Source organism: Myotis daubentonii, chromosome 1 (genome assembly GCF_963259705.1).
Source record: "Myotis daubentonii chromosome 1, mMyoDau2.1, whole genome shotgun sequence".
Lineage (NCBI taxonomy): Eukaryota > Metazoa > Chordata > Mammalia > Chiroptera > Vespertilionidae > Myotis > Myotis daubentonii.
This window is the reverse complement of record NC_081840.1, coordinates 11,070,018-11,174,522: the sequence shown is the minus strand read 5'-3', so window position 1 is coordinate 11,174,522 and position 104,505 is coordinate 11,070,018. Positions and strand designations below refer to the sequence as shown.

General features: G+C 42.4%; 1 protein-coding gene and 1 pseudogene across 2 annotated transcripts; one reads left to right on the top strand and one right to left on the bottom strand.

Annotated features, from left to right (window-relative positions):
• Positions 1–12,376: 12,376 nt before the first annotated feature.
• Positions 12,377–49,154, top strand: TTC8 (tetratricopeptide repeat domain 8). 2 transcript variants are annotated; one of them, XM_059688406.1, is made up of 15 exons: positions 12,377–12,578; positions 19,907–19,936; positions 26,016–26,136; positions 26,508–26,571; positions 26,920–27,079; positions 27,279–27,368; positions 29,495–29,539; positions 33,540–33,625; positions 37,612–37,699; positions 39,871–39,981; positions 43,432–43,571; positions 45,471–45,645; positions 45,926–46,048; positions 47,934–48,017; positions 48,549–49,154. In XM_059688406.1, exons 1-15 carry the CDS (start codon positions 12,465–12,467, stop codon positions 48,663–48,665), a joined length of 1,548 nt encoding a protein of 515 aa, XP_059544389.1. In that variant the 5' UTR covers positions 12,377–12,464; the 3' UTR covers positions 48,666–49,154. The 2 variants fall into 2 exon arrangements, with proteins under 2 accessions (XP_059544389.1, XP_059544398.1); XM_059688415.1 differs by lacking the exon at positions 19,907–19,936 and having other exon boundaries at positions 12,379–12,578.
• Positions 49,155–57,050: 7,896 nt separating this feature from the next.
• Positions 57,051–57,559, bottom strand: LOC132215430 (ferritin light chain-like; annotated as a pseudogene).
• Positions 57,560–104,505: the final 46,946 nt, after the last annotated feature.

Here is a 104,505-nt window from a genome sequence, read left to right as displayed (position 1 = left end):
GTAGCGATTATCCTGTTATTGCCGGCTTGTTCCAAGTTCTCAGGTTTCTAATGCCTTCCAGCCTATCACTAAAAATTCTACTATTCGAAAGCATGCCACAGAAAGAAAAATAATTCCTAAACACAATCCTAATCATTCCTAAACATAAATTCAGCACTCACGTGTGAATCATTGATTGGGCTTGGTACTATGGAGGCGTAATCGGGGAAAATGAACTCTCAGTCTGTGCTTTGAAGAATATACGTTGGAAAAAGGAAAACAAGAAAAAGATGTATTTTTAAAAACAAATGAAAAAATAAACAAGGGAATAATATATAAATGAATATATATGTATATATATATATAAATATTTATATATACTTAATACTGTACGTACGTAAAAAATGGTAGATTATAGAGTGAACATGATCTTATCAAAAGAGACTTTATTGAATTCTACTGGTCACTAACACGTATTGCATTAAAAAATGGATGTAGAGCCCTAACCGGTTTGGCTCAGTGGATAGAGCGTCAGCCTGCGGACTCAAGGGTCCCAGGTTTGATTCCGGTCAAGGGCATGTACCTTGGTTGCGGGCACATCCCCGGTGGGAAGTGTGCAGGAGGCAGCTGATTGATGTTTCTCTCTCATCGATGTTTCTGGCTCTCTATCCCTCTCCCTTCCTCTCTGTAAAAAATCAATAAAATATATTTAAAAAAATGGATGTATAAAAGATAAGAAACAAAATTAGATTTGTCATAGTTGTGCAAAAAATTAAACTTAGGTGAAAAGTATTTATGAAAAGATTAGTTTTAAGCTGATTTTGATGGAGGAGGACATTTCCTAGAGAAGCAAATATAGTCTAGTTGAATATAGTACAGTTCTCAAAAAAGGAGATATGATAATTGGAGATAAAAGAAGATAAAGCTAAGACATAAAGGACAGGACTGTAGTAAAATGTCATGTATATTTTAAAGTCACAGACTTTACTGGGAAAGCATTTTAGCCAACAAATGAAACACTATCTCTAAGCAATATCTTTACATTTGCAATGTGAGAGTAGTATTCTTTCAGATATAGAAAGGCAATTGTATACTTTCCACCACAAGCTAAAGTATCAATTTGTTTTAGACTGGATCTCACCTTAGATAAAACGGTTATTTTATTTTGATATGAAGTTTTTGTTTTCTTCCAACTTCTTATTTTAACTTTGAAATAATTTTGGCTGGACAGAAATGATAAAAATAATTCTTGTATATTTTAATTTTTATCCACATCCTTGATTCCCTGAATATTAACATTTATAACATTTCCTTTATAATTCTCTCTCTCCTTATGTGTGTATGTAAATATATGTGTATGTATATATTTACATGCACACACACATATACATATATACATGTATATGTGTTAATGCTTTTTTAAAAAAATCTATTTTATTGATTTTTTACAGAGAGGAAGGGAGAGAGATAGTTAGAAACATCAATGAGAGAGAAACATGGATCAGCTGCTTACTGCACACCCCCCACTGGGGATGTGCCTGCAACCCAGGTACATGCCCTTGACTGGAATCGAACCCAGAACCTTCCAGTCCGCAGGCCGACGCTCTATCCACTGAGCCAAACCAGTTAGGGCATGTGTTAATGCTTTAAGAGTACGTTGTAGACATGATTCTTTCCTTTTTCATGTGTATTTTCTGTTTAATATTACATTCTTTTACATAATTACAGAATAATTATCAAAATCATAAAATTACCATCGATACAATACCATTATTTAACCTACAGATCTTATTAAAATCTTGCCTTTTTCCAGGTAATATCTTTTATAGGAAAAACTAGTAGCCCTGCGCACAAATCTGTGCGCCAGTAGCTTGCTGCTGCCCTCCTGTAGGTTCCCCTTCCTCCCCTCATAGCTTGCTGCCCTGCCGGCTCCTGTAGTTCTCTGCCGCCCGCTAATAGCTCGCTGCCCCACCCTCCTGCTGATCCGGTTGTGACGGGGTAGGTCGTTATGCTTTTCAGCGTAACGATCATTTGCATATTCCATCTTTATTGTGTAGGATTTTTAAGTCTGATCCAGAATTCTAGTCACATGTTGCATTTAGTTTCCATGTCTCTTTTAACCTGGAAAAGTTTCTGAATCGTTTTTATATAATATCAACTTGGTATTTTGAAGAATGCAGATCATTTATTTTGTAGAATATTCCTTAGTTTAATTAAATTAAAATAATTCAATGGCATTGATTGCTCCCAGTTTGATAGACATTAAAGGAGCCTCAGTTGAGTTCCAATGAACTGGCAGATCACAAAGGAGACCAGCATCACAAAAGGCATTATGTAGTGCTTGTTACTATGTTATTGTCGTTATCAGAGGTGAATTTTTTTTCAAATGATGTCACACACAAGGACTGGTAATAGTCCTGCATGAAAATCTGTACCATAGAATGGAAGTCGGGATTAGTTACATATAATCATGGGTTGTATCTTCTGGAATAAAGATAACACAAAAAAATTCAATGGGCTAAGTTTAGATTTCAGAAAAAGTGTCAGAAACCACTTTTTTAGAAAATATTCTACTGTAGTAGGAAGAGAACATGAGATGTCATTCAGCCACATAATCATAAATTGAAGGGTTTGTAGCCTCTGAACACAATTTACCTTCAGGAAAAGCTTAGGAAGTATATTACTGAATATTGACATAATCTGGTACAATTTTAAATAATCATTAATTTTTCTAATAATTATTGCTTCATATCTTGTGAAATACTGTTTGGACAAATTATAAAATATGTTGAAACAACATAATCCTAGAGAATCTTAATGCATGTAACAGAACCATAAAACCACATTATTAACACTAGGAAAGTTAGTGGCAGTGGCTTAATATACAGTGACAGCAAAATATGTAGTTGCTTTGAACCTTTTCCTAGAAAGCAAGCAACTCATTGACTGTACACTTAATTCCATTCTTAAAAGCATGAACTCATACTTCTAATCTTATTTTTGCTTCCTAAATATGGGCTCACCTGCTTTTTTTCCACAATTTGTGCCATGTATTATGACGAACTACTCATTCATTCAACAAATATGTATTGTGTGTTTGCTATGTATTGGTCTCTGTTCTAAGTCCTTGGGGGACATGACAGTGAATAAAAGAGACAAACATTCCTGACTTTATGGAGCTTACATTCTAGTGGGAAACACAAATGAGAATGATGTAAATATTTATCTTTGTAAAGAAAATGAGGAGGCCAGGCCGGCGTGGCTCAGTGGTTGAGCATCGAACTATGAACCAGGAGGTCATGGCTCGATTCCTGGTCAGGGCACATGCCCGGATGACTCACTCCATCCCCAGTGGGGGGTGTGCAGGAAGCAGCCAATCAATGATTCTCTCTCATCATTGATGTTTCTCTCTCTCTCTCTTCCTCTCCCTTCCTCTATGAAATAAATAAAAATATGTTGTTGTTGTTTTTAAAAAAGGAGATAAGAAATATAGAGTGAAGTTGCTTTTTTATGTGACAATCTCAGCCAGTCTGGCTTCGTGAGTGTGTGACAGGCGGTCTCATAGGCCCCATGCTTGGAAGAGTCCCATGATTGGCTTAAGGCTCTCCTGTTGATGTCTTGAAATTATTAATAACCTGGGGCCCTGCATTTTCATTTTGCTCTGAGCCCAATAAATTATGTAGCTAGTCCTGGTGGTGAGGGATGACCACTCTATAAGGTAAACATTTGATGTGGGGCATGAGGGAAATGAATCAATTCACATGGACGCCTCGGGAAAGGGTATTCTTGGTAGAGGAAAGAATAAGTGCAAATAAGTTGAGATGGACTATGTTTGATCTGCTCAAGAAACAGAAGCCTTTGTGGATAAAATGAGCCAATGTAAAGTGACATTAGACCAGACTAGAGAGATGGAGTGGATGAGGGGGTAGATCATGTAGGGCCTTATCAGCTAGTGTAAGAACTTTGGCTTTTAAGACCACAAGTATATTTGGCAGGAATAAGTAAACCCTAACCCTAACCCTAACCCTAACCCTTTAGAGAGAAGTAATTTAAGTTGGTCCAAATAATTGATAAGTAAATAACTTATAAAGGACAAAGGAGGACATCCTGGGAATTAAAAAGAATAGGGGTGCACATGAGGGTGGAGGTTGAGAGACTGACACTGAATTTTTATATATTCTTTTATTGATTTCAGAGAGGAAGGGAGAGGGAGAAAGAGATAGAAACATCAATGATGAGAGAGAATCATTGATTGACTGCCTCCTGCACACCCCCTACTGGGGATCAACCCCGCAACCCGGGCATGTGCCCTTGACTGGAATTGAACCCAGGACCCTTCAGTCCATAGGCCGACGCTCTATCCACTAAGCCAAACCAGCTAAGGCATGATCTTTTTTTAAGTTAACATTATAAAAACAGTACATAAATACTTCTTATAAAAATTAAAGAAATGTTAGAAGTGTGTTTCTTTTCTAAAGGATAAAATTCCAAAAGTGACATCACAGAGTCAAAGGAGTTTTGTATTTTAAACTTCAGGTTGCTTTCCAAAAACATTGTCAGAATTCCCAATAAACCTGCAGTGGATGAGAGGGCTGGTTTCTCCAGCACCGTTTTCATCTTTCTGATTTTTTCTAATCTGCCAAATGAAAAAAAGCTATTACTTTAATTTTTATTCCTTTGATTAATAGGGAGACAGAGTAACTTCTTATATATTTACCTTTTGTCTATCATGTATTTTACAATATTTAGGTTATTATTTGTTTATTTATTTACTTTATTCCTAGTTTATTTTGTTTTATAGGAGTTTAAAATTTGTTATGTAGTTAAATAAGTCAGTCTTTTCAATGAAGATTTTGGGGATTTTGTAACTGTTTGGCAAAGATCAGTCCAAGATAAACAAACAAACAAACAAAAAACAGCAACTTTAGGCTTCTTAACTTTTGTTCTTTTACTGTTGCAATTTGTTCCAGGAGATCTTTATTTTGGTGAGGTTGACTCAATATTTTTTTCTCCAACAGAAAGCTAGCTGTCCCCTTCAATCTGTTGAAAAGGCTATCTTTTCCTCACTGTTTAGAAATACCATGTTCATCATATGCTAATTTATCACATATCCGCAGCCATTTTTGGCTTCTCTACTCTATTCCATTTATTCAGCAAACATTTTTTGAGCACATATTATGTGCCTAGAATAGGCATCTGGGATGCAGCAAAGTGTCTACTTTTGGTGCTTGCATTCTGGGGAAGAGGAGTTAGTGGTAGAGAGAGAAGGTAATCTTATGGCCCACACTTAGGAACTATGTCATGTTGTGGTAGGCACTCTGAAGAAAAATGTGGTAGGGGAGTGAGATGGGGGTGTTGTGTAAGAGGTCCTCTTTGGTGAAGTGGCGTTTCAGTAGGGACCTTTATGAAATGAGAGAAGACACAGGGAGAAGCAGGTGGCTGTCTAGGGGAAGAGTGTGGCTGTCAGCAAACAGCAAGCACAAGATTGCCCTGCTAACCCAGTCAAGAACCAGCAAGGAGGCCAGTGTCCCCCAAGTGAAACAACCAAGTTATACTAGGGGGTGAGGTCTGGTCAGAAAGGTAGCTAGGAGCTAGAATCTGTGGGACATTTAGGACTTAGTAAGGAGTTTGGATGGTGGTGTTAGAATATTCCAGAACTTAATTTTAAAAAAAAATTACCCTAGCAGTACCCTAGCCAAATCAAAGATACTTTCTTGCCCGGCCATGGTGGCTCAGTGGTTGAGCATTGACCTATGAACCAGGAGGTCAAGGTTTGATTCGTGGTCAGGGCACATGCCCAGGTTGTAGGCTCGATCCCTGATTGTGTAGGAGGCAGCCGATCAATGATTCTTATCATTGATGTTTCCATCTCTCCCTCTCCCTCCCCCTTCCTCTCTGAAATCAATAAAACAAATATATTTTTAAAAGCTACTTTCTTAGTCATTGCCTTCTTCTCATACATGTATATGTGTCCTTGTGGCAGATCAGAGTAGAAGGCAGGAATGTATGAATATAGTGTATATTGCCTTATAAAAATCAGTAATTTTATTTTGCATTTTAAATATGCATAACCAGATTCCTTATGCCATTTGATTTTGGTTTGATCAACATGTCATTGTTTTAGCTTAAAAAAGACTCTAGGTCTATTTTTTAAAAAAATGATTTTAAAAGAATCTGCATGACTCCTTCCCAATGAATAGAAAATAAGGCACTCTTTCATATCACTTTCAATTGCATGCGGATAAGATGCAGCCAGAAGTGGTTGTCACATAAATAAAATGTATACCAACAGAGTTCTAAGCTCACTTCAATTGTTGAAAATTAATTCATTTTCAGTCTTCAGAATCTGATTTCAGAGTACAAGAAGCTTGATGGGAAAAGCAACTGAATGTAATCAACCTCTCTTTATGGGTTTCCTTTCAAACTGTGCAGGCTGTCCTGTATAATATGCATCAGAGGGACTTGATAAATATTTCTAAGGACATTCGAGATGGCTCACCTTAGTGGGTGTGTAATTGCCTGTGAAATTCAGAATGAAACAAGCAAAGTTAGAACAAAAGGGAATGTTTAAGAACTGAATTTCTACTTTCTTAAGACCTTTGCCAAAGTAGCAGGTGGCAACTTCATTGGAGAGCCACAGGAGGGAAAGGGGTCCTGGCAGATGGCCAGTGATTTGGGATGGGTGTAATGCAGCCCACGTACATAAATTGAGGAGCATTTCATTTATTTTCAGGGATGTCACTAGTTTTATAGTGTTTTTGCTTTGGAGTAGCAGACTATTAACAGGATATTTCCCACCAGGTTAGGAAAAATTATTGTTCAAGTATTTGAAACCAATAATAGTGGATTGTGACTAACTTGGTAGCATACAATAGTTTTTCTGTGAATAAGGGCTCACATGAATTTGAAGACATGAAAAAAAGTGAATATTTGTAAATAGAGTTACAGTAATTAAAATGTGTTATGCCTTCATAAATATGGACCTTCACAGCAGTGGCCCTGAGTACACAACCCAGAAACAGTATACCATCTATGCTAGAATTTAGCATGTAATGAAGGTAGCATTCCTAATGACTAAATCAGTATTCAATAAATTGCAGAATACAAAATAAATATAAAACACACACACAAGAGCTTTCTTACATGACAAATTTCCTAGAAAACCAATGATCAGCAATTGGCAAGTAATAAAAATTTTCTGCTCTTCCAATAGCTAAACCTCATATTCTGTTCACTGAATTGACTATAAGTTTCTAAGCAAACTCTCAGTGGGGAAATCACATCCTCTCCATTGAAAAAATGTATAAGTACATGAGCCAAATTTTATCTCTACCGCTGACCTCTTTTTATGTATCTATGTCCAGTTATCAACAGAACATCTTCATCTGGCTGTCCCAAAACATTGAAATCATTATACCCCAATTGAATTTAACCTCTTTTTTTTCCTCAACTCATTCCTTCTCCTCCATACCATACACTCACAACCTGAAAACCTCGGAGACAGCCTAGCTTTCTCTCTTTTCTTAGATAAATACCCTCCACATATCCAATCAGTGTCCGAGTCCTATTGATTCTATTTATTTTTTAATCCTCAACCTCAGGATATGTTTTTATTGATTTAGAGAGAGAAGAAGGGAGGGTTGCAGAGAGAAGGAGAAAGAGAGAGAGAGGGAGAGATCCATGTGAGAGAGAAACATCGATCTGTTGCCTCTAGTACGTGCCCCGACTGGGGATCAAACCCGCAACCTAGTTATGTGCTCTGACTGGGAATCGAACCCACAACCTTTTGGTGTATGGGATGATGCTCCAACCAATTGAGTCACACCAGCCGGGGGCCATTCTATTTCTTTAATATATTTGGTCCACTTTGTCCATCTGCATTACTCCCAGCATTTTGCACCTTGACTCTTGCAATAGTATCTGAAGTGACCTCCCTGACTTGGCTCCCAGTTATTCGAATTGTTTTTATCCTGGTAAAACTTCTCTGATGGCTTTTCATTGACTATGCAAACTCCACGGCATGGTGCTCCCCACTCTTGATGACCTGTCCTCAGCCTACCTTTGCCTCTTCTTTCCTTCCTCACCCGCTTTCCTGGCCACAGGATTTCGTGCGGCTGTGAAGCTTTTCCTGAGCTGCTGACTGCAGAGCTCTTTACCAACCACCCTGTGCAAGGGCACAATCGCCCCGCCCTGTGCCTCTGCTGTACCTATTCACCGGATAGGTTCTATTGAGCTTATTGTTTATATGCATTATTTACTCTGTGTCCCTTGCATCATAGCATGTACTTAAAAGCACGTTTGCATAAATACCAGTATCAATAGATATTAAATACCTCGGCAAAAGAAACTGGAAAAATGTAACCAACCTTTAATTTCTTTGATATTGCCTCAAAGTGCTCTATCTCTAGCACAGTGGTTCCCAACGTGGGGCACATGTCCCACAGGAGGGGCAATTTGATTTTTAAGGGGGGCAATTCGAGAATGAGTTATCAGTGAATTTTTTGCATTTCTTGCGGTTCTAGGGGTCTCTTATACTGTATATAAATATATATTGTGACATATTTATGCATTTCAGTCCTCTATTATGTTTTGAAACTTTGCTATTTTTTCATATCACTTCATATTATTATTTTTTAACAATTTCTTAGTGATTTCTTCCTCAGTACTTCAACTGTCCTTTCATTCTTTTATTTTTCTCTTTCATGGATGCCATGTTCTTTAGAAGCTTGTTTAGACCAAGTCAATGGCCTTTTAGGCTTCTTCCACGTGAATAGGAGTTCACTTTTTGAATAACAAGAATTGTGTGTCACAGAGGGGGCATCAGGGTTTTAGAGTTGCTTAGGTGGGGCGTGGCCAAAAAAGTTGGGAGCCACTGCTCTAGCATGAAATAAATGTTGTCTGACAGAAAATTGAGGAGATCCCTGGTTGCATACATTGTTTGGTTCCCACCTCAAAGCATCTCTATGTTCCTTTGAAAAAACAATGTAATTACACCTTACTTGAATCAAGTTGATTTGATCTCCACAACCAGCCCATAAATAGCCACTACCATCATCGTTGTTCTCATATCATCATCACCATCATCCCCTGTTTTATATGCAGTGGGGAGAGACTCTGGTGGCCTTTAAGTACACCACCTGCCTCCCTGGACCACACCCGCTCCTCCCTTTCCTCATGTGTGCAATTTACTTTCTCCTAAGCTCAAGAGCCCTCCTGTTGCCTAAGTTGTTTTTTTGTTTGTTAGTTTTGTTTTTTTGTTAACCTCACCCGAGGATCTTTTTTCTGTTGGGAAAGTTAGACCAAAACCTTTCAATGTGCAGGCCTACGGCTGGCCAGCCGGGGCTTGCCTAAGTTTTCAGTGAGCCAAAAGCAGCCCAGCCTAGGCTCACTCCTATTACTGTTGGTTCTATTCTAAGCCCTGCCTTTAGGGTTTAGACTTTAATAGGAAACATTAATAGGAAAAATAGTAGTTGTAATAGTTCCTGGTGAAGGGGGTAGATAAGAATTACTGTCCCAAGTTTTAATAAGTTTACTCTCAAAATCACCTGGATTCGTGTCTTGAATTCTTTCCTGAACGAAGTCAAGAATGCTGCCAAACTGTGCTGGGGCGGGCTTGCCTCAGCCTGGTCCCTTTCTGGTGATAAGGGGTTCAAATATAGGAAATCTGGCTTCGGAGCCCGCTTCTTAATCACCATGCAATAGCTAATTTGCCTGAGAAAACACAGTCAGTCTGAACTGAAGTTCAGTGCTCTTTCCACTGACTACTCTTTATACAGGGTGGGGCAAAAGTAGATGAACAGTTGAGAGTAGGCCAAGCACAGAGTTTATTCTTGTATTATTATTTATAAATTATTGTATTATTTTCCATATGAACAACTGGCAACCTATTTTGCTCCACTCTGTACATAAATAACCTTAGGGTGGGGCACCTGTCTTGTTCATCTCTGCATTCTTATCACCAAGCATAGGGCCTACACAAATAATAGTTGACCAAGAGAATATCTTATTTTATACTTTTGCTTTTCTTTTGGGTTAAGTTTTCATGGCCTGAATAACTCCAATTTAACATCTAAGAAAATTTAACTTTTGACATTTAAAGTTACATGATCTCCAGTATCTGATTTCAAGCCCAATTAACCTAAAGCGATATTCAGTTGCTAAAGAGCTAAAGATAAGGATCTGTGAACTGAGATCTAGCTCTGATTGTGAAACTGACCCTTTCAAAGGAATTATGTTGTTTTGCTATGCTTCGTTTTCTCCAGTAAGAAAATGGCCCCAGTAATTCTAATCTACCCCCTTCACCAAGAACTGTTACAACAGCAATTTTTCTTATTAATGGCATGATATTAAAATGATTTCTGCATTATTAGAAATGATAAAAAATACATTCATAAAATTAACATAAATACATGTACATGATTTAAAAATAACATGTTTATTACCTTTAAAGGTACATTTTATGCTACATTTGGACATAACATTCTGCAATTTGCTAAGTATTCTATAATTTTTCTTATCCATTTGACTTTTCTAAAAGAGAAAGAATAACCTTCTGAAAGAAGCTAAGATGAATTATATGCTCCTAAGATATTTTAATGCTTCTATTTTGTCCCATATTAAATATATATTTTATATATTTAAAATATTTTTTGTATCCTACTTACAAAAATCTATTTCTCTCTAGAAAGTTGGCAATACTCTCAATATATACAAGGCCATTTTGAACTCAACACAGTGGTTGTTCAACGCTGGCTTCCCATTAAAATGACCTGGGAAACTTAAAAAAATACTGATTCCTCAGCCCTACCTCAAACCATTTACTGAATATCTGGGGATGGACTTTGGGCATGGTATTTTTAGAAGCTTCCGTGACATCCTATGAAACACTTGACCGGCACTCCTCAACAAAGAAAGTCTGAGAAACTGTCACTGACCATAGGAGCCAAAGGAGACATGATGACTAAATAGAATATTGTGTCTAAAGTGAGATGTTGGAAGAGAAAAAGAATATTAGTGAAAAGACCCTGTGAAATATTGAGCCTAATTGCCAAATGCCAGCATGTGTGGCCCTAAAAATCTGCCACCTTAAAACAATAAGCTGCTGATTAGAACAGGTTACATTTCTAGAGGCACTCCCGGGGAAAAGCAATGCACTCATTTTAATACGTAATTATAATAAGCGTAATCCTGAAATTAATTGCCTCCAAGATGCAAAAATTCAAGAAAGACTGCTAGTAGAGGAGTAAAAACAAACAAACAAACAAAAAGATTACTCACAACCCATTTCTCAGAAAGGTAAGTTTAATTTTTACATCTATGAAATATATAAATATCTGTGCTGTTGGCAGTTTGTTTCTTATCTATAAAGGAGATTGAGACCTGATCAGAAAGTTATTCAGTATTGAGTTAATTTTCCTCTCTTGCCTCTCCCACCGCGGTAGGAAGGAGGCAAAGAACAAAGATCCCCTAGTCTTCCATAATGAAGTCTACCTGGATTTAACCCAGTCACACTTCTCCTTTCATAACCATTAAAGATATTTGTCATGTGTGTTGATCTCGAGCAAAGTCAGAATTGTGCCTGAAGAAATTCTCTGCACAAGTAAACATTTGACCAACAGCAAGTGCTTGAAGATGGTGTTTCAAAAGCTCGTTTTTATTTTTTTTTGCACACACTATCTTTTTTGGTAAAAATGAATAATTTATAACTCAGAATCCCTGTGCAGCATCAAATTAACAAACAGTAATAACAGCCTGTGGGTAGCCACACAGATTACAGCCCAGATCCCTAACTCCATGAGACATAACGTAAAAAAATTTCTCTTTCCTCGACCTATCTCAGTTTCTCATCTGTAAAAAATGAATGTATTGAACTAAGCAATCTTCAATGTTCCTTTCAATTTGGACTTTGGGATTTGGTGAGAAGGACTTCGAGAAACAGGCTGGAGAGTTTTAAGATTTTAGGTAGGGCTTTGGGTTCGAATGGGCAGGATGGTATTGAAAAAGCGGTTTGCAAGCTGGTGTTTCTAAAGTCGGAAGGGTAATTGATTGGGATAAAAATAGGTGAAGGAGTAAGAGTAAGACAGTGACCTGTAGGAGGGTCTACTTTGTGATTGGCAGTGTAAGAAGAGCGTTCGGCTGCTAGGCAACGGCGCGTCTAGGGGGAGGTTGAGGACCCCAGTCCGAGGTGTCTAAGTACCGCCTCTTAATTTAGTTACACTGCCTTCTCGAAATTAATGAAACATGTAGTCTTTAAAAGTACACATTTGTCTTGCACCACGTTTGGCAAGCCCTAGCGTATGGGCAAGCCCGCAGCTGAGTCCTGTTTGCGGTGTTTTTTTCTTTCTCCTGTTTTCAGGCGCAATGCGGGCTCCTCTGTGACTAGGCCCCTGTCGCCGAGTTGCCGGGCAGAGCTGGACGCTGCGGGCTCCTGGGTCCCGCCCTCCCTGGGTCCGGCCGCGGCCCTTCCCGGGCAGCCCTCGGCAGCCATGGCCGCAGAGATGGAACCGCTGTTCCTGGCCTGGAGCTATTTTAGGCGCAGGAAGTTCCAGTTCTGCGCCGCTGTGTGCTCGCAGGTGCTGGAGAAGTCCCCTTACGACCAGGTACCCGCCAGACCCCATCGGCCCTGCGGATCCTGGGGACGAGGCAGAGGGTCCCGGGGGTGCCCAGGCCCCCGGGTGGGAGCTCCGGGGAGGAAGGCCCAGAGGCAGGTTGACTGTGTGGTGAGCACAGACCCCGAGAGGCGTGTCCGGCGGGCGCCTGCCCGCTGCGTCCCCGAGGCCCGGAGGGACCCGCGGTTGCTGTGCCAGGATAACCAACCCCCCGCCTGAAACGTTGGCGGTGCCTTTACTTCCTCCAAGCGTCCCAGAAAGGAACCCCTAAGTCCCTGACTTTTACTTGCATACGGATGGGCTCTTAAGCTCGCTGCATGTGCGGTGTTCATTTCTAAAACAATGACATATAAACTGAACGATCTGTAAACTTTCTACCTCCCGTTGCCATAGCTGCCTTTTTTCTTTTGGATCAAATGTGTGATCCTTCCACTTCACCTTAAACTCTTATTCAAGAGTGAGGAGCCTTTGATTTGGGGGCATGAGTGCAGCTTGCCAATAAGACAAGTTAGAGGAACCTAGGAGGGGGAAAGGGTACATTTATTATTAGGAGAGAGAGAGACTGGGGAAGGGACGGAACTGTCCCCCTAAATGGTGGCATTGATGAAAAGAGATTTTTAATAAACTACAGCGATAGTTTAACTTCTCTTAAAGTGTAATATTCAGTAATGCGGATGAATAGGTCATATGCTTAATGCATGTGAGAGGTGCAGGTCTGGTTGACAGGTAGTTCCTGGAAGAGGCAAAAAGGAGAAAAAGAGAGGATAGGAGCAGAGCTGTAGCAGTTTGTCAGTGCTTCTAGTAAGTGCAAAACAGAGTTCGTGTTTGCCAGCTTTTCCTCTAGTTAGAAAAAAAAAAAAAAATGAGGGGCGATGCATAAGCCCAGGCATGAGCGTGAACACTGTCATCAGGCCGTAGGTCCCAGCAAATGGATGGAGGGTAACCTGTTGAGGTGAACGTTTTGGCCTTCAGATAGACTGCATCTCCCCTAGAACAATCCACGGTAGTGGAGGTGCCAAGCTAGGTTCTGTTTGTGTTAGTTAATAGGATTGTGTTTCTGTGGCCAAGTATTTTTCCAAGTGTGCTTCTTGGGACACTAGTACCACAGATGCGGTTTAAAAAAACAGCAACACAGAAACTTACCATGATCCCACAGGGGAATCATGATGAAATATTGACCCATTTCCATTTGTACCACAGAAGTTAGTTACAGACCTGTGATGTGCCATTGTTCTGGGCACGATGGTTTTCAAGATATATGTGGTCAGAACAATGGGGAATGTTTCACCAGGAATAGAAGTTTAGCTTGATGTTATCTTGCAAAACTGGGCTTTTGATATCGGGATAGGGCTGCTGGAAAGTTTACAGCGTTCATTCATGTTAGTTATTCTTTGAGCCAACCTTTAAACACCATGCTTTTGGACTGTGTGCTTTTCTTAGTACCAGTTTAGGTAGTTTGGGCCCAATTGTTATTTCAATTTGGACATATTTCCCAGTCTGCTTTTCCCAAGCTTGAAGACATCCTGCTTTTTTCTTAATTAAAAAAAGTAAATATTTATGTTAAGAGTACTGATGTAATGAAGGAAGAGCTTTAGGAAGCTTAAGGAGGTTCCTTTGAGTAAAAACATGACAAATGCGCTTTCCTTTCCTTAGAATGAGTCCAGGATGGCAGATCTGTCAGGTATTCACAAAGTCTGGCACCCAGGGGCTGTTGTGTATTTGCTGAACAAGTGCATTAATCATATGCATGGTTGCATTTTGATGGCATTATTTATGTTTGTGAAGATCATCCTAGTTGCCTGATGATCGTCACCCCCAACCCTTGCCCCTCATCCTTTTTTTCTTAAATGACCTCCCTCCTCTCCCACTTCTTCTTTAAAAAAAAAAAAAAAAAAAAAAAATATATATATATATATATATATATATATATATATATATATATATATTTATTTCAGAGAGGGAGAGAGAAATGGAAACATCAATGATAAGAGAGAACCATTGATTGGCTGAATCCTGCCGGCCCCACACCAGGGATCGAGCTCACAACCTGGGCATGTGCCCTGACCATGGAATCAAACTGTGACCTCCTGGTTCATAGGTCGATGCTCAACCACTGAGCCCCTCAGGTCGGGTGCCCCTCATTCTTAATTCTCAGGACCATTGGTTCTTTTTTTTATTATTATTGATTTTTTTACAGAGAGGAAGGGAGAGAGAGAGAGAGTCAGAAACATCGATGAGAAACATCGATCAGCTGCCTCCTGCACATCTCCTACTGGGGATGTGCCCGCAACCTAGGTACATGCCCTTGACCGGTATCGAACCTGGGACCTTTCAGTCCGCAGGCCGACACTCTATTCACTGAGCAAAACCGGCTTCGGCAGGACCATTGGTTCTTAAATGTACATTTATATTTTCAAATGAATGTATTTGCATTATGGACATAACTTAAGTTATTTCTTGTTAAATAATCCAGAAAATTCTTCCTGGATCCCTTCAGGAGAGTGTTTCTAATATTAATTATCCTCACTGGGATTTATCCTGTGCCACCAAACTGATTTGGGTACAAATGAGTGACTTTGAAGCAGTGCTGGGATACATAGAAGAGCAAGGAAATGACAATATTTCTTCGGAGTGCCAAATGGATTTATTTTTGCTCTTTCTTTTTTCCAAAACAAAATAGCTTTTGCTTTTGATGTTGTTTTTTTCCACTTTTTATTTTTGCTTGTTTTTCTCCCCGATGAGGAGAACCTCTCTAAAGTGATTTGTTACTTGTTAATCTTTGTATAAGCTTGTTTAGGGAGCTTCAAAAAAGATAACATTTCAGTCTTGATACATCAGCCTTTTTGGAGGAAGCCTATCTTTGAGACTATTTTACATTTACTTCTCCTTTAAGAGATATCCTTTTGGCATACTTCCATCAAACATTTAATTAGTGGCTTGTGGTTTTTATTAGGACATTTGGGTTTTATTTAATTTTGATTCTTGTCAAAACTGAGGTAGTCTGGTTGGCCAGAGAGGTATGATATACTATGGAATAGCATGTTTCCTTAGAGTAATACATTTTTATATGGATTCAGAAGAACTGAAGGGTAGGTTGAGTATATTAACATGGTGGTTGATAATGGGAAAAGGTTCATGAAGCAGGTGGATTCTGAACTGCTTTTCCCAGGAGCAGAATGGTGAGACACAGGGCAGGGTCTGTGAGCATGAAGGGCACTAATTAAGGTTCTGATCGGTTAAGAATAAAGAGAGAAGGATATTGGTTAATTTAGCATAGTTTCCCCGTTTGATAAAATTCATAGAGAGGCATTGTCTTTTTTCAAAGTGTTCTTTAAATCCTGACTGAAGAAGTGGTTAAAAGTGATAAGATATGAAAGGGAGAAACCCCTTCCACACACTGTTCTGACCCCGAGGGAAAGGTTGCTTTTAAAGGATGTGGGTCATCCTGATTAGTTGCTTAATCTGATTACTGTTCTTTGTGCTCCATATGTTAGATTCATGGCTTGAAACCCAGTTCTGGTATTTTAGCTCCATTATATTTAAACAGTTCATAAAACAGGGAGGTTTTTTGGGCACTGTTTTTTTTTTTTTAAATGACAATGGGGTAGATTTCTGATAGATTTCCAAATTATTAAAATTAATGATTCTGGAAGCTGTATATCAGAATAGGGGTAATTCACATTCTCCCCCCCCCCCCCCCCCCCGATCTCTGCTTGTAGTGAGAGATGTTACAGAGAGGAAGGGGTTAATACTGTAAATGGTTTGAAGATGGAGAAAAGGTTAAGAGCCACTGGCTTAGATGAAAGATAGGGAATCAGGGCTCCCCAGTGACTTATCTGTTAGTCGCTGGTTGAGACAACGATCTAGAGATCCAAGCCAAAAAGCATCTTTCTGGATGATTATCTAATTTATTTCCTCTGGGGCCATGGAGACTTAGCCACACTTAGTCTTTTGATTTGTACCCTGTGGAGCAGTTCTTTTTCTGATTTTGTATTCCTGCTGAATTATTCATATTACATTCCCACTTGGCTACTTGGTCAGTCAATCTCCCTAACCTTCTGAAATCTGTCCATTTCTCTGTTCCCTTACATTTCCCCCCTTCCTGTTACTGTTAAATTCTGAATAATAACTCAGAAGAGTAGATTCATTAGCTGGAGTGAGTCTTGGTGGCCATTAGGAAGTCACATTCAGAATTATCTGGAGACTTAACTCCCTGGAGTAATAACAGCAACCGAAGAGAAAGCCTTACTGCAGGGAGGAAGGGAGGAGACAAACTGAGGTGAATTGAAGTTGCTGCTAATGCATATTTGCTGGTCGTCGGCGGTGCCACTCTGCGGTCCATGTCCTCTTGCTCACTTTGAAGGAGATCCAAAGGGAAGTTTTAATTTGTGTGCCTAACTGGGAGTTCCTTCTGAGTTCTGACAAGGGAAGTAATAGAGTTTGGTGCTTTTTCGTTCATTATGTAGATGTTTTTATAGAGAAATTCTGTGTGATTGATAACTCCTGTCAAAGGTGCTACCACCCTTACACTTCATTGATAGTACCTATGAAAGAATTCCGAAAATGATTAAATTTTCTTAAAAGTGCAAAGTTTTGTGCTATAAAGTGGGCACTATTACTCCAGTATGAGAGGAGGACTAGGTAATGGAGGTTGCATGACTTGCTCCAGGTCATGCAGCTAAGTGGCTCCTGAGGACCAGGCCCAGGTCTTCTGACTCTAGGACTAGGCCTGGCGCTTTCCATGGAAATTATTTGCTAGACCAAGTGAACTTAACTTGTGGTTCCCTGTAGGGGCAGATTAATTGAAATCACAAAACTCTAGTAGAGAGAGATCCAAAGATGTCTCAATGATTTTTAAAAAGTTCTGCCTTCTCTCTAAATTACAACATTTTGAGTTTTTCTTGTCATAGTCCTGCTGCTCCTGATGGACCTCCAGGCCAGCCCTACCTGGCCCTGGTGTCCCCATGCACCACAGTAGTCTGCTGTCCAGCCTTGCTACGACCTCACATTCTCAGCAAAGTACCAGCTGTTGGCCCCGAATTTTTATGCACCGGGCCTCTAGTGTAGTTTATAAAATCATTGGCACTCAGTAATTTCCAGAATAATCTCTCTCCCTTTTCTCTGACTTCCTTATCTCTCGTGTATTCTTTTCTCCTCTCCAACTAAGTCATCTATAATTGGTCCATAGCTTGGATATAGCATTTACTATATTGTGTTGTAATTCATTGGATTATGTGCTTTCCCCCCATAGAATGTTTTCAGTGCCTAGCCGAGTGCCAGGGATGCCGGGAGAATGTTGTGAAATGAATGTGTTCTCTGCCTCCCTCTCCTTCAGGCCTTGTCTCCATCTTCCATTCATACAACCTCACCTGCCTCCACATCTTCTCATCCTCCAGGCCTTCAATTTTCGTCTCTCACCTTCTCATTTCACATCATTTTCCTACATGCTTTTTAGCTGTACGGTAAATTGTAAATGTATTCCTGAGGGACAGTGGAATGAGGCAGAGCCAGCGCAGAGGCCTTCATCCGGCAACAGAGCGCTCTGAGGCTGAGCTGCCAGTTTCAGTTTGGCCACTGGGGGATCTTCCTGCCCTTGGCAGAATAACAAGCATCTCCTTTAGTTGTTTTCTTTTCCGTTTCAAGCATTGTCTACAATCACCTCTGGTAAGCTTTTCCCCCCTTTGTATATGGAACTTAAGTTTTTCCTACACTTACCCTTCAATCCTGCTTTATTATTTCCAACTCATTTTTTTTTTTTTTTTTTTATCTCCAAGATGCACTGGCAAGAAAGAGCTGTGGCTCTTTGTATAACCTTGAGCAAACTACAAGACATCTCTGAATTTGTTTTATTATCTGTAAAGTGGATAATATCACTTACCTGCCTCTCTCAGATGGTTGTTACGAAACTCAAGTGAAATAATGGGTCAACAGACATGTATACAAATAACCAGAAAAAAAGAATAGAAAGGGGTTACTTCTGTCATTTCATTTCCTGTATATCAATCAGTGTGTTTCTTTAAGTATGGACTGTGGGCAACCTGTACTTTTCCTAGATCTTTCTTGTGCACAGTGGAATTGAAAACCTCCGTTGCTATGCATTCTTAGCTGCTGTTTTGTGTTTGGTTCAGCTGATTGATAAATATTCTCTAAAGCCCACCCTCTAGGGCCCTCACTTTCCAGCCTCGCTTGGCCTTTGTCTCCCATGTTCCTGCCGTGTGCCACGCTAAAGAAATTGCTTATCCTCGCATGGTGACCAGAAGGTTTACACATTGCCTGAACACATAGTAATTCTTAAATAAATATGTAGGGTATTCTTCTTTGGATTTTAGAGCTGTAGAAAGCAAGGCAAGCAAAGATCCTATTTCTGTTTCTTAGTAGATTCCTCAATAAAACACACTCAGGCATTTGACAGAAGCTATTGATATAGACATGTAAGTGTAGGTGTTTTATAAATAAATTTGTTTATAAGTCTGATTTTTTTACCAACAGGCTTCTATTTAATTTGGACAGAAAATACCCTGAGTTATCAGCACCTGGCACTGATATACATTACATAGTTTATTTATAACATTTTCTCAGAGCACATTACAGTTAGAATTAATTTTTTATCTTCAGCCACCAATCCCATTGTATTTATGGGAACTAGAGGGTTTAGAGCAGTGGTTCTCAACCTTCCTAATGCCGTGACCCTTTAATACAGTTCCTCATATCATGGTGACCCCCAATTTCATTGTTACAAATTGAACATAATTAAAGCATAGTGATTAATCACAAAAACAATATGTAATTATATATGTGTTTTCCGATGGTCTTATGCGACCCCTGTGAAAGGGCCGTTCGACCCCCAAAGGGTTCATGACCCACAGGTTGAGAACCGCTGGTTTAGAGTATGTAGATTTTCCTTCTCCTCCCAAAGTGATTAAAGTCTGATATTTTAACCACCATATAAAGAAATGTTTCCTTGGTACAATTGTCAAATTATTTTTAATTTGGGAAGCTGTTGTGTCTTCATTAAATGAGCGGTTAAGATATCTTCTCTGTGCTCTAAATGAGGTTAGAGTACTTAGAATTTTTCTGATCATAGAGAATTTAGTACTCTTCAGAGTATATTAGTTTTACAGAACTCCTGAGAGCACTTAGGTAGAAAAATTAAAGTTAATATTTTGATTTTTATTGAGTGAGTTTGAATTCATCTACAAATACTTGGTTAGTCAGTAAGACTTTTTATTTTCGAAACTGTATTTCTTTAAAATGTTTACTACCAACAATAAAGAATTTAAATAAAAAAAAATGTTTGCTACCTTCTTAATGCTTCCCAGGAACCAGGCCCTGAATTGCCGGTATCTCAGGTAAAGGCTTAGCTGCAGCCCTTAGTTTAGAGAATCCTTTAATTATTATCGCTTAGCTGTTGCTATAGACTAGAACATTTGCCGCCTATCTACCTGTCGTGTTATAAAATTAGCCGTATCTAGGCATTCTGTACCTTCTTATGTAACTACTATATTCCTAATGCTTTTGGGACTGTGGATGGGTAGCCTTATGGAACTCATAGAGTCTATTCAGTAAGCCCTGGGGCTTCAATAGAAATAACCGATATTGACCAGAAGGATAACAGTAAAGGAAGCAAGGGGAACCAGGACCTTAGAAAGGGAGCAAGAAGTTAGCAGAGCCACAGGTGTCTGAAAAGACTGTGATGGGCGGGACATATCTTGAGTAGAACAGCCCGACTCCGCTTCAGAAGGTCTTGGTTATGGACAGAGGTGCTTGTCATAGTGAAGAAGAGAGGAAGGGACCCTGGCCAGACAGCCACCTCCACCAAATCGACTTGGTTGGAGCTAAGGGGTGACCAGGGGGACGTGTTAACTGGGTAAGTTACAGCAAGTGAGGGAGGGAGGGGGTCTAGTTGGGGGAGCACCTGGCCACTGAAGCTTTTAGTCCAAGTGGGTTTCCAGGAAGTGTGAGAATAAGGAGAAGGGAGGGAAGAGCTGTAAATCAGAGAGCTTAAATATTGCCAGGTGTTTGCCCTCCCAAATGAGAGAGAATTTTAAGTGTTTTTCAGGTTAATAAGTGATTTGAACCTTATATAGGGCCCATATGGATAATCATGAAATTTTTTTAGAAGAAAGCAATTTACAAGATACTCTTATAAGAGGCCTGTGAGTGTTAAAGAGACACCATAAATAGGTTAAAATGTAGTACTCCGTTCTTTAAAAGTATGCCATTTGTCTTTGAAATGTTTATAACCAAAACTATTTTTTGCATACTATGTACAAGTCATTTAAGAAGGACCTAAATTATAAATAGAGTAAGTAGTGTGCTTTTTTTGTTTTCACTAATTTTGGAAGATTTTGATTAAAATTAAAACTTCAATAATTTGCATGGTTGGCATGGTGTTAAAACTATACATGGCATTTGAAAGTTTCAAACTAGCACAGGGACTTCATGAAAGATCTGTATTTAGTATTACTTTCCTGTTATGTTACTGTAGACCTAATTATCCAGCGGATAGTGAACTAAAAGGATAAAAAGCGGACAAAGCTGACAGGATTCTTTTGAGCTCACTATTACACTTTTTGCCTCTCTCTTCTTTGGCACATTTTTACAACTTCAAAATAAATAAGGCTTTGCAATTATAATTCAATATTCTGTGCTTAGATTTTCACCTTCATAGCCTAGACCAGTGATGGCGAACCTTTTGAGCTCGGCGTGTCAGCATTTTGAAAAACCCTAACTTAATTCTGGTTGCTGTGTCACATATAGAAATTTTTTGATGTTTGCAACCATAGTAAAACAAAGCCTTATATTTTTGATATTTATTTTATATATTTAAATGCCATTTAACAAAGAAAAATCAACCAAAAAAATGAGTTCACGTGTCACCTCTGACACACGTGTCATAGGTTCACCATCACTGGCCTAGACAGTGTCAAATATTACTGATTTTTATGTTGTCACAATCAGGTCAGACAGACTGTTCTTAATAATAACCTAGCAAAATTGTTTCGTACATGCTTTTAACTACTGGCCTTGCATTCTGTATTAAGAGGAACTGAACAATTTAAATATGTTGCCCTCAGTCAGTATAATTTTTGCCTTTTGAAATGTTTATTTTTATAACTAAACTTGGATTAACCTCACAGAAGGGAGAACAAGTCAGTATTTTCCTGATATTAGCCAACAGGTATTTGCCTCCAGAATAGTGTCCTGCAGTAGGTGGATCAGATGGGGTTTTGTTTCACAGATAAAAAAGGAAAATATTGATGAGATAATCACTCAGATTGGGAGAATCTATGCTTTTCTTCTTTAAAAAAACTTCTGTAAACATCTATTATTTTTTTGTGGACTTCACAGGACTTGCAATACATAGGTATTCAAATTATTTACATAAATTGCCTGACCCTGTCATTTTTCGACAAGTTAAACATATCTGATAAAGCTAATTTATATTGTTATTCAGATTCAAGGGGCAGTTTGGGATCATAGATTGTGCTTTATTATGCATTTTATTTTAATCACTGATTAGTTTTGAGCTTAAAAAATAATTTAAAGAGGCAGAGGATTTTGGAGCTGTAAAACATACTTGGCTTTTTTCCAAAATAAATTTAAAAAAATTTGTTTAAAGCCAAAGCCCCATCTGCTGTTTTTTATTAAAATCTCAAGAATTGTTCACATTGCCAAGAGCAGTTCTCTGAATACAATCCGATGTTTAATCCAGCAGTGATATGTGAGTTTCAAGGTCATTTTTTGTTAGGATAGAAAGTCAGGAAGATTAATATCCTCAAATACTGGTGAAATTTAAAATTTAATAACAGTTTAAGTAGATTTTATTATAGAACTTTAAATATAAAAAATTCACATCATTCTACTTAAAAATTAGATTTTAGAAATTGGAGCTCTACTTTTTTGAAAAAGTGAATTCTTATGGAATAAAATTTTAAAAAATGTTCTTATTTGGCTTCTGAAGTATTTATTCATTTGTGTAGGGAGGGAATAGTAGATTTACTTTCCTATGTTTTGCTTAGCCTAATGTAAGAAAATTTGCACCTCCTTAATACTTGAGAGGTTAGTAGGAAGATAGATGCCAAGAACCATGATGGCGTGAATTATGAGATAAAGTCTGGACATGAAAATAATTTAAAAATATGTGCATGGGTAATTAATACCCAAATCTATACTAATAAAAGGGTAATATGCTAATTAGACCAGGTCAACCGGACATCTTCCAGTTGTCTGGTCCTCCTTCTAGACAAAGCCTCATGGTGGCGGGGTCTGAGGCAGAGGTGGTTAGGGGTGATCAGGCAGGCGGGCAGAGTGGTTAGGGGTGATTAGGCAGGCAGGTGAGCAGTTAGGAGCCTGCGGTCCCAGATTGCGAGAGGGATGTCTGACTGCCAGTTTAGGCCTGCTCCCTGTGGACATCCCCCGAGGGGTCCCGGATTGGAGAGGGTGCAGGCTGGGCTGAGGGACCCCTCCACCCCCCATGCAAGAATTTTGTGCACCAGGCCTCTAGTATATAAATGATACTATAATTATAAAAACTTGGCTTTTAGAAATTCCACTTAATGAGGACTCCATATCTTGGTTTTGAAGTTTCATTAGCTCCTCCTCATCAGGATAAAAATTCATATACCTCACTGTGGCATACAGGGCCCATCACCTATCTGCTTCTGCCATTTTCTCCAGCCTCTCTGACTTCTGTCTCAATTGGACCTGATTCTCCAACCATACTCAACTCTCTCAGAGCTGCCAAACTAGCCTGTCTCTGTCCTGTTGTCTGCTTTACCTGGCATAAGCTTTCTAGTCTTGGCCACTGGGCCAAACTGTTCTCTACTATTCCCTCTACCTCAAGGCAGCTGGGTGCCTTTCTCCCCCCAAATAGCTCCAGAATGTGGTTATTACACTTCCCCATAATGTGCTAGAACTAGGCCTGCTTATCTCTGTTCCCAGGACCTGGCAAGCTGTAGGTGCTCCTGAGTTAAGTACTGGAATGAACCACTGAACCAGCAAAGCCCACCTCCTGCTTTACTGTTCCAACAGAACATGTGCAGTCCTTCCTGTCCACCAGAGGGTGCTGAGCAAAGAATGCCCTGAAAAATGGAAGCCATCACCTTAGGAGCCTAAATAAGACACTGGGGGATAGGGGAGGCTAGGGGACTGTCTAGGGCGGGGGGATAAAATGGATACATATGTAATACCCTTTGTAATACTTTAAGCAATAATAAAAAAAAATATATCGTGAAGATAGTCTTCTTTATTCCCATTAAAATGAAAGCATGAAGATTTTTTAAAAAATCTTTTCTTTAAATTTTTAAAATATATACATTCCATTTACTTTAGCCTACAAAGAAATCACAACTTTCTAATTCCTGTAAAACTAGTTTCCGTACCACTTGCACTGCTTTGCCTTGCCTTATATTCCAATAGGTGATGTGTTCAGGGAAGTTAGGATCCAAGTTTTATTCTCATGCTTCCTTCTCAGAACCTACCCAATGCTCTATTTAGGAGGCACTCCATAGATGTGGACTGACTCACTGCATGCCTCTTGGGTTCCGTGAGGACCCTTTGGACCTCTTAGTACCTTCATGTGTTCCACTCTGAGTCCCTTTGCCTTCACTCAGCAGGTATGGTGAGCTCTAAACCACCCAAGTTTCCCTTGCTGCTACTTCCTCTAGACCAGGGGTTCTCAACCTGTGGGTCGTGACCCCTTTGGGGGTCGAACGACCCTTTCACAGGGGTCGCCTAAGACCATTGGAAAACACATATATGATTACATACTGTTTTTGTGATTAATCACTATGCTTTAATTATGTTCAATTTGTAACAATGAAAATACATCGTGCATATCAGATATTTACATGACGATTCATAACAGTAGCAAAATTACCGTTATGAAGTAGCAACGAAAATAATTTTATGGTTGGGGGTCACCACAACATGAGGAATTGTATTAAAGGGTCGCAGCATTAGGAAGGTTGAGAACCACTGCTCTAGACTATAAGTCAGCTCTATGCTGCGACTGCAAGACTTGCCTTCTCTCCATATTGTCCATAGGACAGACACCAAGCTTTCCTGTTCTCTGCTCCTCATAAAGTAGTTTTAAGTGTTTAACAAGACATAGAATTGTGCACATCTTTATCTCTAATTTTTAAGGTAAAGCAAAGCTGATATTTTCTAGATTCCTTAATTACTTTTTTCTTTTCCCCAGCCCCACTTTCTAGCAGGTTTTCTACTGGTTAGATCACATAGCAACCAAGATTGTGTTGATTAATTATTGGGAGAAGTTGATCTTAGTTAATTCAACATTTTTTAATACTTATTGTGTAAAAAAAACACACCAAAGATGTTATTGAAAATTAAAAAATTAACAAAGAAAAAAGCTCATTTTCTAGGGAACGGAGGGCTAAACCTATTCCCAAATAATTACAGCATTTGTCAGGTATGGTAAGCACATAATGATAGAAGCTTGAAGAGAATGCTCCGTGGGACAGACGAGAGGGAAGTAGGTTTAGAGTTGAACTATAAGGGAAGTCATCGTGAAGGACTTGGTCCTGAAGGAGGAGGGCAGAAGGAGCACGGTGGGTGTATCTTCACCCATTTGTTCTCAAATTATTATTCTAGTAAAATTTCCTCTGAAGATCTTTTATCTATAAAAAGGCATGTTAGAAGGCTCACAAGCTAATTATCACACTTGTATTTATTAGGTAATTGATGTATTAGTTGTTTCATGATAAATAATGACCTTTCCTTCTTAGATCCTTGACATGGCCTTTTAAATTAGTATAATGCATTAAGTGGTAAACATGCTTAATAAAAAACCCTATATAATAATAGGCTAATATGCAAATCAACCGAACGGTGGAATGACCGGTCACTGTGATACACACTGACCACCAGGGGGTATAGACGCTCAGTGCAAGAGCTGCCACCTGGTGCTCGGTGTGCTCCCACAGGGGTGCTCAGCCAGAAGCTGGGCTCATGGCTGGTGATCGCAGTGGCTATGGTGGGAGCCTTTCCAGCCTCTGCGGCAGCGCTAGGGACTCCTCGGGGGATGTCCGCCTGCCGGCTTAGGCCCGCTCCCCCTAAGCCAGCAGGCAGACATCCCCCGAGGGGTCCCGGACTGCAAGAGGGCACAGGCCAGCCTGAGGGATCTTCCCCCACCAGTGCACTAATGTTGTGCACCAGGCCTCTAGTCTATAATAATAAAAGCATAGTATGCTAATTAGACCTAACATCCTTCCAGATGACCTTCTGGACGAAGCCGGGGCTATGAGGGCCGAGGCAAGCTGCTGCAGCTGCGAGAGCCGAGCCCCTTGCACGAATTTTGTGCATTGGGCCTCTAGTTAGATAATAATAAAGGATGGCTGGCTTCTGTAAGCTTTGCAGTACTTCTAATGCTGTTTAATATGTGCTTATTTTATCCATGCTTTGTAGGCAGCTTGGATTTTGAAAGCACGAGCACTAACTGAAATGGTATATATCGATGAAATCGATGTAGACCAGGAAGGAATTGCGGAAATGATACTAGACGAAAATGCTATTGCTCAAGTTCCACGTAAGTGTTGGTTTTTCAGTTAAGTAAATGAAATGCCATTAGGAGGAGAAAATCTTGTGTTTACAAAATACGTAGTCAGGTATAGCATGTTTAAAAAATTCTTACGGCACACCAGTTGAAAATCACTGCTGTAAGCTTTTGCTGAGTGGGGTAATACTACTTACCTGACAGACTTAGTGTGAAGATTAAATATGATAACATAAGTAACTTGATAGACACTCAATAAATATTAGTTTCAAACATATTTCCCTAAAATATATTTCCTGTTATGAATGTCTTTTGCACCAGCACATTTCTAAAAATTCATTCGCTGACAGTCTTTATAGTTATATAAATCATACATAAGTTGAATTCACTGTCTCATCTCATAGGCCCTGGAACATCCTTGAAACTCCCTGGAACTAATCAGACAGGAGGGCCTAGTCCGGCCATCAGGTATGTGTTTCTGTTTCATACCCTCTGCCACTAAATATTGTCCAGACCGTCAGAGACTCTTTATTTATTTATTTATTTTAAATATATATATTTTATTGATTTTTTACAGAGAGGAAGGGAGAGAGATAGAGAGTTAGAAACATCGATGAAAGAGAATCATCGATCAGCTGCCTCCTGCACATCTCCCACTGGGGATATGCCCGCAACCCAGGTACATGCCCTTGACCGGAATCGAACCTGGGACCTCTCAGTCCGCAGGCTGACGCTCTGTCCACTGAGCCAAACCGGTTTCGGCGACTCTTCCTTTATTGATCTTCTTTGTATCTGAACCATTTACAATCGTCACAGGCCAATCACTCAAGCGGGAAGACCCATTACAGGTTTCCTTAGACCCAGCACACAGAGTGGCAGGCCAGGCACCATGGAGCAGGCCATTCGAACGCCCAGGACCGCCTACACGGCTCGCCCCGTCACCAGCTCGTCCGGAAGATTCGTCAGGCTGGGCACGGTGAGCTGTCAGAGCCTGGCACTGCCGAAGTAACATTCTGTTACATCACTTTGCACTGTTGTTATAGTGGAGAATTATATGGAAGGTTTTTAAAGGCGATTCTTTTTAATTATGTTGCCTTTATAATTTTTCTGCATAAGTTTTAAGTTGTGTTTCAAGAGAAGGTTTTCTATTTCTTGTTTTATCATTTTCTCCATAGGCTTCCATGCTTACAAGTCCGGACGGACCTTTTATAAATCTGTCTAGACTGAATTTAACAAAATATGCCCAGAAACCTAAATTGGCAAAGGTATGTACTTCAAATTATGTTAGGAAGTTATATTAGAAGTATTATTGTAATAACCTTGTAGGAACTGGATACAAATTTGTGAAGGAAAGGCCATGTTTTTATTGAAATGTGTATGTTTAATTACTATAGATGTAAAATTCCTCTTAGTCTGGAGTTAAGGAAAGTCAGTCAGAAATAAAGCATATACAGTGTACTGTTATTCTAGGAAATTCTTTTTTTTCTCCTTATAAAGAACAGTAACTTAGAGCAAGGAAAGCAGATATGCAGAGCACCTTCAGGGAGTGAAGCTAAGGAGGTCACCTCTATGTGTGTGTATTTTTTTTTTCTTTTTCAGCTTGGCCAATTCTCAGAAAAATGATTTTCTATCCTTGAGGATTTTAGGACTGTCAAAAAGAAGATTAAAAAAAAGTACTCCTTCTAATTAGTATTTAATCAGGCGTCTCAATAAGGATTACTCAAGCCAGACAGTGGCAAGCCAAGTACATTAGTAATTCTAACTACTCAAAGATTAAATGCTCCTTTAAATTAAAGAAGGAGCGACGGAGGGAGGGAGGGAATGGGGGAGGGAGAGGGAGAGAGCCCATGACCTTTCTAGTATAAAAATACTTGGAGGTGAGCGTGGAATAATTCAGGGCTAGGAGCACTTATCTTCTGGAAACTGATTTAAGCCTAGCTCGGATTTTTAACTGTAATCTCTGTGAATTCTGTACATGAGCCCTGAGCTCATTCCTAATTTCAATTTCAATGGCATTTAACATATTTGCTAAATATCAAACACTCTAGGAAACTGAAATCGATACGAACTATACAGATTTGGAGTTTAAACCAGGAAGAGAAATGCTAGTAGATAGAAAGGGACTCAGATTAGAACAGTGCTGATGATATTTTCCCAAGTGCTTATTTGCAGTCCCGCCAGCTTCATAGCAGAATCATGAAGCTTTTCTCATTTCTCTTTCTGTTGTGAGAGTGGAGTGTTAGGAGCAGCCCGGATGGAATATCTGGTTCCCTGCCTTTTCAGGCCATTTACTTGAGGTGGCTGGATGGCTAGGCGACACCAGTGCTGTTTCCTAACCACCAAGTCCAGTGAGTGGAGGCATTTCCCACAGTTAACTCCTGATGCTTCCAGGACAGACCTGTCTGTGTTACTAGATTTAGACTGAACTAGATTTTGTACATTTTTAGTACAAAATGCCAGGTTTTTCTGTCTTTGGTCCCCAACTTGCTTGACTCCTCGGAACTCATTTCTAATGTTGGCCTATTGCTTGGGGTGTCTGTGTGACTCGACTCCCTGGCACTGTCTCAGGTGTTGTGCCATCTTTTTCATGGCAGCGGTAACACCAACTGCACTCTGAACTTTTTTTTCTTTTTCTGCATAACAGAACAAATGGAAAGGTACATATAGTTTTTTAAAGAAAGACCTTATTCTGATTTTTTGTTGTTGTTTCCAAGTCTTCTCTGTTAATAACCTTGATATCTTCCAGGGGTCCCAGCCTCTTTGCAAGTGCAAATAATGTGGTTATGGACAGATGTAGTCCTACCAACAGATAATCCAGTAAATGCTTATTTATCCACATGAGTTGGGTGAAGGATTAAAATAATGGCTTCCAGCCCTGGTTGCCCATTAGAGTTATCTGAATAATAAGCACCCCCCCGCACACACACACACACTTTACCTTTAAACTCTACTCTGTTTCAGAAGAAATGTCCAGATTTTCCTATGTCTAAAGTGTTATTATTAATATCATAATCAATGTGTAATATATGTAAAGTGTGTCAAAATGGTGTGAATCTGTTTTTTTTTTTTAGCAGTCCTAGTGTCTTTCCCCCCATTTATCTCTTTCTAATAAAATAGTATGTACAATATGAAAAAAAATGTTCAGTTATTTGAGCTTTCCAGATTGTACTCTGTAAAAGACAGGAATTAGTTGTAAATAGCCATATTTTGAAATGGGTAATTGTGACAAATGATGGATTGACACATTATTTATAAATCCCAGGCACTGTAGAGTACCTTCTTATTCTGGTTCAATCCAGCTGTTGTCAAAACTGCCTGAGTTTTGATATAATAATAGAGTGCTTTTGTTAAAATAAAATCTAATGTATTTTTGGCATTTTTTTCTTCGTAGGCTTTGTTTGAGTATATCTTTCATCATGAAAATGATGTGAAGACCGTAAGTTTTGAATTCATGCTTTTTTCTTTTATTTTAAGTTTTCTGACTTTGGGGATTTAAATTCTGAAATGTGCTGTTTCCTACCTTTCTTACCTTATAAACAGATAGAATTATTAAAGATTGGAGAATTACTAATATCTTCAAACCCACTGGATGGAGTTTTCATCTGCTAACTCCCAGAACATATACACTACTTTATAGGACGTGCAATTCAGCAATTTGTTTTGTTTTTATTTAGTAAAACCTCAAATTGTTCCTCTGTTTCCCCTTTTATTCATTAGTTTAATTATTTTTAAAAAAATATATTTTATTGATTTTTTACAGAGAGGAAGGGAGAGGAATAGAGAGTCAGAAACATCGATGAGAGAGAAACATCGATCCGCTGCCTCCTGCACATCTCCTACTGGGGATGTGCCCACAACCAAGGTACATGCCCTTGACCGGAATCGAACCTGGGACCCTTCAGTCCGCAGGCCGATACTCCATCCACCAAGCCAAACCGGCCAGGGCTAGTATACTTATTGATTTGTTACTTGATTGGACTATCCTTTGAACCAGTAATTATTGAGTACCTATGCATTGATACTATGATGTGTGCCAGGAGTAATGAGTAGACAGAATCCCTGTATCTATTTTCCACTGGTATGGGCTTGCCACATTATAATTCTGTTCTGGATCAGACTGTTCCATTAAAATGTCATTTTATTTTATTTTTATTTTTTACAATATATTTGTATTGCTTTCAGAGAGGAAGGGAGAGGGAGAGAGAGAGAGATAGAAACATCAGTGATGAGAGAGAAAATCATTGATCGGCTGCTTCCTGTACACCCCCAACTGGGGATCGAGCCCACAACCTGTTATTTTCTGAATGGAAGAAGAATTTAAATAATGAACGAGAAGCATTCTTTTTTTTTTTTTTTAATGAATGTTTTGCAACTTAGCTGGGAAAAAAAGGGAATTCTGTTTTTCAACATGCAAGAAATCAGAGGTGCTTTTATACTGGTTACTTGGGTGGCCTCCAAATTTCTTTGTAAATAAATTATTTCACACAAATTTAGAAAATATTAGATAAATACTGTAAAATGGTATTTAAATGTCAAGAAAAATCAAGTTGATCTTCTATGGAAAACTATATTTGAATTCTTAATACTTTTTCCATTTGTGGGGGAAGCCAATATTAACAAATCTAGAATGGCATGTGGGTTGGTGATTCTGTATTTGTCTATAGACAGATATGGAGAATACTGAATAACTTTAGAGAATATTATGAAGTGATATTTCAATGTTAAGGAAAAGTAAAGTTGTCCTATGGAAACTGTTTTTCTGCCTTGGAGTTCTTAACATCTTCCCCTCTTCCCCTCTCTTTTTGGGGCAATTTGACAGCATTGACAAAATAAAGTTGGTGATTCAGGAATCTTTATTTCCAAAAGCTCTTTAATTTCATCATCCTGAAGTTGTCGCAACTGAAACAATAGTGAAAGGATGACTCCTTTTTTTTTTTTAACATTAGTGGTTGGAGCACTATTAGGAAATCAATTGGGGTGCTCAGTTGGACATTTCAACAACCATTAGGATGTGTAGATCTGCTGAAGACTCTGCATATGGACTTCTATACATTTATGGCTTTTATTTATGATCTTCTGAGCCTTTGATATTGAGATTCTGTATTGGTTAAATGATTCAAAGATCCTTAAATATATATATAGTCATTTGTTTTTAAAAATTGGAACATTAGCTTGATGATTGCCAGAGGGGAGGGGGTTTAGGGGACTGGGTGAAAAAGTTGAAGGATTTGAGAAGTTCAAATTGGTATTACAAAATAGTCATGGGGATGTAAAGTACAGCGTAGGGAATATAGTCAATGATATTGCAATAACTATATATGGTGCCAGGTGGGTACTAGAAATATTGGAGGAGTACTTTGTAGAGTATATGTGATTGTCTAACCACTACGCTATAAATTTGAAACTAAGACAAAAAAATATTGAATATAAACTGTAATTAAAAATAAATAAATAATTGGGACTTTAAAGAAATAATATAGGTTTTCTGTCACCACTTTAAAATTTAAAATTGTTAATATGAATCTTATTACTATAATTTGTTTGGTGCTTAAGTTATTTTCAACAGACATTAGAAATAAAGAATAGAATTAGTTAAATCAATAAATAATTCTTCAGGGCCTCTTAAAGAGCACAGCAAGAGAGATGTGTAAGAAGGGGTGCCTGTCCTCAGGGGACTTGGGGCCCTTTTGAAATGGTCACCAATGGTTTTTGTCTAGTGCAGCCTCCGTCTTCATATGAAGAATGATAATTTAAATGTATATCTTTATTATTTTTTTCTATATCAATAATTCATATTAATTTCCTTCATTGGGTTAGGACAAACATGGAGATCCTTCTTAGGAGGACTTGTTTCAGGGCCGTATGTGAGAGTAAATCAGTAGCCTGGAATAAGCACCGAATCCTGTCTTGGAAAGTTAGAAAATGTAAAAAAGTTACAAGGACATTTTTCTGAAAACAGAAGTCATTAGATTAAACATGAGAATGAATCTGATCTATTTGCTGGAAGAGATCTTATAAAGATTGTTAAAATTAATATATGCAGATATTTACAGTACACCCCTGAATTTAGCTGATTGAAAACATGTTTTTCTAGTATTTCCAGGGATAATGCTAATTGAAGTTACACTTTTTCCATCATTTTTTGCTTTTTCCATCATTTTTATTTCTGACTTGGGGAAAAAAGAAAAATAAGCATATGAAAGTTATATGTGTCTTTTTTTTGAATATCTATGGCTTTCAAGTAGAGGTGTTGATTTTTCAAGTCTATTAGAAGCCCACCACTTTTTTAAAAAATGAATAGTTTGCATATTTAAAAGTTCCCCCTGGAGCAAGAGAAGATGGGAAACACAAAGAAATGTTATTAGTTTTGCAGTAGGAGAGCCAAGGAATATTTCTGGCATTTATTTCAGAAAAAGGTTAATATTAAGAAATGGACAATAATATGGGATATATTCTGAGATAACAGAACTGAAAACCTAAGTTCCTTTAACTGAAGTGTTGGCCATCATTACACTAACACTGTTTAAAGAGTAAAAGTTTTTCAACCTTGAGAGAAAGAATAATAAGTATTACTTAAAAAAATCAGAATTCTCTTTTAACTAATAACCTGAGTTTTTATTCACCAAATCTTTGCATGAGCTTCAAATTCCTATGAGCTTCAAATCTGTGTAAAGATTGATTTGCTTTTCTCTTATCCAAATGGTTTCCGCTTCCTCTACATAAAATCCTCATTCCTGTTTAGTCATTCTTTGCCAAATCTTGAATAAACGCTAGAAGGAACAAGCTAGAAGACGAGAGAGATGGGAGAAACACACGTAAAATATGAAAGCAACTAGGGGGATTTTTTTCAGTCGGCAGCAAAGGGAAGTCTGACCTTTGGAGTTATTGGAATGTGAGGTGATGTCAGAATAATGGAATGGAGGTTTTTGAAGATGGCCGTTACCCCAGTACCCCAGCTTCTTCATGATCCTGTTTTCCAAACCCCTTTCTACCTGCTTCCTTGATCTTTTCCTGTTTCTCAGTGTCTCTTTATTAAAGTGGAGCCTGCAGTTGGACCAGGCTAACACCCCGAAGGCTTGACTGACACTGAATTGGGAGGCATTTTGGATCATTAGACAGTGATAAATGGTGGAAACGTATGGATTTTTGAAATACCACTTTTGTGCCTTGTATATTAAAATTGTATTCAAATATGTTGTACATCTGCTTTCTGTTAAGCACTGTTTACTTGTCATCTGCTGTCAGCCCTCTGGTCTGGAACTGATTATTTGGGGAAAATTCCTGGGGCCATCTGGAAACATGAGCAACTTGAGTTGCTGTCTGATTTCTAATGCATGCTTTGATTGATGCAAATTATATGGTTGATTTCATTATTTATTGTTTCTGTTTATTGTTAGAAGAGAAAAATCCTAACGTAAAATGACTTGTTTTCCAAGGCCTTGGATCTGGCTGCCCTTTCCACAGAGCATTCTCAGTACAAGGACTGGTGGTGGAAAGTGCAGATTGGAAAATGTTACTACAGGTAAAATTTGGATTATTTGTGAAGGGCTTAGAAGTGGCAACATATTTTAGAGTCTTAAACCTGATAATTTTGGGGGTTGGGGTTGAAAGATAGATTTTTCTCATGAAGAAATATCTTTGGCTTACTTGAGAAAGCATTTACTGAGCAATCACAGGGTGGCACAAAGAACTGACACCTTTAGAATAATATAATTTTAGCCTAGCAAGGATGCATCAACCTATGAACCAAAAGGTCATCCATTCTATTCCCAGTCAGGGCACGTGCCCGGGTTGCAGCTCGATCCTTGGTGTAGGGTGTGCAGGCGACAGCTGATTGATGATTCTCATCATTGATGTTTCTCTCTCTCTCTCCCTCTCCTTTCCTCCCTGAAATAAACATCCTATATAATAAAAGGCTAATATGCAAATCGACCAAACAGCGGAACAACTGGTAGCTATGATGCGCACTGACCACCAGGGGGCAGATGCTCAATGCAGGAGCTGCCCCCTGGTGGTCAGTGTGCTCCCACAGGGGGAGCACCACTCAGCCAGAAGCCCTGAGTCAGGCTCACTGCTGGCGAGTGCAGCGGTGGTGGCGGGAGCCTCTCCTGCCCCTGCGGCACCGCTAAGGATGACTGACTGATGGCTTAGGCCTGGTCCCCATGGTTCAGTTGGACATCCCTTGAGGGCTCCTGGACTGCAGAAGGGCGCAGGCCGGGCTGAGGGATGCCCCCCCCCCCCGCCCCACTACCCTCCCCCCCCCCCCAGTGCACAAATTTCGTGTACCAGGCCTCTAATATATATATATATACACACACACACATATATACATACATACATACATACATACATATAACAAAATGAAACAAGGTAAACTGGCTACTGTGACCGTCCTTCAGTTCTTTAGTTTTCAAGCAGATACTGTGAGGAAAAGGAACTATATCAATGGAACCAAAGGGCTGCTTTTTCTTTTAAAACTACTTTCTGTTTAGATATTTCACATAGAACTCTAACGTATTTTTTCCTGTTGTTAGATTGAGGAAGTATTTTCTGTTAAAAGGTAATTTTAGATCATTGTAACATTAAACTGGGGAATATAATTCCTGAAGACAGACTTGAAATCTTGAGCTTTTGAGCAAGACCTTTAGAAATCTTTAATAATTAAAGATCAGCACAACTCAGATTCCTTCTGCCATCCATTTAGGATGGCATTTAAATGAGTGTACTTTTTCATATTATCGTTCTCTGTTTCTTAATAGGTTCTTATCTTTATTATGGCTATAACATTCACTCATTCATTCACTCTCCCGTTAGATAGTTTCTTCCTTTAAATGATAGTTTCTTAAAGGCCAGTGGGGAGAGAGGACAGTAAACAACAGTAAGCCCGGATCCCACTGTGATAGAAGCAGGTGCAGGTGCAGTGGGAACCTAGAGAAATCTCCTAATTTCAACTGGGGAGGCCAAGGATGGATGGACTATCAGGCGATGTAGCCCCAAACTGACTTCCATCTTTTTGCAGAAAAGTTCTGGTCCTTCCTCTGCAGTAGCTTTCACAGTTGCTCCCTTATTATCCAGTCCCACCCCTGCCCTCATTCTGGCATTTAGTGCATTTGCTTGAATTATTACATTAGCTTCTTACCTGAATTGTCTGCTACTACACACACACACACACACACACACACACACACACTGAGTGGCCAGATTATTATGACCAGCCAGATTATTATGACCACTGCATCAGTACTTCATTGACACTTGCAAAAACACTGAATATTGAAAACTTGCTAAGCAAATACTCTCAAGGTTTTATTATTATTATTTGCATAACTATTTCACTTCATTGTACTGATGGGGTGGTCATAATAATCTGGCCACTCTGTGTGTGTGTGTGTGTGTGTGTATTTTTTTTTTGCCTCCATCAGTCTTTCCTACTGTCCATGTACTGTTGTGAAAGCACAGCTCTTGGCTTCTCTGGCTAACTTTCATTACCTTTAGAATGAAGTCTGAGTTTTAGGGGTGGTATCCAAGGTCTTGTCTCAGGCTGCACGTTTGCCCGCCTCTCCCATTCCTAATTGTGTCCTCCTTTTCAGCTAAGCCAGGACAACTTGGCATCCCCCACCATGCTCTGCATCTCCTGCCTGTGTGCTGATTCTGGTAGTTTGCTTTTGTCTGAAATGTCCCCTCACCCTCACCTCACCCTATTGGTCAAAATCTTGTCTGTTGCTTTCTCCCTGAAACTACATTGGTCCGCTCCTCCTCTGAGCTCTCCAAGCACCTTTGGGTCTCATTGCCGTGATACGAAGTTTACCTGTGAGCGTGTTTTACTTCAGTCTTTATTGGGACATGGTTGTTGCCGTCACCTTTGTGTCTCCTTACCATCATGAAATGTGCATGCAGTCAGTGCTTGATAATTATTGAATTAAATTGCTAAGGAAACGTTGGCATTTGGTGGGGATTATCTCTGGACTCTGACTCTGATATTGGCCTGTGTTCATGTATTTGACTGATGTTTTCATTACACTTGCTGTGTACATGGCCCACTCCATTTCCTTTGCACAAGAACCCAGGTGGTACATTCCTTTTGATAGTACTAGAGAAATGAGCTCTAAGGATGCAGTAATGAAGACTTCCTTTTCTCTGGTTTCTGGGTATCTCAATATCTCTGATTGCTTTTTTTTAAAAATTGGTTTATGCTTCCATCTCCTTGCTTTTATTTTATTTTTTTAAAAAAAGCTATTTCTGTATTCATATTTTTGTTTATATGTGTCTTTTTGCTGTAATCCCTTTTCAATCATTTTTGGAAAGAGACAACTTACTAGATAAAAATATACAGACTCTCGTGGATAATGAGGTGCTCATGGAAGTCAGTGATGAACTTCAGCCACGTGTTTCAGACTTGCACGTTCAGTTCAAGTTATGTATATAAATATGCTGTTTGCCAGAACTTCTAGCGTCTTTGGTAAAATTTTAATAACTACACCTTGTAAAAGTTGTGAGATCTTTGAAGAGGTGGGGGCTTCTGTTGTATCATATATCCTCTAACTTTAGGCCAGTTTTTTGTGTGTGTGTGGGGGTCACTTTTAACCCCTTTAATCCTGTGTCTTCCAATAGCTATTAGGGTATAGCCACACCACTGCTTGAGGCTTAGGTTAGGAAAGAGATCAAAGCTATCTTTTCTAGCCTTTAAGTGAAAGCAGCACAGTGGAACATACTGTGTGTTGTCCTGACTTTATTTCACAAAGTAAGAGCAATATTAAAGTGCCTAAGTAGCTCTTAGAGGGCTCGGGGGGTGGGGAGGCGGGGGGAGTAGTTATAAAAAAGCCCAACAAACCTGCTAAAGACAGGCTGAGTATGCTGTAATGATTGAGTTAGAGGTAACGAAATGTTCTTCGGGCAGAAGAGGTGGGTACTGACACCAGGACAGTTACAGTTAAACAAGGAACAAATCTCACAGTGGGAGGCCAGGACAGTCGGCATCGGACACCAAAGGAGGAAAAGAAAATGTTTCTAGAATAAAAAAATGGTATAACTCAAGTGGCAATTACGACTTACATCAAAATTGTTTAAAAACGGTTTTAAAATCTGGATTTTTGTCTCAGAGCAAATGACGGTTTCTAAGAAAGGGCATCCTTTAGCTCTTCCAGTAAAATAGAGACTCTAAGCATTTATCCAGGTCACTTGCCATATGTCCCGCTGGTCATAAGCTCTCTGGGTGGTGAACCCGTATGACCCGGCTCACCAGCAGCTCTTGGTCCTGCTGTGACTAGACTGCAGCAGGCTACACAGCATTTGAGGGTTAGATAGACAGTGACTATGGGACTAGACAATGTTTTACTAAACTATGCAAACTACATGTTAATATTAATATATGGGGGGGCATTACCTTCTTTTTACGTGCTTACTCTTAATAGATGTAATTTGTCTCTATCCAAAGCCTTTAGGGTATGAATGCATATTAGAGTATGTATTTTTAAGATGCATGCCTAATTTTTTAATGGCTTTTCTTAGGTTAGGAATGTATCGTGAAGCAGAAAAGCAGTTTAAATCAGCTCTGAAGCAGCAGGAAATGGTAGATACATATCTCTACTTGGCAAAGGTAAGTGTTCCCAATCTGAGTTGAATCTGCCTCCTCAGAACTGTGTAAATTCTGGCCAGCGCATGGGGAGAGTTGCTAGGTTCTTCAGGAATATTTTGGCAAGCTAATATGTTCAGACTTAACTTATTTTTCTTTTTAGCAAGGGAAAATGTGAGACCATATAGAGAAGAACCATTTTGGGAGAAATTGATGGCCATGAAAAAGATTTGAAAGATTGCCCATTAGAGCAGAAGAAAATATCACGGGCTTACCACTCCTATGGGTGCAGGCTCCATAGAGCCCCCCCCTTTTTTTTTTTATAACACAGTCTCCCACCTAAGCAGACTGTGTAAAACAGGGGTTGTTCTTATATAGGTCCTTTACTTCTTGGCTCTGCCGTAATAACAAAAACAATATTTTCCCTGTATGGACCACCTACTCAGTGTAAGGAATTGTATCAGATCTGTTCCATACACATTTAATTTAATCCCTACAGCAACTCCACAAGGTTATTATTTCCTTTCTGCTTTTAAGGAAAAGGAGATCCAGGAGGGTCAGTGAGATTTCAGGGTCACCTGGCTGTTGAGAGCCAGCATTCAGACCCAGGACTTTCTGATTCCGGAGCCTACTCCCTGCCTCATCGTGCCACCCACAGCCACAGCAGAAGTGAGGGCACACCTAGAATTTTCAGTATCGGGGTAAAGTTACTTCTTGACCCTCACCAAGGCTACTTTAAACGAAACATTTGATGAATTAGTGGCTGTGATGTCATCGTGCCATACCTCTAAGAATTTTTTCAATTGAAAAGTGTGGTGAAGGAGGTTGAAAAGAAGATGAGCTATACATGGAAGTGCTACTACGTCGTAAATAGGTATTAAACATTAGCGTATTGAAAGAAAACAAATGTAAGCTGTGTTATGAACTTAGTGTGCTAATCTTAGTGCGTGTACAGTGGTTCCAAACACAATTGAACTGTCTGGTACCTAAATCTACTGCACCTTATATATTAAACTTCAACTCTTAAAGAAGTTACTAAGAATTACAGTAGACTTAAACTTTTCTGACAGCTTGAAATTAAAATTCAGGTCATACTATTTGACTATTTTCTTGTTGATAACCACTTGCCACATGGTTAAAAAAATGTACTTTTAATTTTAACTATGTTAACTATATGGTTTGACTTATTTTTCCATAAATTAATTTGTTTAAATCCATTGTCTGCATGACTTTATACAGGTAAAATTTACTTATTTTTTTAATATATGAAGGAATGATTGTTAAGTAATAGGGATCAGCAGATTTTAGGAACAGAATTATTTCTTACAATTCTAGATGGTTAATTTAAAAATAATTAGTCAATATTTTATATTACTTAGCATATTAAATTATATAATTTATTCAATTTTAAAAAGAAGTTAAAAATATATAAGGTAAAAGTTGAAAAAATTTTCACCCATGCTTTCTCGCTAGTCTTATATTTTGGTAATAAACACTGTAAACAGTTTTCTGTGTATCTATTTGGGCCTCTTCAAAGCACAAACTAGCTGTGGAGGAAGAAATAGAGGACCCATGGTCATGAAGGAAGAAAGCCATAATCTTATGTTTCTATACATAAAATAATTCTCTGATTTAGAGATTCCTTTTATATTCTCTATGTGGGTTATTCATGCTAATATCCTGATTGCTAATTAAATGAAAGCCATCAAGTGCCAACTCTCTCAACAGCCTGACCACACTCCTCACAAATCTGTTTCCCCTCTATTTCTGAGGGTCCTTTTCCCAAACCACCGTCTCCACAAGGTCTCCCCTGCTGCTCTTTCTCAGGGCCTGTTCCCTTCTTTCTCCAGTGTTTTCAATTTCAGTCTCATAATTGATTCTTTTGGCCAGCCTATAGACATATTCATGTCTTCTATCCTAAAAAGAGTTTCCCCTGATCTTTGTCTACTCACTGCTCCATCTTTGTGATAATAATAAGCCCACAATAAGCATTTGTTGAAGGAATAAATGAATGAATGCTTCATATACAGCATGTGAAGATAAAATGATAACATCATTATTGGAAATCCTACACAATTTTTACTGTAATATCTAGGAGATAATTTGTTACTAAGCAATTATGTAACCAATTGTCATAACAAATACTATATTATTTTAAGAACCAGTACTTTTACTGAACTGTGTCTTGGTTTTAGGTTTACACCTCATTGGATCAACCTGTGACTGCTTTAAACCTTTTCAAACAAGGCTTAGATAAGTTTCCAGGAGAAGTAACCCTACTTTGTGGAATTGCCAGGATCTATGAGGTGATGTTCAAAGTATTCAAAAAGTTGATGTAAAATTGAGGTTACATGCTTCTTAAGTAAGCCCATTGTCCTGTGGGGGCCTAGCAAGGAGAACAATTTATAAAACTAGAACTGATGGCCTGTAGTTTACCAACAGAGTAAGAGATTTTAGTGTATGCATTTAGTAAAGCTGACTTTTTTTAAGCAGTATTTCAAACATACATAAATGTATAGAGAAGAGTATGAAATAGGGATTTAAGTTAGTTTCTATAGATTGCCAGTGGTCCCAGTACCTTTATTGTACATTATGGACCTTTTCCTAAGGTCTGTAATGTCAACTATAATTTTTTTTCTACATATGGTAGATATGATTTGGGGCCTTCTGTTCTGTCCTATTCGTCTGTTTGTCTAACCTTATGCCAATATTATATCATCTTAATTACTGTGGTTTTATAAAACTTGCTATTTGGTAGGGCACTTTGTTCATCATTATGAGGAATGTTTTGGCTATTTTGGACTTTGCTTATTTTTTATAAACTTTAGCATCATGTTGACAAATTCCATGAAAAGCCCCATTGAGGTATCCTCCCTGCTGCCTAATTACTTTAGCTTTACAATAACTCCCTGTACCTGTTCTTCTTCACAATTGGTTATTCTTGGCCCTTTGCTCTCCCATATTGATTTTAGGACTGACTTGTCAAGAACCATTAAAAATAACTGTGCAGGGATAGTGATTGGACTTGAGTTGAATACAAGAATGAGGGGGTGGGGTGGGCTGCCTCTCCTCCCACTCTCAATATGTCTCCTTTTGTTTTGATCTCTTTTTTTTTTGTTTTGCAACATATTTTGTAATTATCTCATAAAAATGGTTTGTTGGGGAGTCTCCAAAACCACCCTGAAATTGGGTGATTTATTAGAAAGATCTGAAGCAAAGGGAAGAGGCACCTGGGGCAGAGTTCAGAGGAAAACAGGCACGAGTTTCCAAGAGTCCCCCACACCCCCCTACCCCCCATGGACTCACACAGGACACACCTGTTCTTTCAGCCACAGGCTATGACCACGTGTGCCAAGCGGTGTCTATCAGGGAAGCACATTGGAGACTTGGTGTACAAGGTTATTACTAGGGGCGGGTCATATAGGCACCCTCTGCCTATCACGTACCCAAATCCCAGACTCCCAAAAGTCAAACACATGTTCAGCAAAAATGATATTGTTTGTACGGTGTAGGTGAGGTGAGCCACTCTTACCATTTGGGAAAGTTTTATATCAATCTAGGGAACTAACAAAGTTCTGAGATGCCGCCCAGGGGCCAACCTTGTAAACCGACCTTTCTAAGAATAACAGTCTCAGACCTGCTATGTTAACTTTTTCTGCACAGATGTATTCCTGCGTATAACTATGAATGGGATCCTCTTTTCTATCGTATTTTCTGTTTGATTATTTCTGGATAGTAGGAATGCATTAATTTTTAAAAGTAGATTTGATACTAGCAACCTGGCTAACTACTCTTTAAATTTTAATTCCTTATCCACAGGTTCTCTTAAAATTTCTAAGTAATAAAATAATCATCAGCTACAAATGGTTTCATTTCTTATTTCAATTATCTTACCAAACTAAAAAATATCTTATTGTTTAGGACTTCCAATATAGTATTTAATAGAAGCATCTCTGTTCTCTTTTAAATGCCTTGAAATGCTAGTTATGATATTTTAAAAATTATTTTGTTAGAAAAAGAGTGGAAAATATTAATAGTTTCTATATCTGGGTAGTAGTATATGAATGATTTTCATTTTTGGTTTTACAGTTTCAATATTTTCCAGATTTTCTGTAATGAATATGCATCACTTTAAAAAAGAAAAACGGTAGTATTTTTGAATTGTCTGGAAAGGTTGTTTTTCTTTTTGAAATATAGTTTTGATAAACATCTATAATAATGAAAGCATAATATGCTAATTAAACCGGACAGCCAAACGAACGTTTGGACATCATTCCGGACGTCCTTCCAGATGAAGCCTCAGGGGGCTGAGGCAGAGGTGGTTAGGGGAGATCAGGCAGGAAGGTGAGTAGTTAGGGGCAATCATGTAGGCAGGCAGAGTGGTTAGGGGCGTTCAGGTAGGCATGCGAATGGTTAGGGGTGATCAAGCAGGCAAGTGGTTAGGGGTGATGAAGCAGGCAGGCAGAGTGGTTAGGGGCGAGCAGGCAGGCAGGTAAGCAGTTAGGAACCAGTGGTCCCGGATTGTGAGAGGGATGTCCGACTGCCTGTGGGATCGGGCCTAAACCGGCAGTCGGACATCCTCTGAGGGGTCTCGGATTGCGAGAGGGTGCAGGCTGGGCTGAGGGATCTACCCCTGTCCACCCCCCCACCCCCGCATGAATTTCATGCACCGGGCTTCTAGTGTAAATAGAAAACTTTGATCATTCAATAAAAATTCTATATCTCTGTATCTTTACGTGTGTGACTCCACATTGAACAGAATTTTGACCAAGAAGCTTGGGAAGGAAGGGTAATAAATTGGGCTGTGAACCCAGTGGCATTCATGTATAGGGTTGACCGTTCCGATGCTCTTGCACCTTCATGCTCTGTCTTCTCACATCCCAGTCCTTCGGCCGGTCTTCCTTAGGCAGGAAGTGCTGGCAGAGAGTGTCGTGGTTGCTGGTCAGAGTTCCCTCCACGCCTCTGTGGTAGTCACTGTTGCCATGGCTGCGATAGGGCACAGATCCTTTAACCAGCTACCTTCTTCCTTGCCCTGCTTTGCGTTGGCCAGGAGTTGGAGGAACATATCCTGTTATGGGTGCACAGGGGAGGGCTTTGTGAGGAAGGGAGAGTTTCACTTCGCACTCAGAGGAAGGAAGATGTCGAGAGGAAAGTGTCCTCGTGGGGACAGTGCCATGCGCCCGCAGGGTGATCAGGACTAAGCACAGACGTGAGCTGGTCGGATGCGGCATTCCCTTTGAAGTTACAGTTCGTTTCCCTGGCGCATCGTTTACCGCACAAAGATTTCCAGCGTGTTCTTTTTCTCTTTATGTGACAGCGGCTTTAGCGTTCACTAGTGAAGTTTGTCCTAGCATCGCAGCCTACACTGCACGTGCCGGTAGAGATGTTTTGTATGTACAGCAGATGTGCTCAGGCCTCAGCCCTCACTTCACCCAGGCCTGTGCACACGGCACCCCTCCGCAGCCCCTTCTGAGGCAGCAGCCTCCCTCTCCTCACCCTGCTCTGTTTTTCTCTCCATCCCGGTCCTTGCCCAACATCACATCACATATGTGTTCATTTGTTGCTCTTCCCTACCAGATGCAGTCTCCTTGAGGATAGTAACTTTATCTCTTTGGTTTATATTGTGTCCCCAGGCCCTAGAACAGTCTGGTAGGTTCTTAATAAATACTTACTGAATGAGAAAATGTAAACCAGTCAGAAAGTGACGTCTTGGCAATATCAGTCAATTATTGCTCTTCTGTCTTGCTGGAGAATAGGAAATGAACAATATCTCATCGGCCTCCGAATACTACAAAGAAGTTTTGAAACAGGACAACACTCACATGGAGGCCATTGCATGCATTGGGAGCAACCACTTTTATTCCGATCAACCAGAAGTCGCCCTCCGCTTCTACAGGTGAGCTCTACCTTCAGTTTGTGAGACTCCTTTCCTGTGGAATATTGGCGAGACAGTAATAAAGAGGGAATGCAAATGTAGAGAAATAGTGTATAAGCCATGTCTGTATGAGACTAGAAACTCAAACACCCAGGTGTTTTATGAGCATTAAAAGTAACCTCTCAAACTTTAGAAATGCACAGATATTTGGCACCTTGCAGAAACACACCCCGATAATCACCTGAGTGTTTAACCCTATGGCATTACAGTCTTAGATAGCAATGTAGAGGTTTCTAAGGGTCACCATACTCATTTTGTATTCCCAGGATAAATCCTCTCACATACAAAGTAGCCATTTTGTCATTGACCAGTAACAGTTTAATGGCTGCTGGAAGCACCTCCATCTCACCATCTCTGCCTTCATTAATGCCATTATCTATACTAATCTGCACTAATAAAAAGGTAACATGCTAATTAGACGGGACCTCTTCCGGACATCCTTTTGGACGTACTTCCAGACAAAGCCACGGTGGCGGGGGCCGAGGCAGAGGCAGTTAGGGGCGACCAGGCCGGCAGGGGAGGGCAGTTAGGGGCGACCAGGCCGGCAGGGGAGGGCAGTTAGGGGCGACCAGGCCGGCAGGGGAGGGCGGTTAGGGGCGACCAGGCCGGCAGGGGAGGGCAGTTAGGGGCGATCAGGCAGGCAGGCAGAGGTGGTTAGGCCGATCAGGCAGGCAGGCAGAGTGGTTAGGGGTGATCAAGCAGGCAGGCAAATAAGTGGTTAGGAAGCCAGCAGTCCCAGATTGCTAGAGGGATGTCCAACTGCCGGTTTAGGCCCGATCCCAACCTGCAGTTGGACATTCCCTGAGGGGGTCCCAGATTGGAGAGGGTGCAGGCCGGGCTGAGGGACCCCCCCACCCCATGGATGAATTTCATGCACTGGGCCTCTAGTGTATACTCTAATGACCTTGAAGCTGAGATGGGTGTGAGATTTGCAAAGAGAAGCAGGCCCCAGGTTCTGAGCCCCAATGGGGACCTGAAACAGCATCCTGTGTTTTGTGAAGTATTGTCAACTTTTGTCCAACAAATTTTTCAGTCTAAATGAATTCTGTTCTCTGGTTCTCTTTTGAGAACAGACTTATTTTATCCTACAGCCTATTTCTGGATTAATTTTTAAATTTTGATTTCCTCTTCAGCCCTTAGGTAATACAAGGAGGTAACTGGCAACTGACAAAAGTTCTTCCCAGATACATATAAGTGATCATGTCAGTGCTGTCTTGAGTCACGCAGCTGACTGTTCCCCTGCCCCAAGCAGGTCACGGGTTCCTCAGGGCAGCTGGGCTGGATTTCATTTGCTTATCTGAACTCTTGTCCTTTGTCCTGTGGGATTAATGATGCGTAGAAGCAAATGGGCTTCTTGAGCTGTAGCGGTCTGTCTTCCTTGGTGGGAGCCCATTGGAGGTCGGTAGATGCAGCTAAACCACAAAATACTTATCACCAAAAACAGGACCCACTCAACTGAAAACGTGGAAGTAAATGCTAAACATCCTCAAATTAGATCAGGAGGTTTAGGAGCTTAGCTATGGGTACGAGAGCTTTATGAAGCAAAAATGTGTGGGTTTTACTTTTTGTGACTATTTATGTCTTATTTTGATTCTCTAACCAAGCTTTTTGGAGGGAAAAAACTTACAGAAGTTGTGTCTGACCTTGCCTCTGGACACATTTCCCATAACTGGTACTGTTAAAAAAGGCATGCTTTTGTATTTGCTTTAACATTTTTTCATCAACTTCAATACTTTCTATTTCTATTTGGGGGTGTTAAAATTATAAAATAAGTTCATTTCTAACTTTGTAAAAAATACATGTGTCTAAACATTTGTAAAGTTGGTCTGACACCCAAATATGTCTCCTCTTCTCAAAAAGGCGCCTCCTGCAGATGGGCGTCTATAACTGCCAGCTCTTCAACAACCTGGGGCTCTGCTGCTTCTACGCCCAGCAGTACGACATGACGCTGACCTCATTCGAACGTGCCCTCTCTCTGGCTGAAAACGAAGAAGAGGCAGCTGATGTCTGGTACAACCTGGGACATATAGCTGTGGTATGTTGCTCCTCTCACATCCCTTCTGTCATAGAAAAGGTAGTGCAAGTCCGTCTGAAGGCATTTTCAGGAATTGTGAATCCAGGCTTGGCAACAGTCTTAGGTAGCAATGTAGAGGTTTCTAAGGGTCACCATACTCCTTTTGTATTCCCGGGGTAAATCCTCTCACATACGATTCCCCACTTGACTCCCATGATTGGCACTTGCTGTCCGGACGGGAGGAGGTGGCAGGAGGAAGTGTGTGGATCGGCGTGTGCGGAAATGTGTGTTGCTTTTGCAGGGAGTAGGAGACACGAATCTGGCCCACCAGTGCCTCAGGCTGGCTCTGGTCAACAACAACCACCACGCCGAGGCCTACAACAACCTGGCCGTGCTGGAGATGCGGAAGGGCCACGTGGAACAGGTCAGCGCCCTGCGTGCACAGTGGACAGGCTGCTGTCTCCAAAGAAAAGCTGTCCCGGCAGCGCCTCCACCGGCTGTAACTTAACAGGGAGCCCGGGTTTGAATCCCACCCAGCCTGTCACGCATTAGTGATGTGGCCTGGCACGAGTCACTTGTCTCCGAAACAGAGCACATAGTTTATCAGGACAGACCTGCACCCCCCAGTCTTCCCTGTGGTAGGAAAATGTTGCATCATTCACAATCCCCACCCACCAGGGAGCTGCTCAAGCCAGAATCCTAGGAGGTACCCTGGAAACCTCCTGTTCGGACTGCCTCTCCTGCTACCCCATGTCCCCAGCGTGGTCGACAAGCCCTTGTCAGGCCTACCTCCAAGCCTCGTCCTGAACTCGGCCACCTTCCTCTCCCCACCACCCTCTCCCACCTGCTCTCACCTCCTGCCTGGACCAATGCAAGAGTCTCCTTGCTGGTCTTTTTGTTTCCAAGTCAGCAAGTAGGTGTGACCTCTAAGACATCCTCCTCAGGACAGCCGCAGGGATTTTGAAGAAACAAACAAGATTATTTTATTACTACTTCGCTTAGCATCCTGCAGAGGCTTTCTCTTTTCACTTGAAGTAAAACCTGGACTTCAGCCCTTGGCCTAGGAGGCCCCGTGGCATGTGGCCTCTGGTTCTCTCTCAGACGACACCTTTTGCCGCTGCCGCAGTCCCCCCTTCCCCACGGTTTCACTTTCTTTGGTTTCAGTTACTCGCACTCAACCATGGTCCTAAAATGTTACATGGGAAATTCCAGGAATAACAACTTAGGAGTTTTAAATTGAGCGCCATCCTGAGTGCGATCCCTCTCCATCCTGCCCAGGACGGGAATCATCACTCTGTCCAGTGTGTCCACGCTGCACATCAGACACTTAGTAGCTGTCTCAGTTATCAGATTGGTTATGAGAGAGAGAGGAAGGGGTGGGGGGGAGAGGACATTTACATCACGTATATTGTCATAATTGTTCTATTTTACTATTGTTGTTAACCTCTTATTGTGCCTAATTTATAAATTAAACTTTATCATCGGTGTGTATGTATAATAAAAACATAGAATGTACAGGGTTTGGTGCTATCCCTGGTTTCAGGTATCCGCTGGGGTCTTGGAGCGTTTCCCCGTGGATGAGGGAGGACTGCTGTCCACCTTTCGTACTGACTTCCGGACACGTTAGCTGCCTGCTGCTCTGCAAACATGCAGGGACTGTCCTTACTTTAGGGCCTTCGGAAAGTTCTTGCAGATCCTGCAGTGACTTTTCTTTTTGTCACTGAGGTCTCAGCTTCATCCCCTCCTTAGAAAGGCCTTCTCACACTTGGTGTCAAGGAGACCCTCAGGCACTGGCAGCAGAATAGGAAACGCATGCTCACTGCCACCCAGCACAGAGCACGGAGCTTCGAAATTTGCTGTGGCGTTTGGTTGTGTTTGTTGTTGTATTAGAGAACAGATCATTAGGAGCCCACTCAACCAGTCAACAGCAACACACACTGGATTAACAAGACTTTTTTTTTTTTTTTTTTTTTTTTTAGCATTGAGAAGATTATATTTTGAGTTGTCATATTGAAATATAAACTTTACAGGAACAGCAGTTCTCAAATAACTAAATCTACTGAAGTTTTCAGTTCCCTTATTTTCACCATATTTTGAAACATTTTAGTATTAATCTAGTTTTGGAAAATATACGTAGTTAGTATATTGGTAAGTTGTATTACATGAGGAATGTCATCTGTATTTATCACATCGTGTTTATTAAGGTCCTATCTTGGGTAAAGGATTCTTTACAAACCCCCCCCCCCCCCCCCGCAAATATAGTGCTGACATCTGCTCAGATACCTTTGCTTTTTCTTTTCTTTACACAGGCAAGAGCGCTGTTGCAAACTGCGTCATCTTTAGCACCCCACATGTATGAGCCGCATTTTAATTTTGCAACAATCTCTGATAAGGTATTCTCTTTCTATAGCAATTTGGTTTTTTAAAAAAATCATACAGATAAATAAGGGCATTCTAACCATAACTTCCGGAAAGAAATGATTTTTTAAACACAATTATTATAAACACATATGTCTTCCCTTAAGGGAACTTGTAATAAACTTTAAAGAACGTTATCACCGAATATTGCCTAAACTTAATACCATTATGGATTGCAGAAGAATTATTTTATGTTTTAAGATATGACATTTAGTCATTAAAAATATACTCATTAAGGAGCTGCTGGGTTTGGGAAGGATTCAGTAATTGGCATTTACAGCAAGGAAATTATTTATATAATTGGTTATTTTCTTTTTCTCATATTTTTTCAAGTCAGACTTGTCATCTAGGTGAACGAATTCTACATTCCAAATAGCATAATCAAGCAGTTTACCCTTGGGAACCATTTGAGTTTGGACAGTGTGCAGATAGTATGTCTTGCTTTGACTCCCTTGCTCATTTTTTGGGAGTTTTATTCTGTGGTCTTATTCTGGTCTTTCTTGCAGATTGGAGATCTGCAGAGAAGCTATGTTGCTGCTCGGAAGTCTGAGGCCGCATTTCCGGATCACGTGGACACCCAGCACTTAATTAAGCAGTTAAAGCAGCACTTTGCTGTGCTCTGATTGCTCCTTAGACCGAGTGGATTTTTACGATGGGGTATTGTATGAGGGAAAAATAAGTGTGTTTATTTACATATGTGATACAGACCTGTGCTTGATATTAGTGAGGATGACACGAGGGAGTTTAAACAAGAATGTAAATTAAAACTTTTATAATAACTTTGTAATATTACAAAAGACAGGATTTCAGCATTTGTAAGTAGATCATGAAGCCTCTCCCACATTATATAGTGCGTGTTTATTTATAATGTTTATAAACCATTTTCATGAATTTCCTCAAAGTTTTATAAATGCACATTTTTACTATTCTTAAGCTTGCCATTAGCTATCATGTAGCTAAAGAGGTCTGAAACTTGCATTTTTATGCCTAAAAATGTGTATATTTACTCTAATTAGAGATTTATTTAAAGTATTTATCAGATACTTTGTGAGAGACTCTACATTTTCCTATGTATTATGCTTTAAAATAAATCAGTGTGTAAAACACCATCATTCTGTTATTTTTCATGAGATTTTATTTCAGGGAGCTCAGATAAAAACGTCTTTCAGAAGTCCGTAATCTTAGAAATCAAGTCATCATTTTAATTTTATTTGAAATGATGCACCACCAAGTCGGTTTTGTTCCTGAGAAGCTATTTTTGGGCTATCACATTGTTAGTGTCAGAACCTCAGGATTAGAAATGGGGTCACAGGCCAGGATTCCACCTGTGCTCAGCCCCAGGAAGGTCAGGCCAGGTCCCAGTTCTGTGCGTTGTAAATCCTGGACGGGCCCCAGACTGTATTAGAGGAACTCTCCTTAAGGTGTTTGTTCAAGGTCGTGTGTCAAGGGGACAGGGACACTCAAATGTGCATTTTGGACTTTGGAATCTGTCCATGTTATTTTTCACTTCTTAACTTCCTGAACACTATTTTACAGGTGCCTATTCGTTTCTGTTCAGATTTGTGTAAATAGTACTACTGAGCTGACAGGACAAAACCATGTGAATTTAAGGCATAGGCTGGAAGTAACCTCCGAGAATACGTGGAGAGTGTCTTCGAGGTGCAGATGAAGGAAGGTATGTTCTAGGGTCTGGAGTTGCCCAGGGACCGGTGGTACAGCCGTGACGGACCCATGGTCCTGACCCTGAGCTTTAGGCTTTAACCTTTCCTTCTGCAGGGCATGCAAGTGCTGCTTTAGCTCATGGGAATTTCCTCCAGCTCTAGTACTGCACTTAGTATTTAGATTGACATTTTATAATGTGAACCGTTTTCTCAGTTAATGTAAGATAAGAGCTAATCACAGTGGCTAACACTAAGGATGTGTGTGCACTCAGCACTGTTCTAAGCACTTGATGTGATTAATTCATCTGATTCCCACTGCAGTCCTGTGAGGTGCTGCTATTCCCATTTTACTTGTGAGAAAAACGAGGCACAGAAAAGTCAGGCCACTTGCCCAAGGTTAAACAGTTACATGTGGCAGAGCTGAGATGTAAATACAGGCATGGTGGCCCACGAGTGTATGCTCCTAACCACTCTGTTAAATCACTACACAGTGTTTCTCCTGTAAATAAAGCTACGATCATTTAAAATGAATATTATATGCATTAGTAAAAGTGAATAATAAGGGAATAGTTACACAACAAAAAGTAAACGAGTCAGTATTCCTAAGGCAGCGGTTCTCAACCTGTGGGTCGCGACCCCTTTGGGGGTCAAACGACCCTTTCACAGGGGTCGCCTAAGACCATCGGAAAACACATATATAATTACATATTGTTTTTGTGATTAATCACTATGCTTTAATTATGTTCAATTTGTAACAATGAAATTGGGGGTCACCACAACATGAGGAACTGTATTAAAGGGTCGCAGCATTAGGAAGGTTGAGAACCACTGTCCTAAGGTGACATAGAGATATTTTTGTCCTGGCTTTATGTTAATTCAATGTGAACACCAACGCAAAGGGTGAGTCAGGATGGCTGAGGGCAGAATGATGACATAACACTGCGTCAGGAGCTATATACGTCTCTGTAACAAAATTATTTCTGAACTGCGTCGTTTCTGGCTTCTGTGCCAACATTCCTATAGAAGGAAGGTTAACAATTGTCTTCAATCATGGCTAAAAAGGTATTCAATCCATATGCAAACTGTTCAACCAAGATTAACATCAGTGAGCTTCCAACTGATGAAAATGAGATATGGCAAGAAGGCTGCCCACACTGAATAATTGCTGAGGTTAGAAGTTCTTCCTTTGCAAAAGTATCACATCTGAACCAGTCCCCTATGGTACTAATTGTTGTTACATTTCTGATCCCAGGATCAGAGCACTCATCAGGATATAATGTATGGCTTAGAGATAGGAAAATTGATAAAGATGACACGCCACTATCCTTTTAATGTAGTTTCCACCACCAATTCTTTATTAACATGAAGGATTTATTATCAAGAGATTTCAGTTGGGACTGAGTTTAAGCATTCAGAAAAAACACACACAAAGATTTTAGAAATACTGTGGTAATACTCAAACCTAGGACTATAATGAACCCAGAAATTGAGTTCAGGTAAAAGGCCATAACCAAATGGTTATAAATTCTAGGAAATAGGTTAATTGGAATGGTCCTTGGATATGTTCTAGAGTTCCAAAATGGTTATCTAGGTTCAGATATTAGTGGGGTGTGGGGGAGATTTATTTAGTAATTTGAAAATAACTGCAGTTTTATATTCTTCCATGTAGATGGCATTAGTCCTATTTTTTGGCTGGCAAATACAACATTTTTCAGAGATGCTGGCATTTTGCTTCCTTGATATTAAAGCCATATTCTTGAGATTAAAGAATAAATATTAAATAAAGATTAATTTATAATCACGGGACTATAACATTCTTTGCAGTGTGATCCTTTCCCTTACCTGAATCCTAACTAATGAAGAGTAATTAGTTGGTAAGGTGTCAATGATGGAAACTCCTGGAGAAAACAACCACATTATCTTAGGGAAGAAAAGGCCACACCTAGACAGATTTTAGGAAGAAATTTTTTCCCTTTTTTTCAACAATATATTTTTATTGATTTCAGAGAGGAAGAGAAAGGGAGACTTGCATGCCCCCTACTGGGGATCGAACCCGCAACCTGGGCATGTGCCCTTGGACGGAATCAAACCTGAGACCCTTCAGTCCGCAGGCTAACACTCTATTCACTGAGCCAAACCAGCTAGGGCAATTTTTTCCCTTTTCAAATCAGAGACAAGAAAGACCCTCACCCAGTGTTTGAAACTCAAGTTCAGTGGGCTCTAGAACTTCACACTGTCCCCCCCCCCCCCCACACACACACCTGACCCACACATGCTCTATGAGATTCTCTCTCTCCCTCTCCCTCTCTCTGACTAACAGGCCTTCTAAAGCTTCCCCTTTTCTAGTACTCCCATCATTATGGAAACTGCTCTCATTAAGGTCACTAATAACTCCCATTGAGCAACTCCAGCGGTGCTTTTTAAAAAAATACCCCTTTTTAAAATATATTATTCATATACCATACCATTCTCTTTAGTACCATTCAATGATTCTTAATATATTCGCAGCTGAGCAGCCATCACTATAACTAATTTAAAACCATTTCACCATCCCCAAAGAAGCCTCATGCCCATTAGACTTTATTGAATGTGTAGATCTATTGGGGGAATTTTGCCATCTTAATATTAAGTGTGTTCATGAACATGGGATGTCTCAGTGGTTCATTTTTAGTCTTTATCTCACTTGACCTTTCTCAGCATTTGCATGGCTCACTCTCTTGAAGTTCTCTTCTCCTTTGACTTCTTTAGTGCCATCACTTTTCTGGGTTCTCCTCCCACTTTTCAGAGCACCCCTCAATCTCATGAAAGACTCCAAATTGCCCAATAGCTTAATTCCTTTTCTTTTGCTTGTCCTTTAAGTTTTGTTGTTAGTCAGGGTTCCATTTTCCGCCCTTTTAAATTCTCACTTTTTCTCTTATTCCTCAGTATGCTCATTCTCTCAAAGAACCGTCAACTACCACACACAGGCTAGGGGTTCCCAGTTTGTGTTTTGGGTCCCATCTTCTGACTCCAGATACTGATTTCAAGCTTCCAACTGGAATTGTCACTTGGATATTTCAGAGCCATTTTAAATTCAAAGTAAAAGTATTCATCAGCAGCCTCTCCAAATCTGATCAGACCTTGCACTGTATACAAAAGTTAACTTAAATGTATGACAGACCTCAATGTATAACTTGTAAGTACAAACTTTTAGAAGAAAACATAAGAGAAATTCTTTGTCAGTTTGGGTTACATATTTTTTTTTTTAGATGTAGCACCAAAAGCATACTAAAAAGAAAAGAAAGATTAAGCAATTGGACTTCATGAAAATTAAAAACTTTTACAACTTGAAAGACCTTGTTAGGAGAATGGAAAGACAAACCATAGGCTGGGAGAAAATATTTGCAAATCTTATATCTGATAAAGAATTTACATTCAGAATATATAAAGAACTCCCAAAACTCAATAAGAAAAAATAAAAATGGGCAAATAACAAATTTTGACACTTCACTAAAGAAGCTATATCGATGGCAAATAAGCACATGAAAAGATTCTCAACAAAATTAGTCATTAAGGAAATGCAAATTAAAATCAAGTTACAATGGCTACATTTAAAAAGATAGACCATATCAACTGTTGGTTAGCACGTGGAGCAAGTAGAACTCTATACTCATACGGGTGGTGGGGATGTAAACTGGTACAACCACATTGGAAGATGGTTTGCAGTTTCTTAAAACATTAAACTCTACACCTCCCATTTGATCCAGCCATGCCCATTCCTGTGTATGTACCCAAGAGAAATAAAAGCATACATTCATAAAAATACTTGGGCCTGAATATGTACAGCAACTTTATTTGTAACAGTCCCCAACTGGAAACAATCCAGATATCCATATCAACAGGTGAAGGAATACTAGTAAGCAAGCTGCAGCATTTCCACACATACAAAACAACAAAAAGGAATGAACTATTGGCATATGCACAATGTGAGTGAATATTAAAAGAATCATGCTGAATGAAAGTAGCCAAACAAAAAGTACATGCTGTATTATTCCATTTACATAAAATTCTAGAAAATGCAAACTAATCTGTATTGACAGAAAGCAGACCAGTGGTTGCCTGGGAACAGGACGCTACAGAGAGGAGTGGGAGGGAAGACTCACAAAGGTGTATGAGGAAACTTCGGGGTGACAGATATGTTCGTTATCTCAATTACGGTAGTGGCCGCATCAGTGTATACATATGCCAATCTTATCCCATTTTACACTTTAAATATATTCAGTTTATTGTATGTCAATTATACTTCAATGACACTTTTTTTTAACAAAAATCTCATAGAATCCTACATTCTTACAAAAAAGTCAGTTTCGCTGTATGTAGATTATACTTCAATAGACTTGACTTAAGCAAATGCAAATATCCCAGGTAACTGAAGTGCCATGCTATTTTTACAGACACTGTCTAAGTGCTGTAAGAGTTTAGGAGCGCTACAGATGTTTAAGAAAAAGCATTGAGAGCGGACGAGAGAAATTACTGGGTGAAGTGTCTTACCTTGGAAGAGCAGTGTGACTTTGACAACCTGAGAGGAGAGATGGGCTATGGAGAGGCATTCCAGGCAGGCTCCTGGGTCAACATATTTGGGGGCCATTAGAGTATGAATTTGGTGGGATGGTCATTGGGCAACAGCAGCTAGAGAGGGCTGGCCATGACAGCTAAATCTGGAGGCTCAGGAAGGACTGAAATGTAGGTTCTGAATCCCAAGTTCAGGAGCTTAAGCTCTACCTGAGGATGGAAGAGGAAGCAGGTATTTTGTAAGAAGCATTCTCAAGGCAATGTTTAGGGTCAGTGGGAGAATATACAGTTGGATACAGTTTGCAAATAAAGTTTTCTAGGAAAATGAGTGTATTTATACTAGATAATAAATAATAATTTCTCAACAGCATAGCATATGCATCCGATCAGGTAGTTCAGGCCACACTTCTGCTTGGTTACACCCTTTTCTCTTTCCCATCTGCGCTAAAAAAAAAAAAAAGCCTAAAATATGCCTGGATTGTCACAGCTCATGCAAAGAACACTGGATGTCACAGATGGTACCTCGTTAATTATGGTTTGCAACAAATAGTTTTCTTAACAAGATTGTTGTCTTTTTACAAATGCAGGGCTACTCGTTATGTAATATTTCTCTATTTCACAGGAATTTTGGGGAAAGAAGAACATGAATACTTACACAGTTTTCTCCACTTTACGATTTGTTGCATTGGAATTCATGTCTAAGGGGAGGCTGTGATGAGAACCACTTTGCTAGATGGTTTCTTAGAGCACTTTCACCTCTAAAGTCCTCAAAAGGCACCAACTATTGAAGCTCCCTCAAAAGCAAAAGGTAACCTAAATAGCTCATATCTGCTCAACCTGTGGGTCGCGACCCCTTTGGCGGTCGAATGACCCTCTCACAGGGGTCGCCTAAGACCATCCTGCCTATCAGATATTTACATGACGATTCATAACAGTAGCAACATTACAGTTATGAAGTAGCAACGAAAATAATTTTATGGTTGGGTCACAACATGAGGAACTGTATTTAAAGGGGCAGAAGGTTGAGGACCACTGTGCTAAAGTGTCTATTTTTATAGGTTGAGTGGAGGTGAACAGTACAGTGCCAGTGGGAAGTGTCCCAGGTTCCTCAAGACAGAGGGCTTTAAAGTGAAGGATCCAGGCCATCTTTTGGGGCCCTTGTGAAAAACTGAAGAACAGAGGTGGGGAATGAGAACAGCATAGTAATAAGTAATTATGAAGTATCAAGCGTCTGCTGCTTGTAATCTTTGAAACCCTGCAAATTAACTATTAGGATTCCCACTGTACTGGTGATGACCTCAGAAAGGTTACATCACCTGCACGAGGTTACCCAGATAGTAAAATCTGCATCTTGGTGCGCTATCTTTTTCCTGCCACTTAACAACAGATAAACTAGCAAAAGTAGATGAGGTGGTAGCTACCCACAGGTTAGATAAACACATTGCCACAGAGAACAAATGGTTCACAAATGATGCTATGTGCCCCATCAGAAGGGTCCTGACAGTTCCATGAGTTGTACTGGTCACAAGGTGCTTCCCTGATCTCCTCTGATTCATTCTCTCAGCAGCCCTGTGGGCCCAGCGGTCTAGCAGTCTGTATCCCCACCTTACAGACAAGCAAAGCAAAATTCAGGGTGATAACAGGATCCACCACAGCCACACAGCTGGTGAGAGACAGATTGGGGAGGTAAACACATCTTCTGTTCCCCACGACAGCAATACATCTCCACTTACCCGACCAGGCAGCCTGTCAATGATAATAGAGACTAAATGAAAGGCCAAACTAAATGTCTTAAACTTCCCAGGCAAGGGAGAAGTGTGATTGGAAACACAGTCACTTCAAGCAGTACCAAGCCTGTCCCAGGTACATTTCACTGGTAACATGGAGGATGTTCTGGTTCCAAAGGAAGCAGAAGATCCCCACCAGCTCTGACCTGAACTGGCTGTATTACGTGCCCTGAATCCTGAATTCCGACCTATCTAAACTTACAAGCATACAGAGGGTTTATTTTTTTTTTTTAAATATATTTTATTGATTTTTTTACAGAGAGGAAGGGAGAGAGATAGAGAGTTAGAAACATCGATGAGAGAGGAACATCGATCAGCTGCCTCCTGCACATCTCCCACTGGGGATGTGCCCGCAACCCAGGTACATGCCCTTGACCGGAATCGAACCTGGGACCCTTCAGTCCGCAGGCCGACGCTCTATCCACTGAGCCAAACCGGTTTCGGCGAGGGTTTATTTTTAAAAAATATATTTTTATTGACTTCAGAGAGGAAGGGGGCAGGAAAGAGAGATAGAAACATCAATGATGAGAAAGAATCATTGATCAGCTGCTTCCTGCACGCCCCACACTGTGGATTGAGCCGCAACTTGTAAGCATGTGCCCTGACCAGGAATCGAACTGGCCACCTCTTGGTTTCTGGGTCGACGCTCAAATGCTGAGCCACACCGGCCAGGCCAGAGGACCTATTTTGGTTGCATAGCTCATGATAGGATTTCAAACAGAAAACAAATTCTGAAGAACTTTGATAGGAAAGAACACATGTTCTTAATACTGACTTCTCAGAACAAGGCGGCTTCTCCTCCTCCTCCTCCTCCTCCTCCTCCTCCTCCTCCTCCTCCTCCTCCTCCTCCTCCTCCTCCTCCTCCTCTTTCTTTTTTTGCTGAAAAAGCTCTATTGTTTCATTTGGTCCAATGCATGGGATAGGTTTCAGAGAGAAGAGGCTCAGATGAAAGCCAGACACCTGGGGAATGCACAGGGGCCTCTGAAATGCCTCTGGGCTCCAAAAGCTCCTAGTCGTGCTTGAGGGTGAGCCTTCTTAGGAGATACTCCCCCAGCCCAGTCAGCCTGCGGAGGTGTCAGGTGTAGCCCATCTTCTTGATGAGTTTCACCTCCTCGCCCTGGAAGTGGTTCTGCAGGAAGTCACAGAACTGAGTGTCTGCGCGGGTAGAACCCAGAGCATGCAGCTCCAAAGGGGCCCGGTTCAGGTTCCTCTCCAAGGCCAGGGCGGCTTCCATGGCATCCTGAGTTTTGCCCACTCATCTTGGGAAGGCTTCAGCTCGTCCTGGAAGAGAATGCGGCCACCGCACTTGTTTTGCAACTTTAAGAGACCCTCAGTGCCTTCGCTCTTGTCCACCAACTCGTGGAAGCAGTGGCCGCCGCCCTCCAGAGCCACATCATCCAGGTCGAAATAGAAGCCGAGAGAGAGGTAGGTGTGGGAGGCCCACAGAGGCAGGTTGGCCAGGGGGTTGACCACAGCCTCCACGTCGGGGGCATAATTCTGATGAATTTGGGAGCTCATGGTGTTCAGCAATAAGAAGTTAAGGCAGAAAACAAACCGTGTGTTGGCTGGTCCCAAAGATGCTTCTGAAGGTGGTGACTGGATAAGACGCAGGAGAGTGGCCGGAGGCTGGAAGAAGGGGCGTCCCTGGGTCGGCTTCTTCGCTTCTTATCCATGAGGTTCATGAGCAAGCAGCTTTCCCAGGTGCACAGTGACGTCACTAGCCAGGGCCGGTGAGGGGAGTGAGCCAAGAAAATCTGAGTCCGGGTCAAGAAGTCACTGTAAGCGCGACATTTGATGGTGAAGTCTCCTGGTTTCCCCCCTTTTAAAATAGCCATGTGGATCTTGCAGTGAACCTCAAAGCAAGTCTGTATTTGTTGTCTTAGTTTTATTTTTTGTTGAATTTACTGGGGTGGCACTAATTAACGGAATTATACAGGTTTCAGGTGCACAATTCTACAACACATCATCTGTACACTGTCCTGTGTGTTCACCACCCCAAGTCAAGTCTCCGTCATCACCATCTAGTACCTCCCAATCCCCGTGCCCTCCTCCCCTACCCTAAAGTTTGTATTGTTTTCATAGAAAAGTAGTATATTCCTCACGTCTTTACAAAAAGCAGCTGTTCTGATACGAAGGTCTGTATAAGTCCTGTGGTTTCCACAGCAATGTCCACATCTCTCCTTCCATTCCTCAGCTCCAGGTGGAAGAATTAAGTGGAGGAAGTTTGCCTTGTCTAGTGCCTTCCTCTCCCCTCCTCCCTCATCTTTCCCCGGGCTCAGGCTCAGAGGCCTTCCCCGCCTGGCTCAGCGGCATCTCCTGCCTGGACCTTTGGGTCCCTTCTCCAAAAGTTGCCAGTTCTGGGTCTTCTTCCCTCAAGATCCCACCAAGTCATCGTCCAATGTGGACAGTTTTATGTTTCTTCCTTTTAATAAAATACCTGTCATTTCACATGGGTTTGCAGGCATCATGGCAGACTTACAAGGCAGATATCCGGGGACAAGAGGAGCGTCTCAGCACCCCTAGCTCATATCATGAAAGCAGACGCCTTGGCAGGGACGCTGCTCCTGAAATCCCAAAGGCATGAGCGTGGCTGGGGAAGCGACAGCAGACAGCGGGAACATTCTAGATCTTGTTTATTCAAATAGCTTTTCTGGGCTCTCACTATGGTCTTGCTGGGAGCTGTACTCGGTGTGGTTTAATTTTCAAATCCGATGGAGGGATGTGACAATGACAGTGGGATTCAAGGAAAGGTTGACCTAAGCCCAGGTTGGTCTCTAGGTTCCTAGGAGACAAGAGATGCTTATTTTATCCACCGCTCATTGAGGTCTCAATCTGTTTCTAGTATGTCCTGTTAAAATTCTCAGGACCTACTCTCCCATGAGTAGAAGTGGTAATTACATTTTCAAAGCTGTAAACTCAACACAATGGTATTGGAGAGGTTGTGGGAGGGAAGAATAAGCGTTTGGAGACACTTTTTGTGCTGGTGTTGCTCACACATCCATTTCTGCCCACATGGTGCCATACAGATTGCACCTTAGGGGTTCTGTGGGGTGTGTACTTTGTGTGTCTGTGTGTGGGTGTGTGTGTGTGTGTGTAGGTGTATATATGGTGGAGGACATCATATGCTTTTTTTTAAATTGCAAGTTAATTTGATCCTGAAAGTTGTTATATAGATACCACTTGGGAAATAAAAAATCTTCTAGTATTTGCTTTGAATATAGAGATAATCCATACAGCTATGTGGTCTCAGATTAGCTGCATCAGCGTACCACTTGGAATAGACATCATCTCTCTTGGAAGTATCCTTTCCCTAACCACAGACACCATTTAAACAACATCTTCTTCCCCACCTCCTGCCAAGTGGAACCAGGGGTAGCCAATTCCTTGGCTGGGCAGCCCTAATCAGGTTCTTTCCTGGTGATGTGCACTAGGGCTGAAGGGTACAGAGGAGTCGAGGTGGCCTGGAGAAGACTCAGAGAATATTCCCCTTAGCTTCTCTCTACTGATTTGGAAGTGTTACAGCCTCTTCCTGTGTCCTTTTGGTAGTTATTCTTCACATTAAGAGGCATACACAATTTAAGTTTGTATTTAATTTGATATTTCCACCCTTTTCCTGCATAGTCAAAACCCTCCAATCTTACATGTTATATGTCCAGTACTTTACTCTCACCTTGTCTCTATATCTCTCAATATACTCCTCTGTTCCTTTTATCACTTGTTTAGATTTCCCTAAATGGTCACCAATTTCTTTGTTCAACCGTCCTTCTTGAGACTAGTGACATCTGGTTATAGAATCTCAGAGGTTCTTACCTTACAATGATTGGTATGTAGTCTGTGGACATAAAATGTATATTCTCTATATGAGATATCAGATTTCTCTTTCTCTCTAGTATACAAATAACTTTGTTTATTTTATTATTCAATTTGTCTGTGTCCTCACTGCCTTTCTAACCTATTGAATTTATCAGATTCCTGAAAACATCCTAATTAATAGACCATCTCACAGAGTTTTGATTTGGGTATTACATAAAATTCTGGATGTATACACGTCAAACATCTTGCTCAGTGCTTTACTATTGAGCCTGTGTGAGCTTGATCTTCTCTTCTCTTCCCCTTCCCCTAATAATGATCTAAGCCTTTGATGACCGATGACATCCTGGTATAAAATCCAGTCAATATTGTCATACCTGAATGTAATCGGGGGTAGGGTGGGTCCTGCAGTGTTGAAAGATCTAAAATCAAGCTCTCATCAGGGTTATGTTCCCTCTCAAGGCCTTTCTCTCCCTAGGTGGCTGGCAATCCTTGGCATCCCTTGACTTGTAGCTGCATCCTTCCAGTCTCTGTCTTCGTCGTCATATGGCCTCCTTCCCGGTGTGTCTGTCCTCTTCTAAGGACACCATTCATTGGGCTAATACGGTATGACCTCACTCTCAAATAATATGACCTCATTTTAATTGATTACACCCGCAAAGACCCGATTTCCAAATAAGGTCATATTCTGAGGCTCTAGGTGGACATGATTATTTGGAGGACACTATTTAACCCACTACCACAGTATGAATGATAATGTACTAATTTTCTGAATGAAGTCTGTCGCTTTCCGTCCCCTTGACTGGGACCAGCACTCCCTGTAAGAAGATTTTAAGGTAATCTTGGGAGTAAAAGTCTTGGTAGGCTGTGTAGGGTAGAATGCTGCTGTAGGTGCAGGGGGCCATGACAGGGCAGATATTCTAATAAAAAAGGGTTTGACATTGCCTGCCAATCAGAAAAAACCCCCACCTGCACACCCTGCAGGGCCCGGAAAAATGAACCTCCTCCTCCCCGTCTGTTTTGTATTCTTGTTAAAGAGCTCTGACTCACAGGAAGACTACACTGCCAGCCAGGGACCTTGTTTGTGTTGAAGTGCACATGGGAGTAACAGCCTGCAGGGAGGAATAAGGGCTGTGATGTTCATGGCAGAATTCGTGTAGAATCGAGGCCCACGCCTTTGTCTGTGGTGAACACATGGACTCGAGAATCTAGGGCAGGGTGACTGGCAAGCGAAGGGACGTCAGCAGGCAGAGGGAAAGGTTTGTCTTGGGAAGAATATTTAGATGGCAGTTGTTTATTCACTCAACAAACCCTCACAGAAGGCAGGCTCTGTACCAGGCACTGTGTTAGCTTGTGTGTCTCTCCGTCAGTATAACTCAAATACCACATGTAGGCATATTCCTTATGGTTATTTTCTCCAAAAATGCGGGGAAGCACCTGAAAATGACCTAGCATTGCTTCAAGCTGGGTGAACTAAAGCATGGAGTGTTGATATAAGATAACTAGGCATGGGGCTCAGAGTTAAAAATGTCAGGGTTTGTATGAGGCTCAGAGTGTCAGACAAGATCATCACGAAGTACAGGGAAGTTGACACTCAACTCTACTAACCTAAGATGATTCCTTAGCCCAGTGGTTCTCAACCTTCTGGCCCTTTAAATACAGTTCCTCATGTTGTGACCCAACCATAAAATTATTTTCGTTGCTACTTCATAACTGTAATGTTGCTATTGTTATGAATCATAACGTAAATATCTGATATGCAGGGTGGTCGACCCCTGTGAAAGGGTCGTTCGACTGCCAAAGGGGTCGCGACCCACAGGTTGAGAACCGCTGCTAGCCAGAGTCACAGGTCACAGTAGGCGCTGTAGAAAGGTCAAGAGAAAAGAAACAATAAGCCTTATCAGATATTCAGGAGATGGTATTGTCTTTGGGCTTAGGTGAAAAACAACTGCTAAAAGGAAAAACATTGAAACATCTTCCACTCAAACAATTGGATGCCTGTAGCTGTGCTTCTCACCTGGATGATTGCTTTCATTTCCAAAGTGTGTCTTTTGATAAAGGGTCTAGGAAGCACATAGAGGCCAGGGGATTTCTTTCTCTCCATAGGCACCCAACCCATATATTCATTCATTCATTCACTGGGCCACCGTTTGGGAGCGCCCACGGGAGCCAGGCACTAGCTGATGGTGGAGTCACAGCATTTTTAAGCCACATTTTTAAGCACAGTGTTCAGTCCTTCCCTTTGGTGTCTCAGAGGAGGAACTTGCCCAGGATGCTGAAATGCCTGGTCCTACCTCCCCCCTAGTCAGGGGAAACAGCTCTTGGGAGCCACATTGAATGCCCGTTCTGCAAGGCCTTCATTGTGGACTGAATGTTTGTGCTCCCCGCCTCCCCACCCCCACCAAAATTCATCTGTTGAAGACCTAATCTCCGACGTGGTGGTATTTGGAGGTAAGGCCTTTGGGAGGGAATTAGGTGGTACAAGTGCGTTCAGAGGAAATATTGACCTCTAGCAGAATAATCGCCATAGCAACCAGAGAACCCATCACCTGAACTGTATGCCACATAATTTTATGTTTACTGTCTTCTACTTTAAGTGATAGATCAGAGAAAAAACAACAGCAACAACAACAAAAAAACCTTGACAAAGATCAGGTTAGAAAGCCATCATTTATTTATTAACACAGCTCTAAGTCCACAAACAGCCTGACATGACAACTTTTCTATCTCGGTGTAGGTCCCCTCCCAACAATAGAGTGACAGGGTCGTGGATCCCCTTCAACAGACCAGCGATGTGCCTGCCCCAGGGTGGCCTCTTCAGGGACACACCGCCATTGTGCCAGCCTTGCCAATGTGGGACACGGGGGGTGACCCCCGAGGGAACCGCTCTGTGCTAATTCTATCCAAACCCTCACCTCATCAAGCAGGAGGGTCCATGAATCAGACCACAAATCAGAGAAAGAAAGAAAAGGCATCCAGAATAAATTCAGGGAGAGAAAGGACGGGCCACTTTCAGAACAAGAGAAAGGAGGAGGAGGAGAGAGAATATGAATTTTTCATCTTTCATTTTCTGAGACTGTCTGCAGTTCACTCCTGATAAAGCAGTTTGGAATAAAGCTTGGGTGATTGGGCCTTTGGTTGCCATGGCAATCACTAGCTGTGTGCAGTCGCCTGAGGCTCCTCTAATTTCCCTACAGAAGCTAACGCAAGGGCAAGGTCAGCCGAGGATACAAAGTGCCTGTCCCAGACTCCTGGAGACCAAGTTCGTCTCTGCTGGCACCTGACCAAAATGTCTTTAAAATTCATTCTGTTTCTTAAAATATTAGTGGTTGTTTTGACATAAAATAAGAGGAGGCAGGTTGGAACTTTGGCATACACGAAGCAGAATTTCATTTTTACATAACTTAGTTATAATTTCTACCTTTATCTCAGTGGGGTTGTGGGAAGAATTAAACAGTTTTCAGAAATCACCCCACTTCCCCCGGGGTTGTGTGAAGGTTTTGGGGGGAGGGTTGGCCACATACTGCCAGGTTTTGGGAGGGGATATCTGGGCCCACACTGAGACCTCTCTCCTTTCTGTCCATGTGGCCGTGTTTGGTCCTGCCCCTCTCTCCGTTGCTCTGTTCCCTCTCGGGGTGGGTCCTCTTTACATGGGTACGGCAGGCAGGCAGTCTCTCTCGGGGGTCCTGAGGCTCCCCGGGGCTCTGTCTGTGAGGTAAGGCATAGATTCCACTCTCCAGAACCCACCAGACTCTGCTTTCATCATCATCCTTCAATCCCCTCAAGTATTTTTATAGTTTGTGGATAGGGAGGAATCTTGCCTTTCAAGTTCCTTCCATACATTTTTGTCTGCACCCAAACCTTTGTATTGCTCAGGGGCTTAGAATTTTAGAAACTTGAAACTTACTGAGCATCTACTAAATGCTAAGTCCTCTTCTAGGCTGTGGGGATATGGTATTGAAAAAATACACAAATATCCTTGAGATTATGGGGCTTATGTTCTAGCAGGGAGACAGACAATCGTCAATAAATGTAACAAGAGGTAAACAAACATAGGGAAATAACACAGTAATTAATAAATAGTGATGTAAGAACGAACCCAGTGTTTCATGTTCTCACAACTGTAAACCTCTTTTGCCCCACTCTGTATATAGTGTGCTAGGAAAAGATAGATGGTAGGGGAAAATAGAACATGAGAAGAGGGGTCAGGAAAGTGGAGGGGGAGCAGCAATTTTAAATAGAGAGGATGGGGTGGGTCTTATGGACAAGGTGACATCTGAGCACAGACTTGGGCAGGGTCAAGGGAGTAAGCTAGGTGCGCATCTTGGGGGAGAGTGTTTTTTTTGAGGGGAGAGCTCAAGCAAAGGCCCTAAGTGAGAGCACGCTAGGACTTGTGCAAAGAGCAGCATGCAGACCAGTATGGCTGGAGTTGAAGGAGGGGGAGAGTACACAAGAGAGGTGTGTGGGGGCGGGAGGGTGTGTGTGTCTGTGTGTCTGAGTGGAGGGTCCTGTAAGCTCATCCAGGTCTTGGAAGCCTTGCAAGGACCGCTTTGTTCTGAGTGAGGCGAGGAATCATTGGAGAGTTTGGATTAGGAGCATAATCGGCCTTAAGTTCTAAAAGGATCATTCTGGCTGCTGTGATGAGAATTGACCGTAAGGGATAAGAGTGAAAATAAGGAGACAAGTTAGAAAAACATTGCAGAAACCGAGACCAGGAGGTGAGGAGAAGTGGTCAGATTCTAGGGCAAAAGGTTATAGCCCTCTTCCAACTCCACCTTCTTTTTCATTATGTTCACGAAATTTCTTCCCTCTACCCCACCATCCCCCGCACCCAGAGGTGCCACCACAAACCGAAATTTTATATTTAATATGTGATCGGTTTTCCAGGAGCTTAGCCTCCCGACCAGCGGAACACCCTTCAGGGATAATGCAGGTCACCGTTAGGTCTATAGAGCTTCCTGGTAACATGAGTCATTTAAAAGCGCTATCTAGTAACTTGATTTTGCAAATGTCCTCGCCATTTGATTTGGATAATCTAAATTTATTAAATCCTGAAGGACATGTTCCATGGCCGGCTGCACCAATGAAGACCTTAAATTGTTTTTGCTCTGTGTTCTGTAGCAATTTGTCTCCTGTAACTGCTATGTAACAGCCCAGCCTTGATCTCCGGGGGCCTCCGACGACTTTTGAATTAAATCTCAGCGATTTCCTGGGCATATGTCCATATCCACTCTACACAATGATTTGGAGAGTGTTGCTCTGGTTTAAACCACAGGCATATTGGGGTTATTGGAGCAGGATGGGCTGGGGATGGGCTGGCATCTTACTATCATTCCAGCTGTTTTCTTTTCACATTCCTTCCGAATACAGGGATTCCTGCTGGGGAGCCATTGGAAGTGTGGTTGAAGCTACTCTACACTTGAAAGAAAGTTTATCTCTTTATTTCCACTGCTTCAAGTAGTAGTCAAATATCTTCGTTTTTAATCTTGTTTTGTAAGTCTCTTTAGTTTATTAGGTGCTGAGCCAATAGGATTATTGGTTGAGCACAATAGAAATCAAGTCTGGCCAGAAGGATGGGAACGAGACCACAGAAAGGGTGAGATGGCTAAAGAACCAGCCTGCAGGGACAGGTGGGAGCCAGGGGAGGAAGAGAAGGCGAAGGCCAGTGCAATGGACTGAATGTCTGTGTCCCCCCAGTTCGTAGGTTCAAAACCTAACTCCAAGGTAATGGTATTGGGAGGGTGTCTTTGGGAGAAGATTAGGGGGTGAGGGTGGAGCCTCGATGAGTTGGATAAAGGAGACCTCAGAGAGCTCTTCCGTCCTCTTTCTGCCCTTCGAGGGTACAACCAGATGTTAGCAGTCTGCAATCTGGAAGAGGGCTCTCAGTGGAAACTGACCAATTTCTTTGACCCCCCAATAGTCAATCTGGGTGAAATCCTTTTGATTCTTTACAATGTCTCTTGGCCCCTCATTTGTCATTGCTAATTATGCTGTCTTTGTTTAGACCCTGGTGACATCTGGGATATTTAAAACTCCTAATTAGTCTCCCTGACTCTAGTTTCTTTATACTCCAGTTCATTTTACACAGTGTTTGCCAAACCCATCTAATGACTTGGCTTTTAAAAAGTGCCTGTAGCTAGCAGATTCAACACTAGGTCTTCACCCTGATGTTAAGCACCCCTACTATCATCATCTTTAGCTCCCCAGGTTAGTCGACCTACATAATGCTCCCATCTATACTAATAAAAGGGTAATATGCTAATTAGACCAGGAGACCTTCCAGGAGACCTTCCGGACAAAGCCATGGTGGCGGGGCTGAGGCAGAGGTGGTTAGGGGCAATCAGGCCAGCAAGGGGGGTGCAGTTGGGGGTGAGCAGGCTGGCATAGGGGGCAGTTGGGGGTGATCAGACTGGCAAGCAGAGTAGTTAGGGGTGATCAAGCAGGCAGGCAGGTGAGCGGTTAGGAGCCAGTGGTCCCGGATTGTGAGAGGGATGTCCGACTGCCGGTATGGGATCAGGCCTAAACCGGCAGTTGGACATCCCACGAGGGGTCCCAGATTGGAGAGGGTGCAGGCCGGGCAGAGGGACACCACCCCCTTCCCTGTGCACAAATTTCATGCACTGGGCCACTAGTCTAGTATATTTCCTTTCCCCTTTGGTTAGACCCTTTCAATCGCTCCTCACTCTCTGAAGGAGTAAGTTTCCTCTCTGAAGCATGACACAGGTGGCTTTCCTGACCTGTGCCTGCCTACATTTGACCTCTACAGAGTGTCAAGCTGTTTTATGCCTCAGTGCCAATTACATATGCTCTTCTATTCTTTCAACTAGAATGCCTGTCCTTAAATATTCCTTGAATGTTCAACTCATTAATTTTCCATAACCACTGAGTACCTAATGATGCCACACGCTATCTTGGATGCAGAGAGCTGGTGAAATAAGATCCCTGCTCATGGATATTATGTTCAAGAAGGAGAAGACCAACAATTAATTGGAAACGAATAAATGAAGTACTTTTAAGGAAATAAAACAATATGTGCTAGAAAGCAGAGAGAGGGAGTGGCCACTTACCCTGGTGTTCAGAGAATGTTCCCTCAGAGAATGTGCCATTTGATCTGAGACGTAAATGAGAGGAGAAACTAGCCATGCAAAGATCAGGGAGGAAGGTTATTCCATATAGAGGGAACAGCAAGTGCTAAGGCCCTAGGCAGGAAAAATTGGTATACCAGAAGAACAAAGAGAAGCCCAGAGTGGCCAAAGTATAGAAAATAAAAGGGAGAATAATATAGATGAGGTCAGAGAATTGATAAGGACTAGATCATATAATTTTTAAATAATCTATAGAAAAGAGTTTGGATTATTTTGCTTCCTCTATTGAATCTTCCCTGACCTTCTTTCACTAATTCTTTAAACACAATAATTTGATCTTGAGTGATTCTACTACTGAGTACACCTAGCTGGCCCACTCAGCATTCTCATCTCAAGTTGCTTTGTGGACATCAGTTTATTATTATTTCATGTATTTTTAGAAAATGAAACCAACTCTGTTTCTTTGTTTAAAGAGAAAATATAATTGAAAAGGCAATGAGGATATGCACAGGAAACATGTAGTTCTCAATGAACACATTATCCATATTTGCAAATTTGGGACTCCGAAGGTCTCCTGATACTGTCCTCTTGAATGTCAAAGGTCTCTACCACTGTCACTTACCATCCTTAGTTATCTGGTTATCTATTTTTTAACTAAATTATAAACTCCTTCAAAAGTAGGTTTTATATATGGAATTCATTTTTCTACACATGTCAACTTCCATAAAGCACCAGACACATGTCTGGCTTCATGGTAGGTAATTACTGTCTCTCTTTTCACTTTGAAGATTTTTTGCTTACACTGAAAGGGCTTGTGTAAAGACAGTGCGTAGTAAATAATGGTCATTTTTATGACCATCCAGTATTTTGGGGGGAATTTCTCAAGACAAAATTCCCTCTCCTACCCCCCCCCCCCACACTGACCAAAATAGAAGCCAGACTTTCTTTCCCAGCTTCCCTTGCAGCTACAGTGCAGACAAGTGATCTTGACTTCTCTGATTAGATGTACACATGTGCCACTTTAATTTGTAAGAAAGTGAAAAGGAAAGAGCTGTTTCCTAGAATCCAATTTCCAGATAATGGAGAAGCAAGACATTCAGCTTTCAAAAGCAGAGAAGAGCGAGTTCTGACATCCAGAACCTGGGGTCAGCGGGGGGCCACAGTGTCTGTACCCAGTGACAGTAACTGTCTTTGCTGGAGCTGCCCTGCAGCTTGGCTTGCATGTTCATTTACTCTTATCCTGACTCGAGCCCTCCAGGAATTTCTGTAAGTGACCTCATAAACTTTAATAAATTCCATTTCTGTGTAAATTGCTAGAATGCATTCTATTTTTCTCAACTAAGAGCTCTGACTGAGGCAGGCAGGGTGGAGGAAGCAGGGACACTTTCAATTAAGCCTTAGGGTGGAAAACGAATCAGGAATTAAAAACAAAACCTCTGCAAGTTATAATTTAAGCCAGTGGGAGCATGATAGCTGATTTACAAAAATCCAATTTGCTCACAACCTCTTGGAGAGCAAAAACTATTGAAATAACATTGCTTTAAAATGGAAGGTAGGTATTTGGCAACTGGAAATTTATAAAGGCATTTTGACTGAAAAGTACCCCAGTGGGATGCTGAATAGGCATGTAAACTAAGGCTACTCTCTCACTTACATTTAAACTGACACACTGCTTGATGGTATTGCATCCTTTTCCAAAATAAGCTGTTTCCATTCACTCTCAGACCCCCCAAGCATGTATAATGCCACGGGAGTGCTTCTACACTGAGTTCCTGCAACTGAAGGGGAGGTTTTGAACTACTTGTCAAGAGCTAGTATTCTTGTATTATAAATAATGCAGGTCCCCCCAACGTCCAGCCCTCCCCTCCCGCCACACACCTCCCGGGACTGTTTTCACATCCTGTTCTTTATATATATTTCAATGTAATCATGGTAATAGGTATGATCTAGTTCCGCTAGTTGGGTTCTGAGATGAAGCTAGCATCAACCCTGGGCTAAACCCGGAGCTTCAGCGAATCCTTACTTAATCCATAACCCTATAAAGGAAGTATCACTTCTCACATTTTACAGATGGTGAAACTGAAACTCGGGAAGCCGATGTTACTTGCCCAAGGACTTGGGTTGTGAAACTAATGCAGTAGACCACTGTCTTAGTCTGTCCAGGCTGCTCGAACCAAAGCAGAGACTGGGCGGCTAAGACAACAGAAATTTCTCACAATTCTAGAGGCTGGAAGTCCGAGATCAGGGTCCTAGCCCAGTTGGGTCCTGGGTTGCAGATGCGGACTTTTTCGCTGTATCCTCACATGGTAGAAAGAGAGGAACCAAGAGAGCTCTCTGAGGTGTCTTTTACAAAGGCACTAATGCAGTCACAGGGCTTCATCCACGTGACCTAATCATCTCCCAGAGACCCCCACTTCCAAATACCATCACATCGGGGGTTAGGATTTCAAAATATGAATTTTGGGGGAACGCACACCTTTAGTCCATAATAATTACCAATAGAAAAAAATCAGAGTATATTGTGGTTCTCAGGGGTCTTATGTCATGAAACTATAACTTTAGTGTTTTTTTTTTAATACATGCAGATGTAAGTAAAGGGTAGTAATGTAAAATACATTGCTTAATGTGAGTTGCAGTAATTGATTTCAGGCCAGTTGCTTCATGTTACAGGAAAGGAAACTGAGGCATAGAAAGATTAAGTGGGCCAAAAGTACTCATCTATTTAGGAGAAAATACAGAGCTAGCAATGGATGGATGAAGCTGGGCTCTAGTACAATATGACTTGTAATTTGGACATAGACATGCACACGCACAGACAGACAACCACGTGAAGACCCAGGGAGAAGATGGCTGTCTGTAAGAAACCAAACATGCCAAGAACTTGATCTTGGACTTCTAGCCTCCAGAACTGTGAGAAAATAGATTTCTGTTGTTTAAGCCACACAGCCCATGGTATTTTGTCATGGCAGCTGAGCTGACCTTAAACAGGAGGGGAAGAAGGAAACGAGGTGAGGGCACAGGGGCCCCAGGGGCCAGACCCTTCAGGGCCTTGAAGGTCATGGCAAAGGCTTTAGATTCTATCCGCAAGAGGCAGAAAGTGACCTGAGGGCTCTGATAGGAGGAATGGCATGACTTTCAACGTCTCATTCTTGCTGTCAGGAGCTCAGGGTGGAGTGGATCACAGGATCCAGGGGAGAGATGGTGAAGGCTTGGATTGGGGTGCAGAAGAGGAGCCAGGGAGGAGTGAGCACATCCTGGGTAGACTTTGGAAGGGGAGCTGCCAGGGATTTGCTGACGGGTTAGAGGTAGAGTGTGAGACATAGAAAGGAGTGGCACATGCTTCTGTGGCTTTTTGGTTTGAGTAACTGAGACAGTTAATGAAGGAGAGAAACCAGGAGTTGAAATTGAGCTTTACATTTCCATTAGTCATCCAAGCGGAGATGCTGAGGAGACAGTTGGATACAAGAGTTGGGGTTTAGGCTATGTGGGAGTCGTCAGTGAATAGGTGGTATGTAAAGCCATTACATTGGATGAGATTACCTAGGCCCGTGGTCGGCAAACCGAGGCTCTGGAGCCACATGCAGCTCTTTGGCCCCTTCAGTGTGGCTCTTCCACAAAATACCACGTGCGGGCGCGCACGTACAGTGCGATTGAAACTTTGTGGCCCATGCGCAGAAGTCGGCATTTTGTGGAAGAGCCACACTGAAGGGGCCAAAGAGATGCATGTCGCTTGCGAGCCACGGTTTGCCGAGCCACAGTTTGCTGACCACTGACCTAGGAAGTAAATGTCATAGAGAAGAAAAGGGATCTGATGACTGGACTCTCCAAACTTTGGGGATTGGGAAAATCACCAAGTGCAGCAAAGGAGGCTGAGAGAGGCCAATGGATAAGAAGGAGGCCAAGAGAAGGACAGGTGTGCTGGAGGCCTAGTGGAGTGTGTTTCAGGAGGGAAGGTGCTTGACAGTGCAAAGTGAGTCTTCTGATGGAGTAGGAGAGCTCACAATTGACCACCACACTTAGAATTCCTTCACTGGAGGGACAGGGATGAAAATCTGACTTGAGTGGGATCAAGGAAGACCGGAAGGAGAGGCAGTAGAGTCAGTGAGAGAAGATAATCCCTTTCAAGGAGTGTTTCCGTGAAGGGGAGAGAGAAATGGGCAGTGTTTGGATTAGAGATATGAGGTCAAGGGAGGTTTTCATTTCTACATTTTGCTTTGTTTGCATTTCATCATATTTGCGCACTGATGGGAATGATCCAGGAGAAGGGGGGAAGCCTGGTGATGCAGGACAGAGAGGGACCATTGCAGGAGGTCGGAGAGGAAGTGTTCTGGGAAAAGGTTTGACAGCTTTATCCATAGTAACAGGAGGGAAGACAGAGCATTAGGGCCCAGGAAAGATGTGTAAGTGGGAGCATGTGACTTTCTCTTCTGATTGCTCCTACTGTTTCAGGGAAATAAAGGGCACCACCAGCTGGGAGTGAGGAGAAGGGGGGGAGATAATGGAGGTTTTGAGGAAAGAGGAGAAAGTGTGAAGTGACCATTCTGGTTAGTGCAAGATAGAATTGCCAACCAGCAGTCAGAGTCCCTTTGGGGACCCACGAGGAATTGAATGTGCGAACAGCCAGCATGGCATTAAGCCTTTTTCCAGCCACATTCAGTGGTTCTGTGGCAGAAGCAGAATAGGGAGAAGGCTGGGGTTTTGCAAGGAGAATCCAATGGAGAAAGAGAATGACAAAGGCAAGGGAGTGACAATGATGATACACTGTTGGGTCCAAGCCTGGATATGGAGAGGTGAGGGACAGTGGAGGAGATGCAGGGCCAATGGTTTGGGGTGCCAGTGAGGCTGAATCAGGGAATAACAACATATAAGGCAACCTCCCTCTGTCAATAGGGTCAGGTTTTAGACCAGGCTTCTTTAATTCCTACAGAATTAATTCTTTTTTAAGAGATTGGGATCCCTTCTGCAGAGGGGACACTCCTGACACTCCTCTCACCAGACATGGGGTACAACTGGGATTCTTGCTCCATATTTTGAAACTCAGTATGTCCAACGTGAAGTTTCTGGGTGACATGCTACATCTGTGTTTACCTTTAACTCCTCCCCTCCCCCTACCTCCTACTCTAAATACCTTCTTACAAGCAGGGTGACTCACCTGAGTTGGCTGTCTTAGTTAAGTAAGCTATTACAAATCAAACTGTAATGTGAATAAAGTGCAGACTGAATTTAGGTACCACCTCATTGAAAAATTGGCCTTCATAGACTATTAGTGGCCTGGTGCACAGATTTATGCACATTGAAAGGAAATTAATTAGATGAAATATTTTAGGATCGTTATTCGCCCTTACTCTATAATAGAGGTGTCAACCAAATTTACATTTGACAATGGCAGATGGAAACACATGCATGTGATTGGCACCAGTGAGAGCTTTATATGTATCGAACATGTGCAAGTCAACTTAGCCTTTTATAGATATAGAATAAACTTGCTTAATTAAACCTGCTTTCTGATTTAGCTAAACTTTTTCCAGCCCAGTGAAGCACCCCAACTTCTCTTTCAGATAATTGTCAGCAACACAACAGTAAATATCAACACAAAGCCCATTGTTATTGTAGATCACGCAGGGAGAACAAAAGGTGAAATATTTAACTGCAGCAGTGTTTGACTATATGCTGTGCAATGAGAAAACCTGAAGTCATTTTCAAGGTCCACCATTTCTTACTTCTTTTCAGTCAGGTCAAGTTTCTAAGCTTTCTAAATCTCCGTTTTCCGGCTAATGAAAAGAAAATAGGATTCCACCGAGTCTCCTATGTACCTACTCCAGGACTTCTGTGAGGATCAAATGAGATGAGGCATGGGAAAACGCTTCACAGACATTTGGTTAAAGTGTGAAATGTTTCCACCTGGCTATAAAGCAAGTCGTGTTCCTGGGCTGGAGAAACTGAAAGGAGGCTAGTTGATAGGGAGAGGAAGCCAGGTGTTGCTATGTGAGGTCATTACCTGGGCGGTCAGACACTTAGCATATTAGCCTTTTATAGATATAGATAATTAGGGGAGAAAGAGCCCACAATTGATCCAAATGGGAGAAAGAAGCAGGAGAGTGAACTGAGGGCCAAGGGGATGCTACTCCTCTCAGAGATGCTTATTTTCCTTCTCTCCCTGTGACTCCAGCCAGGGGCAGCCCTGTACTCCTCAGGATTAGCCTCCACCTTTGTGGCCCCTCCATTGAAGCCGTAGGGTGCAGGGGAGTTAGGGCAGAACCCAACATCAGTGCTGGTGTGAGTGGGTGAGCCTGGGGGCCTATTGAAACCATGGGGTAAATCATAGCCTCTCCACTCTCTCCCCCTCTCTTCTTCCAGGACTTTGGTCCAAAGCAAAAGAGACTTCACTGAATGTCAAGGTCAACCTTCAGGAAAACAGAAAAGGGAAGTGAAAAACAATAGGGGTGGAGGTCTCTTCTGAGGCATTGCCCACTGCAATCCTGTAGAGCTGGCTCTAGCCACAGTCCCTGAGATACTTTTTCTAAGAGAAAGAGAAAATAGAGCTGCAGTGAAACTTGCCCAAGGGCTCCCAAACCCAGAACTGCTTTTGAGTCCCCAGAGTGGTTGTGCCATTTTGAATTTGCGTTCTGCTGCAGGGCTGTCATCGCGTCAACTTGTGATCCTGCGGGGGAGCAGCCACAGCCATGTCCAACTAATGTTGATCTCTTATTTTTTTTTTCAAATTCATAATTACTAGAAAGTAAGCTCCATGAGAGCAAGAATTTTGTCTTTTTTGTTCATTGCTATATCCCTAGTGCCTAGAACAGGGGTGGGCAAACTTTTTGACTCGAGGGCCACAATGGGTTCTTAAACTGGACCGGAGGGCCGGAACAAAAGCATGGATGGAGTGTTTGTGTGAACTTAAATAAATTCAAAGTAAACATCATTACATAAAAGGGTACGGTCTTTTTTTTTTTTTTTTAGTTTTATTCATTTCAAACGGGCCGGATCCGGCCCGCGGGCCGTAGTTTGCCCACGGCTGGCCTAGAAAGTTGTCTGGCACATGAAAGGTGCTTAGTACATACTGTTTGAGTGTTGCTGGTGGCTTTCCAACATCTATAACACAGCGCAGCCTAACAGAACTTTCTGCAAGGAGGGAAATGTTCTATGGATGTGCTATTCAATATGGTAGCCACTAGCCACAGGTGGCTATTGATCACTTGAAATGTGGCTACTGCAATTAACAAACTGGATTTTAAAATTAATTTAATTTAAGTTAATCCAAGTCTAAATGGTCATATGTGGCCAGTGGCTACCATAATGGACAACACAACCAACAGCTTGTCACTCAAGTTACGGTCTACGGACCAACAGCTTGGCATTTCCTGGGAGCTTGGGAGAAATTCAGAACCTTAGGCTCCACCCTTGACCTACAGAATCAAAACCTGTATTTTGCTGCCATGTTTTGTATACACATCAATGTCTCAGAAGCTCTGAGACGCTAACAAACATTAGCACTTTCACATACTTTATTTGGCTTGAACTTCACAAAACATTTGCATTGTGGTTATCATTCTTGCCATTTACAGATGACGTCATTGAGCCTCTGAAAGGTTATGTGATTTGCTCATAACCAGAAACAGAAGAGACTGAGTCTCCAAGCCCAGCATTTCTTCTGTTTCATTCTCTGTTCATACTGTTGCGATGGAAGGCAGCAGGCTCATACCAAGCAATGTCAGGACCACTCTTTCTTCCAGTACTGCCTTTAAATGGAATAAGATTACAGCACTTCACTGCTGGAAACATGAGCTAGGGATGTAAGTGATAGCGGAGATGGATTGTGGAACGGGATAGAATTGTAGCTATTGGCTTCCTGTCTCTTCCTCAAGTGCAGCTGAGTGAGCAGGAATTAAGACAAGGCCAGATGTAATGTCAGGCTGGCTTTTACCCAGAAAAAGCGGTCCTTTTATTGCTCAGGATCTATTTCTATACATAAAGCAACCTGCAGCTACCTGTTTTCTTTTGCTTGTTATTTCATCATGTGGAAAGTTGGAGAGATTTTTAACAATTTGGAGATTAAATATTGATTGGCTTGGTTAAAAATTACTTTTGGGAAGTCCCAAGAGAGTGTATGTCTATGGATGAATGGCTGAAGGTGAGGTAAAATGAAAGACAGAAATGAATAGTGGTTTCAAGGATGAATCCCAAATCAAGAAAAGGTCATGAGGACCAAGATTGTAAATTATAAGACTTGTTTTGCTGTCTAACAATCTGCCATGGAGGTATCTCTCTATAGAAAACTCCAGGTTCATATTAAATAAATACATAAATGTATTTAATGATGGCAAGTGAATCTCCCAAGCAAAGTTAAAAAATCTGTCTCTAGCTGGTCTGGCTCAGTGAATAGAGTGACGGATGGTGGACTGAAGGTCCCTGGTTTGATTCTTGTTAAGGGCACGTACCTTGGTTGTAGGCTCCATTCCCAGCCCTTGTTGGGGCATGTGTGGGAGGCAATCAATCGATATGTCTCTCTTACATCAATGTTTCTCTTTCTGTGTCTCTCCCTCTCCCTTCTCTACTAAAAAAAAAGTCAATGGAAAAATATCCTTGGGTGAGGATAAACAAAACAAAACAAAAGTCTGCAGTAAGTATGTGCTGGTCAGTCATTGAGTTTTCACTGTGTTCACTTTCTTATTCAGAGCAACCCATTATCTGATCAACTTACATGACTTCATTGGCCCTGTCTTTGTAAAACCCAAACCCTTATGTGAAAGGGCCCTGTTACAAAAAATAATATCTAAAGCTGTATGTTTATATTCCTGAATTGCAAACCAGTAGTGAGAAAGAACAAATAAGTAAACAAATGAACAGGAAAAAAAGTAAAATAATAATAATAAGATTCAGAGTTATCAATCAAAGCTTGAAATAACAGACATCACCTCCTCCTGGCCCACCCACCCCATGACCGACTCCCCCTCTGTTCCCTGTCATGGAGAATGGTAACTCCTTCACCCAGGCCTTTGAACTGGGAGCCCTGTAGTCACTATGAATTTATTGCTCTAGGCATCCTTCACTCATCTCTCTCTCACACCCTTCACATTTAATTGATCATCAAGTCTGGGCAACTCTAGCTTTTGAATAACTCTATTCTATAATTTGTATTCCTAGGGTCATAGTTCAGGTCTTTATCATTTTACCTGTAATTCTGCCTCCTAACTACTCGCTTCCAATTCCATCTTTAATCTCAATCCCTTATCAATTGATCATTTCTGCAAAAATAGGAAACTAAGTAGCAAGGATCATTAAACAATCATCTATATTTCTATCATCCATACTTCTATCACCCAGCATTGTCATATTTGCATTGTCTTTCATACAATTATATTACAGTTCTAGATAACATCCCCTTTATTCACTAACTCCTTTCCTCATCCCCTTTCCTGCTCCTCCAGAGGAAATCAACATCATGAGTTTGGTGCGGTTTATAAAGCATGGTAGATTTTCTTATTTTTTCACAATAATTTGTTGCCCCCTCATTCTATTGCTCTCCCTTGAGGCAGAACATAAACCCACCATAGTTGAACAAAACCTGTCAGAATTGAGCAGGGCCATGGCCAACCTGCAGCCTTCATGTAATGTGAGTAAAATATACATATTTGTCATTGTAATCCACTAAGATACTGGGGTTATTTGCTACATGGCACAAGCTGACTAATTCAAAATATTTATGTATGTGAAGGTTTACAAAATGAATGCAAATGTAGCTATTGTGTTCTTCTTGTATGTCTTAATATATATGTATACACAAGCAATATGTGTTTTATGTTTGTTCTCTGTTCCAAGGCTTACACAAATGGTTACATTCTCTATATATTTCTCTGCATCATAATGTTTATGCTCAATATTTATGTGGGATATCTCTCCATGTGGATGTGTATGGATCTAGATCATTCCCTTTAACAGCTGTCAGAGAAGTCTCTCTAAGTCACACATTTGGTTCTGTCACTTCTCTGCCCTGAAGGGCTCACAGCTGACGACAGTCACAAACAGTACTCCCCAAAGCTGGGCAATGAGCCCTCCTGAAAGGGGACCTCTTTGATGTATCACAGTGACCACCATAGTCCACGCATGTACAGTGGGATCTGCCTTTCTTCAAATATTTCCAGAAGCAGCTCTTTCCACAGTCCAGTGGGCCATGTTCCAGGATGAAACTTAGAAGAGGAAGGGTAGTGAGGTGAACTAGAGCCCCTGCTGCAGCAGCTGGTCTTAGAATCACAATAGATACTCATCATCTCTCTCTATCATCCCTCCCAGTTTCCTTTCACCCTCAGCCACCACTCTGCTGCCCTCAGTGGCTTACCTGGTGATGTAAGCCAGACTGGCATCCCTGAGGGACTTGTGCCTCTGGTCACCATGACCTTCTCAGGCTGGGCTTGCCTCATCCGTGCACTTACTGGAGACATGGTGCAAGTAGCAAGGAGTGCTCAAGTGGATCACCTGGGTGCCAACGAATCCCTCCTTGGCCCCATTGCCTGGCAGTAACCCAAGGTGGTTCTGCACAGAAAAAAGCAAGTGAGAGGCAGGAAGCTAATATTAAACCATTCCCGGAGATAATCAGCCCATTAATTTGGTTTCCTTTCCTTTGCCCAATATAGGCTTATTTAAAAATTCGGATAATAATTGTATGTATACAAAAGTGTATACACACACATGTATTTGTGTACATGTGCTTATATAGATCAGAGGCTCTAGAGAAATATAAGGGGTACCATACAAGTCACCCAGAACCCCAACATCCAGAGGGAAATACTGTTATCCTTTTAATATCTTTCTTTGCAGTCTTTCTCTATTTCTGTGATTTTTCTAAAATGTAAAAGGAGACGTGTATATAGAATTTATTATCCCGCCTCTTTTTAACGTAACAGTATATTGTGAATATTTCCAAAACCCTCTGTCTTTACAGTGTATTCAAAAAGTGGCAAAGGAATCAGGCTTTTGTGATTACTTCTAGACAGCATTCTTCAAAGTAATTTTTCTGATACGAACTGGTTGACTTGGTAGATTAAAAAACAACAACAGCGATTTCTCTTTAGAAGGCAAAAGGTGGCATGCATAACACAGAGCACATGTAATCATGTCTGCCAGAAGAATACGTGCATTATCTCGTTTAACTCAGAACCCTATGATGAGTTCAGTATCCATTATCACTATTACTGCAGGTTGAGGACATTGAGACACAGAGAGATTAAATCACTTGTCAGAGTCACACAACTAGATCACAGAACCAAAATTCAAATCTAGGTTTCCTGCCCTCAAATCCCACACTTATAACTACTAAACGTGGTTAAGACAAATGTCCCGGGGCCACACGCCCAGAAGACACAGCTCTCAGGGACCGAAGGAAGTTTGGCAGAGCGGGGGAGTCATGGCATCTGATGAAGCTGGGACAGCCGGAGCTGTCAGTCGAGGTTAGGAGGCCACATGCAGAGGGCTCACCGGAGGCCCCAGGAACTCTGACCTGCAGGCGGGTGAAGGAGGGCGAGGCAGCATCTCACGCAGGAGCTGGAGCTCAGAGGGGGATGTCACAGGAAAGCACATGGTAGGAGGAAGCCACCGTCTGGGCTAGGACAGGGCCCAGGTATGAGAGAGGGGGTGGAGGAAGATGGTTGGGGACAAAGGTAGTGAAGCATCCATCTTATATAAAAACTGCTGTTTGAAATTTTAACCCTGCTATTTCTGGCTTCTGTAAATGCTTGCTGGCTTAAATAATAAGGAAAATAAGACTACTCCCCTTTCAGAGAGGCCATTAAACCTTCCCCAGACGAAGTTACCAGTGCTGGCACCAGGCCAAGCTTTTGGTTGAGGTCTCAAAGCCCCAGTACATAGGGCCCTTTAAGAACTTGCAAAGGGAACCGGAAAAAACCCATATTTGGGAGACCAAGAAGGTAAAATCATATAAATATAGGAAACTTCGTGTGTGATTTCACCCAGAATTTGAGAGACATTTTCCTCTTGGCCCGCACATAATAAATGTAACTCCATCTCTCTAAGCATTGCTTGGTTCTTCTCCGTTTTTTCTGTAACAGTAGGTGGGGTAGAAAGTCAAGCAGCCAGGATTCCCTTTCCTTCCCTTTCCTACCCTCTACCCTGGGTCACCCTACCTCACTGTGACAAGGCGAGGGAGGCTGGTTAGAAAAGAGGGGAGATAAAACAGCGGTACCGAACAAAACAGGTGGTACACATTTACCAAAGGACTAGAAGGCTCCTTGCAGCATTATTCAAACAGCGCCGAGCTGGAAACTCTAAAACTCTGTCCAATGGGACGCATGAGTAAACGGTGACTGTGAGCTAGCTACACTTTCATGCAGCAACAAAGTGGGCGAATCTTGCAAACCTAATGTCCAGTGGAAACAGACACGGAACCAGACATTCTGTAAGCTGCCATGCATGTGTAAAGTATCAAAACAGTCAAACTTAGATGTCAGGCCACGCTTAGGAGATGCGGGAGGAGTGACTGCGAGGAGTCATGACGGGCTCCTAGGGGGCTTGTGATGCTCTTTTAAAAAAACGTGAGTGCAGGTTGCGTTGATGCATTTGAATTATTTTATCTAAAACTGGAACAGGGATTTATTAGATTGAAACTAAGCACAGAAGTAGGAGAAAGAGAATAAATGAACAAGGGCTGCGGCAACAACAGAAGAACCCAAGCCATGATGATGAAACATTTCATTTCACTCAACTTTCATCTGTGGGTGGAAAACGGCACATTTGGGACCATCTGTTTCTAGGCAGCTACCTCCGAAAATGCCCTTGCCCAGTGATCATGAGCGAGTTGGCCGGGGAGAAGTCTCACGCCGGGGAATAATTTACAATTGTTGCAACGCACTTCGGACGATTCGGAGCTCTGGGCTGCGGGGCACGGTTCCAAGTGGCTTTGAAGTGGTTTTGCATTATTTCCAGGTAATGCAAGTTGACAAGGCCGCTAAATTAGGCAACTAACTAGAAAATGAGCTCGGAAAGTCAGTTTTATTAGCAGCCAGGAATCCGGTCTAAAAGACTTCTGTTTGTGGTCAGGGCATGGGTGCGCAGTAAGTACTCTTGCCACTCAGGGAGGGAATGAAGATGATAGAAGGAACAGGGAAGAGACGACCAAATGGAGAAGCCAGGGAATAGAGTGGGGATGAAATCCTTTCTGGGCTTCATTTAACAAATACTTATAGAGCGCTTCCTATGTGCCAAGCCCTCCCTAAGTACTCACTCTGTGAATAAAGATTAATCCTTACAACAAACCTATGGGTGGGTGCGATTATCATCACCCTCATTTTAAAGTTGAAGAAACTGAAGCACAGAGAGCTTAAATGACAAGTGTAAGGCCACACAGTGCCAAGAGTGTGTGTTTGTTTTTATGGTGGTAAAATCCACATAAAATGTACCATCTTCACCATTTCGAAGTGCACCGCTCAGCAGTGTCCATGTACATTCATGTGGTTGTGGAACCAGTCTCCAGGGCCTTTTTAATCTTGCAAAATGGAAACTGCACACTCCACTGCCCCAGCCCCTCAAAGCCACCATTCTACTTTCTGTCTTACTCTAAGCACCTTATGTAAGTGGAATCATACAGCACTTGTCTTTTCATGACTGGCTTATTTCATTTAGTAGCATGTCTTTGAGGTTCATCCATGTTGTAGTATGTGTCAGAATGTCCTTCCCTTGTAAGGCTGGATAATATCCCATTGTATGGACTGACACATTTGGTTTATGCATTCATCTATCCATGGACACTTGGCTTGCTTTACCTTTTGACAATCGCAATGAATGCTGCTATGAACATGGGTGTACAAATATCTGTTTGAGTCCCTGCTTTCCATTCTTTTGGGTCAAGCATTAACCCAAACAAGGTCAGGCTGATGAGTATGTGATTGCACCTATAGGGATGAGACCATGAGACTCATGGGGAAGTGGTCAGAGCAAGGCACCTTCCTTCTTCCTGTTCCCTGCCTTCCAACAGTGCAGTTCCCACCCGTGGACTTTCTTTCCCAGTGGCCTGTCCATTGCCTCTAACCCTCGTTCAGTGCTCCCTGCTGTGAGCAACTTGTCCATCTGAAGATATGATCTAGGACCCCAATTGCTGTCCTGGACTTCTCGGCTGCAGCCTAGTCCAGAAGGCCAATTCTTAATCATAATTTTCAGCCCCAAGTAGCTGACCCATCACATCCAGCCTGGCCACCAGCCATGGTACACAGTTTGGGTCCTGGCAAGTGACAGTCAGTAAAGATATCACAAAGCACAGGTTTCATATTAGCAGTGCCAAAGGGTCACCATCCAAATAAACAACATTATAGTAGAAAAGAATGTTGGGCAGAACTAGCCCTTGAAATTGCAAGAGGAAAAGAAAAAAAAATAATGATTTCACCTAATCCTGTATTATCTATAATGAACACCCTTTACCCCCCCCCCCCCATCCTCTGTAGACAGTCTCCCAAACACAGCTCTTTGTGGTTTCTATGAGCCAAAGTCATGCTTCTCATTCTTAGCTTGGAAGGAAGGAAAACACCTTTTTCATCATCACGACTTAACAGAGAAGCTTGATTGTCAAGGAATAGGCTGGCCATGGCTAGGGGTGGAGAGGGAGGAGTGTGGAGTCTGGCCCACACGTGGAGACATCTCCAAGTACACATTCTCCCGAGAGCCAGGGATGCCTGTGTGATTTTACTTTATGGATGTCATTCACTTGGACACATGACTGTGGCCTACTTCAGGTATAGGCTCTTTACTCCATAGCCTATATTAACTTAGATGCCAGGACCACACCTGTTTGTCTTATATCATCTTGGGCAGGTTTTTTCATTCTATCTCCTGACAAGGCCCAATCTTTGTAGTGTCTTTGTAGCATCAGAGCATGACTGATGGCCCCAAAAGGGACAGACTATAGATTGATTTCCTATGGGTTCAGAAGTCCAAGCGATCGCTTTTAGTGGATGTCTTGATCAAGGCCTGGTCTTTGATGTGCAAAGGCTGCAGAGTTTGGGCTAATGCTCAGCACTTCCTTTCTCTCCACCCCTTCTAACACCTTGGAAGTGGATCATCACGACTCTCTGTCGGCAATGGGAAGCCTGTGACAGGGACAAGGGACCAGGGAAAGGGGACCATCTAGTGATGGATCAAAGGAGTGAGAGCCCAAGGCTCCATCCCTCATCAGGCTACTGGGCTTTGGGCCCTCATCCCATCTCTTTGTCTTCTGACTGTTATTTTATGTCCTGGGAATACAGTTCTTTGGAAACAGCAGATGAAATAATGGGCTGGAGAAACCCTGTTCCAAGTGGTATCTGTGCTTTAGGAACGTGACTGTGACCCCCATCTATAAAATCACTGGGGTTGTTCTGTAGCCCCCGTGTCTGGAGCTCTCATTAGTCCTCTAATTGAACACCTGGAGGTGGCTGACAGGTCCAGAATGTGTGTTATCACTGTCTCTTCTTGAGTGAAACAAAAGTAACATTCAGGTCAAAGGGAGACGGAGCCACTGCAGAAAGTGAGATTTAAATTAAATAAACCAGAAATAGGTACTTTGAGAAAGGGCACTTTATTTTTGGAAAAAGAAAAGGAATTAGGGAGAAGATAATGGTCGCCATGGCAACGGCAGAGCACAGCTTATATTCTATAGGCCCAGCTTTAAACACGATGCAGGGAATAAAACGGATTCCCTGGTGACTTTCTGAGAAAATACAGATGGGGATAAAAGGCTGCCCAGAAACAATATCTCACATTAGTCCAACTGCCATTTCACTGCCTTTTTATAGGTTCTCTATTCTACAGCCCTCTATTAACTTAAAAACCCATTTTAATGTTTGGCATAAAATCCATGTTAAATGAAAGTCTACACTTCTTTTTTCTTCTCCGTTCCTAATTGCGCTTTAAAAATTGCAGAGAGTAGCAGAACCAGGAAACCTGTGACTCTCCATTTAAATGGGGCGATGATGTAGGCAGCATCTGCCAGCCTTTGAAATAACCGAGAGGGACAAAACGACTTGGTTGTTAATGTTTAAACATCTGTAGATTGCACCTAAAATTCACATGTCTGTTTTTCTCTTAAACATTTAGACAACCAGCTATCCTGAATGTTTTTCCATGTGGCAAAAATCAGCACAGTTCCCTCAATTTCACCACAAGTCTGTCCTTCTGCTTATCCTCTTTATATAATTGCCTGGTCCCTATGGGCACTTGGGTGTGGAACACCCATCAAGTTGTAGCCAAAGTCCTTTTTCTAGATCAATGCTTCTCAAACATTAGTACACATGCAAATTGCCTGGAGGACTTGCTGGCCTGGCAGGCGTGGCTCTGTGGTTGAGCATCGACCTAAGAACCAGGAGGTAATGGTTTGATTCCCAGTCAGAGCACATGCCCGGGTGGTGGGCTTGATCCCCAATAGGGGGCATGCAGGAGGCAGACGGTCAATGATTCTCTCTCATCATTGATGTTTCTATCTCTCTTTCCCCCGCCCTTCCTCTCTGAAATCAATAATTTGTTGGATCTCTCTCCCCAGAGTTTCTGCTTCTGAGGGTTTGGCATGAGGCCCAAGAGGTAGCATTTCTAACAAGTTCCGGTGATGCCCTAGCTCCTGGTGTAGGGGCCAGACTTTGAGAACCACGGCTCTCAATGAATGGTTCCTGTACTTTTGTTAGCACAGACTCCTTTTCTTGATGATATTTCTCAAATAAATTTATATGAAGTTTATTGAAGTGAGAAATTTTTTATTCATTGCTATTCATCAGAAAAAGAGAGCTATGTTTTGTGGAGGGGAAAGGAACACAATGCTGTAGCTACAAAAGATGTTGACTAGACTGCTTGGCTGAGACCAGGCAGGAAATCGCAAAGGGACAGAGGTAAGATGGGGACAGAGAAGAAAGGGGATGTTAGTGTAAAGTCAGTAGGCGGAGGGTCCTTGCCTGTGAACTCCATCCTTGGGAACTTCAAATTTCAGTGAAGTCAACTAAACCCACGAAATACATTGTGTGTGTGTGTGCACACGTGTGCGTGTGCGTGTTTGTGTGTGCGTGCGTGCGTGCGTGTGGCAACACAGCCACAGATTGAAGTGGAGTCAAAGGGAAGGCAGCCCAGGAGTGGGTGGGGTGGAGGGGTGGGAAGTAGGGGGGTGGTGAGGTCACCATGGGAACAAAAGCCCCAAAGCTATGCAGACACCTTCACAAAGGCTTTGGACTTTCTCAAACTACAGAATGAAGAGAATTGAGCCAAGTTTTCTCAGCTCTCAGAAGAGCAGGGAGGCCCCGGCTGACCTCTTGTTTTCATAAGAAACATTTCATCTGTGCTGTGGTCTGAATGTTTGTATCCCCCCAAATTGTTGAAATCCTGTCTTCCAAGGGCGATGGTATTAGGAGGCGGGGCCTTTGGGAGGTGAATATTATTAGCGCCCTTATTTTTTTAAAAAAAAAAGCTGTGAGAGCTCCCTTGCCCCTTACTTTAGGTGAGAGGACAGAGAAAAGACAGCTGTTTAGGGAGAGGCCTTGCCAGACACTGAATCTTCCAGCACCATGGTCTTGGGCTTCCAGCCCCCAGAACTGTGGTAAATAAATGTTTGTTGTTTATAAGCTACCCAGTTGTGGTATTTTGTTATAGTCACCTGAACATACATACTAAGACAATTTGGGTAAAAATGCATAATTTATTTTGTCCATTTTTAATCACCAGAGACATATACGGCAAAGAACCTGAGCTCCTGCTCAACATGAGTTAACACCTGGGCAGACTTAATTCCAGACAATAGCACCTGCACTTGATCTTTGAGATGTCTGTGCAGGTTTATACAGAGAAAACTGCTGGCCTTTTCTTGAAATGCCAATGATAGCTCCTGGGAACTCATTATTTCTTTTGAAGACCTTTGGGGACTTGGGGTGCCTGGGAATTTCTCCTGGGTTGGTCTGTAGTCTAGCACAGAGGGAGTGTCCTGTAATAATGGGCCCTTGAAGCACCAGGTCAAACATTCAAGATGACCAGTTTACTTGATGTTTCCAATATATTTTTTTATTAATTACATATATGAAGGCATTATGTAAATGGTAACATATTATTTAAATATCTTTCCTTTATTGAGCACCTACTATGTGTCTGGTTTTTTATGGGCATTTAAAATATATACATATATATATATATATATATATATATATATATATATATATATATGCATTTTTCTTATTGATTTCAGAGAGGAAGGGAGAGAGAGATGGAAGTATCAATGATGAGAGAGAAACATTGATTGGCTGCCTCCTGCACGCTCCACCCCAGGGATTGAGCCAACAACCTGGGGATATGGCCTGACCGGGAAACGAATCATGACCTCCTGGTTCATAGGTTAACACTCAACCACTGAGCCATGCCGGCTGGGCCTATGGGCGCTTTTTAGTTTAATATTTGCAGCAACTCTGAAATATAAGCATTTTATCCTTATTTTACAGAAAGAAAACTGTACTGAGAGGTTTTTAAAAAATTCCAAATGTCATTCAGCTGATAAGTGGTGAAGCTTGGATTTGAACCTAGACCTGTCCAACTCGAAATTCCCTGTTGTTTCCTTATAACCACCCTACTGCTCCCCGCTTCTCAAAGGAAAGGGGCTGGTTTTCTTATTATTTCTACAGCTGTGAACTGTGACAGCAATATTCTAGTCCACTTATAATTGTTCAATAGTTAAACCTATCCCCTGGCCCCAAATAAAGCATAAAAGAAGCATTCCTACTACATTCCTGTGAATGGAGACCCTGTGTTCCCGAGCCTAAACCCTAAGAGGGTCTTTTTGCCAGCGGTAGTATTTGAAAATGGCCTTGTGTCCCCAGGCCTTTGGGATGTTTCCAACGAGCAGTTTCAGCAGAACATAGATTCTCTTTGCAAATAAGAAAGTCCCACGTGGTTTCCAATGAATTTAATCCCCCAATTTTCCTCAGTTGTTTGGACATGCTACAACGAAATTCAAATGAGATGCTATGATAATGACCCTTCTTTCCTAAGCCTCCCTCACAGCTGGGCTTCATTTTTGTGCCCATAAACCAGCTCCTCTTGGCCACACACAGTGACTATTAACAGGGAAACTGGGCTAAACCAAAAATAGCAGGTGAACTCTCACGGTTCTGCTGTTCTCTGCCCTGGTTGCCATTTTGTTTAAAGAAAAGCAGGGTCGGGGGGGCGGGGATCTATTTAGGGTAAAAATTGAGGAGGAGGCTGTCATGAGATTTCTATGGAGAAAGCTCTCTGGCATGCACTGGACATTCTGTTCAGCATCTAGAATAACTACCTACAGATGCTTAGAATGTCGATCCTGAAGATGTAGAAGTATTCCAATGGTCACTCGCCTGGCTTCCTTGACAATGATCTGCTCCCACCCCACTCTTCACCTCGAGGTCACTCTCCACAGCCACCAGTGACCTTTCTAGAAAATGAATCTGAGCAAGTCCCATCCTGGCTTCAGTTGGTTCCCTAGAAGGTCTTTTCTGACCTCCTGATCTTTCCGGTCATGTACTAACATGTCTTCCTGCTTCCACATGCTGCGAAGAAACCCAATTGGATCATGTCACTCCTCCCTTGCTCAGACTCCTGCCCCACCCACCCTCATGGCGTCCCATGCCAGCAGAATGAAGTCCCAGTCCTTGCCTTACATAAATGCAGGAGAGCCTTTTCAATGAGCCCCTTGCTGTTTCTCTGTCATTTCTTACTGTCCTTTCTCTGCCTCTCTCTCTCTCCTCCAGCCATTCTGGTTCTGGCTTCTGCACTGTCCTAAGCTTACCTCAGGGCCTCTGCCCTTCCTGGACCTGGAGTACTCTTTTCCCCAGATAGCCACATGCCTGGCTCACTACTTCAGCCCCTTCAAGTTAAGGGCCAAATGCCAGAGAGGCCTTCCCGGACCTCTCTTTATGAAAATAGCAACTCTTTTCACTCTTATCCTCTTACCTTGCTACAGTGGATTTTACATCAGACCTGAAATGACGTATTTGTTGCTTTTTTCCCTTAGTGTTGTCTCCTGCATGAAAACGCTGTCGCCATGAGGGCAGTGATCCTGAGTGGAGACTATGACGTGCCTCATAGTAAGCTTCACACCTAGGACTTTTGAAATGAACGAATCTCCTCTCATTCTACCCTCAACACCACACACTCTAGTAGGTCCAGAGCACTGACAACCCCCAACCTGTCAGGCAGTGTCACACCCCTGCACTTAAGAATGCTTTTTAAATTGGGGAATAACTTCAGGTAACGCACACACATGTGAATTGTGCAGCTTGATAAATATTTCCACACGTGTAGACATACATGTGTGTCCCATCCAGGTTGAGACAGAGGGCTTTTCCATTTCCGAAGGTTCTCTCTATCCCCTTGACGGTCCTCCTAAGGATAATCACTGTTCTGACCTCTATCACCATAGGTTAGATTGGCGTGTTTTTGACCTTGATAGAAATGCAATCATACGGCATATATTCTTTTGTGTCTTAAATTTCTCTTTCAACATTGTATACTGGTGTCGGTACTGTATGCTTTTTGATTGCCGAGTCCTATTTCATTCTATGACTGCACCGCAATTTGTTTATTCATTCTTCTGTTGATTGACATTTGGGTTGTTTCCCGTTAGCGTTTACCATGAATAAAGTTTCCATTAGCATACTAATCTTTTGGTGGGTATTGTGCTCATTTCTGTTGGGTGTACACCCAGGAGTGGAATTTCTGGGTCATAGGACGTACATATGTTTAGGTTTCCTAGGTCCTGTCCAGAATTTCCCAAGTTGGTTGCTCCAATTTCCACTCCTAGCAGGAACAGAAGAAAGTCCCAGTTGTCCCACCTTCTCACCCACATTGGATGTTGCTAGTCCTAAAAGTTGACCCCTTAAAAGTGCAGTGGTGTCGCTCTGTGATTTGAATTTGCACTTCTGTGATGACTAATGATGTCAAGCACCTCTTCACACTTTATTGGCCATGTCAATACTCTTTTTATGGTAAAGTGCCTGATCACGTCTTTTGCCCATTTTGTCTGTTTCTTACTGATGCTGGGGAGTTCTTAATTCAATCTGGATACAAGTCTTTTATTGGATAGATCTATCTTCCATTCAGTGCCTTGCCTTTTTACTCTTTCAATGTGTTTTGTTTGTTTTGCCAAAGTTTTAAATTTTAAACTCAATTCAATTTACCATCTTTAAAAAATGCTAGTGCTCTCTTGTGTTTTAATGAAGAAAACTTTGCTTATCTCAAGGTCATGAAGATATGTTCCTACTGTGTTTCTACATGCTTTATTGATTTTACTTTCACATTTAGTTTTATGATCTATCACAAATTAAGTTCTGTGTATGGTGGGAGGTAGAGATCAAAGTTCATTTTCTCCGCATTTGAATATCCCATTGACCCAGCAACAATGATGGAGACAATCTCTTCTCTACTGGATTGCCAGAGGGCTTTTGTTGTAAATCAGGTGTCCTGATAAGACACAGATAAGACATTTCTGTGTTTCCCTCTGCCTGCTAGGCCTTCCTTGCCCTTGTCTGTTACTTGAGTCTTTCTCACCTTCAAGACTCCTCCTAGCCCTGACCAGTTTGGGTCAGTGGATAGAGTGTCAGCCTGCAGACTGAAGGTTCCCGGCTTCGATTCCAGTCAAGCGCATGTACCTGGGTTGTGAGCAGATCCCCAGCAGGGGGCGTGCAGGAGGCAGCTGATCGATGTTTCTCTCTCATTGATGTTTCTAACTCTCTATCCCTCTCTCTTCCTCTCTGTAAAAAATCAATAAAATATATTAAAAAAAAAGACTCCTCCTAGATATCCTCCTGCCTGTGAAGGTTTTCCTGCCCTCAACACCCCCCCTGCTCCCCACACAGTCTTTAATGCCCTTGCTCTTGCGTCATGCCAGTCCTGCTACTGCAGCACTCAGTTGTGTGTTTGTCTCCACCTTGAAACTGAGAGCCTCTGGAGGGAACGGTCTGGGCCATATTCATCTTCGTATATCCTGGCACTGGGCCGAGAGTAGGTGATCAGGAACTGCTTGTTGAAGGAGTAAAGTTGAGAACTTCGAAGAGCTCAAAAAACAAAACAAAACAAAAAAGCAGAATTCCCTTCAGTAAATTAGAAGTAATCTGTTCTGAGAGTGTCACTCTTTGAAAAATCAGTATGCTATGTCCATTGTAAACTAGTCCCTTAGATGATAAAATGGAAGGCTTAGTCATGAATGGAGAAGGAAGGAAAGAAACAAAAACAAGGTATTTAATATTCCAGAATGTTCCTAAGGACATAAAAAAGAAAGTATCTAACCAGTTATATATGCATTGTTCTCTGCCAAGTCATACCTCAATTTGTGCCCCACTCCCAGTTTTATTGAGATGTAATTGATGTATAACAATCCATTAGTGTAGGGCACACGGCATGATTTGATGTATATACAAGCGGAATAATTGCCACAGTAAATTTAGTGCACATCCATCACCTCACATAGTTACAATTTTTTCTTGTGATGAGATCTTTTAACATTTACTCCCTTGGCAACACTCAAATATGAAATACAATATTAACTACAGTCACCATGCATACATTACATTCTCAGAACTTATTAATCTTATAACTGAAAGTTTCTACCTTTTGTTCACCTTCACCTATTTTCCTAATTTCTGTCCCCTGCCTCTAAAACTGCCAATCTGTTCTCTGTTTCTATGATTTCAATATTTTTAGAGTCCTCATATAAGTGAGATCATGCAATATTTATTTTTTTCTGCCTGCCTTACTTCACTTAGCGTAATGCCCTCAAGATTCATACATGTCACAAATAGCAGGATTTTCTTCTTTTTTATGGCTAAATAAAATATTCCATTGCATTATATGCCACTCGTTCTTTATCCATTCTTTCATCAGTGGACACTTAGGTAGTTCCCATGTGTTGGCTATTGTAAATAATGTTGCCATGAACATGGGGCTGCAAATATCTCTTTTGATGTAGTGTATAACCATTTCATTTGGATATACATTATGCATTAGTTCTATTTATTATTAAGTTTTTTGGGTGACATTGGTTAATAACATTGCATTAGTTCTTAAAGTCTTTCTACCAGAGTCATAATTTCTAGAGCAGCCATACAGTATGCCTGTTAAAAGCATGGAATTTAGAATCACATCTGAGTTCTAATCCATCATATGCCTATTATGTGGCCTAATGTGAAATGTGATGTTAATTTCTCTCTGCCTCAGTCTCATCATCTGCGGAGTGGGTTGTTATAAGGTTCATTTGAGACAAAGTGTGCAAAGCACATAACACAGTCCCCAGCACAGTAAGCATTCCATAGATGGTAGAATTCGGGGGGAGTTTCTTCCCCAGATCAGCGCTTCATTCATGATCTGCACAGATAGGAAGCTGCAACAAAGACATTTCCAGGAAGCTCATAGAATTATGAAATGATTTTTATGTTACAGTCCTTGCAACTGAACCAAGGCAAGAACTGACATTCATCTATATTTGTTAGTTCAATGATGATATCATTACATGCTGAGAGTGCTTTTGCTTTGTGGCAGAGGCTATTATATCCCAATTAGAGGCCCGGTGCACGAATTGGTGCATGGATGGGGTCCCTCAGGGTGGCCTGCGGGGATCGGGGTCCCAGCTCGCACCCCCAGGCTCACAGCCCAGCTCACACCCCCAGCTTCGCAGCCCCGCAGCCCCACCTGGCACCCCACCTTGGCCTGGTGCCGCCCCCTCACCTGCTTCACCATCCCGCCTGCAGGGCAATCGATTGGGCTGTACCTCCTGCCTGGCTCCCTCAGCACCTGGGAGCCGGGTGGTGACCCTGCCCCCAGCCCATCGCCGCTGGTCGCCATCTGCAGGGCAATCGGCAGGGTGATTGGAGCCCGCTCACACCCGCCTTGGCCTGGCGCCTCCCGCTCACCATCCCGCCACCATTCTGCTCTCATCTGGCCCCATTGGGGCCAGCAGCACCTCCACTGCTGCCCCCTTTGCCAGCGCTGTGTCACCGATGCCCACCATGTTCCATGCCACCCCCTGGTGGTCAGCACACGTCATAGTGAGCAGTTGAACTCTCAGTCGAACCCCTGAGGGGACAATTTGCATATTAGCCTTTTATTATATAGGATGCCCATTCTTTCCTTCCCCCTTATAGTGGAGAGCTATTTCTCATTCCCAAATAAGGTTTGTCAGAGCTCATGGCCATCAGGAGGCCACATTTCCCAGCCTCCCATGCAGCTGGGTCTACTAGTAGCTCTATGATTAAGTTCTCTCTAATGGTGCTTGCTTCTGCTTTCCCCTTTCATTTGGGCTGAAATGCTGATATGGTTTTTCATGGTGATCCAGCTTTGATTATGTGGCTAAATAAAATACCTTGGGTTCATAGGGGGATGACTAAGCAACAAGATGGAAGGAACTTGGGCCTGTGAATGATCTCATGGAACAGCTGCCTATTCATCCTAGATGGTTATTACAGAGAAAAATAATAAATTGCTCTCATTTGAGTTATATTTTGGGGGTACTTTGACATAGCAACTTAGCATCAACCTTAACTACTATAAGCATCATATATCTTTTGGGCTTTTCTCTATATGTCCTCCTCCACTGCCAGAACATTCTCCCTCTACCCTTTTGTATGATTAGCTCTTTTTCTTCAGATCTCAGCTTGATGCCTCTTCCTCAGGGAATCTTCCCTGACCTCCTCAGATGGGTTTAATTCTCTTGCTACTTGCTTTCTTACACCATTTTCCTCTTCCAAAGAAGAGGTCTTATTATAGTTGGAATTTTACGTTTAGTTGTGCATTGTTTAAACAAATGCTTATCTCCTCACTATACCAGAAGACCTATAGGAGGAGGGAGCTTATCTTAATTTACTTGTCATGGTATCCAGAAGAGCTAACACAGTTGATAGCATATCACAGGCAGTTAATAAATACCATCCCTTTAAAACACCACCAGTGTACCTCCCAGCCCCCGGGAATAAGTTATTCCCCTTGTCACTGTTCTAGAACACAGAGTGGGTTAAGTGACCAAGAACCAAGGTTCAAGCAAGGCCAAGGGCCTATCATGCTGTGGGAAGACATTTCCTTCTGTTTCCTAATTCCTAATTTCAAATGCCAGCACATCAGTGTGAGGCCAAGACTGGGGCTGCTAATTACACCTTATTAGCATGTTAGATGGCTAACAAAAGCCAGAGGATGGAATCGGTATTCACTCTGGCCACCTATAAGAGCTCTGAGTCACCGGATGGATTTTGGTAATTTACTCCCTTGGAGTCACTCTGCATCCAAGCTGACTAATTGCTAACTATCTGGCCAGTCCAGCTTTTAATCATCTTTTTTTCCCCCTCACCCCCCCTTCCCCCTCGCTGGCATTAATATCATTAGAACAAACCTCAAAGGGTTTTAACTGAATTACATAGCTGCCAGTCTCCCAAATAAAAACATTTCCCTAGTGGTAAGATGTTGCTCATTGTTTCTGCTCAATCAGATGGTGTTTTATTCCAGGAGAAAATTGTTTCTTTTCAAGTCCAGGTCAACCAGGCAGTGATAGCAATTGATGTGGAAGGCCTCGCCCCCTCCCGGGGCATTGTGAAGGAAGAAGCTGCAAGTGTTGGGAGCTGTAATGCAATTTCGCTCAGCGCTTGCCTACACGTATCATTTTTAGAAGAATGGGGCTCTGTCTTCCCTTTCATCTTCCTGAATAACCGCACCACATCTCTGAAGAGCCCATATAAATCAATTACCTTCCGAGTGGCCTGCCGCTGAAGAGATGGGTCATATTTATGAAAACAGTTTTTATAGACAAAAAAGGCTTTCTCTGAGATGTGCCAGGAAACGACACCACAATCTCGCCAGGAGAGGCTTCCAGAAACCAACAGCACCTGAGTCACATTAAAAACCTCTGAGCCCAAGAATTAGGTCTGCGCTTGCACTTGGCTCCTTTTGAAACCCATTTTCTGTATGATTGCTCAAGGGGAATTAATTTTGGTAATCTGACACTCCTCAAAGCTCCCTGCTTCATTAAGATTTTCCAGTTGCGTTGGACTTCCATTTGCATTTAGACCTTTGCATTGAGAATTTTCCCCTTGAGATTCCAAAATGCCATGAGAATGACAGCCTGTGGGTGACCCAGGGTCTAGAAGGACTGAGAGGCTTTGGGTAGAATCCGTAGTCCAGAGAAGGAGCTCCTGAGGGTGAGGAGTGGTGGCCGACCCTGCTGACTGCCTACCCAAGAGCAATGGCCTTCTCCTTCCCATGCTTTGTGCTGTAGGCCTCTCTTGCCCGGGACCTTCCTCCATCCCTGCTACTGTGTGCTGGGTCTTTTCACAGATGTGATTTCATGCAATTCCCCCAGTGACCCTGTGCCCTGGGCCAGGAGTCAGAGCTGCCTGGGTTCCAGTTCCGCTCCTACCACTCCATAGTAGCGAAAGCTTGAGCTAATTGTGTCACCTCTCTGTACCCCCATTTCCTGATTTATAAAATGTAGGTGACAGCCCAGCCAGCATGGCTCAGTGGTTGAGTGTGGACCTATTAACCAGGAAGTCATGGTTCAATTTCCTGTCAGGGCACATGGCAGGGTTTTGGGTTCAATCCCCAGTGGGGGTGTGCAGGAGGCAGCCAATCAATGATTCTCTCTCATCATTGATGGTTCTCTCTCTCTCTCTCTCTCTCTCTCTCTCTCTCTCTCTCCCTCTCCCTTCCTCTCTGAAATCAATGGGAAACAAATCCTATATAATAAAGAGGTAATATGCAAATTGACCACCATGCCCTCACACAAGATGGCCACCCCCATGTGGTCACAAGATGGCCATCCCCCTCTGGTCACAAGATGGCTGTGCCCATGTCATCACAAGATGGCCACCCCATGTCGTCACAAGATGGCCACCACAAGATGGCCAGCAGGGGAGGGCAGTTGTGGGTGATCAGGCCAACAGGGAACAGCAGTTAGGGACGACTAGGCCAGCAGGGGAGGGCAGTTGTGGGTGATCAGGCCAACAGGGGACAGCAGTTAGGGACGACTAGACCAGCAGGGGAGGGCAGTTGTGGGGGACTAGGCTGGCAGGGGAGGGCAGTTGGGGGCAATCATGCTGATAGAGGAGGGCAGTTGGGGGGGACCAGGCCTGCAGGGGAGGGCAGTTATGGGTGACCAGGCCAGCCGGGGAGGGTAGTTGGGGGGCACCAGGCCTGCAGGGGAGCAGTTAGGTGTCAATCAGGCTGGCAGGGGAGTGGTTAGGGGGTGATCAGGCTGGCAGTCAGAAGCGGTTAGGGGTAATCAGGCAGGCAGGCAGGAAAGTGGTTGGGAGCCAGCAGTCCTGGACTGTGAGAGGGATGTCTGAATGCTGGTTTAGTCAGACATCCCCCAAGGGGTCCCAGATTGGAGAGGGTGCAGGCTGCACTGAGACCCCCCCCCCAGTGCACGAATTTTGTGCACCGGGCCTCTAGTCCTATCTAATAAAAGAGAAACATGGTAATTGGCGTACGACCGATACCCTTTTCATTGGCTAATCAGCGAGATATGCAAATTAACTGTCAGCGGCCGGCAGCCAGGCAGCTTGAAACTAACATGAGGCTTGGTTGCCTCAGTGACGGAGGAAACCAACGTTCCCCGCCTGCCGCTGCCTCTGAGCTGGCAGTTTAAGAAACATTGTAACAAATACGCCCAACTTCAGCCAGCAGATTCGCAACATTGTAAGCAAAGGCCAGAAACCTACTTTCAGCTGGAGGCCTAAGAGCTGGAGCCAAGCCTCAAGCTAAAGCTGGCCCAGAATTAAAAAAAAAAAAAAAGGAAAAAAGGAGCGTTTGGGAGTTCAGTCACCCCCAGCCTGAAAACAGCCCTCAGCTCCTCACCCAGACTGGCCAGGCACCCCAGTGGGGACCCCCACCCTGATCCAGGACACCCTTCAGGGCAAACCAGCCAGCCCCACCCGTGCACCAGGCCTCTACCCTATATAGTAAAAGGGTAATATGCCTCCCAGAACCGGGATCAGCGGAGCCGTGAGGCCTCCCGGCACTGGAATCAGCATGACAGGGGGCAGCACCCAAACCCCCTGATCGCCCTGCGGCTCTGTGTGTGACAGGGGGCGGGGCCACAACCTCCCTATCCACCCTGCTCTGTGCCTGATAGGGGGGAGCTCCCCCCCCCCCACGGGCCCTGCTCTGTGTGTGACGGGGTAGAGCCATAACCTCCCCCTCGGCCCTGCCCTGAGTGTGAGAGTGGCGGTGCCCCAACCCCCTGATCCGCCCTGCTCTGTGGGTGATAGAGGGCAGCACCCCAACCCCCTGATGGGCCCTGCTCTGTGCGTGACAGGGTACAGAGCCCCAACCCCCCTGATGGGCCCTGCTCTGTGTGTGACAGGGGGTTGCTCCACAACCTCCCCATCGACCCTGCCTTGAGTGTGACAGGGGGCGGCGCCCCAACTCCCCAATCAGCCCTGCTCTGAGCCCGACCAGGGGCTGCACCTAGGGATTGGGCCTGCCCTCTGCCACCCCGGAGCAGGCCTAAGCCAGCAGGTCGTTATCTCCTGAGGGGTCCCAGACTGCTAGAGGGCACAGGCCAGGCTGAGGGACCCCCCCTAGACCCCCCCCGAGTGCACAAATTTTTGTGCACCGGGCCTCTAGTATATATATAAAATAAAATGTAGATGACCATAGCAATAGTGTTCAACTAGGAAAGCAGAACCTCCATAAGGGGTAGGGTTTAGGGATTGCCTATAGGAACCTTACACAGTTGTGGGAGAAACTGAGAAAAGGAAGAATGAAGGTTCGGAAGGAGGAGTTGGACCAGAAGGAATGGCACTCACCAGCCTTCCTGAAGCATCGGGATCAGTGCACAAGCTAGAGCTCGCAGGGAAATCGGAGAAGCCAAGTTTGTCCGGCTGCCTAAGTGGGACCACACAGGGAAGGAATGGGTAGCCACCACTGTGGTCCTCAGCCAGGGGCTGGTGCTGGACCTGGGTGAGCAGGACCTGCAGTTGGCAGGAAGAGGTGGCTATAGAGTGGTGACCACAAGGAGCAGCTGGAACCTGCCCAGCCCCTCTACTTGGCATGGTCTCAAAGCTGTCCAGATAATAATGGCTGGGGTTCACTCCCACCATCTGAGTCTCACACAAGTTGGCTGGCTCAAACCTGGGACCGTGCAGGAGAGGAGATTCTGGAGAATAGAGATCCTCATTTCTCCACGTGAGATGCAGACCCACCACCGGTACCTGCCTGCTGGGGTCATGAGATCCCCTGCGATGACATATGTGGACACCAAGTCCCCACTGGGTGCTCGGTAAATGCTCAGCAAGTCCTCGCTGTTATTGTTGTTGCAGTGATTGCTATTCTTTTGTCCAAGAGAGAGAGTGATGAAGAGACTGACGGGTGGTTCAGAGCAGCAGAGAGACTTCTTGTGGCCTGTGTTCCTATTGGTGCTGTGTGAAAGCTTCACCCTGTGCACGCATTACTCTAAAAAACACTATTTTAAAAATTGCTTAAAAAGAAAATGGTTTGCGGTTCCAGTAAATATTCTCATGTTGTCAGAGAAGCCGTGAAGCCAAAAGTGTAGGGAGCTTTCTTCCCAACTTTAACGAATGGCTTCACAGCTCACAGCTGCCTCTCGCCAGGTCTATTTCCTGAAGACGGAAGCAGGAGGCAGGGTGTTATTGTCAGATCAGTCAGGGGTACACCAAGCTGTTTAATTGATTGCTGTCACTTTATGAGCAATGGTTTAGCTAATGTTATCTGGCTGCATCAGCTCCAGAGCAAAATTGGGAGATCCCACGGGGGTGTTGGAATAGGCGAGCATGGAAAGATGGATAATGTCCCCACCCATCAAACATGCCCACACTTTGGCCCCCAAAACATATGTGATGTTTTGTATCTTCCCTCTGTATCTCACCTCCCACTCTGTCTCTCACTCTATAAAGTGTTTCTTCGCCCACAGCACAGTGCCATCCATGTTGTTGCAAATGGCAGGGTTTCCTTTTGATGGCTGAATAGTATTCCCTTGTGTATACATACCACAGTTATTTTATCCACCCGTCAATAGACACTTAGGTTGTTCCCATGTTTAGAGACTGCAAATAATGCCACAAAGAACACAAAGAGATATCTGCACTTGAAGGTAGTGATTCTGTTTCCTTGAGAGTTACATCCTCTTATATTTGCCTTTAAAACTAACACTGCACAGTATAAAGATGAATATTAAAATTCATGCTAAAATCTCCCATCTTCTTTTGTATTTACCTACCACGATATTGAACAGTGAATAAAAGACACCGTGACAACTTGAGAGAGTGAACTGTGGAAGAAAAAAAAATGCTTTATATTTTAGTACTTTTAATGGTACTTTCCCCCTTCTTTTTGAAGAGGGGCCCCAGATTTTTTTATTTTGCATAAGCCCCACAAATCATGTAGCCATCTCTGCACAGGGGGTGATTGTGACTCAAAAGCTCTTATTAGGCAACACATCCAACCCACTTTCTTATCACAACAGCAACACACACACACACACACACACACACACACACAGTCACACACCAGAGTCAAGTCTTCAGATTTGGGTAATGTTGGTAAAGGAATCTGGCATCCCCAGTGTCTGGCGCATCATACAGGTTCACGGGGCCACGGGGATATTTCTGTGAGACACGCCTGTGCCTCAGAGGCTCCCCCCTGAAGTCCTGGGGATCTCCTAATTTTTCATGCTTCTTGATTTCATGAGCAACCCTGCACCGGAAAGCAAAACCACCACTGCTTCCCTGGAATATGCATTTATTATATTGGGCTCCTGTTATCTGCCAAGCCTTGTGCGTGCACGAATTTGATTTCCTATAAAACTCACCACAATCCTGAGAAGCAGCTTTTATAACTACAGACAAAGAAAGGGAGGCTCAGTGCCTGTACATGACTTGCCAGGCCAAGCACTTCTTCATTCCAGAGACATAGTCCTGATTTCCCAAGCGTTTGCTCAAATCTCCTCTTCTCCACCAGGCCCACCACGATCACTCTACTTAATATCACAAATTGCATCAGACGGAGGCACTCCCAGACACCTATGCTCTGCCCTACTTCTTTCTTTTTTCCATCGTATTTATTGGCTGCTAATACACTATGTAATTTATGTGTTTTATGTTTCGTGTTTATTTTCCGTTTGTTTTTAAATTTCTAATGAGTTTATTGTATGTAAAGCAATGGCCTGTGCTTTTTCTTTTCTTTTTCTGTATATTTCAGTTTTATTGGGGGTATAGTTGACAAATAAAAGTACACTATATTTAAAGTGTACAATGTGGTGATTTGATATAAATACACATTTTGAAAGGATTTCCCCTGTCTGGTTAATTAACACATCCATCACCTCACCCTTTGTGTGTGTGGAAACACTGAAATCCTATTCTCTTAGCAAATTCCAATTATGCAACGCAGTGTTATCCGCTAGAGTCACCATGTTTTCATTCGGTCCTCAGACCTTACTCATCTCATAGCTGAAAGTTTGTGCCCTTTTACCAACCTCAACCTCAGCCTGTGGCAACCACTTTTCTACTCTCCATTTCTATGACTTTGGATTTTTTTTCTTTAGATTCCTCTTATAAGTGATGCCATGCACTATTTGTCCTTCTCTGCCTTATTTCACTCAGCTCAGTACCCTCAGGTCCATTCATATTGTCACAAATGGCAGGCTTTCCTCATTTCTCAGGGCTGAATAATATTCCATGGCATGTCCACCAGATCTCCTTTAACCATTCACCCCTTGGTGGACATTTAGGTTATTTTTCTGTTTATGCTTATTGCTAATATACATGTCATTTATATGTGTTTTATGTTTTATTTTTGTCCTATTGTTTTAGTTTCTGTTTTTATGTTTATTGTATATTTCTGCCAACATATAACCACCTTGAGGGGAGGGTCTTTCTCTGTTTTGTTCACCGACATAGCCCACAAGTGTAGGACAGTGCCTGGTGCACAACAGATATTTAATAAATATTGACTGCCCAATTGACTGAGTATTGGTTCCAATTCCTGACCTGCAGAAAAACTCATAACATCCTTTTACACACCGGTATTGTCTTCCTCAGTTCTTAGGACGGCCCTATCAGGGAGGGACTTATTGTCTCCACGGTCAGACAAGAAAACAGTGGTTCTGCAGCTTGTGTTAAAGCCACAGAACTAGCAAGGATCGCAGACGAGGTTTAAATGCAGCCCTGTCAGTAGCTAAGTCTACACTTTCTCCTTGGGTCCGTGTTTGGTTTTTCCCTGAAAGTCAAATTCTATGTTCAACTGCTAACTTGGCCACGTTCCCCCATACGTTTAGCTGGTCTGCCGGCCTCACGTCCTCCGCCACAGTGTGTGGGGAGATGGCCCTTCCGCTGCGGGGACACCCCTGAGCATCTGCAGGCCCGACTTCAAGGGTAAAGGACTCCCCCGGTGCAGCCACAAAGGGGCACCTGCGCGCAGAACCTTTCTCCTACATCTTTGCTCTCTGATGTCTGAGGCAGCAAATCAGCATCAACATTTTTTTAAGACCTGCTGGCCCTGTGCAGGAGCCAAAAAAGGAAAGTAAAACTCAATCCCTGCCCTCGGGATCTCACGTACAAAAATAGCTCCTAGCACCAGGCAGCTTAGCTGTGTGAACACTGGAGACCGTTTATCCAATCATTTAGTCGCCAGTCAACATCAATCTCTTGGGAGTCTAGGAGAGGGGTTGGCACACTTTCCCTGGAAAGGGCCAGATTGGAAATATTTTCGGCTTTGTGGGACAGATGGTTTCCATCGCAACCACTCAGCTCTGTCCTTGGAGCGCCCAAGAAGCCACAGACAGGCTGGGGAGTGGGGGGAATGCGGTGAGGCTGCTATTAGGGCACAAACTTTCAGCGGTAAGATGAACAGGTCTCTGTCCATTCCCCACCCCCACCGACCCGCATTGCATAGATAGATGGGAGTGTGGCAGGCACGGAGAGTTGCTAGTTTTGAAACATGGCCATAGATTTTTCAACATTCTTCCCATCAAGAGATGGAATCTACGTCCCCTTCTCCTGAACCTGGGTGGGCCATTGTAACGGCCTCTATGAATTTCAGAATGACACTGTATCAGTTACAAGGCTGGACTAGAAAGGGCCGTGTAGCTTGTACAAATCTCTCAGACCCCTCAAGTGCCAGGTAAAATCCAGGTACCTGTACAAGAAGGGAGAAAAAGAGGGAGGAGGAGAAGGAAGAGGAGGAGGAGGAGGAGGAGGAGGAGGAGGAGGAGGAGGAGGAGGAGGAGGAGGAGGAGGAGGAGGAGGAGATGAGATGCCCAAGGAGCCTCAGCTGTTCCAACTTCCAGCCCAGGTGCCAGGCAGTGAAAGAAGAAGTCCTTGAGATGACCCCAACCCTATGGCCATCTGGCTGTCATTGCATGAGACATCCTAAATGATTGCTGCCCAGCTGTGCCCAGTCAACCCCAGATCCGTGAGCAAATATAGTGGAAAATGATCCAATCCCAGCAAACCCTTTCTGAACACCTGAAGCGCCCAGGATTGGGGAGAAAGCCACTGGCCCAGGGTGGCCCATCCCTATCTCCCTGGGCTCCTCACGCCATACCCCTGCCTCAACCATCCTCCCTCCATCCTCTCCTCCCCCTCTCTCGGGTCCTGAGTGTGGTGATGTATTTTCTCTAAGCCAAAAATGTACTTTCATTATAATTTCCCCCACAAATATTTATTGTAGACATATAAGGACATATGAAAAATACAAAGAAGGAAATAAAAGTAATTCATATTCCCACCACTTTTTTTTTAAGTGTAGTGTTTATTTTTGACATGAATGGCATTATACTATGCATATTTTTAACCCGAGTTTTTCATTGAACGACCTACCCTGGAAGTTTTTCATGTCAAAGACATTCTGCAATTTCCTCTTTAATGACCTAAGAGCATGCCTTTCCATGAATATGCAGCAGCTCCCTCTCAGCCAGCGCCTTGGCAGCTGCTGGGTTCATGCAAAAAGCTGATGAGATTGTGGAGTCTGGGAGATTTCATACACATGCTGACCCCTTTTAGTTCAAGCAAAAACACATAGATGTAGGTTCATTCTCCATCTTTTGCACAGAGCCAGGGCCTTTCTTTAAAATGGTGCTACTTCCAGCCCTGGATCTTGCCTGAACCCCACCCAGATGCCTCATTTACGGCTCCGGTTTCTGTGGGGTGGGAACCTAAAGACAGCCAAGGGTTACATGGCTGTGTCTTTAAGTTCCCACCTCCTAATTCCCCCCACTCATTCACAGTGATCTTACCCATACCTCACTGCACAGCAATTCCTTAGCAACTCTGACTTATGACGTCTTGCATGAGTTTGCATACTAATTAATGATGCCATGGGATGAAAATGCCAAATACAACCGCCATCAACCACTTGGGGACAATTTGCACGGGCTCTTCGTAAGCACACACTTCAGTGCGTGGGGACAGGAGTGGGGGATGCACTCATCTGCAGAGCCCACTGGCCCACGAAAGGGACCACAGCCTCAGCCAGCGGGTTTTATAGAGGAAAAGGTCAGATCCGTTAGACGGGTAAGAGAGCTTTAACCTCCCTTTGATTGGACATCTTGGTAGTTTCCTATTCTATTTTTCCATTATAAACAATGCTCTACAATACATTCATGTTATTAAGTCATTGATTTAGTCTTGAGTACAAAATGAATTATATCTTAAAATAGCTTTATAGAAGGAAAGGTACAGGGTCCAACAGTCTACGTGCTTGTAAAGGTTGTGATAAGACTTGCCAAGTGGTCCTGCACATCGTGCCCATCTGCTCTAAATATGAGTGTTTATCCACCCCCTTCTCAACTCTGGGTGCTGCGGGGGAGCTGAGTCCTATGCATATTTAACTTTGCGGAATTCAACTCTATGGGCTCAGCAAACCCTTCCCAAGCAAACAGACACCCATTCTGAGTACAAGCCGCTATTCAACTGCTGTTTCTTTCTTATTAGAAAGAAAGTCTATGGCAATTTACTGAGAGGTGACCAATCCCTGCAGGCTGCCACAGAGGTGCCTGTTCTTGCCCGCAGAGGTCCTTGGGGTCTGGAGACCCTCCTCACTACACAGGGTCACAGTCTGGTGCCTGCATAGACTCACCAACCAGCCATGTCCTCTCTGGGGTCTTGCAGGCTCCAGCAGGAAGCAGACAGCAGGGGCCCCCACTTTAGGAAGGTACCAGTGCTCTTACCCTCATCACTTTCCCTCCATTTCCCTTCTCACAGTCTAGGAAACACTTGCTTGGTCTTCAGAGAAAGGCCCTCGTCTTCCAAGATTGAGTTGAGTCCTTATCTTAGTCAGCTCAGGCTGTTATAACAAAAATATCATAGACTGGTGGCCTATCAACAAAGACCCTTATTTCTCAAAGAAGGATGGACATCTGAGACCAGATGCCAGCACAGGTCCTGGGTATGCAAATAACTCTTTGAGACCCTGCTTTCAATTCTTTGGGGGTATACACCCAGAAGTAGAATTGGTGGGTCATATGGTAATTATATTTTTAACTTTATTTTTATTGTTGACACTATTACAGATGTCCCCATCCCTCCCCTCTTTGCCCACCTTCCCCCAACCCCCGCTCTCCCTTCCCTCTGGCCATCACCACCTTATTGTCTGTGACTATGGGTTAAGCTCCACACTGTTTCCACAGCAGCTGCCCCATTTCACATTCCTGCCAACAGTGCACATGGAGAACTCAATTGGATTCAGTAGAATTGTGCAGGGATCTGGGCTAGACCTGTGGGGACCAAAGAGATGGTGAGGACACGGCACTTCATCCTTAAGAGTATGCAAATGTATCTCACTAATTAAATTAATGGAGAGAAGTCAGTTTAAACTTCTAAATGTTAAAAGGTTAAGTGTTTAGAGAAAACATGCAATTAAAATACTTTTAAAAGAAAATATATAGAGCATGACCATTGTGTCGTCTGTTCCCACAGTCCTGGGGACAGCACACCAGCACTGTGGGACATCTTCTGAGAGAGAAACCTAGGATATTTTTCTAGTTCTTCTATCTTCAGCAGCCATCTGAGACAGGTGGTATTTCAGAAAAGGAGATGTAGACAAATACTATATCTGCCTCTTGAGGCATTATAAGTTTTAATTTGGACTGGGTCAGACCACTAAGGTGGGGGACATATTTCTACCTCATTAATTGTGCCCTTGCACAGATGTTGTCATGGAGTGGAAAGAACATTAAGAATGTTTTTGGGAGTTGGATACAAAGGGGCTCTCATTCCAGCTGCTTGGCCTGCTGCTGTATAATCTTGAGTGAAGAACCCAGTGCTTCCTGTTAAAACATCCCTGACTCCTGACTCAGCTGGAAATGAATTGTCCTTTCCTCTGTGTTACTCCATTATACAAATTTCTACTTTTACAATCCTTGCATGTTTTGTGTGTTTTTTAAATCACCAGTTTGTCTTCTCCTAGCACCGTGGCCGTAAGAGACAGGGAAGAATTTACCTGTATCCCCAAGACACACCACGGAGCCTGGCAGATGGTGGAGGTGCCTACAGCCCATGCTCTACAGAAGCTGGTGCACCTGTTGGGCAACACTGCTATGACCCACCTAACTCTAACTGTGCTGTGGCCTCTGATAGGATCACCCGGTATTTAGAGATCAAAGTAATGAATTAGAAGATTTATGAATTAGAAGATTTTAGCCTCAACCCCATTATTCTACCTTTTTTTAGCTCGCCTGTGATGTGCTTCTCCATGCTGGTCCCTTCTTAGTTCCTCCAAAGAGGAAGGAGTCCTGGTAGGGAGACTAACTGTGCACCAGAGGGCTACAGAAACAAGAAATACACTTTTTATTGTTCTCTCCTCTATCTTATCAGGGAGAGAACGCTACAGGTTATGGAGGCAGGGGCTCTTGGCAATTGGGTTCATGTGAGGCTATGTCCTATTTTAAGGTTCATAGCCTCTCCAGGCTCATTCTCTACAGAATTGGAGCTACCCTTCACATCCCTACCCCCATGCGTGTTTCTAAGTGTTCTGGAACAAAACCCAACCTCTATGTAGTGGCTTGAATAATGGGCCTCCAAAAACATATGTCCTAACTCCCGGAACCTGTGAATGTGACCATATTTGGAAAATGGGTCTTTGCAGATGTAATTAAACTATGGACCTTGAGATTAGATCATTCTGGATTACCTGGGTGGACTCTAAACCCAACGACACGTGTCCTTAGAAGACAGGGGCGAAGACACACAGAGGAGAAGGTGATGCAAAGATGGAGGCAGAGATTGGAATGGTGCAGCCACACCAGAAGCTGAAAGAGGCAAGGGGTGAATTTTCCCCTAGAGCTTTGGCGTGACTGTAGCCCTGCCAACAGCTTGATTTTGGACTTCTGGCCTCGAGAACTGTGAGAGAATATATTTATTTTGTTTTAAAACACCAGGTTTGTGGTAATTTGCCCTGGCGCCCTAGGAGATGAATACATTTTGCATACACTTTGCATATTTCAGTAAGATAGAATAGTAATATTTCCCACCACATTTGCTGCATGATTTAATAAGAAGCTATAAGTAAAACTGCTCGTATCAGGGGCTGACACAATAGGCCTCAATAAATGGTCATCACTAGACTCTTATTCTATGCTCTTAACATTCATGGAAGGTC

Coding starts and splice junctions, on each gene's coding strand:
- TTC8 (XM_059688406.1), top strand. CDS start 12,465: ATGGCCGCAGAGATGGAACCGCTGTTCCTGGCCTGGAGCTATTTTAGG. Junction 19,937..26,015: donor CTGAATTGCCGGTATCTCAG/GTAAAGGCTTAG, acceptor CATGCTTTGTAG/GCAGCTTGGATTTTGAAAGC. Junction 39,982..43,431: donor GAATTGCCAGGATCTATGAG/GTGATGTTCAAA, acceptor GCTGGAGAATAG/GAAATGAACAATATCTCATC.